At 41.7% G+C, this 144,179-nt stretch overlaps 1 pseudogene; it reads left to right on the forward strand.

The window, feature by feature from the left end:
* The first annotated feature begins 9,182 nt into the window (after positions 1–9,182).
* LOC148138143 (uncharacterized) lies at positions 9,183–65,959 on the forward strand (annotated as a pseudogene).
* Positions 65,960–144,179: the final 78,220 nt, after the last annotated feature.

Genomic DNA, 144,179 nt, shown 5'->3' on the forward strand with positions numbered 1-144,179 from the left:
TGCCCGAAACGTCGAATCTTCTGTTCCCTAGATGCTGCCTGACCTGCTGTGCTGTTCCAGCAATAAAGTTTCAGCTCACCTCCCATCACCAAACCATCATCTGTCAAACTGTCATGACCTCATCATCTCAGGGTACCTCCCAACCACCGACTCTCACCTCAAAGTCCTGGGAACAGGCACTGTCCGGTTCCATCTGTTACCTAAAATTCACAAAATTTATTGTCCCGGTCGACCCAGTGTTTCTGCCTGCTTCTGCCACAGCGAACTTATCTCTATATACCTTGAAACCGTTGTGCCCCACTTGGTTCAGAAACTCCCCAAAACATTCAGGAAACTGCACATGCCCTTAGCTTTCCTCATGCAGAGAGAAGCAAGGGCGTGTAAAGGCTGCTTGCAACAGAAATAGACTCGCCGATATTCAGCGCATTTAAATTGACATTGGATATACATATGGATAATAATGGAACGGTGTAGGTTAAATGGGCATCAGATTATTTTCACCAGGTGGCGCAACATCGATAGCCGAAGGATTGTACTGCTCTGTAACCTTCTATGTTCTATGTTCACTACTCCTCCCACATTACAAAAGTGATGCAACTCCTTGGACTCCTTCACTACTAAATCCTTGCCACCCAGTGTTTGGAGGGAGAATGCCTCATTCTCTGCCTTGGGACCTTCCTAACACACGGCACCAACGTCGATTGTACGAGTTTCCTCATCTCACCTCCATCCACTTGATACCAGATTTAAGTCTCCGACACGGCACCTCCCTCTTGTACTATCCCACCTGTCCATCTTCCTTCCCACCTACCTGCTCTGCACTGCTCAAACCTATCACCATCAACGCCCACCTACATGTACCTACCGCCTTCCAAGCTCTCTTCCCCAGCCCTACCAGCTCCTAGTTATCTCTCTGCCACTTTCACCTCATCCCCACATTCCTGATGAAGAGCTTATGGCAAAAACGTCGATTTTCTTTATCTTCAGATGCTGCTTGACGTGCTGTGTGTTTCCAATGACACATTTTCCAAGTAATTTTCAGCCACTAACAGTCTATATTAACAGTTGTTTTCTCTCCTGTCCAGATCGTTATTCGTTCCTTTGTCTCTACAATTGTTCACCTATATTTGGGATTCCATCCCAACCGATCATTTTCTACCTCCGAGATTGCACTTACTGCATAAAAAGGAGGACACTTTCCTCAGTATCATCAGTTCTGAAGAAGAGACACCGGACTTGAATCGTTAAGTATATGTTTTCTTCACAGATGAGATCAGAACTGCTGAGCTTTTCCCGAAATTTCTGTTTGTGTTTCTGATTTAGAGCACCGCAGGCGTTGCAGTTTCCGTAAAATTTTGTACCCGCCTCTTTTTCTCATTTAACAACTTACTTTGCGACTTACCTTTTAGTCATGAGCACATTTGGCAAAGATATCTTTCGTATTTTAATACAAATTATTCGCATATTGTATAAGTAATTGAAATTCCAGCAGATTGCACTTATTTATTTTTAACATGACTATAAACGTTAATGTGTGATATATATATTTCATATCAGTAAGACAATCTTCTTGATTCACAATAATATTCCCACTTGTCCATTAACATTTTTTAAACTAAATAACTTTTATCAAAAGTCTATGCAAATCTATGCAGCGTACACCACCTCCTTTCCACAAAGCAGAGAGCAAATTCATCAACTTGGAGTTATGTTTTTGTTTCCACGAACCTCTGAATGAGATATTTGTGTTAAGCAAGCTGATCGGAATTCAATTGATACACTTACTTTGCAAAAGATGAGAAAATATTACTTACTCCCTGTACCCGTCAGGCAGGGAGGAAAGGGTCGTGTGAGGGAGCCGTGATTTAATAAGGAATTGGAATCCCTTGTTAAATGGAAGAGGGCGGTCTATGTAAAGATGAGGCGTGAAGGTTCAATTGGGGCGATTGAGAATTATAAGCTGGCCAGGAAGGACCTGAAGAGAGAGCTAAGAGCAGCAAGGAGGGGACATGAAAGGGCCTTAGTTGGTAGGATTAGGGAAAACCCTAAGGCTTTCTATAGGTATGTCAGGAATAAAATAATGACGACGGTAGGAATAGGTCCAGTCAAGGATCGTAGTGGGAAGTTGCGTGTGGAGGCTGAAGAGATTGGGGAGACACTGAATGAATACTTTTCGTCAGTATTCAATCAGGAACAGGACATTGTTGTCAATATGAGTACTGAGTCACAATTAAGTAGAATGGATGGCTTTGAGGTATGTAGAGAAGAGGTGTTGTAAATTCTGGAAAGGGTGAAAATAGATAGGTCCCCTGGGCCTGATGGCATTTATCCTAGGATTCGCTGGGAAGCAAGGGAGGAGATTGCAGAGCCATTGGCCTTGATTTTTATGTCCTCGTTGTCTACAGGTGTAGTGCCAGAAGATTGGAGGTGAGCAAATGTGCTTCCTTTGTTCAAGAAGGGGAGTAGGGATAACCCTAGTAACTATAGGCCGGTGAGTCTCACTTCTGTTGTGGGCAAAATCTTAGAGAGAATTGTAAGGGATAGGATTTATGAACATCTGGATAGGAATAATGTGATCTAGGATAGTCAGCATGGTTTTGTGAAGGGCAGGTCGTGCCTCACAAACCTTAATGAATTCTTTAAGAAGGTGACTAAGGAGGTGGACGAGGGGAAAGTGGTAGATATGGTGTATATGGATTTTAGTAAGGCGTTTTATAAGGTTCCCCATGGTAGACTACTGCAAAAAATACAGAGGTATGGCATTGAGCGTGAGTTGGAGGTTTGGATTAGGAGTTGGCTGGCTGGAAGAAGACAGAGGGTACTAGTTGATGGCAAAGGTTCATCTTGGAGTGCCGTCACGAGCGATGTTCCGCAAGGATCTGTTTTGGGACCATTGCTGTTTGTCATTTTTATAAATGACCTGGAGGAGGGGTTAGAAGGTTGGATGAGCAAGTTTGCGGATGATACGAAAGTTGGAGGAGTTGTAGACAGTGAGGAAGGATGTGGCAGATTACAGCGGGATATAGATAACCTGCAGAGCTGGGCAGAAAGGTGGCAAATGGAGTTCAATGTAGCTAAGTGTGAGGTGATTCACTTTGGTAAGAGTAATAAAAAGATGGGGTACTGGGCTAATGGTCGGATACTTGGTAGTGTGGATGAGCAGAGGGATCTTGGTGTCCATGTACACAGATCTTTGAAAGTTGCCACCCAGGTAAATAGTGCGGTGAAGAAGGCATATGGCGTAGTGGCTTTTATTGGTAGAGCAATTGAGTTCCGGAGTACTGAGGTCATGTTGCAGTTGTATAAGACTCTGGTGCGGCCGCATCTGGAGTGGTGTGTGCAGTTTTGGTCGCCATACTATAGGAAGGATGTGGAGGCACTGGAACGGGTGCAGAGGCGGTTTACCAGGATGTTGCCTGGTATGGTAGAAAGATCGTATGAGGAAAGGCTGGGACACTTGGGGTTGTTTTCATTGGAGAAAAGAATGTTTAGGGGTGACTGGATAGAGGTGTACAAGATGATTAGGGGTTTAGATAGGGTCGACAGTGAGAATCTTTTTCCACGTATGGAGTCAGCTATTACAAGGGGGCATAGCTTTAAATTAAGGGGGGGGGGGGTAGATATAGGACAGATGTTAGGGGTAGGTTCTTTACTCAGCGAGTCGTGAGTTCATGGAATGCCCTGCCAGCAGCAGTGGTGGACTCTCACTCATTATGGGCATTTAAGCGGGCATTGGATAGGCATATGGAGGATAGTTGGCTAGTGTAGGTTAGGTGGGCAACATCGAGGGCCGAAGGGCCTGTACTGCGCTGTATTCTTCTATGTGCTATGTTCTAAAATTAAATAGAGCATTTATTTCTGCAGCTGCAGCTTGAAGATTGAACATTAGTGCTTCGTTGTCTGAGAATATGTGCACTTCCCGTGAATGCGGTGAATAACTAGACCCTGGAATGTTGTATTATCTTACAAGCTACTGAGGGAACTGTGTTTCAGCAGAGTTTCACAGAGAGATGGTGTCTTTGAATCTTCCAGAATTCTGGAAGTACATGAAGGGCTATATGTTCATCACATGTTTCTCCTTTCTGCCGACCCTCGACACTTTCACAACACAGCAGCGTTCCTATCTCTTGAACGCAAAATGGTTCCAGAATAAGGGGCTTCCCCACTTAGGACTGAGGTGCAGAGGAATGAAATGTCCCACAGTGGGAATATCGAGTCATAAAGAAGAACAACACCAAACCAGCATCTTCGGTCCAACTCGTCCATACCAACCAGATATCCCAACCCAATGTCGGCCCATATGCCAGCACCAGGCTCATATCCCTCCAAACTTTACGTATTAATTCAAGCATCCAGATGCCTTGTAAATGTTGCAATTGTACAACTCTCCACCGCTTCGTCTGGTAGCCCACTCCACACATGCACCACTCTCTGCGTGAAAATGTCGTCCCTTGGGCCGCTTTTATACCTTACCCCTCGCACACTAAACCTATGCCCTCTCGTTCAAGACGAAACCAACTTATGAAAAAGGCCTACTATATTTATTCAATACACGCCCTTCATGATTTAAAAGCCTCTATATGATCACCCCTCAGCCTCGACAACAACAGGGAAAACAGTTCTAGCCTATTCAACCTCTCCTTGTAACTCAAATCCTTCAACCCTGACAACATCCTTGTCTATTTTTCGGAACCCTTTCAAGTTTCACAGCATCTATTCCATAGGAAAGAGACCAGAATTGCACGCAATATTCCAAAAATGGCCTAACTAATGCCCTGTCCAACTGCAACATTACCACCGAACTCATGTTCTCAATACTCTGACCAACGAAGGAAAGCTTACCAAACTCCTTCCTTCATATCCTGTCAACTTGCGACTTTTGTTTAAGGAGCTATGAACAACACTCAAAGGCTTCTATGTTCTTACCATCAAGTGTATAATTTTGGCTCAAATTAGCTTTCCCAAAAAGCAGCGCCTCGTGTTTATTTAAATTAAACCCCATCTGCCACTGCTCAGCCTGTTGGCTGCTCTAATCAAGATTTCGTTGTAATCCGAGGTAACCTTCATCGCTGTCCGCGAAGCCTCCAATTTTAGTGTCATCTGCAGTCTTCTAAATTATACCTCTTAAGCTCACGTCCAAGCCATTTAAATAATAAAAAAAATGGACAGAGCGCCGATCCTTGTGGCACTCTGCTGGTCGCAGGCCGCCAGTCTGAAAATCATCCCTCCAGCTGTCTTTTACCAGTGAGCCAGCTCTGTATCCAAATGACTCGTTCTCCCTGTATTCCATGAGATCTAACCTTGCTAACCAGTCTCCCATGGTGAAACTTGTCGAACGCCTTACTGAAGTCCGTGTGGATCACGGCTATCACTCTGCTCTCATTAATCCTCTTTGTTCCATCTTCCAAAATTTTAGCCAAGTTTGTGAGGCATGACTTCCCCCGAAGAAAGCCACGTTGACTGTCTCTAATCAATCCTTGCCTTTCCAAGTATCTGTACATTCTATCCCACAGGAATACCTCCAACTACTTGCTCACCACCGACGTCAGGTTCACTGGTGTAAGAACAAGCCAGCAAACTGGCTTGTTCTAACCAGTTTGCTTAAATAGTAGCACGACGTTAGCTAACCTCCAGTCTTCCAGCAGCACACCTGTGACTTTCGATAACACAAATATCTCAGCAAGAGGCCCAGTAATCACTTCACTAAATTGCCACGGAGTTCTTGGGTACACCTGATCAGGTCCTGGGGATTTATTCTTTTATGCATTTTATGAGCGTCAAGACAATCAGTACTTCCTCCAATGTAATGTGGACATTTTTCACCATCTATTTCCCTACATTCTATATCCTCCATGTCCTTTTCCACAGCAAACAGTGCTGAAAGTACTCGTTTAGTGTCTCCACATCTCAACACGGTTCCATACAAATGTTGCTTTGCTAATCTTCGAAGGGCCCTAACCTCGGCCTAGTTACCCTATTGTCCTTAGTGTAGTTGTAAAACGCTTTGGATTCACCTTAACTACATTTTCCAATGCTACCTCATGTTCCCTTTTTGCCTTTCTGATTTTCCTCTTAGTATACTGCCACTACCTTCATAATCTTCTAAGGAATCATTTGATCTATCCGCCTTATACCAGACATATGCTTCCTTCTTTTTCTTAAGCAAATTTTCAATTACATCAGTTATCCAGCATCCTCCATACCTACCAGTCTTTCCTTTCACCCTCATGGGAAAATATTCTTTCTGCACAATCGTTATATTTTTTCTGAAGGCTTACCATTTACCAGCCGTCCCTTTACCTGCAAACATCTGTCCCCAATCAACTATTGAAATTTCTTCCCTCATAGCGTTTATACAGATCATTCTGCAATTTATAACTTCAACTTTTAGGTCCGGACTATCTTTTTCCATCTCTATTTTGAAACTAATTGTGTTATAGTCGCCGGACCAAAATTGCACCCCCACTGACAACTCAGTCACCTGCATTGCCTGCTTTCCCAACAGTAGATCAAGTTTTCACCTTGTCTAGTAGGTATGCCCACATACTGAATCAGAAAATATTCTTGTACATGCTTAATAAATACCTCTCCAAGCAGACCCTTAATACTATGGCAGTCACATGCAGGTCCTTGGCATCCTCCATCTCCACTCCCTTCCACTTGACGGCTGAAGGAAGAATCCTTCATCTTCCGCCTCGCGATCCTCCAACCCGTTGGCATTAATGTGGATTTCACCAGTTCCAATCTTCCAGCTCAGCATCGTCTTCATGACAGGTCCCATTTGTTCATTTTCCTTCCCATCTGTCTGCAATACCTTCCCCTTCGACCTATCACCTTTACCGCATCTCCATCCAGTTATTGCATTCTCAGCTATCTTAACACTAGCCCCAGCCCCCTCCCATTTATCTCTCCAAACCTCATTTCTGATGAAGCATTTTTCGCCAAAACGTCCATTTTTCCTGGGCCCAGAATTCTACCTCACCTGGTGTGCTTTTCCAGCACCACACTTTTGAATCTTATTTCCAGCATCTGCAGTAAACACGTTCACCTACAATGGCAGTCCCAGTCTATGTCTCGAAAGTTAACACCACAACCTTAATCACCCTATTAACTGAGATCTCCTTGCAAATTTAATTCTCAATTTCCCTCTGACAGTTGGGGTCCACAATACAATTCGAATAAGTTGGCCATCGCTTTCTTCCCTCACCCAAATAACCCTCCTGGGTGGATTTCTGGGAATTTAGATGAAGCACGACACATTCATGTTTATCTGTCTCAACATTATTCATTATTCTATCCAAAGTACTTAAAAACCTCAGATCATTTAAATTCACCCTGCATTTGTGTTATTCCATTCCATCACCTTTGAACCCTTACTTTCCCGCTTACATTCTGGTGAATCAACGTTGCATTCAAATGAACACCAATTGCCAACTCCCACTCTTTCTTCCATTTTTTGATTTAAAATTCAATGACAATACTGGGCTAACATCATGTCCTGTTTGCAGATTAAAACATGTCTCACAGTTCGCGCATATCCCGACCTCCTGCAGATGAAACCCAGCTGGAAAGGAGCCGATCCTTTTACAAAGTTAGATTGAGAAAGAGCAACATCAACGAAATCTTTAAATGTGAAACTGGATGCAGGAATGGAGAAGGCTTCTGCTTGGGGCTGCAATTCTATCAGCAGTCGAGAAGGGCAAATGTGTAAAAAGATGGTTTCATTGATTCGACCTTGCATTGCTGAATTTACCGTTTGTTTGCAGAATATGGAAAACTCAGCTGCAAGGGATACACAAATTTCGATCGATGAAGATGCAAATTGCAGAATCTCTTTAAACTCGCTGCCCTGAAATAATGGAGTGTTTCAGCAGCGCCTTACTTGCAATTCAAGTTTGTAATAGACAGAGTAATAGTAATTTACACAATATGCCCTGTTGTGTTAACCGCTCATCTGGCGTCATGGAGACATTTTTTCAGAACTTGTCAGAGTTCTAACTCGGGGTCAGGTTGTTTCAAACCGAAGGCAAGAAGTTATAAAATGCCTGTTGTGACTTCACGAATTGTGCTTGGTAAAAATAAAATAAAAATGATCAGCAAATTAAATGATTAACTTCTATGATGTAAAAGGAAAAGTAAGTGATATGATGGGATGGAGCAAGCTCATCTATATTCAATACCTTCATATTGTTATGTTGTAATATCTAGCAAGGAAACTGCCTTCCGTCATAAACAAAAACTCACTAGGACTGCAAATATCGATTGGAAATGGAGTATGATTTTGACATGTCAGTCTTTGCTGCATTTGGACAGCCATGCATATTATGCTGCATCTGGCAAATATTAAACCAAGGATTTTCGAAGAACTACAAACTAGGTTATTGTGGCTAAAGCAGATGAGTGCCAGTGAGCAGTCCTATTCGTGACCATATTGTGCTTGGTGGTTCTGTTGATGGCCCTGCATATCTTTTTTTTTGACAAATATGAACTAACAGTTTGAGGGGTATTAATTGGTTTAGACGTTTTTTTAAAAAATGGTTTGTGAGGTTTGGGCATAGCTATCTGACCATAATTGATAGAACATTCATATTTTCCCTTGTAAAGGTGGGGCTGAAATGCTTTCTTGAATTACTGCTGTCCACTTGCCGTGGGTTGACCGGAAATGCGAGGAGGGAGGGAATTGTCTGCATGATGAGCAGGGAAAAACTGGTTTTCAAAGGCAAGTCGATACCAGTGTTGTAGTTGGATTACAAAAGCTTTGTTTTAGACAACTCAGGTTTTGGAGAACACTACCACAGGCAGAATATTTTTTTGGCTCATTTCCTCTGTGAATCTATTATATTCAGATGTCACGTGACGTGAATAAAATTGACTGAGTACTGGCTGGGCATATTAAGAAGTCCTGATATTATGTTCTTACATATGTGCATTGTTTATGATCTTCCAGGATGGCCTGTCAGTATTTGTTATATTTAATGAACACTGGCTTGTTTTCGAGGCATCGAACCAAAATTAAATTGATCTGAGTATATTCATTGAACAGTTGTAAATAGTGTTCGTGATGATGTAACTTGAGTTTGTCAGAGGAGACCTCTTGCCCGTATTTATGGACGATGACTTCTACTGCCTCAGCAGTGCATCAGTCCTTTAGCCTGCGACAGGATTTTGTAGTATAACAGAAAATGGGAAGACCAGCAATTGTGTTGATGAAAGAATTTTACTATCCAATTTTGGCAGCGATCCGTGTGCCTGGTGAGTTAGTTTATTTTGTATTCTTATCATATATAAATTGTCTCTCTTCTTCGATGCTCTACGTGCAGAATAAGATAATACATTTATGCAAAGTCACAAATACCAGATGCAAAAATAGACAATACTGGAGAAATGCTGGCAGCAAACGTGAAGAGAAGAATGGACGTAATGCTATTGATTTATTGACTCTTTGCAACAATTTCTGTTTTCTTTTCAGATTTCCACTATATTCAATTATTTATGTTTTATTTGAGCTGTTATTGCTGTTTGCTTAATTTGACCATCCCTTGCTTTGCAGTTGACTTGTAATTGAATCAGAGTGGGTTGCACTACTTTAGAAGTTTTAGTAGAATAATTGGAGTGCATTGCTTATCAAGCAGTTCCTTTTTGCAGAGTCAGTTTTATAACAGATTCGTGGGAGGTGTGTTTCATGGGTAATTGCTTTGAGTATAATCATCTTCCTTTACAGTATTTTGTATTCATCTGATAGCGGGAATATTTGCTGTACAGTTATTTCCATTACAATTTTCAACAGGTAAAGGAACATTAATAATTGTTTTAACATTTTACAGCGAATCTGCTGACAATTGTGGTTCTCTTCCGAGGAAACTGCGCTCTTTCCAAGTGTATCTCTGTCTACATGGTGGCCATGGCAACGGCAGATCTACTGGTCATGCTCAATAATGTGTTAATATACTATATTTTCAGTTACCACTTTCCAACTTCATTCCTCTCGCAGACCTCGGTTTGTAAATTCATTATCTACATGACAGGAGTTACACTTGACTGCTCTGTTTGGTTCACTGTTTCCTTTACTTTCGACCGATTTGTGGTGATCTGCTGCCGAAAGTTTAAGACAAAGTACTGCACTGAAAGAACGTCAGTCGTGGTTGTTACAATTCTCACTCTCCTTGTACTTTTGAGAGACGTCCCAATTTTGCTTTCATTTGATCCTGAGATGACAATTAACAAAGTACAGTGGGGATGCCGGGCAAAGGCATCTTTCTTCTCCTCAGATTTTGGTGAAGCATTTGTCTGGTTTCACAACGCGTCCCTCATTTGGTTCCCCTTCATTTTGATAACCACGTTTAACTCGTGAACTATTAGAAAGATTTTATTGAGCAGTCGAGCCAGAAGACGAATCCACAGTCACAGCACTGAGAATCAGAGCGATGCTGAGATGCAGAACCGAAAGAAATCTGTCATCCTGCTCTTTGCTATTTCAAGCAGCTTTATATTGTTGTGGTTGACACATGCTGTGACAATGGTAACGACAAAACTGACAAACACCACTTATTACCGAGGCGATATCACAGACCCAGGCTACATCGCCACTGAAGTTGCAGCTCTCTTGAGGTATTTGAGCTCCTGCTTAAATCCGTGGATTTATGCAGCAACCCAGACGGTATTCAGGAAACAAATGAAAAATACATTAGTTTCTCCTTGTACGCTTTTTGTCAGATTGTGTAGAAACCGTGGATAAAAAATAAATGGGAGCATTGAACAGCTTTGTCTACCTAAAGCTAACGAGAGAACATATTTGCATTAAAGAACCTGGTTCTTCATCGTGCATTGTGAATCAGGATGCGACCTTGTGAATCTTTCTCCCAAAGTGTACAGTGTCACGCAATTAACATCTGTCGAGAAAAAATACGACACAGCTGGAAGCAAAATACGTACCTAAAGGCAAGAGTGTCGTGGTCCAGACAGAACTTTGCAATACTACAAATAATATATGTAGTAATAACTGAGCAAAGCATAGTATGGTGCTGAACAGAGATCATATGGTAAATGGGAAGAGGTGTGTTGTCGATGATTGGCAGTGCAGGGAATGTGAGCAATTGAAATAGGCGTGCTGATTAAAGATTTTAATGAACATGAATCCCGCGTTGTCCTCACTCCTGGCGACAACTGCCAAAACTTTATTGCATGTGTGCTTGAAAAACAAAGTCCCTAGAGGACGCATTGGTGCTTTCAATTGAAGAATAGCAACATCATTCATTAGGGCAGTTCAGAGAATGTCCAGAGGATGCTCCCTGTTAAGGAACTATTATCTTTTCAGCAAAACAAATCTTGAAACGTTCCACATTAGAGTTTACAAAAATGTACAGTAACCTGAATGAAAGAGAAAGTATTCATAAGGTACTTGACAGAGTAAATGTTAACAGTATTGTCCTCTTTATGAGAAAGTAAAAGACCACAGGACAGACTCTGGGGAGTAGAGGGTGACAATTTAAGACTGAGCTGAGGATGGATTTGCTCTCTCCGAGAATTATGTGTTTGATTTGATTTGAGTTATTGTCACGTGTACATATGTAGAGTAAAAGCTCTGCTTACGAACATTACAGATACAACATTGCATTCAAGGCATGCACATCAGAGAGTGAAACACAAACATAGACAGCGAATTATATACAGGTTACAAATAACATAACATGTTTGAGGCAAGATAAACAATCAACAAGATCTAGATAATTTGAAGTAAAAAGACTATTCTGCTATCTATTAACAGCAGAGTAAAAGCTCATATTGGACTTGCTGGAGTATGTATTCACATTTGGAACACCTTACTATAGACACTGCTTGGGCAGAGTTGTGTTACCTATTTAAGGATGTTACAGGTAGACTCACGAAAAATGGCCCAGAAAGTCGACACCAATCCTTGAAAGTGCATCCAACCCAGACCCATTATTGTACCCGCTTAATTCACATCTCCCCAGAGGAATGCACCTAAGTTACAATATCCGTGAAAACTGAGGACAATTCAGCGTGGCCAATTCACCTAACTTGGACGTCTTCGGAATGTGGGTTAAAACCAGAGCACCCGAAGGATTCCCGCACAGACAAGGAAGAGAATGTGCAACCTCCACACTGACAGTCGCCCCAAGTTGGAATCGAAACCTGCTTGGTGGTGCGGCGAGGAGGCAGTTTTTACCACCGAGGCACCATTCAGCCCTTAAAGACTGCGTCCACCATGTTCTATTTTTTAATTTCTCATCTGGACTAAGATAGCCTCAAATTGTCGCCAAATTGCCAATATTCATCCCCCTGAGGATGGGGCTTCGCCATGGCATAAATCGTCTCAGAATTGAGCAACTCCTAATGTTAGGTGATGGTGTAGACATTGGGGAGGCTGGGCGCCTCCGAGCAGAGCGCTTTAGGGAACACCTCCGGGACACCCGCACCAATCAACCACACCACCCCATTGCCCAACATTTCAACTCCCCATCCCACTCTGCCGAGGACATGGAGGTCTTGGGCCTACTTCACCACCGCTCCCTCACCACCAGTCAACTGGAGGAAGAACGCCTCATCTTCCGCCTCGGGACTCTTCAACCCCAGGGCATCAATGTGGACTTCAACAGTTTCCTCATTTCCCCTTCCCCCACCTCACCCTAGTTCCAAACTTCCAGCGCAGCACTGTCCCCATGACTTGTCCGGACTTGTCCTACCTGCCTATCTCATTTTCCACCTATCCACTACACCCTCTCCTCCCTGACCTATCACCTTCTTCCCCTCCCCCACTCACCCATTGTACTTTATGCTACTTTCTCCCCACCCCCACCCTCCTCTAGCTTATCTCTCCACGCTTCAGGCTCACTGCCTTTATTCCTGATGAAGGGCTTTTGCACGAAACGTCGATTTCGCTGCTCCTTGGATGCTGCCTGAACTGTCGTGCTCTTCCAGCACCACTCATCCAGAATATGGTTTCCAGCATCTGCAGTCATTGTTTTTACCTCAATGGTGTAGACACAGACCACTCTCTTGATGATTGACCATTCCTCACACTGTGATGACATAATGGCTTATCATTCCAATTCAGTCATACTTCTTACATTCAAAACTATCTATCTTCATCCGTTCGTATTGTAAGGAGGAGAAAAACTTTACACAAGCTGAAATTTATTTTTGAAACTCAGCAGGTCTGGTGCATTTGTGGAGCGAAGGCAGTGTAAACGTTTTGCTTCATTGATCATTCTCCAATTCTCCAACTAAGTTCTGAAGCACAGTCACTGGACTCGAGTGTTAACTCTGCTTTGGGTATGCAGACTGTTGGCTGAATGAATGCAGTATTTTTTTCTTTCAACATTCCAACCTTTAAAGAACGCAGAACATCTAATATTACAGCGCAATTCAGGCCTTTCGGCCCTCGATGTTGTGCCGACTTATGGAACCAATCTGAAGCCCATTTATCCTACGCTATTCCATTTTAATCCATATGTTTATCCAATGACCATTTAAATGCCCTTAAATCTGACGAGTCTACTACTGTTGCAGGCAGGGCATTCCACGCCTCTACTACTCCCTGAGTAAGCAAACTCCTCTGACATCTGTCCTGTTTCTATCACCACTCAACTTAAAGCTGTGTCTCCTCGTGCTAGCCATCAGTCTGGGTGGAAAAAAAGGCTTTCAATGTCCACTGGATGTAATCATCTAATTATTTTATATGTCACAATTAATTCACCTCTGAGCATTCTTCTCCGTAATAAAAACAAATCCCTGAGCCTTTCCTCATAAGAGGTAAGCTCCGTACCAGTCAACATTCCAGTAACACTTTTCTGAACCCTTTGCAAATCTTCTGCATTCTTCATATAATGTGGTCACCAGAACTGCATGCTATACTCCAACTGAATCCGCACGGTAGCTCTGTATAGCTGCAGAATGGCCTCGTGGCTCCGAAATTCAATCCCTTCACCAATAACAGCTGATAGACCGTCTGCCCTATTAATAACCCAAACAACTTGGCAACTATGAGGGATTTAATTACATGGACACCAAGATCTCTCTGCTCATCTACAGTGCCAAGAATTTTACCATTAGCCCAGTACCCTTTATTCCTGTTTTCCTTCTAAAGTGAATCACCTCACACTTTTCCATGTGAAACTGCATTTGACAACTTTCAGACCAGGAAATCGGCTTACCTATGTCCCTCAGTACTCTGCAATATCGTATCAAACTGTCCACAACTCCATCAATTTTCGTGCCATCCGCAAATTTACTAATCCATCCTTCTACTCTCTTTATTAGGTTATTCATAAAAATAACACACAGCAGTGGACCGAAAGCAGATCATTGCCCGTACCTTGGATAACAGTTCTTTGCTTTGTTTACACAGAATTGCTTACCTGGATTCAGAATTTTCCCTTTAGTTTTGCCCATTCCAAAATCAAACAGTCCCCAGAGATAGAAGGCACTGCAGTTCCCCTTACAATATTCGACAGACCTGTTTAATCTGGATCCATCTGGCGAATTTGCCTTTCAGATGCTTATGCCTTCTTGAAGAAACGCACTCCAGCCCAAACTAAACAACCTCTTCGTGTATTTTATTCCCAATTTGAAAACAGTTTTATTGATAAATTATGACCCTTACTGGGTCATTTTGAAATTTAACCTACTGTTGCAGTGGCAGATTGCTACCACTACAGATAAAAGCCCGGCATGGTCTTGTTATGTACTGTCTCAGACATGGTTTTGGGAACCTCCAGACAGCTACCGCTGAACTGAAGGTTCTGCTCATAAATTATCCTGAATTCAAACCGGAATACCTGAGAATGTTGATTACAACCACAACTTGGAACCAAAATGAACTTGAAAACTTGATTTGTTTCAATTTTCACCTCAGTCAGGTAAACAGACGGGCTGAATTTCCTCACCGACAGATGGCCCAAACAACACAAGTCTTAACTGGGGGGATCAATAAGACACCTCTTGTCTCTCAGTATATAGGTGAGGATATGTCCATGAAATAAAGTTCTCAGCTCCATGACCTGTCATTACAATTGGTAGATATTAGAAGTCACCGTCTATGAAACAATGATAGATCCAGAGAAATGGGCAATATTGTCAAGGAAACGGAAGGCAAGAAAGTTCTGGAATGCTTTGTAGAGCATGCGATTTTCAGTTAAGAAAGGGATGATCATCCCAAACGGTTAACGACATTTTAAACAAATATGTTTGGTACCATCGAAAAGGGAAACGCATAAGGTAAAATCTCAATGAACTGCAAGGCAAGGTCAGAGGCGGTACTACTCAGAAATCAGTATGTGTGTACGTGGTGGACAAAGATGTGGAGTCCCCTGGTGTGTGGCCTGGCTCTATGGATGTGCACCAATGAGATTCTTCATGCTAAGCATTAACGTGCACCTCCAAGCCATAGTTACAGTTGCAACATTGTTAGGACACGTGGACAGGTACATGAATAAGGAAAGTTTACAGATATAATATAAGGAGCAGATGGCACTAGCGCAGTTTGAGAGTATAGTTGACATTGACTGATTGTGTCAAAGGGGCTGTTTCCGTGCTATTAACTCAATGACTTGATGAGACATCGGTCCAATTGTCAATGACGATCAAATTTCCAATCTGAACTATCCACTTTGGTTGAGTTTTGTTCAGATCCGTGCAAGCCTTTCCTTTCAATGATCAAATCCAAATTATTTTCAAATTTTCTAACTGTAGGCCCATCTCCCAATAACTCTGAATGATTAATCCATACACAAACCAGAGAAAGATGCTATCCCTCATTTCCCTATTAAATCTTTTCCCTCTCGCCTTATACATATGCACCATAGTTTTGAGTTCCCATTCGCTTGTTAGAATACCTTGCCTAATCACCTTATGTATTCCTCCCATGGCTTAATAAACCTATATCAAGTCACTCCTGCATCTCCTACGCTCCAGGCAGCAGATCTAACAGGAATGTGGGACTGTTGTGCTGACAGATTATTATAATCGATTCAAAGTTGAATCTTTAGAATGCTGCATTGGGATGTTATTCAGAGAAATTGGGCAGTGGACACGATTCTGCAATGGTTCGTGTTTGTACGAGTCGGAAGTAGATATAAGGACGCTCTGCTTTACTGTAAGTTTCAGACATGTGCAGGCAGGCATATCTGAAAGGGGAATGAATATCAGTCGCGCAATTTCTGAGCTGCTATCGAAGTGACCCCATGTCATATGGAACTGGAAGTGGAGAATGAAGCAAATAGCAGTGAGGAGAAATGTGTTATTATTACTACTGATACTAAACAAATCAAGTGTATCGAATCTCAGTGCATATGATTCATGGTTATTACACATCGTTGTAGAGAGACTCGTCACTTACTGAAGGATTTTGACTGCTCGTTTTGCAACCTTAAATCAACAATAATTTCCTCTTTGTCTTGTAAACTGTTAAGTGAAAGAGACAGTTATTATCCACACCTCTATTGTTCCCCTGACAAAAAAAAAATGAATACCTTACAGCGATGATAAACAAAGTCCAGGAACTGTGTCAGTGAAGGAAAGTACTTACTAATTCCACCTGCTTATGGGGACTTATTTATAATAAGCATGATGCAGTGCCCAACACTGAATACAAATCTGTAATGTCAAACATTTGAATCAAGATCTGAACCCTGTCGATGCAAATATCAATTTACGAGTGTTCAAAACCCCTTGTACTTCAACAGTGATGGAACTCCAACGCATTCGTTCCACCAGCGAACTATCTGACTTCTTGATTGATTTGAAGTTTATCACAGTTGAACACATGGAATACATGGAGGATGCAATTAGTGTAAGCCACACAATAGCACTGCACAGGTAATTTAGGAGTTTTGATTATCTGAATGACATCACAAACTGGATATTTGTGAAAGGGAGGATATTGCATCAACATTTGAAACTGTCAGTAACCGAAAAAAAAAAGAAAAAAGTCTTCACTTCGTTTCAATTCAATCGTTGCAGACACATTCCACGGACGTCAGTAATGTCAAAGACAGTAAATCAACTTTCCTAACTATTTTAATTGATAGATGCATTTCCCTCAATAGAATGAAATATTTTCTTGCTGGAGAGATTACGTTCGGACCCAGCTATAAGGTCTTACATCCTAAGGGTATTTAATTTCAATTTATTTGCTATATACACACATAAATTGATGTTGAAAAGTTATTAAGATTCGTTTATCTTGCTTAAAATTTGAATAAGCATGTGAACACATGTCATAACTAACTCCCATCTTTTGGAATATATTTATCTCTGAGGTTCCATTGGACAGATGCAATCATAACTTGGTAACAATCTAACTTGGAATCACCAGTAAACATCCATAAAAGTATTCCATCAAATCAAGATGTCGACTCTAGATACATCACTGTGCGTCAAAGATTTCATTGCTGTCCGTTTGATTAGTGAGTTCACACAGTTAGAGTTTCCTCTCACGGACACTTGCTTAGAGTTTTGTATTCGCTGTTCTCGACATCGGTGTCATCATTCATAGTTTTATATCTATATGGTTAATCACACACGTGCCGTCGCTGCGTATGAATAACAGAATGCATCTGGCTTGCCAGTGCTCAGCTCTCACTTTGTTTACTCACTCAGTTGCTTAATCAACAGTGTTCTCATATCACAATATTCCGGCGCAGGAACAGATAGTTCCTAATTTCTGCTACTCATCAGATAGTTGTGGTAACTTAATTTTAAAATCATTTTAACGCTATTGTTTATTGCTTTCACAATTGCATCAAATCAGAGTTCATTAGCTTTCATCTGCTGGTTCAATGGTCTTCCTTAGTTATTCACAAATATCCCCTTTCTTCAAAATAAGCCTTCGCCGACTTGTCAGCAGAATTACTGATGTTACTGTTATCCATGCACAGGCTATTTTTTTTAGCTTTTCTTCTTCTAATGAGATATAAATTATGATATTCATTTTAGCAATAATAATAAAGATACGTTTCCGAGTAAACAATGCTGATAATTATTAACGAAATAAGTAATGTCAGACATGCCGTAGTAATAAATATGACACTTATCACCTCTGATCTTCGCGCAGCTCTCGTCTTCACGTTAACTTTCCACTCCTCTCATTCAATTGCTGTGAAGACAGAAAAAAAGAAATATGCTGAAACTTCTGGATGTAAAGACAAACATTTTAAACTGAACAGTATTTGGAAGTATTTAACTATGTGGCTCGACTAAACCATGGTTTCTGTATGATAGTAAATGTAGCTAGGCAAGAGACACTCTCAACCCAGGGGTCTTATTTTGGTTTTGACAATAAGTGTCATTTGGCCAGAGGGAGAGTTAGAGGTTGGATAAGTGAGCGGATTTAGTGAAGCACTGAAAGAGGTGCTTATTCGTTATTCTAACTTTCTCGCCTGTCAATATTTGTTTCTCACTTCGGAGCAAGGTAAGAATTTGAATGCTAATTAATTGTTACATTATACCTCTTATTCTACAATTAACAAATGCTGAAATTCTAACGAATGAGGAATGTAAAACTACTCGACAAAGTAGAATATCTATCCTATGGAATTTAGTAAATGTGCATAAGATTGAAGTGTTTGGTAAAACCGGAAGACCGGCCCTACAAACAGAAGAGGAATGACTGAATCTTGACAATGGAGAAGAAACAGTCCAGTACGTGAATTAGGAGAAGGAATGGGTCTTCCAGCCTTTCAATCCTCTTCCAACATCCAAACATGTTATGATTGATCTGACTGTAACATTAAATCCATATTTTCCCTCAGAATGCGACTTGTTTGATTCATGAAACATCTATATTTTTTTTAATTTTGGTGGGTATAAATGGATCCTGTAAATAGTGTACCCATAATATAATCCTCTCATTCAAAATTCTTGTTTCGAAAAATGTACGTGGCCGACATCTAATAGTTTTGCACACTCCCCAAATCAGATGAGCAGAACTACACAATGAACTCCAGATCCAGTCTCAACAATGTCACGCATAACTAAATCACGACTTCCCAAATTTGCAAATAATTCCCACCTTGACAAATTAAGATATACCCTTCGCTTACGTTAGCTGTCTGCTTTAACTACAGCATAACCGATTGTGAATCATGGAGAACATTCAGACAGTGCTGCATTTCACATCTCTCGGTACTTAGAAAGATTGCTTCATTTTGATTATCCAAGATAAATATTTTCATGTAAACCTGTACTGCTTTGTATTTGCTCGGAGACTGTTCGCTTTCTTCACCAAATTATAACTTCTTTTAACCAGAACAGAAATTTCCGAAAAAGGCAGTATCCATGAAGAAAATCAGTGTTAATATTTCCGTTCTGGTGACTCTTCTTCAGAACTGCTGGTAACTCGGAACATGCATGTTTTTAAGAAGTATGCACTATGTGGGAACGGGGGTTATTTTATTTTGAAATTGTAGGGATAGAGCCAAAGGAGAGAGAGGACAGTTGAACAGAATGGACAGTGAACAGGCTCCTTGAGTGAATAGCTGTTAATAGAGACTGTTAGTGCAGATAATGGGTTGCTGTTAATGTGCTGTGTGTATTCGTAGAATGAATCATCACAAGGGTGGATATGCAGGGCTGAGAGCAGTGACATAGCTGAGTTCAAGCACTAAAGCTATTGGACTCGACATTGAATCCTGAAACTGCAGTGTGGCCACGCAAAGAATGAGGTACATGTATTCCCCGTATCTTTTCAACTGTTCACGTCACGCCTATTCACTTTTACAAAAGACCTGAAATAATCGCTTTTTTTGCTAAAAGAAAGAGGGTTTTCACTTTTATGAAAAAGCTCGAACTGTGAGACGAGGGCCGCCGATTCTCTTCCCTGGAACTGTTCATAGATGTCACTCTTCCTCTCTCTCCTCCAACCAGGATGCTCTTCCTCCCACAATCCGATCTCCAATAACTCAGCCTAACATACCATCATCACCACCACTACTTGTCAGCTTTCTAGTGTGCTCTCTAGTCTTCACAATTCTGGTGAGTGAAGCCAAACTAAACGTACATTATTCGACTTTATATGGTCTGTATTATTAGCATATCATTCCTATTTTTAAAATATCTTAGTGTTATTTCTGGTTTTTGTGTGTCATTTAGTATGTTTCGATAGTTTTTTGAGATCTTGGAAAGCTCAATTTTTTTTTCATGTAAATTCATGATAACTGCTTCTTCACTCTGTGCCATTTTGGCAGACGCAAGGTTTCACAGGAACGCTCTACTTTCAGATAGCGCGGTTAACCTTTATCGTTCTTCCAGCTGACCTTCGCTGCAGCATTGCAACAAGCTTGACAATGAGGTATCGTCCAGGGAACAGGATGGCGTCTTGAAGTGGCAGGGAACTGAAAGCTTAGAGTCACTCTTGCGGACAGAACACAGGTGTAATGGTCACCTGGTCTTCCCATGGTCTCCCCAATGTAGAGGAAAACATAATATGAACAGTGACAACAGTTAACAAGAATATATGAAGTACAGGTAACGTACTGCTTCACGTGGAAGGCATGTTTGCACTCCTAAATGTTGAGGAGGGAACAGCTAAATGGACACCTGCCCACCTCGGGCGACTGCAGGGGAAGGTTCCGTGGGGCTGTGGGAGTGAAGAAACAATGTAATAGGATGGTCAGGAGGGACAGGAGTTCTCGGATGTTACGGTTTGAAGGACACAATAGAGAGTTAAATAACTTTAGGGTGTGAACTGTAAAATGTCCCATCGCTCAGCCCCACACAGCAGGCCTTGTGATCACATACTTTAGTATTACACAGAGCTAATTCAAAAATTACGCAACGCCAGCTTACAGTCCAGCAGTTTATTTGGGTATTTGGAAGCATGAGCTTGCCGTGGCCTACTCACCCATCAGATAGCTCTGAAGGAGGTTCATAAGACACAAAATATATAGTAAAAGATTGTACTTTTATGTAACTGATAAGAGAAAGTGAACAAACCCTGATTGCTAGTAATTTTCCCAGCGTTTAGAATGGGTAGCAGGATTCATCATGGCTGCAACTTGCAACCCTGCAATCCTTCAGCAAACCTGCAACCCACCCTAAAAGATGATAGACTCAACAGCAAACAAGTTTTATTCAACACATTGCATCAGTTTCATGAGGACTCAGTCCCTTATTACAAATTCTGTGTCCCATGATCCAGATCCACAGCTACCCAATGAATGAGCAGTGCTCCAAAAGCTAGTACTTCCAACAATCCTGCCTGACTATAATCTTGTGTTGTCCGACTTCACTCTTTCTGTCTGTCTGTCTCTGTCTGTCTCTGTCTATCTCCACGCCCCGCTGCCCCACACGCACGTGCACACGCAAATTTCCTGACTCATCCTTCCACGTCCTAATCCAGGTCATTTATAATAATGACAAGTAACAATGACCCCAAAATAAATCATTTCTGTTCGCCATAAGTAACTGAACTTCATGACGAATATTCCACATCAATAGCTACGCTCTATCTTCTTTCAGCTTGTAAATTTGTGATCCAAATCGCGAAATCACCCTCAATATCATGCCTTCGTATGGGGAACTATGGGAAACCTTATCAAACGCCTTACTGAAATCCACTTACACGACATCAATCAGGGAAAATCCAGGAAGTAAACACGTCGCTAAGAAAACGGTTTGGGAAAGACGGGTTCCATTTCTTGGGGTTTTGACATCGGATTTGGAAACGGGGAGTCTGTTCTGTTTTCAGCGTGTAGTAAATGGGATCCAAGTCAATGCGTTTGTTGACAGAGTTTTGTTGCCATGCCATGCTTCTCGGTATTCTCGTGTGTGTCGCTGTTTGTCTTGTCCTAGGATGAATGCGTTGTCCTACCCGAAGTGGTGTCCTTCCTCATCCATATGTACGGATATTAGTGAGAGTGGGTCATGTCATTTTGTAGATAGTTGATGTTCATGTATCCTGGTGGCTAGTTTTCTGGCCTGCTTGTCCAATGTAGTGTTTATTACATTTCTGTCTCTGACTCAGTCAATGGTTCCAGACTAAGGGACTCGCCACTTCGGGCTGATGTGAAAACGCTTTTAATGTCACATCTGCTGAACTGCTTGAAGTCTGTCCTGAAGTCGTCTGTGGAATGTCAATGAAAATATTCATGACAGATCATAATATTTTAAAGTTACGAGTGATATGGGAACTTTAGGGAAAAAGAAACGCTTTGGAATAAATTATCGATTAGAAAGGCAGAGCAGACTTGTTCAACAAATGTCCAACTTCAGTTCATATGTTGTATATGTCTCAGATATCATGGACTTTTTTCATGATAACATAAACGGAAATAAACTAACAATATTCTTGCCCATTAAAATAAGTTCAATGACTGACAATCTCCATGAGCTCAAAAAACTGTCTTAAGAGATATTTGATAAACAATGTTTGAAATATTGAGTTAGTGGACACGACAAATCCGAATGGACGACCTAGAATCGAATCAGCTCACCGTTTCTTAGTTTGGATATATCTTATTTCTGCTATTCTTCAAAATAAAACATTACCACACAGGTTTTGGCTATTTATATGAAGTGACGATTTGGGCTATGCTTTGTTTTCATGATATTAATGTGTATAATTAAATAGTTTCTTCCCTTTTACTGTATGGGATGTATTATTCCTGCTGTTTCGTCTGTGGCCAACCCTTCTTAGAAGTGACATCGTCTTCCCCTGCTCCAACCATCTTCTCAGCTTTCATCATCGTTCAGACACTGAAGTACAGATAGCATTCAGAAAAATCTTCTCAGCACTCTCTTCAGTGGAAGGCCATAATTTCAATTTTCACTTGACAAAATTGCACACAATGCTTCAGTTTTGAACTGATCAAATGTTTGTGCGGTAGCAGCAGACCATTGCGACTCTTGCATTCAATGTCAGGCGTTAAACAAAAGACATATTTCACATGCCTAAATGATCAACTTATTCAACAGCCTTCATGCATTCAGCGATCTATGTACTGGCAGACCAATGTTGCTCTGTTCTGCTGTACCTTTCATTGTCCTTTCGTTTAAAATGTACTCCCTTGCCTTTATACAAATAACAAAAGAGAAGTGCATCTAACGGCTATCCAAGCTTGTGACAAACATCATGTCCTAAATGAACGAAAGAAAACTCTGTCCTTGATCAGTATGTATCCCTGTAATGCCTCCCTATTCGTACAACCACACAGATGCCTCGTAAATATCGCCAACATGCCTGCTCGCACGACACCTTCCAAGCTCTCTCTTTCACATTTAAACTGTGTGAAACTACAAACCTGGAAAAAAAACGCCTAGCTGCCCATCTTATCCATGACAAAATTTGTACAAAAAGCCTTGGGATTGGTCATGATCCTGCTTGCTAAAGACACTTCATGTTGCATTTCAGCCTTCTTAATTCTGCATTTCATTTCCTTCCTAAAGTCTCTATCGTCCTCAAGGGCTTCGTCAATTTGTCGGATCTCGGACGTAAAGTATGCGTCTTCTTTATTTTCCTTTTGACTATACTTACTATTTCCCTTGGAATCCAAGGGTCTTGAATCCTGTCACTCCTATCCTTCAATAAATATTGCAGGTACATGTATATGCTGCACTTTAATCAACTGATCAATAAAAGCCGTCCACGAACCAGTCGCAAGTGTGCAAATATCTGTTCCGAATCTACATCCTCGAGTTCATTTTTCGTTTGAATGTTATTTTCCCTTGCTCAATTATGAACAATTTGAATCTTCTCGCGTCACTGACTCTTTCTGGGTTGAATTCCGTTTCCCACAAATTTTCTTATTTGAACAATCTATTGATATCCTCCTGCAGTTTTCTGTTATTCTCCATCTTTTTTTGTTCTGTAAAACGTTTTCATCTTCCCTACAAATGTCTTCATTGTAACTGCTATATTAGAACATATCTAAAAAGGACAATGGACCCAGCAGCATGCTCCTGAACTCTCCGCTTGTGCAGATCCAAATAGAGGCATGTTCTTGAATGATGGTAATCGTAACAGTCAGGAAGATCTTTGATTTGTGACATAGTATATTGTGGAGAATTCTAAACACAATAAAAATGAACACGTGCACGAGGCTGCAGAGTTATTATCTGTGGTCTGCCTTTGTAGTCGAATTATTTATATCACTTATTTAATTTAGTTCCTGTTCAATAATGACCACCCGTATGTTCATGTTCAGAATGAATCAATGGTCACGTTGGTGAGCAATAGAAGGCGATGTACAAATACACACCATTGCGACATGTTGTTATTGTTTAACTTTGCTGCGTTATTTTCCTTTGCAAGTTGAACACTTCCTTCTGCGTTTGGATAGAAACTGACTCGTTCAGCGAGGAATAGTGACAGAAACTTTACTTTTCTCACTTATCAGCTGGTATTTCCACTTCGGATATTACAGGAAGTATTCTGTGCAACATAACTTTGAAAAAAAAAACAGTGATACAATGTTCTTTCATCTCAGTCGTGAAGGTTGTGAGTTTCCAGTTCGATTTTTAAATGGCCATTCAAGTGCTCGCAGAAGCATGATCCATTTCTCAGTATCTATCTCAGCAGTCTTAGTAATTGTTGAAAACATTTGAAGAGCTAAGATCATTTAAAATTCAACCTGCGTTTGTGCCATTCCACTCCTTCACCATTGAATGCCTGATTTCCCACTATCGTTCTGGTAAATCAACTGCTTTTTCAAATTGACATGGATTGCCACGTACCCACTCCTCAATTTCCTGATTTCAAAAGTCAATGGTAGGGCTGCGCCATCATTACCTCTACCTTGCAGATTAAGCCACACTTCATTCTTTGTATGCCTGTCGGCCAACTGCAGATGACATTCCGCCTGAAATAAGTTGATGCTTTTTGGATGTTAGACTGAGGAAGGGCAACATCAACTGAGTGTTCAGTATGAAACTGGATGCAATAATGAAGAAGGTTTCTTTTGGGGTCTGGGATTCTTTCAGTAGTGGAGAGCGTTAAATGAATAAAAAGCCGTTTTCATTGATTCGTCGCTGCATTGGGGAAATGTCAGTTGTTTTTTTTTGCAGAAACAGGCAATGGAGAACTCAGCTAGCAAGGATATACAGGCTTCAATAGATGAAGATGCAAATTACAGAACCTGTTAAACTCAATCCCCAGAGATAATGAATTATTTCAGCGTTACCCGGCGAGCTATCCAAATTTGAAACAAACTGTGTGAAATGATTTTGCAAGATATGTCTGTAAGTTTAATTGCTCAATTGGGGGTGTGGAAGCCTTATTTAGAATTAGTCACATCATGTTAAACCGAAACCTAAATTACATTTTTTTTAAATCCTGAAAGTAGAAATTTATAAAGTGCCAGTTGAGACTTCAAATGTTGTGCTGTGTAAAAATAACATAACCTAGATCTGAAAGTTGAAAAGAAACTCTAGCCCCAGAGATACATGTGCTTTCTTTGGCGATATTTGTGAGGAACAGAGCATGCATGTGCGAGAGTGAGTACGACTGTGAGGGTACATGTGAGAGTTTGTGGATGAGTTTATTTTAAATGAGAGATTGTATTTCAAAGTGTATGAGAGGTACTTGTTCGCTTGTGTCATTCTGTCAGATGATGAGTAGTTCCCTCCAAACTTGCATCTGCGTGAGAGTGTGTGTGTGTGCAAACATGTGCGAGTGACTGCAAGTGTGTGAGTACATGCAGAATGTTTGTGTATGTGGACGTTTGTGCATGTGAGAGACTTAATGAGTGTGTGCCATTATTTATATATTTCTATGTCTATGTGTGTGAAGAAGATCTCCAAATGAATGCTATTATCTTTAATGACACGGGATTCTAACTAAGAGTGAGTCCCAGCGCTTCCACAGATACATAATAAAATGTCCCGGCCATGAACGGAAGTGAACCGTTTATCATCCGAAATATTGACTGCACCGTCGTCTTAAATTCCCAGTGCTATAAACTCCACCTTCCTAGGGCCATAACGTTAAGTAATTTCTCGCTTTTTTGGACAGAAGCATTCGAAGTGTTTTTTTCCATTCTCGCTATAAGTACGACTCACCTTTCGTCATGTTATATTCCAATTGCAATTCTGAAAGAGTATTCATAAGATGGCGACATAAAATTCGGCGGTACAATTGATGTAGCAAGCTCAGCTGCATTCAGTACCTCATATTCTTTTATTATCATATTTAGTCAGAAGATTGCCCTGCCTCATTGATAATGGCAATGTAGGTTTGATGAGAATTGTGATTCTTAACAGATCACCAAGTTATTTTTCAAATATCTGCTGAACATAGACATGTATTTACTGTATATTCCATCTGGCAAATACTTCTCCACTCAGTGAATCTGTCCACATCTATTTGCAGTCGCTTTGGTCGTACCCGAAGTTATCTCAAAAAAGTGGCCTCGTCATTGATGATGGAGTCACGACATCTGTTCCCTTTGTCTAAATCACTGATATTGATTGTACAGTACAGCGGCTTCATGTCTGACTGTTCTGACAGACTCACTAATGCCAATAAACTAATATGTGAATGAAAAATGTAACCATCCACTATCCAATGTTCTATTCAAGCGTTGTGTAAGAAAACAGTTGGATAAATGTGACAACTCGCCTCAACTCAGCTGGTTTGATCAAGTTTAAAACAAGACTGTTGCAAGAAAAAATAGGTAGTTTTGGTAAAGCCAAATGCTAACCAGTGAGCAGGGCATATATTGAGCAAATTCTAGTGAATCGCACTGTTGATGACCCTGAAAAGATCATTTTTGATAATTAAGTGCAAACTACTGCAGTGATTACTAATTGGTTTGGACGTATCCTGCTTGAAAGACAAATGATATAACCAGGAAATTTCCTCCATTCTTATGTAGATGTCAGTGTTGTAGATGGAAAAAATATTTTGTTTGGGACAAGTCAGTTTTTGGAGTCTTTACTACCATTGGCAGAATACTTTGATGGCTAATTTACTTTGCAACCTTCATTATAACGAGATGTGATATGGAGTGAATGGAATTGAATGCGTACTGGCAGGGTCTCTGAAGCAGTCATTATATTATGACGTGGTATATTTCCGACATTGCCGAATTTATGGTTAGGATTTCTTACATTTAGTGAACACTGGCTTGTTTTCAAGGCATCGAACCCAGACTATGATCTGAGTACATTAATTGAACAATTGTAAATAGTGTTCGTGATAATGTAACCTGAGATTCTCACAGGAGGATTTATGGATGTATAAGTGGACGATGACTTCTACTGCCTCAGCCGTGCACAACTCTTTTAGTCGCGAAAGATTTTCGAGGTATAACAGAAAATGGGTCAAGCTGCAATTCTGTTGATGAAAGAAATTGACTATCGAGTTTGGCAGCCATTGGTGTGCCTGGTGAGTTGCATCATTCTCTATTATTTTCGGATGTGAACTGCTTGTTCTTTCATCTCATTCGAAATGTAGAATAATAGAAGAAATTTTTACGAATGCGCAAATACTAGTTCCAAAAATTGACCTTGGTGGAGAAATGTTGACAGCATTTGTGAAAACAGAAGCAGCGTCAATTTTTCAGGACTCGTGAGTCTTTGCAGCAATATCTGTTTAGGTTTAAGATTTCTACGTTCTACACTTCTTTGTTTTATTTGAACTGTTATCAGTTATTTGTATTATTTAGCCATGCCTTTCTTGAAGTTTACTCGTAATTTAATTACACTATATGGCAATCCACTCGACATTTTAGCAGAACAGTTTGAGCCATTTTTTTAACTCAGTTCCACTTGAAGGGTCATGTTTGAAACAGGTTTGAAAACTACTCATTATAAGTAGGTTTCACAGTGAATTGGTTTAACAAATCAAATCCCAACATGGTATTTTGTGTTACCGCATAAAGAGGGGACATTCCATGCACAGTTATATCCATTACAATCTTAAGGAGAAAAATGAAATATTACCATATGTTTTAATTCTTTACAGCGAACCTGCTGACTATTGTGGTTCCTTTCCGAGGAAACTGCGCTCTTTCCAAGTTTATCTCTGTCTACATGGTGGCCATGGCACAGCAGATCTGCTGGACATGCTCAATAATGTATTAATATACTATATTTTCAGTTACTACTTGCCAACCCCATTCCTCTCGCAGACCTCAGTTTGTAAATCCATTATATACATGGCAGGAGTTACTCTTGATTGTTCCGTTTGGTTCATTGTTTCCTTTACTTTTGATTGATGTGTGGTGATCTGCTGCCGAAAGTTTAAGATGAGGTACTGCACTGAAAGAATACAGTCGTGGTTATTACAATTCTCATTCACCTCGCATTTTTGAAAGACGTCTCAATTTTGCTTGCATTCCATTCTGAGATATCGATTAATAAAATACAGTGGGGATGCCTGGAAAAGGCATCTTTCTTCTCCTCAGATTTTGGTGCATCTTTTGTTTGGTTTCACAGCGCTTCCCTCATTTGGTCCTGTTTCATTTTGATTACCACGTTTAACTCTTCAACCATCAGAAAGATTGTATTGAGCAATCGAGCCAGAAGAAGAATTCAAAGACATAGTGAAAATCAGAGTGATGCCAAGATGCAGAACCGAAAGAACTCCATCAGCTTGCTCTTCGCTATTTCAAGCAGTTTCCTTTTGTTATGGTTGACACATGCCGTGACATTCGTAAAAACCAAACTGACAAACACTACTTAAGTTGCAGCTCTCCTGGGATATTTTAGCTCTTCTCTGAACCCGTGGATTTATGCAGAGACCCAAAAGGTATCCAGGTGACAAGTGGAAAATTCATTATTTTTGCCCCGTACGTTATTTGTCAGATTCATTAGAAAATCAGGACAAAAAGACACGAAAATATTGAAATCAACTTCCTCGAAAATAAGCTTAGATTTCAAGGCATTTCCATTATTGAAGTGACTTCTTCACTGTGTGGTGTCAATCAGAACACGATTTTGTGAATTTTTCTCGTAATGTACAGATTCACTTTGTTTTTGAATTAATTTTACGTATGAGGCAAGATGCCATGTGGACAGAGTCAGGCAATTAAAACCAGCAGAGAAAGATAGGGTGCTGGCAGCAGCAAAACAAGTACCTCGAGTCAGAAGTGTCATTGTCCTGGCAGAGTTAGCAGAACTGGGATTCAAATGAATTTGCGTAATATTCGCAGAAATAATATATGAAGCAACAACCGAAATAAGCAATGAAAGAGAATCTATTCAAAAGTGATTTCACAGTGTAAATGTTCAGGGTATTTTTCAGTTCCTTGGCAAGACAAAGACAGAGTCTCAGAACAATGGGGTGATAATTTAAGACTGAGCTGAGGAGGGATTCCTTCTCTCAGATATGAGGCTTTGATTTAATTTGATTTGAGTTATTGTCGCGTGTACCTACATACAGTGAAAGCTTTGCTTGTGAACAGTGCAGTCAGATCATTGGAAACAAGGACACGGAGATCAAAGATGAGAAAAGAACTTCGGCAGAGGAAGACATGCAGGTTGTACTACACAGGACGTGCGTGAGGCAAAGTAAAGTTGAACAAGATCAACATGAATTGAATTTAGAAAGTTTTTTCGTCAGTGAAATAACGGCAGGGAAGGAACGTATCTTGAATATGCCAATGCGTATGTTCAAATCTGAATCTCCTTCGAATAGAGAGCTGGGGGAGGGGGAGTTCCTTGAATATTACTTGCGGTGTGACTTCCGATCAGTAGTGAAATCGTGCTTAATAGGAGAAAGCAGGCAAGTGGCCATGAGGAATTTTAGCCGATTGAATGTAAAGGCTAGCTCGAAAAACTGAACAAACTATCCTCATTCGTATATCTTCAGGCCTTATAATCTTCTAAATTACTAATGTTCTGCGGTTATGAGTTAGAACCTCACCACACAACATGCCGAAGTCTGAGCACAATCAATATATGGAAAGAAACGCTGACATCAATAAATATAACTTTGCAACATATCTCGTTGTTCCAATTTGAGTGGTTAATCATCATATCGGATCGAATAACATTTATGCTCCGGTTGCTACGTGTGACAGTATCCTGACTTGTGATAGATCTAATTCCAGAGTGTCCATTGATGTTCTACCCACATCCAACATATTTTGTCCAACACTTCTGTCCACATCCGTCCTGCCTGTATCATTTTCAATGATGCCTAATTTCAATTGCGAGTAATAAAAGAACTTGCTTGTCAATTATTTGTCTAAGTTCACTCAATTTCTCTTGTCAATGTTGGTTGGGGTTCGTTCTACTCCCTCATCGTCCATGGTTGAGGGTCGTGTCAGATACCTTGATCTTTGCAAATTCTTGTTGTGAAGCGGGCATCATCCGTACTTACTCTAAATCAAATGGCAGGCATAAAGTGAAGCGGAAATTGCGCTATGTGATGGGGCAGTATAAACTTGCAGATTTATATGATGTTTCTGTGGTTGATTCCCATCATTGTCCATTTCACCGATATACAGTTTGAGCGAAATGTTTGTTTTGTAGTTTGGGAATATGGATTCAAAGGCAAATTACAGAGCACATACTTGCACGAAATTAAATTTTCATTATCTTAAGTCTCCTGCCCCGTGGATTTGGGATTATAACTATGCTCATCTTTCCGCTCAAACCCGACAAGAGATTTTCAATATGAGTTATTATTCATACATTTTGCATTTATGATTGTAATGTAGTTTCGGAGAATGTTCTTTTCTTTCATAAGCAAATCCTTTCCTTCTACAAGAGGGCCCTGGGCTTATCAAACATCTTCAAAGTTATCGTCTAACTTTAATGTTGCTATCTTCAATTGAGCACTGTCATTTCAACCCTTATTCGAGCTCTCAATGGAAAGTCATCAAGATTCCCCTTAGTCTAAGTTGTTTGTGTCAGTTGCATGATGTGAATTCAGTCAAGTACCACTCTCTATGGATCCGGTCGAGTTTTGTGTCACATCTGTTCTGCTGACCAGAGCTCACATGTGTGACGTAATTGCTCATGTCGAAACTTCACGGTATCCATTCGATTGATTGATATGGTGTGTGTTTCCATCACAGCTACCCAGCTGATCTGTATCTCTATTGCTTTCTAAACCAGCACGCATGATTCTTTTGAACTTGCCCTGCTCACACCGTTTAACCTTCCATTTTTGTTAAGAGCAATTCCATACTTTTATTTACATCGTGTTTACCTAAAGAATAAACGATTAGCGTTCCTGGATTAACTCCTGATACAATTGTGTTTGATATCTCACTCTTTTTCCGTGGAAGCTTTGGTGTCCAGATGGCCCCTGTGCCAAATGCATCTTTCTGGAGTACAACGTTGGTTAACATCCGATACCGTGTCTGCGTGGGTTTCCTCCGGGTGCTCCGGTTTCCTCCCACAGTCCAAAGATGTGCAGGTCAGGTGAATTGGCAATGCTAAATTGCCCGTAGTGTTAGGTAAGGGGTAAATATAGGGGTATGGGTGGGTTGCGCTTCGGCGGGTCGGTGTGGACTTGTTGGGCCGAAGGGCCTGTTTCCACACTGTAAATAATCTAAACTAATCTAAACACATCGAGTTGAAATTGCCACTCAATTCTACAGCATTCAGATGAACGAGATATCAGCATACTTCACATTATTTTACAGTATCTCCACCTTGATCAGCAAGACAATTTTATTAACAAGTCTCTCTTTACATTTTAATTCTGTCGGGGTTGGAAGACGGAAGAGACGATATGACATGCTCGTGGTAGGGACAAAACCACACATACTTTCATTTTATTGACGCCCACATATGAGGATAATATGCCACATACTGCTACCTTCGCCATTGCTAATTCAACACTTCGCTGTCACAGGTACAAATAGTCCTTTCAGAAACGTGGATGTAAACTACTGTACACTCATTATACCTTTTCTCAGATACACTGAGAGCCATGCATTCAAAATCTTTTGTCATTACTCCTGTTTTTGACTGCTGGAATGCATGCCAAATTCCATGCATTGTATATTGCCCCATAATCCACAAAACTGCTGATGTCCCGTTTGAGAATCAAATGTACTTCTTCATTCATTCTTTCAACAACTATTCTCCGAGCCCTTATACTAACAACACACTCCACAGTCGTTGCGGCCAGAGAGTCAGAAAATCATGGAGTCACACAGCACGGAAAGAGTTCCTTTGGCCCAAGCTGATCCATGTGGATCAAAACATCCTTCTACGCTTTTCCAATTTCCCGGAATTTGGTCTATATCATTCTAATCCCTCTCTATCTATCTTTTAAATTCACTCAATGTTCACATCAGTCACTTCTTCTGTGAGCTCTGTCCACATGTGTACCATCTCTGTGGAAAAAAAAGTTTGCTCTCAGTTTCCCTTTTATTCTCACCACTCTAACCTTCGACTCATGCGCTCCAGTTCGCAATTCTGCAATCCTCAAAAAGGACTTGAATCCATTTACCCTATTCTTTATGAAGTTCAGCCCCATCGTCAGTCTTCCATGTTCTAAAAAAAGACTCCTGGCTTGCCCAAACACTCCCTCCAACACAGACCATTGAATTCACGCACCATCCTTGTAAAACTCTTCTGCTCCCTTTGCAGTTTAATAGCATCCTCGCTGGAACAAGATGTTCACAACTGAAAACAATATTCCATCTGCGATCTCACCAGCATCCGATATAACTGTGAGATAACATCCCAACTTGAACCCTTAATGTACTGATTGATGAATGCCAGTGTGCCAAAAGCTCCTTCACTGCCATGTTTCCCTGTGATTCCATTCACAGAGCCCTTTCCCTCTGATGTCTGTTCCTGACGGGAATCCAATTACTGAATGGATCTGTCAGTCAACTCACATGAGTCAGGATTTGGATTTTAAAAGTGGAACTGTGACTATTGTATATATTAATTAGATGAAGTTATATGAAATGTGGAATAAATGGATTTTGATCATCTTGTGAGTCTAGCATAGCCACTGACTCTCTTCCTCCATGAACCCCATGAAAAGTTGTTACACGACGAAAGTCCTCACTGCTTTGAAGTTATGCAGTTAATTTGGATAAAGATATGGTTGGTGGAGAGTAAACAGGGTCATTTTTTGTGGGACGAGCTGGGACGGGTGATGTGATAAGAAGGTCGCTGATAAAGGTGCTGTTATTTGCAATCGACTTAAATGACTTAAATAAATGCAGCAAGTGTTATGTCTTCAGGTTCACTAACAAGAACGCGTTAGGCGGGACATAAAACTAAGGAGAAGGCTCGAGAGTCTGCATACAGATATGGGCATGTTCATGAATTGGGCAATCTATTTGCAGATGGAATACATGGTACAGAAATGTAAGTCACATTAGTCGTAAAAATAGGTAGAAAGAATTTTGCTGTTTTAACTTTTAACAAATCACAAAATCTTAGCACATAAGATTGAAGGATTAGCATCGTAAGAGGAGTGAATTTTAGTTCCCAGCAGCGATTTACACAATATCTCAGTGAAAGTGCATGATCCTCGGTCACTGCTCAGTCCACATACCAGACGCAGTGACATTGTTTCCCTATGTCAGGGCAGTTTTTTGCCTGGATATTATGACAATACAATATGAGTATACTAACTATAACAGGATTTGCTACATCCTATCATATCATATGTGGAGCTGTCAGTATTATATGAATTATGTTCAGAATACTGGGAGATGAAACATAATGTGATTCGGAGTTGTTGGAACAAAAGAAACACTGCAGATTTTTTCGTAGATTATGAGAAATCATTGAGCATTAAAATCCGGGGATTAGAGTGTCCTTGTGCAAAGATCCGCAAGTTAAGATGACGGCGCTGCCAATGAGATGGACAGATAATATTATGCCGGTTACTGCCAGGAGACTGTTCCGAACGTGAGGGAGTCTCGTAGGAGAATGACATTGCATCAAATGTTCCTATTCTCTGAAATGATTTGTGTCATTTGGAGTTTTCCTGACATGTACAGTCCAACCGTCACACAAAGGCACAGGCACATACTAACTCGACTTCTCACAATCAAGTTCTCACTTAAGTGCACACAGATGATCCCACACAAAAGGGCTTACATTTACAAACATATCCACACATGCACTCACACACTATCACTCACGCATTCACTTTCACACAAGATGCTAGGGAACTTTAAACATTATATCGATCCAGTGATTGTTATGGAATATTTAAACTTGTGATATTACTTCACAATAAATTACATTAAGAGTCATCTGAGATATCATTTTAACCCTGAATTAGGAATGGTAATTTGCCACAGTGATATCTGTCCAATTCTGCCATTCTCCTCCCAAAATGTATGCGTGTGATCTCTCAACAAAAAAAAGTGTCTTAATGATTTCCCTATTTTCATTACAAAATAAAGAATCTGGTCCTGAATGTCGATTGATCTTTGAGAGAGACGGTCTTAGATGCATGGCTCTTTCGTGCTGTTCCACAAGTGGAAACATTTTTTTTCTCCACGTTCGCCATTAAAAGTATCTTACATAATTGAGAAAAAAAATCTGTCAGTTCATTCTTTATTTTTCTCTCGTTCAGCAAATTAGGCTGCTGTTTAAAAAACTTCAATAATAAATACTTTTTTGGCTGCAGTGTCGCCAATTCCAACGGATTCTGACTCCTTTAAAATGGTGTTTGGAAAAAGGACACACAGTAAATTTGGACAAGGTGTAAAGCTCTGAAAATAAGCTAATGCTCTCAGCACTGATAAGATCAACACTGCATGTTAATTGAGCCCGTATTTTCTTCTATCTGATCATTACGGGCTTACTACCATGCGCGAGGACCAAACAGATTTTCTACCTTGAAAATAATGCACACGTTTATTGCAGACTTATCTAAGTTGAAAAGGGTAGTGCTGGAAAAACACAGCAGGCCGGGCAGCATCCGAGGATCAGGAGAATCGACGTTTCGGGCATAAGCCCTTCTTCAGGAATGAGGTTGGTGTGCCAATCGGGCTGAGATAAAAGATAGGTGTGAGCGAATTTGGGGGAGGGGCGCTGGGAATAAGATAGGTGGAAGGAGGTGAGGGGTAAGGTGATAGCAGGACAGGGGGTGGGGGCGGAGAGGTCGGGAAGAAGATGCAGGTCAAGAGGGCGGTGCTGAATCCTGGGATTGTGAATAAGATAAGGTGGGGGAGGGGAAATGAGGAAGCTGGAGCAATCTACATTCATCGTGTGTGGTTGGAGGGTGCCTAGGTGGAAGATGGGGTGCTCTTTCTCCAAGCGTCATGTGGCCAGTGTCTGGCGATGGAGGGGGCACAACGACCTGCATGTCATTGGCGGAGTTGGAGGGGCAGTTAAAGCGTTCAGCCACGGGGCGTTTGGGTTGGTTGGTGCGGGTGTCCGAGAGGTGTTCCCTGAAACGTTCCGCAAGTATGTGGCCTGTCTCCCCAATGAAGAGACCACATCGGGTGCAGCGGATACAGTAAATGATTTGTGTGGAGTTGAAGGTGAATTTGCGATGGATATGGAAGGAGACGATGGTTTGGTGGTGGGGTCGTGGTCAAGGGGGCAGGAGGAGAAGGTGTCCGCGAGTTGGCGTCTAGCTTCAGTGGTGTACAGATTAGTGCACTAAACTACCACTGTGCCTCGCTTGAGGTGCCAATCTTTACAATGCTGAAGCTAGACGCCAACTTGCGGACACCTCCTCCTACTGCCCACTTGACCATGACCGCACCTCCCACCACCAAACCATCATCTCCCAGACCATCCATAACCTCATCACCTCAGGAGATCTCCCATCCACCGCCTCCAACCTTATAGTCCCACAACCCCGATCCGCCCGATTCTACCTCCTGCCCAAAATCCACAAACCCGACTGCCCCGGCCAATCCATTGTCTCAGCCTGCTCCTGCCCCACCGAACTCATCTCTACATACCTCGACACTGTCCTGTCCCCCTTAGTCCAAGAATTCCCCACCTACGTTCAGGACACCACTCACGCCCTCCACCTCCTCCATGATTATCGCTTCCCCGGCCCCCAACGTCTTATCTTCACAATAGACATCCAGTCCCTATACACTTTCATTCGCCATCACGAAGGTCTCCAAGCCCTCCGCTTCTTCCTCTCCCGCCGACCCAACCAGTACCCATCCACTGACACCCTCCTTCGACTAACTGACTAACTGGTCCTCACTCTTAACAACTTCGCCTTCCAATCCTCCCACTTCCTCCAAACCAAAGGAGTAGCCATGGGCACCCGCGTGGTCCCCAGCTATGCCTGCCTCTTCGTCGGATATGTGGCACAGTCCATCTTCGGCAGTTACATTGGCACCACCACCTTTTCCTCCACTACATCGATGACTGTATCGGCGCTACCTCGTGCTCCCGCGACGAGGTTGAACAGTTCATCCACTTTACTAACACCTTCCACCCCGACCTCAAATTTACCTGGACCGTCTTAGACTCCTCCCTCCCCTTCCTAGACCTCTCCATTTCTATCTCCGGCGAACGACTCAACACAGACATTTACTACAAACTGACTGACTACCACAGCTACCTCGATTACACCTCCTCCCACCCTGCCCCCTGTAAAAACGCCATTCCATATTCCCAATTCGTTCGCCTCTGCTGCATTTGCTCCCAGGAGGACCAATTCCACTACCAAACAAGGCAATTGGCCTCCTTCATCAAAGACCGCAATTTCCCCTCCGCCGTGGTCGACGATGCTCTCCACCGTGTCTCCTCCACTTCCGGCACCACCGCCCTTTAACCCCGCCCCTCTAATCGCCACCAGGACAGAACCCTTCTAGTCCTCACCTTCCACCCCACCAAGCTCCGGATACATCGTATCATCCTCCGTCATTTCCGCCACCTCCAAACAGACCCCAACACAAGGGATATATTTCCCTCCCTAACCCCTATCAGCGTTCCGGAGAGACCACTCCTTCCGCGATTCCCTCATCAGGTCCACACCCACCACCAATCCAACCTCCACTCCCAGCACCTTCCCCTACAACCGCAAGAAGTTCAAGACTTGCGCCCACACCACCCACCACCTCCTTGCAAGGCCCCAATGGATCCTTCCATATCCATCGCAAGTTCACGTTCACCTCCACACAAATCATTTACTGTATCCGCTGTACCCGATTTGGTCTCCTCTATATTGGGGAGACAGGCCGCCTACTTGCGGAACGTTTCAGGGAACCCCTCTGGGACACCCACACCAACCAACCCAACTGCCCCGTGGCTGAACACTTTAACTCCCACTCTCGCCCCGCCAAGGGCATGCAGGTCCTTGGCCTCCTCCAGCACCAGACCCTGGCCACACGACTGCTGGAGGTAGAGGCCTCATCTTCCGCCTATGAACCCTCCAACCACACGGGATGAATGTAAATTTATTCAGCTTCCTCATTTCCCCTCCCCCCACTTATCTCAGTCCCAACCCTCGGATTCAGCAATGCCCTCTTGACCTGCAATCTTCTTCCCGACCTCTCTGCCCCCACCTCCTCTCCGGGCTATCACCTTCACCTTCATGTCCTTCCACCTATCTTATTCCCAGCGCCCCTCCCCCAAATTCCCTCCCCCCGACCTTTTATCTCAGCCCACTTGGCATATGAGCCTCATTCCTGAAGAAGGGCTTATGCCCAAAAAGGCGATTCTCCTGCTCCTCGGATGCCGCCTGGCCTGCTGTGTTTTTTCAGCATCACACTTTTCAACTCTGGTCTCCAGCACCTGCAGTCCTCAGTTTCTCCTAGTTCATACTTATCCAATCGATTATGCTGAGTGTATGAAATGAACAATACAGATGATGCCACCCCAAACGTCCTGACAGAGTGGTAACCAAGAGCACGTCTATCTGAAATGACTGTTCCAAAACCAGAATGAGTGAATCCATGAGCAATCACTGACCACCTGATTGCAACGTGTTCCTCAGAAAAGCTGTTCTCACAATTTCTCCTGTAAACTTAACTGATCGCTTTCCGTCATTTGACCATAAATATCTCTCTTGATAAAATGTCTCACTGCTCACCAGACCTGTATGCACATAAGAAATCATACATTGGGTATGTCAAACCACGATTTAATTACTTAATATCCACCAACACCTCCCAGCTGAACACAGTCTTGTCCTTAAGCGGGTACCTCACAGAATTAATCGCTTCCCTACCTCATATACATTGGCATCATGTACTGCAGAAGCAGGTGTCCATATGAATCATGTGTCCATCAGGAAAAAGTCGCCACTTACTGATCGAGCGATTCAGACCAATGTCTCATTCATGAATCCATTAATCTACTGAGAGACCAGTCTCAGCCAGCTCCATTGGGACACCACATCCCAGTGTAAAACGGTGCGTATAGTATCTTCTTCTGTCCGCTTCCTACTTCAAAACTTTACGCATGCACTGACCCGAAGATCATGCAGTCAGAGTTGGAAGGCTTGGCGGAAGAAGCGTTCTGAGGAAGGCACACTGTACCGAAAATATTAGCTCACATTTATCTCAATACATACTGTCAGACCTGCTGATCTTTTTCAATAGTTTCTCTATTTGTTTTGGAAAGAATTGTAGATCTGTGTCGTCACAGAGATCTTGTTCAAGTGTGCCCAAGTTGACAGCAACAACACTGTCTGCCATTTTCGCTGATAGTGTCAGGGTTCCAACTCATATGGTGTTGGGAAACTTATCATTTGCTCTGCAGAGAACATGAGAATGATGGAAGGAAAATAGCTACGTTGGATTTTTGTACGGTTCTGGCCGAACAGCAAAGTATCCTGATTGCAATTTATACAATGTTATATGAGAAAACATTTGTCACAATCAAAGCGAAAATGCTGACATTGTCGTCCAAAAGATATCAATGGGGTCTACGGTGCAGAGACAGTAGGGGTTGGGGGCAGAAATTAACATGAAGGGCACGGTAGAGGGAGGTAATAAGGGAATAGAAATGGAAGGCGAAACAGAGCATGTGTCACGGACAATGTTCAGCGCACTAAGCATGAAATGTAAAAATTGAAGTTTTCCACGAGCATGTGCAGAGGGACTTTCTCTGTCCCGATGATTTCTTTGCCGTTCATTCTGTAATCATCACTCTGTTTCTCAGCATGAATGCGTTCATCTTATTTCTTGCCTTACACTGTCTCTGTCTGTTCTTCTGTCCGACTCTCCCTGTGTCTGCCCTTTGACTCCGCTTTCTTTCCTTCTCTCTCACACACACTGCCTGTCTGCTGTTCAGTGAAGGGAAGGCGGGTGCTGTTATGCACGTGTCTAGATCTGGCGGGGCTTTTATCAACAGTGGGCGAGTCTTGGAGGAACTATTGTGCATGATAAAGACTTGCAGTGTTGTGAAATTGATGGAGGGACAAGGTACGAATCCAAGAGTAAGCATTTGGATTTGGATAAAATATTTGATGACGCAATGTTTGGTGGAGTGGAAATTAGAGACAGGGGAATATTTGGGAGGCTGCACAATGTATGAGAAAGGGAAATTTTCAGTGAAGGACGAAATTGAGGAGGGGAAGAAAATTGAAGATGGGGTGCAAACTTTGGAGATTTTCGGAAAATGCCTCGAAAAATACGGAGGCACGTGATTAAGAGTGATTTGGTAGAATTGATCAGAAATGAGCCAGCTGAAACAAGACAGATGGTGATCGGTGATGGGAAATGTGCACCCCGAAGTTAGGTTACTAGTGGTGTGCCACAAGGATCTGTTTTGGGGGCAATGCTGTTCTTCATTTTTGTAAATGACCTGGTCAAGTGTGGAGAAGAATCGGATAGTACATTTGCTGATGACGAAAAGGTCGGTAAAGTTGTGGACAGTGCTGAAGAATGTTTCAGGTTACAGAGTGACATAGGTGAGCTGTAGTGCTGGGCGGAGAGGTGGCCAATGGAGTTTAAAGTGAGAAGTTTGAGGTGGTTCACTTTGGAGAAGCAACAGAGTTATGGCCTTATGGTAATACTCCTGTTCGTGCTGATGAGCAGAGAGATCTCGGCTCTCATGTACATAGATACTTGAAAGTTGAAACACAGGTTGATAGTGTTTTCGACAAGGCATACGCAGGATTAACTTTTATTGGTGACGTTTGGAACCATGAGGTCATGTCGGATCTGTACAATCTCTGGGGCGGCCGTACTTGGAGAATTGCGTACAGATCTAGTCACCGTCTTTTCAGAAGAATGTGAAAGCATTGTAAATTATGTTTTCTTCGAACAAAGTGAATCTGGCCAGCTGCATCACTCCTGGAATATCCACTGACATCTGCCTAAACAAGTAAAAGAGTGAGGTTTCGAGCTTCCTTCTTGAACAGTTTGATGTGGTCAGACCTGGTATGTAACAGCAAGAACTGGATTGGAGATATGCATAGAACGTGTTCAGTATTGTAAGCAGTATCATACATCGAGTGGAACTGCGACCAGAAATGTTTGCTGCCTTTTGATAAATCGTACTGACAAAGTAACATGTGGTACAAATTCCGAATTGGCAGATGGCAGAAATATAGCTCAGGATAAACAAAGCTTTTCAGAAATGTAGCTCAATAAATTAGCCCTGAACATGATTTCAGACTGGAATTTAGCGTTGATAAGTTGAGTTTACCCACTTGCGGGCAGCACGGTGGCACAGTGGTTAGCACTGTTGCCTCACAGCGCCAGAGACACGGGTTCAATTCCCGCCTAAGGCGACTGACTGTGTGGAGTTTGCACGTTCTCCCCGTGTCTGCGTGGGTTTCCTCCGGGTGCTCCGGTTTTCTCCCACAGTCCAAAGATATGCAGGGCCAGGTGAATTGGCCATACTAAATTGCCCGTAGTGTTAGATAAGGGGTAAATGTAGGGGTATGGGTGGGTTCGCTTCGGCGGGTCGGTGTGGACTTGTTGGGCCGAAGGGCCTGTTTCCACACTGTAATGTAATCTGTAATCTGTAATCTGTAATCAAATCTTCGGAAGAAGGAACCAAAGGACCGACTCAATGAATAAAGGCCACGAGGAAGGCCGGAGTCACAGAGAGATCTTGGATTGCTCATTCCATAAATCAATAGGAGAGATAATTAGGAACGCTACTGTTATAAGTGGAGGCATATATCATGAAAGCAGGGAGGTTATTTTTAGATTTTGTTGAGGTCACAGCTGAAGTAATGTGTGGTATAATGGACACAACACCAGAGGAAGGATGCTATTGTTCTGAAGACGGAGATGAGGAGGTGAAAATTAGTGGAGGTAGGTCCAAATCAGTCACGAACCTATAGTGACACAATTTCTCCTCACCTCTGTCTTACCTCTGTTCTGACATCGACAAAATATGACCTCTCTTTCTGGAAAGTCCCGCATGAGGAAAAAAGTATTCTACCGATTTGGTCAGTTTTCAAATGGAGTTCGCAGGAAGTCATAGCATTATGATTGCAGGGTGAGAGAAGTTATGTTTCTTCAACGTACAGTATTAATGAGACTCTGTCTGGAGTACTGTGCAGTGAAAAATTCAATGATTGTAGATGACTGTAAATATCAGAAAGCTGCAAACTGTAAGTAGGACCGGATGGAACTCGAAAATGATTTCGAAAATGTTGGTGGAATGGAAGGAGAAGAGGTAGAAAATTGAATGCAAATAAACGCGAGGTAATTCAGTTTAATTGGAAGAACATTAAAGAAAATATTTTAAAAACGGATATAATTTTAATACGGGTTTCGTGGGTTGAAGGAATTCGACATACCTATGCACAGACCATTGACGATTAGAGGATAGTACAGAAAGTGTTCTCGATTCTTTGATTTATAAGAGTATTCAGAACAAAAGCAAGGAGGTGATGTTGATCTTGTATGAGATAATTGTTCGACTTCAGCTGGTGTACTGCATGCAGTTGTGGGGGCCACACCGTCGGAAAAGTATGGTCATCTTAGGGACACCGTGTACAGATGATTGACAAGGATGTCTCAAGTGATTAGAAACTTCAGCGATGAGGATAAAGTGAAGAGGTTGGGGCTATTCTCACTGGCAAGAAGAAGGTTAAGACGAGATCTGACAAAGGGTCAGGAGCAGGGTTGGACTGAGTAGACTGGAAGAAGGTGTTCTTGCTCATTAAGGAATAAGATGGACACAGATTTAAGGTGCTGTGCAAGAGAAGCAAGAGTAAAATGAGGAAGACATTTATTTTCTCCCAGCAAGTATACAGTGTGTAGAGAATACTGGCTGGAAATGGTGTGATGGCAGTTTCAAGTGAGGTATGGAAAAGGGCATTGGATAGTTACTGGTATGGAATATGTTGAATGGGCAGCAGATTTGCATGAGCTCACAGATCAGGAACAGGCACAATAGATTCAATATGTCCCATAATGTGTTTGGAGTACTCCATGACCTTGTAACGTTACTTTGTCACCGATATATGCATGCCACCATTGAACAGCAAAGAGGAATAACACTTTCTTTTCTTTCTTGTGAAGTGTAAAACCGCCTGCTGGTGGGATATTATGTTCAGTGTGTGCCCAGCTATTAATATGGAATTTCTCCTGAATCTGTGCCCGTCCGGACAATGCTGTTATCAGAATCGGCGATCTCAGACGAGAGGGCTATCTCGGAGCTCACGGAACACTGACCACATTTGATGTTTGAAATGATTGTGGAGGCTGTGTGAGGTCTGACTCCTAAACTTACTACTTCAAACCGGCTGCACTGTTAAATATCTCTTGTTCATATCCCATTTGTCATCAGACGCTGAGATAACACTGGGCTACAGTTAACATGCCTAACAGTGTCCATGGAGAGAGAGCGAAGCAGAGTTAACGTTGCCAGTCTAGATCGACTCCCCTGCAGACAGAAACTCAGCAGACCGAACAGGAACAGTGTGTGGTGGAGGCGAAGAGAGGTAGAGAGGGCGGGGTTGTGGAGAGAGAGAGAGAGAGAGAGAGAGAGACAGAGACAGACAGACAGAATGATTCATAGATTCATAAAAACCACTTGGATGAAAGTTCATTTTTAGTGCACAGGAATAAGGTTAGAATTAGATCAGACATGGGGCGTATTTGATTGAGACCTAGAGAATACTGACAGTCTGGTATGGAGTGGCCATGAGAAGCTGTTTCCACTGGTAGGAGGTGGAGAAGTGTCCTATAGCTTTAAGAAAGTTAAAAGCTAGCTGAACTACCTGACAGAATCAAATGTTCTGAATAATTTAAAATGTATAATTTGGTACAGTGGCTAGTGTAGTTGCTTGACTTGCGACAAAAAAAATCAAAATCGAAATCGGCCACTCAGTATAAATTATGCCCTAAAATATCAAACTCCAATCGAGTCCGAATTGGGTATTTGGACGACATTAACACCAATGAAATGGCCTGATCCTTTGGGATCGGAAACTGAAAAAAACAGAACAGCTGGGGGAGAAATGTCAAAAGGACTGATAGATGGCGGCTGCTCGTGAGAACTCTCTGACATGTACCTGTCTCGAGAAGGATTTGGCACAAAGAGAAAAAACAATCGAGACCGACCTGAGGAGCAAATCTACAGAGGAAAATATACAGAAAACGTTCAAGCGTTGGCTGGTTTTGAAATTTTACTGTTTAGCAATCTTATTCGGGATTTTGTAGGTCGGGTATGATAGAAGGCTAAGTAAAATATAGGTTAGAGCAAGGAGTTGTAAATCATGGTATGTGAATTATTCTCTAATATAATTTCAGGAATAAAGTTGTTTATTATTCCTTTAAGTAGTTCTTGTCCTCTCGAAATTTTCGCAGATCACAACAAGTGTTAAATCTTTTCTGTATTGCTGGATTAAATTCAGCAGTGGGTTCGCCCGTGATCTCACAATACCTTCAGCCAGCGGAACGGATTTCTGCACAAGTCTGTGAATGCCAAGTCATTGAGTATATTTAAATACTGAAAGGTTTTTCCCTTATCTTAAAACTGTGACCCACCGTTCTGAACTCCGGCACCATCGGAAACATCCTTCTGCATCCAAGCTGTTAAGTAGTGTTGGAATTTTATAGTTTTCTCCGAGATCTCGAGTGAATACTATTCTAAGCGACTCTGATGCCCTATGTTTGCCTGAGCTCGGATGGCTATCTTATCCGTATTTGACCTCGTGTCATTCACTGTCTGTCTATTCGGAAGGGAAGGTGTGATGGTTGTATCTGGCAGTGCCAAGTCGATGATTATGCAGTTGTATGAACTGTTTTCTTCCAGTTGTCCAATGTAGCCGTGCTTTCACAGTCTTTGCGCCGTGTTCTGTACATAACCTCTGTCCTGTTGGATGTGTGTGTGTGTCGGGTCTTTAACTTTTGTGAGGGGATCATGGATGTCTTTATTGGTTAACCTTTTATTTTTTTCCCTTATCAGACAGAACGATGATCTAAACAATAGCAGATGAAGGTTAATTTTAATAAATGCAAAGTGTCGCACTTTGCAAATTTAAGATTGCTCGTATTTCGTTGTTCGTGTCAATCTGTGAATCCTTCTACAAACATCAAGGAAGATTCACAACGAAGACCAGGAAGACTAAAGAAACATCTGTGCAGCATTCAACTCAACTTCAAATCATTATTATGACAGTAGCCGGATATTGGAGCAGACAAGATGGGGAGATGTATTTTTCTCACAGTGAATGATGCTAATTACCTGTAAAGGTGAGAAAACGAAGTTTCAATGTCTTGTCAGTTTCATTTTAAAGTTAGAAGTGTATCTCCACATAAAGCAAGAAACGTACTCCAAATTCTGACTGGTTGTGAAATAAGATATCGCTCTTAAACAGCTAGCAGAAGCACAATCGGCCGAACAGCCTTTCACTGCGTGGGAAGTTATGACGAAATCTTGCACAAAGCTAACCTTTCTGATCCGAAGAGAAACTGCTCAAAGAAACGACTTGATACAATTAACAAACAATCAAACCTGCGTTTAAGAATGAGAACTGAACACAGGTTCTGTCCAGGAGTACATACAGTTTTGTTGTAATTAATATGTGGTGGAGCCGATGTTGTATTGGGTGGGTGTGGGACGGGGGTGTGGGGCAAGTTCAAAATTACAACATCCAAGTTAGAATCGAACAGTTTTACGGTCAGGTCCAAGGGAGTTTTGCTGAGCAAAGAAATCTTGAAGTGCAGGTTTATAGTTCCTTAAATGTAGAATCGCAAGTAATCAGAACACGAAAGAAGGGTTTTGGTATGCTTTCTTTTATTGGTTAGAGTATTGCGTTTCGGAGATGGGAGGTCATGCTGATAATGTTCAGTACGTCAGTTAGGCCACTTTTCGAATATTGTGTGCAATTTTGTTCTCCTTCCTATTGGAAGGACGTTGAGAAACTTCAAAGGGTTCACAAATGATGTACAAGTTTGACAGGGTTGGAGGATTTGAGCTAGAGGGAGAGGCTGGATAAGCTGGGGCTGTTTTCCCTGGAAATATGGATGTTGAGGGATGGCCTTAAAGAGTTTAAGAAAATCATAAGGGGCATGGATAGAAAAAATATTCAAAGTCTTATCCCAGGTATGGGACAGTCCAGAATAAGAAAGCATACTTTAGGCTGAGATGTGAAAGAAATGAAAGGGACATAAGGGCCATCGTTGTCTCGCAGAGGGTGGTGCCTGTGTGGAATGGGCTGCCAGAGGAGATGGTGGAGTCTGGTAGAATTGCATCATTAAGCTGCATCAGAATCTGTATATGAATAGGAAGAGCTGAGAGGGAAATGTGGCAAATAGCACTGGATTAGCTTCGGATATGTGGTCGTCACGCATGAATTGGACTGAAGGGTGTGTTTCCGCTCTGCTCATCTCTATGACTCTATCTGTCAGGCTTCATAACTGAGACAGATTAAAAGCCCCATTCAAGGACCTCCCTTCTCTGAGGTCGATCTGGCCGACCTAGTTGTAATCATTACACTCGTTCTAAACCGTTCATCCTTCAAGTATTGTCGGAGGTGATACTCAAACTCTGCTCATGTGATAGAAGTGAACGCCACGGATTCATGCCCCGACAGTGAAAGTGGCGACTGACACAGAGTCACTAAATTACATCCCACTTGCGGTGCAGTAGGGAGCTATTAGGATGAATAAACTAACAGATTCACCTGCACCTCCACCCACATCATCTACTGCATCCGCTGCAGCCGGTGTGGCCTCCTCTATATTGGGGAGACAGGCCGCCTACTTGCGGAGCGATTCAGAGAGCACCTCTGGGCCACCCGGACGAACCAACCCAACCAACCTGTGGCACAGCATTTCAACTCCCCCTCCCACTCCACCGAGGATATGCAGGTCATTGGACTCATCCACCGCCAAACCACAACAACCCGACGGTCGGAGGAGGAGCGTCTTATCTTCCGACTGGGAACCCTCCAACCGCAGGGGATGAACTTGGACTTCACCAGTTTCTTCATCCCCCCTCCCCCCACCTTGTCTCAGCCGGATCCCTCCAGCCCGGCACCGCCTTCCTGACCTGCAGTCTCCTTCTTGACCTCTCCGCCTCCATCCTACTCCGACCTATCACCCTCACCTTGACCTCTTTCCACCTATCACATTTCCAACTCCCCTCCTCCAAGTCCCTCCTCCCTACCTTTTATCTTCTCCTGCTGAACACTCTCTGCTCATTCCTGAAGAAGGGCCTGTGCCCGAAACGTCGAATCTCCTGTTCCCTGGATGCTGCCTGACCTGCTGTGCTGTTCCAGCAATAAAGTTTCAACCCTGAATAAACTAACCCTCAGTTCCAATCTCCTGTCTTTTTCATCATATCCCTTGCATAGCTTTTCTATTCAAATCACAACCCAATGTCCCTTTTGAGGCTCTCAATTGAAGCATCATATTTCCAGGTATTGCATCTCACACCCTGACTCCTCATTGATTGAATAAGCTTTTCCTCGTATCCCCCTGGCTGTGTTTGCAATGCTTTAAATACTTGCCCCATTACCGTTCTTGTTCATTTTATGGGCGGGAAGAGTTTCTCCTTGTCGAGTTCGAAGTTAAGCATTCAATTTCATCGGGTAGTACACAATGTGAATAGAATGTAGGCCGATATTTCAGAAGTTACTGTGTGTAAAGGCAGATTGTTCAAACTTAAAAACACGAGTCGGATCACTGCTGAAATTTTCTGAATGGTTTTGGACTCCTTAACTGAGGAATCATGACTCATTAGCCCTGATTTTCAAGTGGATTCATGAAAATGTGTACGTGATCTGGGTGGGTTAAGATTCACAGAAAGAGGTACATGGGAGAGATGTTTTTTTTTAAAAAAATCACTTGTAGGACAAAGTCAGTTGGCTGTGTCAACATGTATTACCAGTCCCGAATTTCAGTACATTCCTTGTATGCAGGTCCAAATATATTTACCTATTTTCTATCTGTGCGTGGATTCTGAAAAAAAACGATGTTTCAAACCAACATGACATCTCTGTATCTTTTCACGTTTCATCTTTGCTTCCAAAAGTGACAATCTGTAAGTGATTGCATACTGCTCAATGAGTTTGAACGGGCAATTAAACAATTCCTTTATCATTTCACGTGGGTTGTTTTTCTTGTCGGGACTATGGAGGAAATGGAAGATCGTGGAGGTCAGTGGTTTGTGTTGGTAATGTTAGTGGTGGTGGGAATATTTGTTTTCTAAATCTGTCCAAAGCACAAAAGAAGAGTGAATTTCCGAGAATGCTGCAAATCTGAAATAAGCCACGTGTACTGCCCCAGTAAAAGATTATCTGCTGAATTCTTTTAAGTAAATTTACTGCACCTGATGAGTATTTCCTGCTTTTCCGGTGTAGATTTCTGGATAAAATTTTGGGAGACCATGCCAAGTTCCAGAGAGCCAAGTCCAGCATTTCTAATCAATTCCTACTCACATTCCTACTGCATGCATTTTTGCCTTTCTCACATTATTTTGTCCACCATTCAACACTGGCCCTTTTATTATTATGTCCCTCAATTACTCTCTGCGTTTGGAAGTATGGTAAAGAGTGGAAATGTACAGTGAACAGTAGTTCGTACCTGACTCCTCATCCATGTCTGCTTTTGGAAAGTTTAAATAGATATTCCTGCAGCAGATCTATTATTTCTGTAACTTTACACGCCACTCGGTTTTGCATGTTTAATGGAGGTTTTATTCCGTACTTGCTGGAATTTACAACTCGGTTCCGAAGACAATGACGACTTCCAGTGACACTCTGCAACTGTGGAGTTATGATTGGGAGTTGGTGTGGTGGGAGAAGTTGAAACATAATGTGAAAATGTAATAGTGCACATACTTTATTCCCAGATCTTGTGTCTTAAATATAATTTTCATTCGTAGTAGAAAGATGATGCCAGTGTTTCAATTGCTATAGGTTTGCTCGTGAAATTCCAATCAGATCAATATTAAACGTTCGTGTGTGAACCATTACAGGAAGTGCTTTTCTAGTCTCTTCTAAATGTCTTGACCATTACTTGCCGTGAAGCAACAGCAGCAGAAAACACAACCAATGGTAAGACAGACAATAATCTACTTATTTTCACACTTCATTCGCTGCATCGTCTTGTGTGCATGTTTGCAACTTACAGCAATGAAACGGTAACTTCAACAAAAATAAAACACCCTTCCTCATCGAACTTAAAGACTGTGTAAAATTACTTAAGTAGAACGTCGATAATGTGAAATTCAATCATTTATATTCCAAATTGGTTTCTCTGTTGCAGTAGTCAGATGGTGGGACAGATGTATGTGGTGAGATTGGAACAGTTAGCATTATTGGGTTCTAAAGATTGGATGGATGTGTAAGAAACCTTTAGAAGTTTTACAGGATTTGATCGGGTAGACATAGTAAAGACGCTCCCTATGCCTGGGAATGTAGAACCAGAATGCCATGTTCTCATAATAAGGGAAAGGTCATTTGGGACTGAGATGAGAATAAATTATGTCAGCCAGAGAATGACGAGCTTGTGGAATTCTCCACAACAGTAAACTGTTGCGATCAAAACACTGAATACATTCAAACATATGTAACTATTTTAACTGTAAAAAATAGCAAAACGTATTCTGATAATGCAGGATCACAGTACTGCTTTGGATGAGCAGCTATGGAAATTTGTATTGTTCGTGCATGGCCAGAAGGCTACATGGCCCACTCCTGCTCCGATATATCTCCGAATTCTATGCTACCAATATACCGCACAATTTTTTTAATGTCTTGTGTCTTGTCTGTCACTCAAGCATAAGTAATTTCTTTTTTTTGCGTTCCTCAAATAAAAATAAAATACTTAGCGCTTATTAGAATTTGGAGTGAGTTCGTTTGATTGCCTGATTTTTTGTTTACTCTCATTAAATAATAGTCTCACCGGGGCTTTTGTACGATATATAATATGTGGTTGCATGGAATACATGGCTGTTTTGGAGCAGTAGGATTCGTTGAATGAACTTAATCACAGCTTACTTGGAAAAATGGAGAACACGGTAATTTTACAGATAGAGTGCATTTACTACCCAATACTTGCAACTGTCGGCGTTATTGGTAAGGACTTTACTACAGTATTCGTTATTTAAGGTAATATTCAACATGTTAGGTCATGTTTATGTTCATTTTTGATATTTAACATACTTACCAAATTGCATTATTTCCAAGTTAATCCTTTCTGCCAGAGTCTGGAAAAAAATGTTATCCTGCCGAATGAAATAAGTACATTCATAAACATTCTAATTGATCTTGAATCCAAAACAAAACATTTCTTCTGAATTCCTCTCTTTCTCGAATACAGAGGCATCTATTGGTTTTAAAAAAATGAATTCGATGCTAAATAACTTTTAGGGTGTCTTTTATTTTTTGGATGGAAATTCATGCCAATAGTTGATTATCTTTTTTTTGATAATGTTATTTTATATGTGGAGTGATTACGATGCACAAATGTACTTTCAATTCTTGGTGGCCCACTGAACCTGTTCTTATTTGGTGCAATGTTTGCTGTCTGCCGTCTGGGTACACTGAACAACATCTTTTTAAAAAAAATATTTTATTCTGTCAAACGAAAATGTGACAGAGATGAAGTTAAGTTCAGATGCATCGTGCAAACGATTTGAAGTTGCGTTTCCACTGGTGCAAATATTCATTCTGCATTTCATTTGTTGCTGTTTAGAATGTAGCTGCACAATATGAGGGTGAGAAAAAACTTCCGATGATTTTGGCAAGATGTGTTATATAATATCTACGGTTGATTGTGTACAGCATCTGGCATTTACCTTAACTTTTATCATTGTTTAATAGTAGGCTCTGCTTAAAACATGGGCTGACCATAAAGATGCAGTTTTGTTTTTATTTTCATTCACTATAACTTTCTGTCGCTGAGTGCTTCTGCTGTCAATAAGGTGCAGATGACTTTCCTTGAGAAGGCAGGCTCAGTAAATATCATATCTTCTGTGTAACGGACAATAAGAAGTAATGAAAGTTAATTCTCTTCAGAGAAGTATTTGGTAAATGTAGCCATGTGAGACCTAACAGAAGCCTTGGAGAAAATCTCTGACTTTAGACCATTTCAGACTTAAAACAATGAATTTAGATGCAATCATATTTTTATTCATCACCATCTCTGTTTTCTTCTTTTTGTTAAATTGCATTCAACATTTTTTCTCTGCATGTAAAAGAGAATTAAACGAAATGTGCAGCAGCGTTGGTTTCTTCAGCAAGAACTTTGGTACATCGCTATGTAGTTTTGGTTCGTTCCTTTCCTGCCAAATCAAAATTATAAGAAAGTACACTTCCCATCAACACGACCAGAGAATGATTATTTTAATAAATAATGGAAACCAAGTGATATTCAATCCACCGCAGTAATGTTCATTTATGCACTGTCCTATCTTTTCCAGTCGATAAGTTTTAGTTTTGTCGACAAAAACGTTCTACACTTCTGCACTTCATATGGATTATTAGATATACCCAGACCCATAACGCTTTTTATATGCTTCTATCCCAACTTTTTGTCTGTCACTCCTAAAACTGATTGGAAACATGTGATGTGCATAAATGTTGAACAGTGAACTGACAGATCCTGGTCAGTGTCACAACAGATGCAGAACCTAAACATTGTGTTCCTTCTTACCTGTACCTTTTCAATGGTCGGCACGGTTGCACAGTGGTTAGCACAGCTGCCTCACAGCGACTGTCTGTTTGGAGCTTGTACATTCTCCCCGTGTCTGCGTGGGTTTCCTCCGGGTGCTACGGTTTACTCCCACAGTCCGAAAATGTGCAGGTTTAGTGTATTGAATGTGCTAAATTGCCCGTAGTGTTAGGTGAAGGGGTAATTGTAGGGGAATGGGTCTGGGTGGGTTGCGTTTTGTCAGGTCGGTGTGGACTTGTTGGGCCGAAGAGCCTGTTTCCACATTGTAGGTAATGTTCGCCGATCTGCGAATTTGTGTTGCAACACAAATTCCCAGCTCAGCGAACACTCCACAACACCGAGCACCCAAGCTACAAACTTTGAACATTGTAAGTAATCTAATTATTCCTTGTTGCATCACGTCCTGCAAAATGATGTGCATTTGGCGAGGTAACTTATGTCCAAAGCCTGTATTTCACATTTTTTGCTCTCTATTTATCCCCCCATTGGTTCCCAGCTTCTATCCTCACATGAGAACCTTTATTCATAAGATTATTTTTCCTTCAGAAATGACTCAAAAATCTAGGAAACAGACTTGTGAATCTATAAGTGCTGACATATTCCATTCCAAAAAATCAAGTAATGACAGATGTTAATGACTTATCTCATTCAATTGAGTTGAAGAGTATACCATGAAAACATAGTTCTGATTATTCTGTATCATGTGTTGTGTTTTTGTAACCATATTCAATTGATGCTTTCTTTGTAGCAGCAGCCAAAATCAATGGCAGTATTCTGCGATTTTTCTTTCAGTTAACGTCGTGGCGATCGTAATTCTGTATCGAGGAAACTGTGGCCTGTCAAAATGCATCACGCTCTACTTATTGGCAATGTCAGCAGCAGATCTAACACTGGTAATTTTCAATGTCCTACTGGACAGAATTAACAATATTCATTTTCCAGTTACATTTCTGTACATCACTCCTCTGTGTGCAGTTAGAATTGTTCTGTTTCTTATGGCCATGGATTGTTCTGTTTGGTTCACAGTTGCTTTCACATTTGATCAGTTTATAGCTATTTGTTGTCAGAAACTAAAGTCAAGATACTGCAACAAAAGAACGGCGACATTGGTTATAGGAGCTGTGAGCGTTGTGAGCTGTTTACGCTCAATTCCCTGGTACTTTGTATTTGTTCCTGCTTTTGTTTCGAATAATGTACCATGGTTTTGTATCTTAGCACCAGAATATTATACTGCATTCTTCTGGACTGTCTATGAGTGGATGCATAGTATTATTACACCTTTGCTTCCAATTATATTGATTCTGGTGTTCAACGTTCTCACTGCCAGGAATGTAATAGTCACCAATAGAGTCCGCCTGCGTCTTCAGGGCTATAAAAAAAGAGACAGTAGAATTGATCTTGAAATTGTAAACCGTAGAAAATCCTTAATTTTGCTCTTCACTTTATCTGCTAATTTCATATTGTTGTGGATGACAAATGTAGCACATTCTTTGGGCTGGCAAATTGTTAATTATAACTATGAAGACAAGACATATAATCATCCAATATTTATCCTTCAAGAATTTGGATTCATGCTGCGACTTCTGAGTTCTTGTACAAACACATGCATTTACGCACTGACCCAGACAAAGTTTAGGGAGGAGTTAAAGAATGGACTCATGTATTCTATTGATGTACTTGTTAAATTATGTAAATAAACAAAATGATTTGATCTGAAATTGGAGTTCTTACTGTATTCCAGTAAAACGATCTTTTAATATTTTGTTCTGAAATGTTCACTGTGCATATCCACAGTTCCCTGGATGTGACAAGATAGAAAATGATTTTTAAGAAGGTCCATGAACAAGTTGCTTTTATCAGCCGTGCCATAGATTATTAAAGCAGGCAGTTTTCGTTGGAGATGAATTGGACTTTAGTTCAGCCACTAAAGTCTGGACAATTGTGTGCAACTGGGCGGCATGCATTGCAGATTCACTAGGGTGTTCTGAGATCTCTGCAGTGTGGAAACATTCTCTTCGGCCTAACAAGTTCACACCTATTCTCTATAGAGTAAATATAGAAACACACCCATTCCCATATTTTATTATCCCATATTTGCCAGTGACTAATGCATCAAGCCTACATATCGCTGAACATTGTGGTCAATTTAGCATTGCCATTTCACCGAAACCGGCCATTTTTGGGATTGTGAGAAGAAACTGGAGCAAACACGGAGTGAATGTGCAAACTCCGCACAGAAAATCGATCAAGGCTGGAATCGAAACCGTGTAGCTAGCACTGTGAGGTAGTGATGCTATCGAAGTAGTCACCCTGCCACCCCATGTTGGGGAAGATGGAGAATATCAGCTTTAAAAGGAGATTGGATAAGCGCGGATTGTGTTTTTTATGACTAGACAAAATTGAGAGGGAACAAGTTTATGCGGTGTGACATGATGAACGGCATGGACAGAATGAATAGAAAGCAGCTGTTCTTTGTAGTCGTCTGGTCAATAACACGGGGGCATACATATAAGGAGAAAGTCAGAGGTTTGGATGGGATTTGAGAAAGTAGGTGGTGCGCAAAACTCGCAATCCATAAAATATACTTGGGTCAGCTCTTAAAATTTCGTACCTTTCAAAGAAATGTGCCAAAACGGAAATTGAATAAATGCCGATATAGAGTTGTTATGCCGATGCAGATTCGATGGGCCAAAACACTCCTTCTAACCCGGGTGGTTCTATGATACTTCATCACGTTTGGAAAGATAATTTATGTAATAGTTATGTTGTATTACTCTCTGAATTGTCTTCAATTATTTAACTCTGTGACAGCATTCTTCAAATTTAACTCTCTGACTCTCATTGGCTTATGAATCCCCACTGTAATGGCAAATTAACAAAATAAACATCTACTCTGAAATCTGAAAGATAATGCTTTTCTAAATAAAATGCTTTGCTGACTCTTGCAGTCGAGGAGACAGCTTGGCTTTACTGAACATTGCAAACATTCAACCTGATCTTGCGAGCAATCGATATCAGAAAAAACGCTCAGGAAAACATAAAGACAGTAAGCAATCATATACACAACAAGGGAATGGGAAAATAAGAGCTCGAATGTTTCCGGCTCTTGTGCTTGAGCGTGTTATAAGAATAGTATTAAAATAATATGTGAAATTTGTTCACGGCCCTTACACAAGGCGTATTTGTTAAGTGTATTAGTCCCCTGCATGCAGAAGTTAAAAATAAAGATTTTTCTCTGCTCTTGCGAGCAGTTGAGTCGAGTCGATTTAATTTCGACGACACCACAAAGCATCACACTTTCATTAGCTCATGGATAACACTACGAGCACATCTTTTTTGCGAGTGGTATACTTTCTCAGATGAAAGTTGTTTGGAACGCCATCAGGTATTTTACTGATCGTCCAGAATTGCGCAGTGTTGCCGTGTTCCTCTATGTATTTCTACACCTGACGTTCTCTGCTCAGCAGCTGGCAGGTTACCCCAACCAGCGTGAGCTGGAACCTTGAAACTATTCTAAAAATCTCAGTCAGTGCTGACAGTTTATACTCTGCTCACCAAGATTTAATTGACGTGACTGATTTACGATTCTTCAAAAAAAGCCTTCAAGCTCTGGCTCCGGGATCTTAGACAGAGTGCAACCTGAACATTTGTAACAGAATTTGTAGATGAAGGTGTAATAGACACTGTGTTGAGCATGGTATCTAGTGTATAGGATTACTTGGTAAAGACTCTGGTTTCTGAAAACATTAATGAATTAGTGAACAAATCAGTGGTCCAAACGTTTCGAGTCATTGAGTCATCCAGCACAAAAAGAAAAACTATTTCGAACTAACCAGTCCTTGCCAAACGTGTTCCGAATCTAAACTAGTCCCAACTGCCTCCGCTTGGCCCATATCCCTTCAACTCTTTCTTACTCATGTGCTAATCCAAATGTTGGTTTAAACTTTGGAACTTCTTTCGCATCCATCACTTCCTTCAGACGTTCATTCCACACAGGAAACTCTCCATTTGTAAAGCATGTTGTCAATCGTGTCGTTTTTAAATCTTACTCTTCTTCTGTAAAAAAAGTGCAATACTATACTTGAACTCTTGAAAAATGAATGAGTAGCCTGTGATTTCCAGGGGCAAAGCTATTTGACCTGGTCACGTGAATTAGCTGCATGCGCTGGTGATGTGGATGAGTTCGGGAAGTGAGTAGTTGTGTGATGCACATCGGAGTTTGCCTGATTGAAGGATTGAAAGGTTTTGTTCTTGGAGGATCTGAGTGATTTTGAGTAATTGGAGATTCAAATGACATGCTGTATGTTAATTATCTCTGTGTAGGTAGGTCTAGTCGTCCTTTAAAACTGGTCCTTGTGATAGATGTCTGTAGTCTGCTGAAGTCAAAGAGTCAACCACACTATCAGGGTAAATGGACACTGCAGCTTTTCGGAGGAACACGTTGCAATCAATCTGTCATTGGGTCATCGAGTATTCATTCGTTCTCTTAGTGTAGCATTCATGTCAGGTAGACGAGATTTCAATTCTCACTCTGGCAGAACATCAACCAGGTAGGCTGACGTTTGCATTTCTGAGTAGTTCGCTCAGCAAAAACAATTTAATAAATCCGATATTGACGTGTGCAATGTTTCCAATATAGAATTGCAATTACGGCTTATGCATTAACCGTAAGCCCATAATGGATATTTCAGTAAAATAAATGCTCACTGTCCCTTCACGGACAATCTAATCTGTTCCGAGAGCTTTGGCTTCTTTTCAGATGTTTGACATGTTGTTTAAATTTTATTGTACTCATTCTTTCCAAGTATGATTCTGAAGTTATTAACATTTCATTGCAACTGACGACACGACAGCTGATAAACAACAGATATCATAGAAGATTGAAGATGGAAGCCATTTTGCCCCACCAAGAGAAAGTTAAAGCGTGACCTGGCAGACATTTTCTTGTTTATAAAACGTGTTAATTGTTCAAGTATATATTGCAAGACTTCGTGACATGTCAAAATCTAAAGCAATAGACGTTCTTCCTATTTTCACGACAATGTGACTAATATTTCTATGCAGTATATTCCATCCACTAATTGATAGCCAATTCAATGTATCTAGGCGAAAGTGAGGACTGCAGATGCTGGAGATTAGAGTCAAGTGTGTGGTGATGGATAAGCACAGCAGGTCAGGTAGCATCCCAGGAGCAGACAAATTGACGTTTCGGGCAAAAGGCCTTCACGGTGGCACAGTGGTTAGCACTGCTGCCTCACAGCGCCAGAGACCCGGGTTCAATTCCCGCCTCAGGTGACTGACTGTGTGGAGTTTGCACGTTCTCCCCGTGTCTGCGTGGGGTTCCTCCGGGTGCTCCGGTTTCCTCCCACAGTCCAAAAATGTGCAGATCAGGTGAATTGGCCATGCTAAATTGCCCATAGTGTTAGGTAGGGGGTAAATGTAGGAGTATGGGTGGGTTGTGCTTCGGCGGGTCGGTGTGGACTTGTTGAGCCGAAGGGCCTGTTTCCACACTGTAAGTAATCTAATCTAAAGCTCTTCATGAGACTGGGATCCTCGGGGATGTAGAGATAAATGGCAGGAGGAAAGGTACCTGAAATTGCAATAGGTGGGAGTACAGGTGATAGGTCGATGGTGATGGTGGAGTGGATAGGTGGGAACGAAGATGGACAGATGGGAGAGCTCATCAGGGCGGTGCTGAGCTGGAAGGTTGGAACTGGGATAAGGTGGGGAGAGGGAACATGAGGAAACTGGTGAAATCCATATCGATGCCATGGGGTTGGAGGGTCCAGAGGTGGCAGATGAGGCTTTCTTTCTCCAGACTTCGCGTGGTAATGGATTGGCGATGCCCTCGGTGGAGTGGGAAGGGGCGTTGAATTGTTCGGCCACGGTGTGGCGGGGTTGTTTGGTGTGGGTTTTGCGAGTAGGCATCCTATCTCCTCAACGAAGAGCAGACCGCATCAGAAGCAACTGACACAGTGCATGATATGTATGCAAGTTCAGGTGAAGGTTCGATGGATGTGCAAGTCACTTTCAGAGCCTTGGGCGGAGGAGAGTCGGGCAGTGTGGGCGCACGTTGTGTAATTCCTGTGGTGGCAGGGGAAAGTGCTGGGCGTGTAGGATGACGTAGACCTGACATCGTAGCCGTGTAGGGAACTGTCTTTACAGGAAGTGAATGCGGTAGAGAGGGAAATATGTCTCTGGTGGTGCGGTCCGTTTGTAGGTGGCTGAAATGGCGCAGAATAATGCGATGATATACGGATGTTGGTCGGGTGACTACGTAGGCTCAATCCTGTTATAAGAAATATTGATATGTTATCTCGGATATCGAAAAATGGAGCAGTTGGGCAAATATCACTAAACTAATTGCCATTCGACAGAACCAACAGCCCTCAGCTAACGAGAGAAAAGTTGACTCTCACAATCAGCAGTGATGAAGAGAAAACACTATACACATAACAAAGACATAAGAATCGACGGGGGAAACAGCATTCATGACAGATCGACAGAGGTGACAAAGAACATTCCAGAAGACATGTAACCTGGTGGTAATTTTGGGAGAATGAATTTTGTTCGTTTTTGGTATATGAGTGGGATTTGCTTTTTTTACTGGAGCAGCATACCATTCCAAAATTGTTCTATCCGGGAACACTCAGCAGTTTGATGGTTTGTTAATACTTTAAATAATTCTGTCACTGTTACAGTTATATAACTGAATTGTTGCTTCTTTATTATCAATTGAGACTCACGGATTTATTTTATTTAATCACTTGCAAGTAAATTTCTCCATTTTTGCAAACCCTTTTACTGATTATTGAACCAGGCGCTTCTCTTTGGTTGTTTTTGCTTTGTTTGCCAGAGGGAGAGGTGTCAACCTCTAATTGATAACTCAACCTTCCTTGAGAAATATTTACGTCGCTCAAAAAAACTGAATCGCTTGAAAGAAACATTGCTGATATAACGTGACATAGTTATGAAATGACAATATGATATGGCAGGCCAACAATATTAATAGCCTGTGAAACCAATCTAAAGCTCACCTAACCTACATTATTCCATTTTCATTGTTACGTTTATGCAATGACCATTTAAATGCACCTAAAGTTGCTGACTCTACTACTGTTGCAGGTAAAGCTTTCCACGCCCTTACTGCACTGACTGACGAAACTCCCTACAGCTATCACGGTTCAAATTAAATCTATGTCACCTCGTTCTAGCCATCATCATCTGAGGAAAAAAGAAGGCTCTCACTGTCCACCTGATCTAATCCTCTGATTATCGAATTTTTCACAATTTAGTCAACTCTAAACTTTCTTGTCTCGAATGAAAACAATCTTAAATCCCTCAGCCTTTCCACTTAAGACATTACTTCCTCGTCAGGCATCTTTTCCAAAGAATCCACACCCTTCCTATAATGTGGTGAACAAACTGTATTCAGTACTCCAGGGTTTTGCACAATTGCAAGGTCACCTCATAGTTCTGAAACTCAATCTCTCTACCAATAAAAGCTGACAAACTGCATGGCTTCACATCAGCCCTTTCAAACTGGGTGGCAACTTAAAGGGATCTATATTTCTATGAACATCGAGATTCTTCTGTTCATCTACACCTCCAATAATTTCACCATTCGCCCAGTAAATTGCATCCCTGATGCTCCTTCAAAAGTGAAGCCTCTTACACTTTTCCGCATTAAACCCCATTGCCACCTCTCAGCCCAGCTCTGCAGCGTATCTGTGTCGGTCTGTAAACTATCCACAGCTGCAGCTATATTAGTGTCATTTATAAACTTTCTTATACATGCTCCTACGACTTCATCCAGACATTTTAACAAATGACACTCAACAGTGTCCCCAGAACAGATCCTTGCAGTACACCCCAATCACTGAATACCAAGGTGAATATTTCGCATCAGTCACCAATTTCCGTCTTCTTCCAGCGAGCCACGTTCTGATAACAACCGCAAAATGAATGTCAATCCCATGTCTCTGTATTTACGGCAACATCCTAACGTGGAGAAACTTATCAAAAGCCTTATTGCAATCCATATACACCACATCAACCACTTCACTCTCATAGAACTGTTTGGTCATCTTTTCAGAGAACTCAAAAAGATTTTTGATGCAGCACCTACCCTTCACAAAATCATATCGTCTCTCCTTAATCAGCGTATTCCTTTCTGTATGATTAAAAACCCTGTAAGTTAATACTCAATACAACAATTTACCCTCAACTGGAGTAAAGCTCACTGGACTCCAACTACGAGGTGGATCTCTAATTCCCTTCTTTAACAATGGGTCAACATATGCTACCCTCGAATCTTGTTGCACTATCCCAAAGACAACAACGACAGAAAGACCAAAACCAAGGGCACTGCAATCTCCTCCCTGGTTCTGCAGCAAATCCTTGGATAGACTCTATTCGGCCCAGAGGACATTTGTATTTCACACTTTCCAGAATTGCTAAGACCTCCTCCTTGTTAAGCTCAATCATGCATAATCTAGTTGCCCATATCCCAATATTATCCTCGACGAGGTTGTCGTTTTCCTATGTGAATACTGAAGAAAACTATTCATGTATCAGTTCTCCTATCTCCTGGACTTCACGCCACTGTTCCCGCTGCTCTCCTTGATTGGCCTTAATCTCAACTTTGTCAACATACCTACAAAAGCCTTAGGTTTTCCTTGATCCAACCTGCCAACGACTTCTAGTGTACCCTCTTGGCTCTTCTTAGTTCATTCTTTAGGTCTTTGCTGGCTAATGTCTTACCCTCAAGGGATTGATCTGAGTCTTCACATCTGTTTCTTACATTTCCCTTCTGCTTTCTTTGACAAGTGATTCATTTCTTTAGTGAACCACGGCTCCCTCGTTCGACCAAAACCTCCTTGCCTGACAGTTGCATTCTTATCAAGGGTACGGCATAGCTGTACTTGAATAAGATCGCCAGTTCACGTTTGCGCATCATCTGCAGTTTCCTTCCCCATCTGATGCATCCTAAATCTTGCCAAATCGCATCAGAATTGCCTTTCCCCAGCTAGAACTCATGACCTGTGGTTAAAAAATCCTTTGGCTTTTCATCGCTAAAGTAAACATAACAAACCTGTGGTCAGTATTACCAAAGTCATCGTCGACATCCAAAACAAAAACCTGGCCAGGTTAATTACCCAGTACCAAATCCAATGTGGCCTCTCCCATTTTTGGTCTGTCTGCATACTCTGTCAGGAAGCTGATACTGCACACGTGACAAAACTGTCCGTCTAAAGTACTGGAACTAAAGCATTTCCAGTCAATATTGGGAAGTTTAAAGCCCCCATAACAACTACCCAGTTGTTCGAGCTCCTATCCAGAACCACCTTTGCTCTCCTTTCCTCTACTTCCCTGGAACCATTTGTAGGCCTGCAAAAACCCCGCAAAAGGGTGACTTCTCCTTTCTTGTTTCTAACCTCAGCCAATACTACCTCAGTAGTCGAGTCTTCAACGTCATTTCCGCCTCCGTAATACCTTCCTTGACTAACGAAGCCCCACCCCTCCCTCTTTTACCACATTCCCTCTTCTTCCTGAAGCAATACACTGCAAAATCTGCAGCAACCATGCCCAGTCGCTGCTGTGTCCATATCTCCGAAATGGCCACAACATCAAAGTCCCAAGTACCAACCCTTGCCTCAAATTCATCCATTTTCTTCCGGATGCTCCTGCCATAAAAGTGGAAACTCTTCAAATTACATTTCTGCTGACCTGTGCACTCTTGCGACTATGAAAACGTATTTATGACCTCACTACACTCAAACTCCTGGACATGGAGATTCAGTTTATGTTCCCATCTTCTGGCTCAATTAGTTTAAAAGATCCAGAAGAGCTACGTCGTTCCCCCCACCTCTCAGGATATTGGTACCTTTTTATGGTTGATTTTTAGATCATCCTGTTTTTGAAGGTCTCAACTATCCCAGAATGAGAAGCAATTATCCCTTTCCTCCTGCACCATCTCTGTTGTCATATGTTCAACTGGTCTCTCTTCCTATTCCACGCATCGTTAGCACATGGCACAGGTTACAAAACAGAGGTAACAACTCTGTTTGTTCTAGCTCTCAGCTTCTAGCCGAGCTCTTTGAATATTTGTCTTAAATCTCCATCCCTTTTCCTACCTACATCGTTGGTGCCTATGTGGACGACGTCTTGCGTCTGCTCTCCCTTCCCCGAAAGGATCCCAAAAACACGATCAGAGACATCGCGAACCCTGTCACCTGGGAGGAAACACACCGACTGTCGTTCCCAACGAACCTCGTATCCGTCCCCCAACTATAGAATCACCATTGACTTACGCTCTGCTCCTCAAACCTTTCACTTCTGAGCAACAGGAAGAGACTCTATGCCAGATATCTGGACAACATGGCTTATATCTGGTAAGGCATCACCCCAAACAGTATCCAAAACTGTATACTTATTAGTGAGAGCAACAGCCACATGGGATCTCTGCATTGTCTGCGTGTTACCTTTCTGTCCCCTGAATATACACCAGCTACCTTTTATTGTACCTGAATTGTGACTACCTTTCTTTAACTTCTCACAATTGCTCCCTCAGCTTCTCGAATGATCCAAAGTAGCTCCAGCCCAGCTCCATTTCCCTAACGCTGATTTTGAAGAGCTGGAATTGTGTTCACTTCCCCCAGATGAAGTCAGTTTGGATACGTGCACTGAACCTTCTCTCCCACATTGTGCAGGAGGAACATTCAAATGTCTTAACCTTTATTCCACTTCTTCTAAGTTCGCGGATAGATTATTGACAAGTTAAAAAAAAGTGAATGCAAGCATAATTTAATCAAAATGTTGTAGCGCTGTGTAGCCATAGGTTCTGGACGTAATAGAATTTTACAGCATGGAGATGGGGCCTTTTTTTCAAACTGTGCCATGCTGGCAATAATGTCCATTCACAGTAACCCCATTTCTCTTCACATGGCTAATATGTTCTAAACCGCTCCTACCGACGTATTTAACTAAATGTCTTTTAAAACCTGTTAATGTAACTACCTCAAAGACTTCCACGTGCTGCTCAGGTCATATGCGTCTCAGCACCAGTATAAAAAGTTGCTGCAAACATTTTCTTTCATTCTAACTCTCCTTCCCTTAAATTGATCTTGTCTTGTTCTCGATTCCCCAATCCTGGGAAACAGAGTGAGTGCATTCATCTATCCATGCATCTTATAGAATCATGGAGGCATTGAGATGGACAGCACAGAAACAGACCCTTCGACCAACTCGTCATGCCGAACAGATACCCCTAACCTAATGCAGTCCCATTTGCCAGCACTTGACCCATATCCCTCTAAAGCCCTCCTAATCATATACCCATCCAAATGCCTTTGGAATGCTTCAATTGCAACAGCGTTCACCACTTCTTCTGGCAGCTCATTCCTTCATGATCTTATATATGTGCATGAGATCCCACCTCAGCATCCTACAGTGCAAAGAAAAATATTTCATTCCTTGTCCAACCTCTCATTCTAAATCCGACCCTTATGTTTGGCAAAATCCTTGTAAATTTCTTTTGTACTCGTTCCAGTTGAATAACATCCTTCATATAACAACAAGTTTCCAATTGCTGCCTTACCAAACTCGAGCACAAATGCAACACAACTTTCCAGCTTCGAAAATCATTGCGCTGACTGATGAGGACCATTGTGCCAAACGTGTTGTTCATCTCCCAGTCTATCTGTAATTCCACATTGAGAGAACAATGCATCTGATCTCCGTGGCCCTACTATACCACGACACTCCTTAAGGCCCTACTATTCTGAACATCATTTGACTTTCCAAAATGCAAGAACTCAGCCCAAGTCTGAATTTTGTTACGGTACCGCTGCAATTTCTGATAACATTCCTCGCTCTACAAGGTGCAGCCTATTTTGATGTCATCTGCAAACTTCCTCAACTTGCCTTGAACATTTTCGGCCAGATCGTTGATATAGATAACAAACAGCAATGGGCCTACCCCAACCCCTCAGACACTCTGCCAGCCACAGGTATCCAAACCAACAGTCATTCTTCCATTAATACACTTTGCTTCCTACCATCAAGTCAGTTGTATATCCAATTTGCCTACTCTGCCTAGATTCAAGAGCTCCAACCATCTAGAGCAGTGAGCTATAAGGAACTTTGTCGAAGACATCACTGAAATTCAAAAAGATGACTCGACTGAGCTGCCCTCATCAACATTTCTTATCACTTCATCAAAGAACGTTAACAAATTTGTGAGCCATGACCTCTCACAAATGCATGTATATTATTGCTCAGATTCTTTTCTAGTAGCTTGTCTGCCACCAATGTTAGGCTTACTCAGGATAGTGTTTTTGCTTTTTTTTTTAGTAAGGGCACAACAGTCTTCTGGGAACTCATCCGTGACGTATGATGTTGCAAAAATATTAGCCAGTTATCCCAGGTGTTTTTTTTAACTCTTTCCGTTATTTTTATTCATGGCTAGAATAAACCTTTTCTGTAACGGCTCCAAAGTACATACTCACACCGAAAGGCAGACCCTCTCTCATAAACACGCTGTCTTTCATACACAGACACATGCATCCCCATACTTATACCTACGCACACACTCTCTCACAGGCCTATATCGTCCCACCTATCGCATTTCTAAACCCCCTCCCCCAAGTCCTTCCTCCCTAACTTTTATCTTAGCCTGCTGGACACACTTTCCTCATTCCTGAAGAAGGGCGTATGCCCGAAACGTCGATTCTCCTGTTCCTTGGATGCTGCCTGACCTGCTGCGCTTTTCCAGCAACACATTTTCAGCTATACCCTATCGAATCCAACCACACTCTTAACCATGTTTTCACGGACACAAACACACACGCCCTCTCGAGCACTCACACACACACATGCTCACTCAGATGTATTCCCTGTCTCTTTATCTCTCTCTCTCTACTTCCTGCATGAGCACACACAAAAGTCCTTGCGTGATTTTTTATTTGCAGAATTTTGATATAATGTTTCATTATTGTCAAAAATTGCACAAGCTGCTGGCAGTCAATGCGGGCAGTCAATATATGTAATATTTTGTAAATTCCAATTTGGAAATAGAGCCAGTCCGACTGAAGTTTGGGATGCGGACTGAATCTGACCTCGCACCTTTAATGCATTGTCTGAGCGGAGATGCCAGCTTTTGTTCTAAAACCTTAAGTTATCTCGAGGAGGTGACTTATAGGAAGTTCTGGGTTTACACACTAATGAACCTGCAACCCACTCTAACAGATAAAAGACTTAACAACAATCCAGCTTTGCTCAACATATAATTTCAGTTGAATGACGCTGTAATGTTTCGCCGTAAATTCTGTGTCTTATAACTTTATAAACCACAACGAACTTACAAAGAAGCAGTGCGCGAAAAGCTAGGGCTTCCAAATAACCTGTTGGACTATCATCTGTTTATTAACTTAGCCCACGGCCATCCAAAACCAGCTCGTCCGCATCATGCCTTTCAATGAAGGCAAGCATGCCAAAAGGTGTTTTCATTTCATTCACTGAAACTTTGAAATTAGGTTCTCAATTGAGTTGAACTGAATACTGAGTATGAAGAGTAAACTCTAAGAAGCTAATTATCCCGTTTCCAGGCAGTGCCTTCTCTAATAAAACATAAAATCATGCCTCTTTGCACTTAATAGACATTTGCACATTCTGTAAGTGCGAAGCTTTATTCAGGAACCATCAGAACACTAATGCGCACTGGGAAAAGCACGTTAAATCCGAATCCCACTGAATAGACAGAGACGAATCCATACATTGTGTTTTCTTTTTTCGATTGGGCCTGCCTTCAATGAGCGACCTAAAACCGTTATCAATGAGGAATTTTTAAAAATTTGTGAAATGTTAGAAGTGATAATTTCTCCACTCCCCTTAATGGTAATATGATAACGGGTGTACGAATTCACAAAAGACAATTCTCAAAGAAATACGCAGATCAGCGAGTTCAGACAAAACGTTCATGTACATTTGCCGCTAGATTATTAAATGCAATGTCACACAATATTTCTCAGAGTGAATTAGATGATGACCTGAACCAAAATATAACGTAGGTTTAGACATATTTATAAAGTCTTTGATTCATTTACAGCGATTGAATTCGACAAATTTTCTCCGTGCTGCAAATGAACGAAATTCGTTACACTGCATTTTGAACAACAAGATTTCAAAGGAGATTGGTGTCATTGGCTTGACTAGCATTTGTTATACAAATTGCCCTGCAAGGCAGTTAAGATTCGACCACATGCTGTGGATCTGGTGCCAAAGTGAGGACGGCGGTCTCCGTCCCTATAAAACATTATTGAACTACAATTTTGTTTTTCTACAATTGCCCTTCATTCCAGGTATTCCCCCATTTTCTCATTGAGTTCAAATTTCCCAGACCGAATTGTGCTGCAGAAGAGTTATTGCACGTGAAACGTTAATATCATCCCACAGATGTTATCATATCTGTGTAGTTCTCTTTTCTCAAGTTTTGTAAGATTCTTTGTTTGGTTGTGTTCTAAAAGATATTATTAATGTCGGCTTCACACTCGTGCTAATCGAGTTCCACGTTTTTGAAATTCGGGTCATGATGACGGTGATTAGGCACTACCTATATAGTTCAGAAGCATGTACTAATATCAGATGCATTAACAAAGATGTTACTGAGGATAAACAAGAACAAGTAACTTTCTACATGCAGAATGTTTCAAAGAACTTTTTCTCTTTGTTTTGTTACACTTTGCATTGGTTTAATTTCAAAACTTCTTCATCAGCTCATCGGCCAAACCATCAGTAAAAAAGTTAATGCTGATGCATTCGCAATTTTCTTCAGTCAGAATTGCCGAGTGTATTATCCATCTCGGGCTCCTTCAGTGGTCTGCATCATCACAGATAACAGTCTCGATGCAATTCGATGTACTTCACATGATAGCAAGCAACGACTGGAGGCACAGGATGCTGAAAAATCAGTGGGCCTTGATAACATTCCGACAATTGTACTGAAGACGTGTGCTCCAGAACTTGCTACTGCTCTAGCCAACCTCTTCTAGTACAGCTGCAACAGTGGCATCTACCTGACAATATGCAAAATTGCTCAGCTATGTCCTGTACACAAAAAGCAGGACAAATCCAACCCAGCCATTTACTGCCCAATCAGTCTACTCTCCGTCATGAAGAAAGTGATGGAAGGGGTCCTTAACAGTGATATTAATAACCACCTGCTCAGCAACAACCTGCTTTGCGACGCCCAGTTTGTGTTTCGCCAGGGTCTCTCAGCTCCAGCTCTCATTGCAGCCTTGTTTTAAACATGGACGAGCCAGCAGAATTACACAGTTCAAATGAGAGTAACAGCCCTGTACATCAATTTCGCATTGAACAGAGTTTGGTATCACGGACCGCTGGCAAAACTGAGGTCAATGAATATTAGGGGCAAACACTTTATTGGTTAGAGTCATACCAAGTACAAAGGAATATGGTTGTGGTTGTGGAGAGTCAGTCATCTCAGTTAAAAGATATCTCTGCTTCAGTCCCTCAGGGTAATATCCTATCTTCAGCTGCATCATCAACAACCTTCCCTCTGTCATAATGTCAGAAGTGGGGTTTTTCAACAAAGAAAGCATAGCGTTTGGCACTATTCGCGACTCCTCATATACTGAAGCAGTCCGTGCTCTGTATCTGCGCCACGTAAGTCACCTCTTGACACCCCAAAGTCGATCTATCATTAAGAGACGCAACTCGGGATGAATTGTATGGAATGCTACCCAGTTGCCTGGATCGGTACAAATCCTAAAACAGTCAAGAAGCATCACACCATCCAGGACAAATAAAGACCCGCTTGATTGGCACCACATCTACGAATATTAAATTTATCCAACTCTGGCTCTCAGTGAAAGCAGCGTTTACTATCTGCAAGATACACTGCAGATATTCAGCCAAGATCCTTCAACAGCACCGTACAAACTCAGTACCACTTCCATCTAGTGGGACAAGGGCAATAGGTACTTGAGAACCACACCACTTCCAAGTTCCCCTTCAAGCCACTCACCACCCTGGCTTGCAAATAAACCGTGGTTCCTTCAGCGTCATTGTGTTTAAATGCTGGAATTCCCGCCTTCCTGTCATTGTGGGTCAACCCACAGCACTTTGAATGCAGCGGTTAAACAGGTAGCCTATTGCCACCTTCTCCAGGGCAAAATGGGATGTGCTATCAATGCTGGCAAGCCAACAACGCTGAAATCCCACAAATAAATTATAAATAATTAGATCATTCATCCAAACCATTCGGAAGAAATGGCACCAACACTACTCTTAGAATTGCAAACTGACGTTAAATGTAGAAATAGAATATATGTTGGTATGTCCATAGAGATTGTGACAAATCTCTCTGCTATGGAGCTCACTGATCGTTCTGTCTTTCTTGTGTAAGAAGTTGAACTCGAGAGAAAGAGACTCTCCCCAATTTCTCGACATTATTAGTTTTATTTTGCACTGTCCTTGCTTTCCTCTCTGAATTAACAAAGTCAAAATTCATATTGCCATTCCAATTGTTGTCCCAGCTGCACTCCTCACCGTCCTCTTCCTTCCACCTCTCTCCTCTCCTCCTGCCACTTCCCTCCCATTTTCTCTCTCTCGTAGAACTGTCTTCCTCCTTTTCATTCACACTCTCCCTCCTGCATTCGCCAGCCCAATAGCTCTTGGGCACTCCAAATTTCTTCACGTTCTCTCGACATTTATGTCTTTGGCCCACTGTCTATCTTCATCCTTCCTCCTTTACCTACGATCATTCTCTTACGATTCTCTCGCCCTCAACATCTCTTCGCTGTTTCTCCCTCTGTCACGCGGTCCTTTGCATTTTTGTCTTCTTCGCTTTGTCTATCCATTTTTTTCCAATTTTGCGCTCTCTTTTTCCCTATTTCCTTGTCACTCACTCTGTCTCCCCAGTCCCTCCATCTCCCTGTCCCTCAGTCACACAGACACATTCTTCACAGCCATGTCAGTTGCTCTGCTGCAGATCATGCTCTGCTATCTCGATTGTGTTTCTTCAGGTGGCCAGATTCCAGTTTGATTCAGGCAACGCATTGTTTTCCACGCTACTCATTCACCCAGGTCACGTTGAAAATTCCTTTCTCTAATTTTACAGCGATTTAAATAATCATCTGTCTTCCTATTTTGCTACCAATGTGTAAAGCCTTGCAATTTTCCGCAAAATGAGGCACCTACAATGCATTTTTCCAATCAGTCACTGCATTTACACCTGTGTGTGTATTTCTGGAGTAATGCATCTCCCTGTATGCGTGGAATTTGTATGAATGGATGCGGTCCTTCATGTCCATCATTGCGTGGTGGCATGTCTGTTCATAATTGTAAACATTTGTGTCTGTCTAAAATTCTTATACGACTATGTCGCCATGCATTGTGTACGTTATAGAAGTTTATAAAATCATGAGTAGTGTGCAAGGGTAACAAGTCATGATCGTTTTCCGAGTTTGGTGGTTCGAATCTGCAGAGCATGTGTTTAAAGTGAGTCTGTAAAAAGACCTGCACAGTAATTATCTCACACACAGGGTGATGGGTGTAAGGGACACGCTCAAACAGCATGTTTTGGAGGCGTGCATAATTGAGTGCATGTCTCGAAAGAGTTGAGAAGGCTGTGGATAAAACGCAGTCTAATGGGAATAAGTTTCATTGAGATGTTTGGTTGGCGCTGATGAGTTCGCCCGAAGTGTCTTTTTCCATTCTGCATGACTCTGTGACTCTGTGTCTGTGTGTTCCTGTCTTTGTGTGTGTGCATGTGCGTCTTTCTGTCGGTGTGTGCGTCGATATGTATGTGATTATATGCATCTTTGTGCTTGTGTTTTGTGAATGTTTATGTATTATTGAACACAATACATGTTCATGTCTGTGTGCATCTCTGTTTCTGCACGTCTGTGCATTGAGTTTGCAGTTGTTTTTGGAATCAATCTTGAGAATAGTAGCAGTGTGGCTGTCTCTCTATGTCTCTATATCTATATCTCTCCCTTGTATTTAATGTCTTAGTGGTTCGTTTCGTTCAGTCGGCTGGATGGTTGGTTTGCGAAGCACTGTGGTTACAAAACCAATTACCACTGAGGTTAGCATGAAGGTCTCTACATCTCCAACTCTCTCGTCACCTGAGGTGCTGTGGCACTAACGTTAAATAGCACTCGTCTTCTCTGTCTGACGAGAGATCAGCTCTCTTTTCCGGTAAAACCATGGAAACTCACATGGACTCTTTTTAAAAAGAAGTTCTTGATTCTCCACGTCAACGCACAAGTACCAGATCATTTTATTTTTAAATATTCTTGTGCAGATTTCCTCATTCACTGTGAATCTCTCAAGTTCGTCTCATCGATCAGCCTGTCCTTTGGGAAGATGGAATAATTCCAAAGAAACACGGATCTATTCCCATTCACAACGATCACTCACACCTCCAGCCCTCGATTCATCGATGGAGAAATGGAAAAACTGAGAAAAATAGATGATAGGCAAAAGTAGATGAACTTTTTCCTTCTTTGCTTTGTTTTGGTGAAATGGCAGGGGCGAGGGAGCATATTGTTGTGTTGCTTGGTGTTTTGTGCATCTTTATTCCACAATAAAGTGACATGCTCTGATGTTGTGCCTGATGCCACGACTTTTATCTCGATCCATTTGCGACAAACGAGCTGTTGACAGAACCCATCAGAGGGGTGTTTTTTTGTTTGTTTCCTAATCGGCATTTGACATATTGAAAGAAGCTAGGACACCAGAAGCAGGAACTCATAAGTCTAGATTTGTTTCATTGAATTTAATTTTATCGTGTCATGAATATAAACTAATGTGCATGAGTCCTTCTCAGCGACACTACTGCTGATCCTTGGTTCATAACTACTCATTATATTCCAATTTTATGCATGAAACAACGAAGTTGTTTTACAAATTTCCGTTGGTCATTCATTTAGGATTCAAAGTGCAACGAAAAACATTCATTATTTTTCTTTTGCCAATTTAATAACTCAGTGTTCATCCATTGCTTGCTTGCAATTTCCTCACTTTTAAACACTTTCTGTGTCATGAAAAAGCCCCCGCCTAATAAGCTAGCCCTGCAGCTAAAACGCTCATACGCGTGCAACACCCTTCTTTAATCTTTTCCGAAGCCGTTCAAGTTGACAAAATCATTCAGATAGCAGGGAGAACAGAACTGAACAAAATTTTCTGAAAAGTGTGTTTCAGCAATGTCCTACTCAGCTATAACCTGACATCTCGAATGTGAACACTGTTGAGGTAGAAATGTTGCCGAGCGAGTGTCACCATCATCCCGTGAAGGAAAACAGAATACAGAATAAATAAGCTTTACTTTCTGGGACAACTCACTCCAGATAAAGGAAGCATTTAATCTTTATTTGCACCATAATTTTTATGCTTTCAAAGCAACCAAACTCTTGCAGCTCACATTACCTACCCATAAATCGGCATCTGTCTCGTGGTCTTCAGTCACACGTATCTCATTTGTTTTTTTGTTAGATTGCCAGCCACCCAGGGATTTTTTAAACGTTTTAAGCACAAAGTCCACTGTTATCCTAAACAAGGCAGTGTTCATCTCACTTGCTCAGTTCAAACACCCATGACGCTCGTAAAGTGCAAAATATGAAGCACCTATCCTTGTTGTAATTTGCCTTGGCTCAACAATTCACACTTACTGCATCCCTGCTTCTTGTTAAGGTTCATTGCACATATGCTCGTATCGAGAAATCCGAGAGATCTATAACAAAGTTCAGATTACTTTTTAGGTAGGCAAAAATAAATTACATATTCTGTTGTTCTGCCAGACATTTCTCCACAACTTCTTTTTAAGGAAAACAGCCACTCGTGTGCTTTCTTCCAAGCATAGATCCAAATTGATGATCCTCAGTTTCTGTAAGTCTGCACAGTCTCTGGTCGATGACAAAGGTAATAACTGCTTTTGCCTTCGCAGTTTTGAATGCATTCTTCCTTTCAACAATAATCTCCCAACACTTTGCCTTGAAGCGGATGTTATTGGGCATTTCATTCCAGGACAGACTTTGGTAGCTTTATTCTCACAAAGCCAGCATAATCAGCTCTCAGGTTCACATGCTTAAAGTCTGCAGGAGAAAGTGTACTTCAGAGAAAGCCGTCTAGAAACACTAAGATACAAAGCAAGTACGATTTATCAAGACTCCGGTGTCTCATCATGTTCTATTGGTCTACCCGTTTTTTTTGTTCCCTTCCTTGCTATTTGGAATTCATCCTGATTGCTGCCAATTATAATTACATGACTTGTAGCAATCAGTAGTGTTTTTCCCTTCTTCGATGATCTATCTATTAATCACTTTTTTCATTGGAAAACCTGTTTTATGAAATAAACCCTCACTTTCATTTAATTCCCCATGTGTCTTTTTTTGAATCTATAGCATTAGCTTATGTTTAAAGGTTTTGTGGGATGTCTTTTCTTTCTGATTATTCTTACAATGATGTCATGCTCTCGCAATCTGTTTGTTTTGAATGAACAGTCTTCATTCGTTGTGATTTGTTTTGTTTTTGTTTACAAATAACATCTTCGAAAGTCGACCTGGTCCTGAATTTAAAGTAGTTTTTCTTTTTTTTCTTTAGATTCGCTTCCGCATTTTCTCATTTACATTTAACTTGGTTATCCAGCTTTATTGTCATTTGTTTTTATTTCCTCAACAGACGTCTTCAGCAATTCATTCTAATTTTGTCTGACATTAATTTTTCGCAGTCTTGATAAATCGTAGTTTCTTTGTATCTTAGTGTTTCTACACGGTTTTCTCTGAAGTACACTTTCTCCTGCAGACATTAAGCATGCTTTACCCCAACCTGTGCCGGGTAGGATTGCTGCTAACTATGTTTTCTGCGATTTGCCCTTCCATCTGATTTGCTGTGCCATCGCTTCGCAATTCCCTGCCTTTGAAACTTCTTTGCAGCTGTCTTTTTATGTTCTCTTTTACTCTATTGCTCATATTGTATGTTATAAATTAAGTTATTGTTTTATTTTCTGAATGAATTGCGCATTAATATCATACAACAAGATTTTGATGACTTTTCCTTAACTGCGTCAAAACCTTGGACCTGTGTTCGTCACCTTGTGTCTGTTAACCCTCCATTTGCTTCATAATTCGGAGCAAGCTTCGTTCTTGAGCTTCTTTAATGTGTCCTGAGAACTCATCTGTCACGTGGGCTCTACTATGTGCCAGAGCCTTAATGTATAAGATGCAGCATTGCAGCGAGCCAGTTTTCCGTGAAGCAATATGAATTCGTTTGCATTGTTTGTTTGGAGGGAATACAATATTGATTGTACTCTTCCTTTAAATAATTATTTTGACTTTCAGAATACAATTATATTCCGAAGGACGTTTGAGCAGAGGAGCAGGATTGAACTGTTTAGCCGGTTGAGACAACAGCGTAAGTAAATTGTATCGTAACTAGTGTGTTCAGATCAACTCAACTGTTTTGTGTTTGCTGACATGTTTGCTTAAGAACAGTATCCCGGACAGCCTTGCAGAACTTGAAAGAAACAGATACTCCACCATCTCCATAGAAAGAAATGTCCAAACTCTAACAACTCTGAGAAAAATGAATTCCATCAAAGTATTCTTAATAAAATGTTGACGTGGAGACAGTCAGCAGATATCAATCAGACTGTCTACCTTTATGTTTCACAACTCAGTAAACATATGTATGTATGTGTTGGGGTGGTTGCTTTCATAGTTCAGGACTTGGTCTGTGTGTGTGGCTTTACTGTATACATTTGTGGTGAATTCTCCATTCAGTGTATTCTCTGTACCATCACGTCTAGGAATGGGAGTTGGTTGTCCTTTTCTTCTTCTCACGTGAATCGGATTCCTGTTAGTGTGGCGTTGATGATCCGCGCACAACAGACTTCACAAATAAAGACAAGAAATTGCGCGCCAAAAGTCGTTAATTTCAAAAACCACTAATCAGGAATGGATCCAGACCATAGAACGGGCTGTCACCATAGGACAGAACAGGACCACATACCGCAAAAAAATGGCACTAAAAGAAAAAATGGCCAAACTAACACATCACAAAGAGGACACCACAACACACACCTGGGTTAAAACCCTCTCCCACAGACATCTCACAGACACGGAAAGAACAATACTGACCAAGGGACTCAACTACAACCACAGGGACGCCAAGACAGCAGACTTCCTAGCAGCACTAGAATGCACACTCAGGAACAATGGACTGACAGAAGAGACACAACAAACAGTGAGGCAAAGTATCGTACCTCTGATAACAAGGAAAAGACAAACACATAACCTCAACACCAAGCAGAGGGAAGATCTAAAATCACTAAGAAACGATAAGAACATAATCATACTACCAGCAGACAAAGGCAGAATGACGGTCATCCTGGACAAATCAGAATACACCCAAAAAGCACAACAACTACTTGCAAATACCAACACCTACCAAAAGAGGGAGTTTGACCCCACCCCACAGCTCACCAATAGGATAAATAGCACACTGAGGAATCTACAAAAAAAACGGACAGATAACCAGGTCGGACCTGCAAAAATGAAACCTGAAAGCAACAACACCCCCAGATTCTATGGACTACCTAAAGTGCACAAACCAGACATCCCACTCAGACCCATAGTGTCACTACCAGGGACACCATCACACAAACTGGCTAAATAACTACAGCAGAAACTGAAACACCTGATCAGCGGATCCAGACAATCTATTCAATCAACACAGGAATTCTTGGACATCATCAGAAATATACACATGGACAAGGAAGAAACTGTGATCTCATTCGACGTAACGGCACTGTTCACCTCTATTGACAAAACTCTAGCCAGAGAAACAACAGCCAACTTGCTGGACATACAGAACAGACAACAGGACGTCGAACCTATCAACAAAGACGGCATACTTAAACTACTGGACTTGTGCCTCACAACACACTTCGCATTCAACAACCAGATAAACGAACAAATCAACGGAACACCCATGGGCTCACCTATCTCTGGACTCAGCAGAAGCAGTAATGCAAAGGTTAGAACAAACAGTCTTACCACACATTCAACCCAAACACTGGGTCAGATATGTTGATATGTTTGTAATCATTAAAAACACAGAAATAGAGAAAACACACCGGATCATCAACGCCACACTAACAGGAATCCGATTCACGAGAGAAGAAGAAAAGGATAACCAACTCCCATTCCTAGACGTGATGGTACAGAGAACACCGAACGGAGAATTCACCACAAAGGTATACAGTAAGGCCACACACACAGACCAAGTCCTGAACTATGAAAGCAACCACCCCAACACACACAAACGAAGTTGCATCAAGACACTATTCAAAAGGGCCACAACACACTGCAGCACACCAGAACTGCAAAAAGAGGAAGAGGAGCACCTGTACAAGGTATTCGCCAAAAACGGATACCCGCGCAATTTCATCAACAGATGCTTAAGAGAAAGACAACGGAACGAATTAATGCCGCAACCCAAAGGACTAGCCACACTACCATACATCAGGAGCATTTCAGAACTGACAGCCAGACTACTGCGACCACTAGGACTTATAATAGCACACAAACCAGCAGCCACCCTCAGACAACAACTCACCAGAACGAAGGACCCGATACCCAGCATGTGCAAAACTAATGTAGTGTACAAAATCCCGTGCAAGGACTGCACAAAACACTATATATGACAAACAGGAAGACAGCTAACGATCCGCATCCATGAACATCAACTTGCCACGAAACGCCATGACCAGCTATCTTTAGTAGCCACACACACAGACGACAAGCAACATGAATTCGACTGGGACAACACTACCATTATAGGGCAAGCCAAACAAAGAACAGCCAGGGAATTCCTAGAAGCATGGCACTCATCCACAAACTCCATCAACAAACACATAGACCTGGACCCAATATACCGGCCACTACAGCGGACAGCTGAAACTGACAGCCGGAAGCGGCAGGGACAGGCCACTATAAATGCCAGAGGAAACACCACAGAAGCGCTTCACAGGAGGTTCCCAAGCACTGAGGATGTCACCTAGACAGGGGACGAAACGTTTGCAACAAAAAGTTCCAGCTCAGCGAACAGAACCACAACAACGAGCACCTGAGCTGCAAATCTTCACCCAAACTTTGAATGCTTCCCAGAGTTCAAATATCATATTTAGCTCGAGCTCCCAGAGCTCAGCTCCAAAGTACAAAGGGTGAAGTAAAAATCATGAAAGACTAGAATGGGGATCACTTCAGGTAGTTTCCAGGAATCGTGCCAGAATACTGGAGGATTGCAAATGATATTCTCTTGTTGAAGAAGTGGGGTAGGGAAACTATGTTAATTATTGACCAATGAGCCATATGTAGGTTGTCAGTGAAGTGTTGGAAAAATTTATATGAGATAGGATTCTTAATCATCTGGAAGGAATACGTTGATTAGGGATAGTCAAGACGGTTTTGTGAAGGGTTGGGCATGCCTTACAAAACTGAGTAAGTCCTTTGAGATGGTGACAAACAGGTGGACGAGGGAAAAGTGTTTGATGTGGTGTTTATGGATATCAGTAAGACGTTAAGAAGTTATTGCACAGAATACGTAGGCATGGGATTGTTTTTGACTAAGAAGTTATGGAATAGAAATTGGTTTGCTGAAAGAACACAGAAATTGGTGGTAGATTGGCAATGTTCATCATGGAGTTCCGTTGTTAGTGGCGTACTGCAAGGTTTTGTTTATGTCCACTGCTGTTTGTCATTTTAGAAATGATCTCTATGAGGGCGTAGGTGGATGGCTTATAAAATGCGGATGACACTAAGGTCCGTAGAGTTGCGAATAGTGCCGAAGATTATTGTCGGTTACAATTGAACATTGATAACCTGCAGAGCTCGGCTGAGAGCTGTCACATGAAGTTTAATGCAGACAGTTGTGAGGGGATTTACTTTGGAAGGAGGAACAGATTTGCATTGCATTCGGCGAATGATAAGATTATTTGTCGTGTAGGTGAGCAGAGATGTCTCGGTGTCTATGTTCACTAGATCCATGAAAGTTGCCACGCAGATTGATTGGTTTGTTAAGAAGGCATGCATTGTGTTTGTTTTTATTAGTAGAGCGATTGAGTTGCGTAAGCATGAGGTCATCCTGCAGCTGTACAAAGTCTTATGCGGCCCCACCTAGAGTACTGTGTACAGTTCAGGGCAAGATATTGTAGGAAGGAGCTGCAAGCTTTGGAAAGGTTTCAGAGGTGCTTTGCTAGAACGTTGCCTTACGAGGAAAGGCTGAGGGCGTTGATGCTGTTTTCAATAGAGAGAACAATGTTGTGAGGTCACCGAATTGCGACATTAAGGAGTATCAGAGTGTTGGATAGGGTGGACACTCTGGTCACTTTTTCCTCAGATGATGATGGCTATCACGAGGAGACACAGCTTTAAATTAAGGGGAGATAGATCCAGGAATGATGTCAGAGGTGGTTTCTTTACATAGAGAGTAGTAGGGACATGGAGCAGAATGTCTGCAATAGCATTAGCCAAATTTAAGGGCACTTAAATTATCATTGGATAGACAAATGGATGATAATGGAATAGTGCAGGTTAGGGAGGTTTCGGATTTGGTCACAGATCGACACATCATCGAGGGCAGAAGGGAGTGTACTGTGCTTTAATGTTCCATTTTCTGTGTTCTACGTTTTCCATATTAACTCACAAAGAGATTAATTCTGCAGCTATCCATCCAATCCAGTTTTGCAAACATTTTGCATGGGATTTCCACGTAAATGAAGACATACTCAATCGGATCAAACCACCTGTCCAACAAAATGAGATTATTCCAAGAATGAGTAGAATGAAACTCCATGGCAGAAATAGTTTTAAATAATTCCTTGAAAATAAGTGTTGGTGCGAAACGTGTATGAGAAAGCGCCACTTCATTAGAGAAAGGACAATATTAAAATCCATTTTTATAAAATATCATTAGAAAACATGTTCTGAATCGGGTCGTTAATAGAAGCAATCGATGGAGAAAGAGTTTAACAGAATTTGGTAAATTTGAATCTATGTTCTGAAAAACCTATTTACAAACGCAGATATCCAGTGAGTTTTGACATTTCCATGTCAATCTCTGGAAGTGGGATATGGAACTTCAAAGATCAACTACAAGTAAATTTGTGTTCAACGTGTTAAAATGGTCTGTTAAAATGGTCTGAAATTGCTCAGTTGAACAAACGATAATTGGTAGATACAACGATGAAAGGAAACAGAAACAATATAGATTAGCCAATCATTTTCAAAATGTGTAATACATGATGAGAATATGCGGCTAAAGCGAAAAAAATGGTGTAAGCCTCATCAAAATAAGGAAACATTTTGTGAATGGACCAAACAAATGATCGAACAGTGAGTTTAAGGAATTCAGAAACTTGGAAATAAACACAGAATCATAGAATAAGATATAAAAATGCTGACCTTGAAATTATGCAAAGAAGAATGGAACATCTCTCACAGCAGTTTCAAGCACATTGTACAGTTTTTTTTCGATACAATTTTCGACTGTGTTAAAGAAGGAATGCCAGGAGACGTTTTTAGAGCATATTTGCCAGGGTACTTCTAAAACTAGTCCGGTTGACTTGTAATGATATCATGCAATTTACGACTCATAATAAACGTGATGAAGATATCAAAGTTGATGGGATTTAATACCTGAAATTCTAAGCAGAACTTCATAGCCTTGATTTTGTCGATTTCTTTCACTGCGGAAGCATGTAAAACTAATGGGCATATATGCACATTTTCAGGGCTTCTCGTTAAAACAGAACACAGGCACAACTACTTCATTCGATAACAGTCTGTCATGAAAAAACACTACTTCAGACATTGGAGGCATCTTATCTGAATACATAAATGTCTAATTTAAAGAAAATTCTTAAGAACACCAGAGGAAAGTCTTTTGCAGTGGGTGGGAAACGAGAAACACTGCATCACATATTTAAGCTATTTTCTGTTCAAATGTCAAGTTAAATTCCAGGTGCCAAGTGCATCATTCTGATCCTGCATTTTTCATTAACCAGTTTAACGTTATTATGTTGTAGGTTATATTTGAAATATGACATTAGATGTATCAGCTGGCTGCCTGGCACGAACGAATGTATGTGTTGTTAACTCGACAAAACACAACAAGCATAAACGGATTTAGTTCAGTTTGCCAAGACGTAACGTGTAGTTAGCAATTGTGAACCATGGTAATATATGACTGGTTTATAACTTATATAAATAATTTAGATTAAGAATAGATAATAGGGCCATAATGTTTGCTGCCAACCGAAACATTGGTAAACAATTGCATTGTGAAGAGGACTTGATGCAACAGACGTATGTCGATATATTCAATGTATGGACAAATATGCTGTTAATGCAGCATAATGGGAGAAGTCTGAAATTGACCATTTTCACGGGAAGAATGGAAAAGAAGAATGGCAATTAACGGTGTAGTATTGTACTCATTTGCAGACATATTTGTGTGTTCTCTTACATGAACAGCCATAAGTTGCCATGCAGATACAGACATTACTTAGGTTACCTAATTCAGTATTATTTAAGTCCACCTGGGACTTCACTTTAAGGGAACCGTGCACGTGAGATCACTTTGTTACAGTCCATTCAATATTTCAGTTATCCGACTGTAAACACATATGGAATTACGTGTTCTCCAGGTCCTCGTAAAGGTAAATGTTAATGACCTTCAGGCAGTTTTAAAGCCATAGAGACTGATAGCACTGAGACAGACACTTTGGTTCAAATGAGCTCATCCCCACCATAATGTCCATAAACACTGAAATCATTCCCCTGCACGTTGTCCGCATTCGTTTAAATCCATGTATTTGTCCAAAGTCTTTAAAAATATTATTAATATACCCACCTCAATTACATCCGCTGGCAGCTCAATCCATCTGCATACCAGCCTCTGTTTAACAAAGTTGCACTTCAGCGTTCCTTTTATTCTTTCCAATGCAAACTTAAACTGATTTCCTCAAGGAAACCTGGTGAAAACACTGAGTGCGTTCACTGTATTCATGCCTCCCATTAACCTATCCATTTCAATAATATACCCCTCTTCGTATCCGACGCACTTGATCTGTTAAAAATAGGCCTAACTTATCCAACCTTTCTCGATTACTCAGATTGTTTAATCCTGCAACACACTTGAAAATTTCGTCCACACTCCTTTCAGTTTACTGACAACCTTCCTGTGCCAGTGTCATAAACTGTACATAATCCTTCAAATGCGGCCCCACTAACGTCCTGCACAACTGCAACATAACTTTCCAATTTATATACTCAGTGCTCTGATTGATGAATGCCAGTGTGGGAAAGATGATTCTTTGTTGTTCAGAAAGGCAGTTGTGTTGCAATGGTGTGCCCTGAATGTTGCTTTCTGCTGTTCTGTCAAAACCTCAACATTTTCCAGATCTTGCTGAATTTTGACATGGATTGTTGCAGCATCTGAGCAGTTGTGAAAACTGCTGAAATTTCTGACCATAAATGAGGAGTGCATGTGCACTGAACCAGATAAACTGGAGAGAGTCTTTCAGTACCCTAGTATGTCTGGTAGAGAGTAGACAGTCTTTAGAGAATGATGAGATGAATAATTTTTAGAGTATTGGTTCTCTCTCACCTGTTTGTGTACTTAGTGTAATTGTATGAGTCCAGTTCAGTTTCTGGTTTATGCTCGTCGCAAGGTGCAGTTAGATTGGGATTGTGATGTTAATGCCATTGAATGCCAGGGACTGATGTTGTGAATATCCATTTTTAATTTTTGTCATTGTCTGGCATTTCTGGCGCAAACAATGCTTGCCACTTGTCAGGCCAGGCCTGGATGTTCTCCAAATCTTGGTTCATTTTGCATGGGCTGCCTCAGTTCATGAGGAGTTGTAGATGGTGCTGAACATTGTGAAATCATATGGGAGCGTCCCCACTACTGACCTTACGATTAGAAGAAAGTCATTGATGAAGCTGCTGAATGTGGTTGTGCTAGGACATTCCTCTGTCGACCTCTGAAGAAATATCTTGGGGCTGAAATGACATGAACAAAACTAGACATCTTCCTTTAGATATGACACTAAACTGTGGAGACATTTCTTGTATTGTAGTTCACTGAGGGTCTGTCGGGTCACATTCATTCAATTCTGATGATGATAGCAAGGGCGGTTACATGGACTTATCTCTAACTTCAGCTCGTCTGCTTTAATTTTGGATCATGAAGCTAATGAGGTCAGCAGATGGTGGAAATGAAGTCAACAAAAATGATAAAGTTATTATGAATTACGTTCTCCTTTATCCCATTGTTGATCTTTCATTTCTTTCCTTATCAGAAGAAGACTTTTGGGAGTGAAATTGGTCAGACTAGATTAATTTTGTTTTACGTGTATATGATATAGCCAATTGATGGGTAGATTTTGGTGTTCTGGCTGTGTTGCCATAGGTTTTTTTTACGAGCTTAGCAAGTTCTGGAACGCACGGCTGCATTTGTCATTGCTTGAATATTGACAGGGTGATGAGCCTGTCACATTGACTCGTTGACTCCAGTGATTGCCTGGTATCAGTTGGAACGAATCGAATTAACTGAACCTACTGAGTACTTTGGGAGGAGACTGTGAGGAATTATCCGCACAGTACTTCAGGCTGCACAGTTTTTTTCAAATAAGTCAATCTTTTCTGTTTCACTGATGGATTGCTTTCCCCTGTCAGTGACGATAAGCAACCCCCCCCCCCCCCCCCACACACACACACACACACACACCCTCCACATCGTGAGTAATTCAATTCGAAGCAGCCTTTCACACACGATGAGAGATGTGGAAACTGCGGAGCTTAGGTCGATCCATTGATTTTGGCATCATCTAACTCTGTCTATAATTTGCTTTTCATGCTTTCTTTTCACGTGTGCAATTAGTTCGGTGTTGCAGCTTCACCAGGCTGGTATTTCATATCCTGTTTTGGCTGTTACTGCTCATGCATAGCCTTTTGCGCCCTTCATTGAACATGTGATCATCATCTGGTTGGATGTTTTTGTTAGAGAATGGAATTCCATGTGATTGCAGATTATGTGCAGTCCCTACACACCATAATTTTGCTGCTGTGGGTGGCCCGCTATGCCACAAGTACATCTCGTTGTGAATTTCCCGATCTGTTTGAATCTATCCCATTTAATAAAGACCTCGTTTTTGTTAATTCTCTCACCTAATGCTGGAGCAGTGGAGTTGCTCATCGACAGTTGATGGAAAAGGATGCAACCCACCGAGACTTCATTATTTGCCCTTTGCACCCGCTACGATGTGTTCAAATCCAGAAGGAGTGATCCGATTTATGTGGGAGTACGAAGTAGCAGAAGGTTTTCCGAATATTTTAATACAAAAACTTGAGATTTCGTGGGGCTCAGGATCAATGTCGACCACTTAATAGACAACTGCCTATTGATTGCACATTACTGAACTTTCATATCTGCAGGTCCTGCCCAGATTGTGAGAGAAGCCTACACGGAGAAGGTTTTGACATTGTCTGGGAAATTGTGTGCAAAGCAGGATTCATTGAGCGTGACTTTATTTGATACTTGTTTGATGATGCTGTGAATAAAATACTTCAGGCCAGCATTATGGTTTTAGATAAACGGTTCACTTGTCTTTGAAAGGGGAGGAGGAGTAAAACATTAGTAATTGAGGACTCACAGTTAGAAGGACAGATAGGCGATTCTGTGGGAACGGGAGAGACTCGCTTCTGGTGTGTTGACTCCCCAGGTGCCAGGTTCCACGGTCTCTCGGATTGCATTTTCTGAATCCTGAGGGGGAGGGGAGGAGCACAAGTCATGATCCACATAAGCAAAAACTATATCGGTAGGAAAAAGGAGAAATTCAGGGGGTTAGCGTGGAATCCTCCGGTGAGAACCAGCAGAGTTACTATCTTTGGTTTCTTACCCGTTCCACGTGCTGGCGAGGTGACGAAGTGGGAGAGGGAGAAGTTGAACACGGGGCTACAGGTTTTATACAGGAGGGAGAGTTTCATATCACCAGATAATTAGGTCCCATTCTAGATTAGGTGGTAAATCTTCAAACGTGAACGTCAATACCTAAACGATAGGAGAACCAATATCCTGAGGGTGGGAGATCACCTAATGCTCTTCGGAAGTGTTTTAACTAATTGAAGGATGGGAATCTGAATTGTGGCTCCAGTGTACTGGATGTTGAGATTCGTGAGATCACGAGGAAGATTTACATTTTGCAGGACTGTACCAGCATAACTGAAAGTGCTTTGTCATGTTCCACTTTAACGTCAGGCGCATCCAGAATAAGATTGGTGAACTTGCATCATGGGTTGATGTCTTAGGCCTCGATGTCATGGCATTTTTTAGAGACATGCAAAGAAAAGGGACAGGAACGGTTGTTTCTAATCAGTTGATGGGTAAATAAAAAGGCCATTTATCTCTGTACCAAGCTTCGCCGTTTTGGACCCCAGTCTGTTTTGAATCACTCAAAAAATCAAGTACACAAATGCTTCAGAAAAGGAACAGGTTTCTGGACAAAGACAACTTTTCTGACAGCAAAATACGGAAATTTTCCAAAGTCAGATGCTGTTACTGAGTAATTCATATGACCATGGTTACTATTCTTATTCTTCATTGATAGTATTGAGTGAAACAAAAGTGCTAACGCAAGTACTAAATACAGACACACTGATAATTGAAAGTTTGACATGAAAATAAAATCTGATTTTGGGCGTGCTGAAGGAAATGCATCAGATTCCTGGAACTCAATTAAATACCTTTCCTGACGCATATCCAGCACGTTACAAGAGTAAACTGTAGTACTCTATTATTATTAATCTGTACTGAATGTATTTCAGAGTTTTAAGAGGGAATCAGGCAAGGCAAATAGGTAGCATCGAAATACTACTGTGGATGTTTTGCTGTACCAGGAAGAAATTGAGGGTCCTATTACTGTAATGATGTAAACACAAGTAGATGATAACTGGCTTTTTGTATCCAAGACCAACTATGGACGGTGACTGAAAAGCAATTGTCATTGACAGCAACTACTTGTGTGCATTGAGTTACATGCATTTTGTCATTTAATCTGTCCTTCTTTCAATTCTATCACAAATTGGCCGTATGATTCCTTTCTTGTCGTTTCATTTGCCTGCCTGTGTAACTGCCTCGGAAGCAGCTGGTGTTAAGGAAAGATCAGAGATTTTGAGAAGGCATGTGCATCAGCGCAGATTCAATGCTCATGTAAATCCATTTATGTTTACATTATTTTATTGGGAAACACCATGTTGAAATAAAAATTTGTAAAACTAAACCTGGTTTCACTGAATCTGAAAGATGATTGGATTAACAATTATCTGTTTGAATAAGCTGATAACATGTAACTGGGTGAACCCAGCTAACAGACTAACATGTCAAATTCAACACCTGCAGTCATTTTACTGAAGACCAACCAGTGAAGCAATAAGCCTCATCCCATAATGAGTAATGCCATCCATTTTGCAGAAACGGTCATGGAAACCAGGTTTTAATTCAAAGATAACTGCGGAATTCAATCTATTTGAGGAAAATTTGCAGAAGATGCGATACGTGATTGTTGTCATAGAATTCTTGACAGAAAAATATGCATTTCTTCTGCTCTTTTTTCATCAGGACGTTTTAAAAGGTAAAATTTCACAACCTGGGGAATACCCGTCGGGCAGAAACTTTGAAGGAATTTCCGATAATGTTTGAACTGTGAATGGACCAATTGCTGTTTGCTGAACAGCTCTGAGAATGTCTATAACTGTGGTCTACTGTTGGAGAATGAAGACTGTGCTTTAGAAGCCACTGTTCAGAATGGCAATGGAACGCCTAACAGATGAACTCTGTCATATTTCTTACACATCTACGCAAATGATCCCAACCAGCCTCTGGCTCAACAGTTACCTCTCTCAGTACCTGACTACCTCCGAATGTCCCAACAGAATGCCCGAATTTCCTAGTCATGGATATGGAGACAGTGACTTTAAAATCCCCACCATTGATTATCACGCCTTCATAACTGTAGATGTTTCAGATATGGTATTAATGAAGCATTTGTTGCAAATAAAACATTGACATTTTCAATCGACTCTAAATATGCACCAAATATGTGGCTTCACTGCCTGAAATCTTCTCGAATCTCGTAGATATTTGATTGGAAAATGTTAAACTTCGTCGAATTCCCTTCTCTTCATCGCTGAAGAAATGCTATCACTCAAAATGTTATCTTTAATGACACCATAAACCATAATGCGCCCTCATCCCCTCCTATTGAGTCCAGTAGAAAAGTAAGAATAATTCCATATCATTACGCGAACTTAGACTGCATTACAAACCATATTTCGATGTAATATCAATTTATCGCTTAAACACTCAAAAGTTGCCAAATTAGAAATTCAAGAAATTTGCAGATATCCTTGTGAAACAATTTGTCCAAATAAACCAACCTGAAACAGGGATCACAGAAAATTACTTCTCGGTGTTCACTTTGCACCTTCGCTGCCAATCTGCATGCGTTTCTTCCAAGTGTTCCGGTTTCCTTCCACTATCGAAAGATATGCAGTTATGGTGAATCGGCCAAATTATATTGCTCATATATTGTTCAGGCATGTGTATATGAAGGGCATTAGTCACTGATAAATATGCAATAATAAGATAGGGAACTGGGTCTGAATGGGTTACACCACGAAGGTCCGGCATTGATTTGCTTGGCCAAATGGCTTGTTTCCACACCGTAGGCATTATGTGACTTCAATGATTCTATGCATTTGTCATTACCAGGTGACAAACATTTGAGACTGACCTGTGAATATGTATCAAAAGAATCATTTCAGGCATACATTGTAATAGTGAGTGCAACATGATAAAGGACAGATACTTAAATAACATAAATGTCAATACCATGTCAAGATACACATCTAAATTCAAACTAACTGAGTGGTTTTACGGACGACAACTAAAAATACAAGCATGCCTCATTTACAAAAAACATACACTGATCCTGAATCAGCAATAATGAAGAAATAAGATTTTGAATTTAGCACTGTCCTCTTTCAAACCAAGCATTTTACCGGGTATTAAAGATGTTTGTTATAAAATAAGGTTTGGATAGATTGGGATATTTGCGGCTGGACCATAGCAAATTAAGATGTTACCTTAAAGTGGTTTATAGTACCATAATGGATATAGATAGTATTAATAGCCGTTGTCTTTTCCATGATATGAGGCTTTCAAACCTCGAGTGCATATACGTAATGTGAGACGAGAGAGGGATTGAAGAAAGACATGCAAGACTATTTATTTTGCCCTGAGGCAGTTTCGCGCGCGGATTTCACTGGGTGAGGAAGTGTTTGATACGGAAGAGCTGCAACTTTTACAAGAAACTTAGATAAGTACGAAATGCTAAAGTGTTTGGATGGACTGAGGGTAGAGGCCGGCCACTGGGAATAGTGTAGTTTGGGATTACGTTCGGCCAGACTATTTTGTCTGAAGGGGCTGTTTCCATTCTGTATGACTCTGTGAAAATACATCTGCGTATGTAGTAACATGCTGGCTTTGTTGGAAATTATTGGAGATCTTAGCTGCATGAAATTATCCTTCTATTGCATTTTATTGACATTTCTGTGCGAAAACAGGCATTGGACATTCACTTTCATCCATTCATTCCAGATGTCCAATTCACAGCCCCCAAAATTTGAATTGTTAGAAAGTCAACTTTCCACTATTATCTTTCTGAAATGTAACTGAGAACGTGGCTCCTGACAATGTGATACAATTCCAAATCTGATTTAATTCTGTTTTCATATTAACATCTTAATTCTGACATAAAGTTTGGTTACCTTCCTTTGTTTTCTTTTAAATGATGAGGTTTTTTTTTTACCAATTAAACTTGATGACATGCATTCCGAATATTTCAAAAAAAGGAGCAAGAAACGTATGCCATAATTGATAGAGTGATTCACATAGTTAGCACTGCTTTCAGGTCAGCTCTGGGATTCAGTCCGAAACGTCAAAAAACGTTCAGCTGCATGTGTACAATATCTGAGAGGATTTAACAGTAGCTGAGGATTGCGCAAATGTCATGGACATATTGAGTGTTTAGCTCATGAAGAAGGAAATGGATTTGATTAAGCAGATTACACATATCTCATACTCTCATGACCACCAATCCAGTCATTGGAAAGGCTGGGTGGATTCGTCCCTAACAACAAACTCTACTTTGCTCGCACTAGGTATGACATTCTCTGGAAGTTTTATTTTCACCTGATTCTCTATGACCTGCATTGCACAAGCACTTGTATTTGGTTCACTCAGTCAAATTCATCCTTATAGTGTCATAGAGACTGAGAGATATACAGCATGGCAACAGACCCTTCGGTCCAACACGTCCATGCCGACCAGATAACCTAACCCAATCTACTCCCACCTGCCAACACCCATGCCATATCCTTCCTAACTCTTGCTATTCATATAACATCCAGATGACTTTTAAATGTTGCAATTGTACCAGCCTACACCACCTCCTCTGACAGCTCATTCCATACATGTACCATCCTCTGCGTGAAAAGTTGCCCCTTAGGACTCTTTTACATCTTACCCCCTCACCTTAACCCTATGTCCACTCGTTCTGGACTCCACCAACGCAGGGAAAATACTTCGTCTATTTAGCCTCATAATTTTCTAAACTTCTATAAGGTCACCCCTCAGCCTCCGACGCTCCAGAGAAAACAACCCCAACCTGTTCAGCCTCTCCCTATAGCTCAAGTCCTCCAACCCTGGCAACATCCTGGTAAATCTTTTATGAACCCTTTCAAGTTTCACAATATCTTTCCAATAGGAAGGAGACCAGAATTGCAATATTCGAACAGAAGCCTAACCAATATCCTGTACAGATGAAACATGACCTCCTAACTCCTGTACTCAATACTCTGACCAAGAAAGGAAAGCATTCCAAACGCCTTCTTCACTATCCTGTCTACCTGAGACTCCACTTTCAAGGAGCTAAGAACTGGCACTCCAAGGTCTCTTTGTTCAACAGCACTCCTCAGGACCTTACCATTAAGTGTATAAGTTCAGCTAAGATTTGTTTTCCCAAAATGCAGAGCCTCATATTTCTGAATTAAACTCCAAATGCCACTTCTCAGCCCATTGGCCCTTCATGCCAAATGAGCTATTCTCACTTCCTATATGTGGTTCACCCAGCAATATGTTGTCAAGTTGAAATTCAGCAAAGCAAATGACAAATTTCTGGACTGTAGAGTGGTTAGTAAGTTTTGCTTACGTGGAATGCAGGGGGAGTTGGTAGTTGGTTGCAAATTCGCTTGAAGGTCTGGTGCAGATGACTGCGGTGGAGAGTTGTTTTTCGGATTGGAGGCCTGTGACCATAACGTGCCAGAGGTATCACTACTTCATCCACTGATTATTTGACATTTACATAACTGATTTCGATTTGAATATAAAAGTATGCTTAGTAGGTGTTCGATGACGCCAAAAATATACGTTGTTTTAGACAAAGAAAACATCTATCTCAGAGAACCATGTGGCGTTTATCAGAAGGACCAAAATGACAAAGAGCACTAGATGGACTTTAATTTATGCAAATGTGACGTTGCATTTTTTAAGGTAAATATCTTGGATATGAAAAGGAAATGAAACTGTTTGGGTTACTACTGAAAGCAACAGGGAAATAATGAATATCCTTTTCAGGACAGGGAGAAAGAGAGAGCTTTTGATCTATAAAATTTGAAACTGAAGCGTTCAGGTCGAACAAATATGAAACGATTTAAAATTTATTGCGTGAATCAAACAAAATTCATGTGGAAGAGCAGGGAGTTGAACTTGCAAAATTAGCATTGAATTCTCTGATGATTATGACTTAGTTCAAAAATCACAGATTGGCTTCCGACATCAATATCAATCTGCGTTTTGTAGAAATTGGTCAAAAGAGAAATCCTTGGGAGGGTAGGGAAAAAAAGATGTCTTTGAAAGTAGTAAGAGTAACTTACCACAGATAAGAAATGAAACATCTGAGGCAGAAGACAAGTAAAATATTTTGGATGAATTCATTGGCACATATTAGGACACATTTAGTCGCAGTGTTGGTGTTTATATAAAGCACTGGGAAGACGGATGTGGAAAGCAGTATAAGCCAGTGAGCTTGCAAAAGTCGTAAAGGAAAGTACAGTGATAGCTAGAAAGCTGAAAAAATAATATATAGACTGTTCAAGCATTAATTCAGATGGAAGTGTCATATCTCATTTCTGAAGTTACTGGCCTGGCATACGATTATTCATATGTACCAATAGGAGCAGGTAATGCAAATAAGATGTTAAGAAATGCATGAGCAAGTCAATGTTTGATGGTGAGAAATTAGGACACATGTAATTCAGAGGAGGACTTGCCGGAAAAGACGGTAACATGCGGAATTCGTGGTTTGAAGAACAGTGTTCTATCATGTAAATGAGATTGTAGACACCTTTGAAAAATGTTGAATTAATGGTTCCAGAAACCGGTTTATCCTTGAGAATGATATAACTGGATCACGAGTGGGAAAGATGCCTTGAAACATCCGTCGAAAATCAGGCAACTGATGCATTACACAGCTATAACCGCGGCTTTTTCCTGATTGTGTTGTATAAAGGTCACAAAGCTATAGGTGGAAACAGGAGGAGAAATCAAAATATAAAGATAAATAATTTGAGGTTTAGTTATCAGAAACGATGGTTGATCAAAGGGTTGAGAAGAAAAGTAGAACAGTTGGAACACGAAGTCTATATTACTACTCCAGAGAAAATACCTAAATTACAAAGGAAACACATAAAACTAAAACCGTTGTATCAGAAAGCAAAAATGGAAGAAGAATCCGAGTGTACTCTAGAATTTTGCGAACCTATAAATGAAGGCTTGTTCGGATAATTTGAGACCATATCCAGTAAAATGGATGCATTGGCAGCATTCCTCAAACTTTATTACTGGTGGTTTACAAAAATGTCGTTGCTGCGGGTCCCTGTTTCGCTCAGAAAGAAAACAGGAAAAAAATCGTTTGGAAATGATTACTTCTGAATTGTATGCTACACTCACTTCCAGTAGAATGCTATAAACATTTCAGATACTCATATCTCCACAGCTATTCTGTCAAAACCAGTCACACCTACGCTAAAAAGTGTTCAGCATCTGTTTTAAAGTTGCTACTTGAGCGTAGACGTTCAATTTGAACATTGATTAAAATTGATTTCGATGCTATCTTTGATCATGAAGGAAACCATCCCAAAATTGTGCAATGTTCAACTGAGTCGTCATCCACCTGAAATAAATGGTAAATCAGAGCAACACGCCATTAAGGTTACAAAAGCAAATGAAGTTCAGGGAAGGTTGAAATGGAGGATAAATAACGAGATAACAAATATATTGCAAAGTGTCGATTAAACTGAATATGCGACTTTGCTGGCGAAACGTGCATGTGTGAGGAAGATGGAGAGGTCTGTGGGGAGAGAGACAAGACTAAACAACAATAATCAGTCAGTTTTTAATACCTTGCTCGGCAAAAACTCTGCAGTTGTTTTCAACTTGCACAAGAACGAGGTCATAAGATTTTTTTAACACGCCAGCAACAGGGAAGAATTGGAAAGACGGTATGCATTGGAGGACTGTTGTTCCGATGTTGAAGACATGTGCTGTTATTTTGAGAGAGTGTGAATAATGTTCTGAGCTGAGATCGTAGCAACACCTGCATCGTATGGCGAGATGGCAGTCTCAGAGTCAACGGGAAAATTGACTACATGCAACATTTGGCTGTAAAATGGATGGCTGAATTGGTTGCTGTTTTGATAATAATTCGAATTTCACCAATCAGTTTAAATCATACCGCAGGATGCAAAAACCATACCGTGTTTCGACTTATTGTTTTACCAACATTGAAACAATGCGAGCACCTGATGTTGGGATATCAAAATGATGGCTTTTTGAAAATTGGAGACAGAGCAACTGGCATCAACATTGACCCAAAACATAAAGAAACACTTTCAATAAAAGGTGACTTATCATATGAAATATATTCGCAGTATAAAAGAAAGAAACGACTCAGGGATTTCTGCAGCCGGAAGAAGAAAAACACCAACGACCACAACTGCTTCAATTTCCTGCAACTTATATTATAACAGAATTCAAGATGTGGTGAGCTTTTCTGGCTTTTTGCGTGAGTTACCAGAGTGGTCCACAACCGTGTCAAAACAGTGCAGATCAGCAAGATTAGGACTATGCTGTGAGAGCACTCATAATAGTAAAACATGTATTTGTTCTTTCTATAGACAGAATCATTTTCAGCAGAAAGCAGGTGGAGGAAGGGACAGAAAAGAAATCTCTGCGGGTGGAATGCCCGATCTATGCGATGGAGACCTTAAGAAATCCAGGAGTCCAACATTGTTGATAAGAGAACTTTACCATAAATCTGGAAATGGTGAACAATGACATGTATAGCGCAGCATCAGCAGCAAGTATATAACATTTGTGGAATGATTACAGGCGAACAGCTGTATTCACAACAATGCTCAACTGAAGGAAGTTATGTCACGTACAGTTTGAAGTATCAAACAAACTGCTTCAAAGCGCAAATCTATCGTAAAATTTATAAAGAATTTGTGGGGCTATGTGTAGTGTGCCTGTTTCTACAACATGCTATGTGATAATCACTTTTCAGGATAAAAATTTGCAATAAGGAGCGTTACGTTTTCCACCATTGGAAGAATTTCCGTATGACAGAGTAAGAGTATAATAACACACGAATAGAAGCGAGTTTTGATAACCTCTATCCATCAATAATCTTGGGAAAATCTAATTTAACAACATAATAGTAATTGTTAGAGCACCTCAACAGGTTTGGTGCAATCTGTCGGAAGCAAGTAGCGTTCGTGTTTCGAGTCGTTCACTAGGACTGTTCTGGTGAAGGGAACATTCTTCCCACAGTTGCTGCCAGACCTGAGTTTTTCCAGCAACTTCTATTTGTGTTCCAGCATCTGCAGGTCTTTGTTTTCTTCTAGAATCTCACTGAACTGACCATTAGAGGAGAATGTATGAGGTGTGTGGTGCGCCATCAACTTGGAGATCGGCAAAGAATTATCACAAAATTTATGGGAAAATTCTATTCTGATTACACTCATACGGACTATGCACAATTGTAATCAATGTGCAGCGGGCAGACAGAATAAAACATGAAATAAAACCGAGTTTGACATCACGAATACAGATGTATTTCATTTCAGCAATTGAAAAATGAAAGTAAATAGATATTTCACGCCATTCTTTATCTCCTCTCTGAACTTTCTCTGAGTTAGTGTGTAAATGCACGTGTTGGTGCATGAACTCAAGAGCCGGAGCATGAATCCAATCTGTTGGGCAACATACACGGGATCACTAAGATTTTTGTTTGTATAATTAAAGTTTCGAACTGACCAGTTTAACGAATGTACAACATATGTTATACAGAACAGCATGAAATTGGAGGACAAAACGAAGAGTAAAAGTGTGGATTTCCTTCGATTCTTCATTTCAGGGTCAAAGTCGTTTTGCTTTTACTCATGACCACGGAGACCCTTCCGGAGTCGATTGGCTGTTATAATGTTTCTGACAGTCAGAGCGTTAAAGACCAAAATGCACAGGATTGGAATCAGAGGCGTTAGGAGACTGTCAATCCATTCATACACTGTCCAAAACATTGAAGTGAAATAGTCAGGTGTCTGCTTGCAAAACATGGCACATTGCTAATGATTATTGAAGGAACAAAAACAAAGTACCACGTAATGGACCTGAAACAACTAACAATGCTCACAGTTGCAATCAGCACGTTTACTGTTTTCTTGGTGCAGTATTTTGGTTTAAGCTTGTGGCAACAGATGGCCACAGAGCGATCAAAAGTAAAAGCAACTGTGGACCAAACAGAACAATCGAGGGCCGCAAGAGACAAGACGACTCTTAGCGAGTACACAGGAGTAATGAACAGGAAAGTGATTGGGAAGTGAATGTTGTTGATTCGGTTCAATAAAACATTAAAAATGACGAGCAGTAGATCCACTGCTGACATTGCCACTAGGTACTGAGTGATGCATACAGAAAGTCCACAGTTCCCTCGTTTCAAAACGACAATTGCCATTAAGTTAACTGCAGAAATTGGAATTAAAGATCAGCAATTTAGTAGCAGAACGTATTGTCCCAATGATCGTCCCATCACAAAAATAGTTTTTTAAAAATTTATTTTGAAGTGCACAACAATGTAGAAGCTGTCAGTTACTTATCGCCTGCATCCAGAATAACAATTTTTCATATAATATTTACAGACAATAGATTCAAGGTATCAGAATCTGGATGAGCTATAACAGACGGAAATAAACCGAACAATTCGAGTGAACAGAACGCATATGCAAGGAACTGAAACATTTTACATGTTAAATGTGATCACATCATTATTCACTGAACCAGGTTTCCTATTTTTATTCTTAAGCGAAGGAATTTTATTTTTAAAAAAGGTGCTAATGTGTGCAGTGTGCACAGACTCTACCATGGTAATTGAAAGACAGACATCACAAGAACACTGACTGGAAGGTTCTGAAGGATTGGATCGGGTGCCGTTAATGCTGTCAGACACCGTCCCTAACTAGTATACTTCAATAGGAAGAATCAGCTTAGGTTTTGATTATCTTTTATTCTCATTGAAAGCTATGCATTAGCAGATGTTGCACCATTGCTCTTTTGGTATCTAAAATCTCCTGCTGGCACAGCAGAACTCCTATAATATTATTCCACTGCTATTGGACAATGCAAATATTTAGCATTGAAGTAATAGTCAGGGTGTTTTGCTGTACCAGCAGGAGAGTTTAGATACTAAAAGTACAATGCTGCAAAACATAATCAGACAATGGCGAATAATCTTAAAGAGAATTGAGTATTGGCTGTGACTGAAAAGCAGTTATGGTTGCAAGTATCCTCTGATCGATAATAAATAGCGCTCATTCTGCTTACATCCCGGCCATAAATTGATCCGATGGTTGCTTCCTAGCCCTTTCGTTTCCCTTCCTGTTTAAATTTCTGCAGAATTCTTAGCGGCTGTTGTCGTCAGGGAACGATCAAAGGTGTTGATAGGGTGTATTCATAAAGCTAATTCAATGTTCATGTATAAAAGAGACGTTAATGCTTTACTTATTTTACGGCACGAGACGATGGCGAAAGAATAATTTTCAAAATAGAATTTGATTTTCAGATACCTCGGTTTTGTACACATGTTCCTTTCCTGCAGACCACATATTGATCAATTCTGATCTATATTTCAAATTAAAGTAATGATGTAATTGCGGAGCTATAAACGGCATTGCTCCACAAAGCTGTTCAAAAATCTGTTTTATGGTATTGCGAGTGTTTTAATGCAGCAAAAAATGCACAAAATTCGAAGCTCTAATTTCCCATAAATGTTATCCTCTTCTATAACATTCATTCAGAAACACAAATGGGCATTGAACATAGAACACAGAACAAGACAGCGCAGAACAGGCCCTTCCGCCCTCGATGTTGCGCTGACCTATGAACTAATCTAAGCCCATCTACCTTCACCCATGCAATTATCATCCATATCCTAATGCAAGGAGTGTTTAAAAAAACCCTACTGTAGCTGAGTTACCAACATTGGCAGACATGGAATTCCATTCCCTTACTACTGGTCGAGTATAGAACCTGCCACTGACATCTGTCTACAATGCATCAACCCTCAATTTGCAGCTATGCCCCTTCATAAATGCCGACGTCATCATCCAAGGAAAAAAAGACTCTCACTCTTCACCCTATGTAATCCTCTGATCAACTTGTATGTCTCTATTAAATCTGCTCTTAGCCTGCTTCTCGACAATGAGAACAGACCCAATTCGCTCAGCCTTTCTACATAAGACCATCCCTCCAGACCAGGCAACATCCTGGTAAATCTTCTCTGCACCTTTCCTAATGCTTCCATATCCTTCCAGTAACGGGGAGACCGGAACTCTACACAAAATTCCAATTGAGGTCGCACTAGAGTTTTGTACAGTTGCAGAATGACATCACGGCTCACGAACTCAATATTTCTACCAATAAACCCCTGACACACCGTACGCCTTCTCAACAGCACGAACAACCTGGGCTCTAACTGGATCTGTGCACATGGACACAAACATCCCCCTGGACATCCACAATGCCAACAATCTTTCCACTGACCCAGTATTCTGCCTTCCCGTTATTCTGCGCAAAGTGAATCACCACACATTTATCTGCAATGAACTCCATTTGCCACTTCTCAGCCCAATTCTGCAGTTTATCCAAGTGCCGTTGCAACCTGCAATATTCTGGCACACTATCCATCACTCCTTCGACTTTAGTGTCATCTGAAAACTTACGAACCCACCCACTTGCGTCCAAGTTATTTATACAAATGACAAACAGCAGTGGTCCGAAAACAAATATTTGTGGCCCACAACTAGTAACCGTACTCCAGGCTGAACATTTTCCAGCAACCATCACTCGTTCTCCTCTTACAGAAAGCCAGTTTTTAATCCAAACTGCTAACTCACGCTCAATCTATATACTCCGCATTTTCTCCAAACGCCTACCATGTGGAACTTTATCAAAGTCTTTGCTTAAGTCCATGTACATCACGTCATCTGCCCTACCCTCATCCAATCAAATTGTTGCTTGCAAGATGATTAAAAATCCTATCTCTTATAATTTTTTAAAAACGTTTCCTACAGCTGGGAATTTGTATTGCAGACGTTTCGTCCCCTGTCTAGGTGACATCCTCAGTGCTTGGGAGCCTCCTGTGAAGCGCTTCTGTGATGTTTCCTCCGGCATTGACAGTGATTTGTATCTGCTGCTTCCGGTCGTCAGTTCCAGCTGTTCGCTGTAGTGGCCACTATATTGGATCCAGGTCGATGTGCTTATTGATTGAATCTGTCGATGAGTGCCATGCTTCTCGGAATTCCCTGGCTGTTCTCTGTTTGGCTTGTCCTATAATAGTAGTGTTGTCCCAGTCGAACCCATGTTGCTTGTCATCTGAGTGTGTGGCAACGAAGGATAGCTGGTCGTGTCGTTTCGTGGCTAGTTGGTGTTCATGGATGCGGATCATTAGCTGTCTTCCTGTTTGTCCTGTGTAGTGTTTTGTGCAGTCCTTGCATAGGATTTTGTACACTACATTGGTTTTGCTCATGCTGGGTATCGGGTCCTTTGTCCAGGTGAGTTGTTGTTCTGAGAGTGGCTGTTGGTTTGTGTGCTGTTATGAGTCCTAGTAGTCGCAGTAGTCTGGCTGTCAGTTCGGAAATAGTCTTGATGTGTGGTAGTGTGGCGAGTCCTCGTTCCGTTGTCTTTCCCTTAGGCACCTGTTGATGAAATTGCGCGGGTATCCGTTTTTGGCGAATACATTGTATAAGTGTTCTTCTTCCTCTTTTTACAGTTCTGGTGTACTGCAGTGTGTTGTGGCCCTTTTGAACAGAGTCTTGATGCAAGTTCTTTTGTGTGTGTTGGGGTGGTTGCTTTCGTAGTTTAGGACTTGGTCTGTGTGTGTGGCTTTCCTGTATACCTTTGTGGTGAATTCTCCATTCGGTGTTCTCTGTACCATCATGTCTAGAAATGGGAGTTGGTTGTCCTTTTCTTTCTCTCTAGTGAATTGGACTCCTGTGATTGTGGCGTTGATGATCCGGTGTATGTTCTCTATTTCTGTGTTTTTAATGATTACACAGGTTTCCTAGAGAATCCCCGATAAATACCATCTTGGAATTGTCTACTTTCACACCTTTGAAAATTACAAACCTCAATCCCTTCTAGTGCATTCGACCGCATCTCAGTCTTCTCCTTTGAGATATCCTCCTTTTCATGTGTCAAAACAGATGTGAATTGTTCATTTATCACCTGTCCGCTTCCACAGTGTCAACACACAACTTCTCACTTCCTTATTTGACTGGCCCTGTTCCTACCCTTGTCATCCTTTTATTCCTCACATACCTACAGAAAGCTTTCGGGTTCTCATTTATTCTACCTGATAAAGACAGCTCATGTCCCCTCCGTCCTCTTCTTAAAACTCCCTTTAAATCCTTTCACGCTAAGTTGTAAATCTCCATTGCCTCATCTGAGCCATCTCGACTCACTGTCACATAATCCTCCCTCGTCTGCTACACGAAAGATACAATTTCTTTAGCAAACCAAGGTTTCCATTCTGTCTGACAGGGACATAGCTATCAAGGACTCGCTATATTTGTACCTTATACCAGCTCCACAATTCGCTTGTCCCCGTCCCCTGCACATCGTTACCCCATTCTGTGCCTCCAAAATCTTGCCTAATCGCATTGCAATTGTCCTTCCCCCATCTGTAACTCATGCCCGGTTCAAGTAAATACTGTCCTGTTTGCAGAGGTCCCACCTTCCCCAGAATGAGCGGCAATTGTCCAGACAACTGAAACCCTCCCTCATGCACCATCACTGCAGCCACGTGTTCAGCTTACATCTCTCCCTCTTCTTCACCTCGCCATCAAGGGACACGGATAACAAACCAGAAATAACAGTTCTGTTTATTCTAGCTGTCAGTGTCCACCCTAGCTCCCTGAAATCCTGCCTTACACCCTATCCCTCTTTCCATCTATGTCGTTGGTACCTATGTAGACCACGACTTTGGGCTGGCCCCCCTCTCCCTTCAAGAGACCAAGACACGTTCTCAGACATCACGGACTCTGTCTTTGTTGTGGAAGAATCACTCAATATACTATAAAAAATTACCAGAAGACGAAGAAAATCCTTCAGGTAATTAAATTTTTACTTTTGCAAAATCAAACCTGTGGGAGCCAGCAAATGTCTTCCCTGACTCCCCACTGTTTCTTTGTTCTCCTCCAGTTTAAACTATTTGTTGGTCCCGCGCTTATCCAATAAAATTAGCATAGCCAATCACGCTTTGTCTTTCTAAGCTAATCACCGCCTGCCACACGGGTTCCTTCCGTCACACTTAACCTATCCCATTAATACACCATCACCTTTAGCATTTTCTCATGTCCCGGTGATTTATCTAATCAATCACAATGCCTCACGATTATCTGTTACTGAAGCTCTGTAACATGATACTGGGCATACCTTACAACACTAAGTGAACTATATTACTGCCACAAGAACTTCCATAGCACCTGGGAGGCAACACAACAACCGTGAGCTTCTTTCATTCCCAACAAACCTTCTATCTGACCATCTAACTATTGGTTCCCAAATGACTAACACTCTCCTCCTTTCCCCCTTTTCTTCTATGCAACAGGGATGGACTCTTTGCATGTCACCTGCACCAAATGCATACCGTTGGTAACTCGTCCCCTCAACATTATCCAAAACGGTACACTTGTTGTTCAGGGGAATGATCACAGGGGTTCCCTGCACTGATTATTTTTCTCCTTTTTCACAGTTACACTGCTTTCTTGGTGCCTCGGAGTGACTACTTCCCTGTAACTCTTTGCTATCACAGACTCTGCCTCCCGAATGATCCGAAGTTCATCCAGCTGCCACTCCAGTTGCCAAACGCGGTCTTGGAGTAGCAAGAGTTGGGTGCACTTCCTGCAGCTGCACATGATTGGGATACTAATATCGTCCCTCACCTCAAACATCATGCAGGAGTAACATTCCTTTCCATGCGCGACCATCCCTGAAAACTCCTTATCAGAAAGTAAAACAGCAAGAGAAGTTTACCTGATGTGTCCCTGCTGTTAAAGGCTAGAGGAGGTGAATGGGTGGGAAGCCCGGCAAGTGTAGGGTCCCGTGTTAAGAAAACACTCGCTTATTTCGCTGAGGGTTTAAAAACTCCCCCCTTTCCAAGAAACCTCTGCTCTCCGATATCAGGGATATAAAGATTTAAGTTGGTGGCTCAGATTTGCCGGAAGAACCCTGATCCAAGCTCCCGCTCTTCCTACTGCCGTAAACAGAAATGGAGGGCTCCTAAAATGAGTTAAGGTCGGAAATATTTAAATTAGTGATTCGCCTTTCCTGCAGGCCTGTAGTCCAATCTCACACTTTTCCCGCTGCTGGAAAAAGAAATAGCAATGAACACTAATGAGTACGTCCATGCCTATCGGCGTTCTTAATACCATGCAGCCTTGAATATCACTTGAAAGAATACAAGCTAACGTATTTGAACCATTCATGCAAATTGCACTTGACGGTGCAATACGTCGTGGCTCTTCAGTGATTCATTTTTCAGTCAAGGTTTGCAGACACACTCGAACACACAGCAATCTGAATAAAACGTTGAAGCTGGTAATATCTGATTCGCAGTTAATCTATTTTATGGAAAAGTTAAGATCATTGCAAAGGTTCTGGATTAAACCCGAACGTTAATTGAAACAACGCAATCTTGGCACTCAGAATGTGGAACAATGTCAAGGATGGGGATAGCTTTGCGCAGCTGAAATCTACTCATGGTACTAGGATACTGATTAAGATGTCTGTCTCGTAGGAATGCGTAAAATAAAATACGATCCTGTGAAAATGTCTACTTACTATCAACTTTTTTAGTTTAGGCATATTTCATATGTCAATAGCAAACAATGAAGCCAGTCAATTCAATGCCGACCGTTCCCAAGACATTATACATGCCAGGAAACAAAGTGAAGCTTATTTTATAGTAGTCCTTCAAATGATTACGTGAAAACATTTTACTTGAAAGGAAATTTCTGTTATGTTGTTTTTTTTTATTGAAAATGATAACATGCGGCATTTGAGGATCACAAAGATGCAAAATTAATTGCAATAAAGACGTAAGGAACAAAATCGTCTGTCTAAATCTCCATTGGAAACATTTCAAATGCTAATAAGAAAACTTGCAAAATCGAATATTTGACGAAATAACACAAAACAAATGCACATAGTTTACAATACACGACAGGCTTCATCACGAACCACGTGTAAACTTGTTTGTAAGGTGCCCCACCGATCCAAAGCCTTATCAGTGATACCAATAGCTGTGAACACTGGGTAGCAAAATCTTTCTCTAAAAGTTTATTGGAAACTCTATTATCTGTATGAAATATCTGATTTCATGTTACTTGGTGATTACAGGTGATGAATTAACAATGCAAATTCAACACAGCCAATATTTGTATATTTGAGTAACCTCTAGTGATGGAATTATTCTGTTTCCCTAATGAATAATATCTATATTTCAGAAATTGTGAGGGAACCCTGTCTTAAATGTCAAAATCCGGACATAATTCAATCGAATTTGAGAAAATTTGCGTCACGTTTTGAATTTTCATAAGGAGATAGGACGGGTGGAAGTATAAATATAAAGCTGTGTAATATTTTAGACATCTCCGTTAATGACTGAGGTCAGGCTGTAACTCTAAATGATTATCACAGAATGCCCTAATCCGCTGAAACTCATACTCCCTGATGTGGCGACAAACCCTAAAACCTCAGCAGGTGCACACTGTGTGTGTCAATGTCACTACTGATACACATCTTACTACTGCTGCATGTTGTTTTGTTTCAGTTGAGTTCTAATGTCCCCAAAGTTGAGACTTTTTTGCATAATATGCTTTTGATTCCCGGAAATATTTGGTCGAAACATATTAAACATTGAACAAATTATTTGCATTTAAATCTGAACAAATTTTATGATTTGATCGTCTATCTTTGCTGACAACCTCCACTTAGCCGAACCGCACCCCATCTACTGCAACTGTAAAACTACCTAGTTAATTTCAAAAATTAGCAGTAATTTGAGGTCACCAAAGAAGCATAGTCTGCATCACTAGGTATATTTGGATCTGAAAGGAAAGTTTCGCCCGATACTCTGAGAAGTTATCGACCCAGAACATTATATCAGTAAGGAGGCAATGTCCTGTCTTTCTTATTGAAACAAATTGTCCAAAATAGCAACCAATCCAAAGAAATTACGAATTATTGCTTTCTGTATTTGTCATTATGAAACTACAAACATTTGAGAGTGAGCTATGAATAGTTATCAAAATATCAGTTTTGGATGACATTGTAACAGTGTGAGCTACACCTAGGGGGTTGTGAGATTGAAATAACACGGAGACGTTCACATCGATATCAAACTATTCTATAAATCCGAAATTCACTTCATTGAGTGACGTGAATATCTAAACACATATCTGACCACAATTAAAGACGTAGTTGTGTGTCATCTTAATCTACTTGTGTCATATTTTAGTCAATCTATAATCATGAAACACAATTGTGAACTTTCCACTGTCTTCTTTCACAACACCTAATCATATTTATCTCAATAGTCACATGCCGGCTGGTAAAAAAAAACTTGTATCTACATCTGTTTGAAAACAATCTTTCATTTCACTCCCTTGACAAGTTACAGATAAAAATGCTGCTGGAAGACCATGTTGATCCATTATTTCCAGATGTTCAATGGAGAAATCGAAAACTAAAAATGCAAAGTTGAACATGATTGACAGCCCAATTTTCCTGAAATGGTATTTAGAATCTGGCTCTTGACAACACTACCGAATGCTTAAGTTTTGTATTAATTTTAACATATTAATTGTTGCATGAGGTCCGTTTACATTTATTCTTTTAAAAGAAAAAATACTGTTGCGGTGTTTAAGTAACTCCAGGATGATACAACGACATGACGCTATCATTACCTTGATGACATCTCAACAGTTCCTAAAGCAGCCACAAGAAATGCATGCGATATTGATATCAAGACGATTTCTCAGTCAACCTATTGCTTTTGAGTCAGCTCTCGGATTGACGAAGAAACGTTATGTGCGTGAGCTTGTGATAGCTGCAGAGTATTGTGGAACCGTCAGTGAGAATTCTATATTCTTATGTAGTCTGAAAGGGCTTAATGAGGTAGATGGAGATTGTCCGTGATTCTCTTTCACTTTAATTTCCCGTGTACTAATATTTGGTCCACTCAGTGAAATGAGACTTGATTTTACTATTAGTTACAAAACTACTTTAGTTCTTTTGGACAACTAAATGTTCCTTTGCTCAGCCATTATGTCAGGAACCATGTGGCATGAGCAGAACAGAAGGTGAGTACCTGTGTGTAGTAGTTTATTGTGAAATTGCCATTTAATGCCATTGTCGACGCCAAGTTCTATTTTTTTTCCAACGAGTAGGCATATTGTATTGAAAGGTTGTGTGGCTCATCATCCTTGAGGTGAACACAAAACATCTGCCAGATTTTCTGTATTTAGGCTGCATACAAGAGTTGAACATCAGTGAGCCAAATTGCCAAAGTAAATACCTCTTTCTGTATGTTAAGACATCAGTATTATTTGTGTGAATTTGTTCGGGAGCATAGTCACCGAACGTCAAGTGTTTCAGCAACTGCTTAATATTACATAGAGTGAATCCATGTTGATACAAGACGAGCTGATACAGCCTATTCTCATCAGATGGCTTTCTTTTCCCAACTTTCCACTGAATAACCATTTTCAAATTCGCTCCAATGCATATTGATTATTACATGAGAGTAAATGTACACGATATGTGAACTGATTTACGCCACCCCTACTACGATTGCATGTTCATGTGTGATAAATAAGTCACATTGATGCAGGAACAGGCAGTTGATAATGGGCATTCGATTTTGGCAATGGAACAATTGCTGATTTTTTAGAAATCATATTTCCAAACAACATCTTTAAAGACGATATAATCGGAATATAGGTTGTAAAAATAGGAAAAGGATTAGAAACTGGTTATTAAGACTTTCAAGCCTGCTATATCATTCAGAAATATCATGGCTGGTTTAGGAATAATCTCAAATCCGCAACCTGCTCACCTGGAAACAACTTGATTATAGCCCGTCGCTTAAAAAGAACCTATTGGTTTTCCAGCGTCACAATATTTGAGCGGAATGAATGTATTGTTGAATTTCAAAATGTTCAAAGAGACTGCTTCAATAATTTGTTTCAAGGAACAATTCACAATTTTTTGCATCCCTGTGAGAAACAGAAAATAATACCTTCTCATTAATATTGTCAATGGGCAACCAGTGATGTTAAACAATGACCTCTGCATTCTCCCATTCCGGATGCATTGCTATTTAAATCGATTGCAGCTTGTTTTTTTTATCTCAACGATAAAAACCGAGACAGTCCCTTCTCGCTTCATATAAATACACTCTCTCCATTTCGTACTCGTAATCGAGGGAATACTCCCTAAACTGAATGAGAATCATCCGCTCCAATGCATATTGGGGACCGTGTAACTCAAAAGGCGGTCTCACGAGCAGAACTGGAATGTAACCTCCTTATTTTTGCATTCAGTACTCACTTTACGTCATTGAGGATATATGTATTTTACTTTTGCTTTTGCAATTCTGGATCCAATTTGCGTGGTTTGGCACGGAGATTTAAAAACATATGACGTATCTTTATTCCTAATTTTGTTTCCATTAATGAATCTTCTTTTTCCATTTCGGGTTGTGTTATTTCTCATTCAGTTATTTCTCTTAATTGTTGTCAAATGCCTTGTTGTCAAATGACATTTATGAAAACCGGATTTTACTGCAGCCCTTTATTTGGAATTATTGACATTTTCTCAGCATTTTTAACACTCACATTTATTTCAAGGATGGATATACAAACGTTTCTGTCATGAAGTTTCACTCGAACCCTCCTTGGGATGATTGCATTTCCTTAGGAGGGAGATTGATCCGATTCAGTGTATCTTCATTCTCATGGAATTCCAAGGCAAGATATTGGCAAGCCTAAACTGCTAGTATAACTGAAGGATGACTCTCAGTGTGACGGAGACAAAAACAAATATCGGAAGCCCAGCTGCTTTTTCATGATTATTTCTTTCCCCTTTTATGAATTTTGGTTTGGAGTTCTGATTCGAAAAATTTAACTAAAAGTGACATTTGGACTCTGGGTAACGCGATGTGTTGAAAGCAAAAATAATTAAATAAGCATTTTTGTAATCGTTAGGTCAAGCCTGTAAATGAATTGCAAGTTGATTCCCAATCAAAAGGTTCTTTCCATGTTTCACCATCTTTCACCGGACAGCAGAAGTTGACTGTTCACGATGCCAGTCCCTGGGAATTCACTCCAGCGGGTCTTGAAAAAAACACCAATGTCCAAGTAGATAAGAGATGATGAAAGGGAACTGGGACCTCGTAAGGAAGTCACTCGGACTGCCAGTAAGTAGTCAAAGTATGAATTGCGTACAGGACTGCGTTTTATGAGAAGCAATCTGTGCTTTTGTGTTTCACTAAAAAAAAGGTTTGGATACATTTGGATTGGTTATTCCAAAAGTTTGGTTTTGAACCTCTGCGGTCAATTCTGGGGCTTAATGAATGTTTTAATTTTATCGTGACATGAATATAAAATCATGATTCCCACAGAATGGAGACAGGCCATTTGACCGAAACTGGTCGAGGATGACCAAAATTTCCAGTCATGTTATGTCCGTTTCCCCAAGCCTAATGCGAAACCTACTAATCCTTTCCTTTTCATGTATTCGTCCAAATGCCTATTAAATGTTTTTTATGTTCCAACGTCAACGACTGGCAGCTCATTCCATATACGCATCACTGTCTGTGTGAAAAAGGTGCCCTCAGGTTTCCTTTCATTCTTTCCCCTCTATTCTCAAAATGGTGCCCTCTCGTCCTTGATTCCTTCACCAAGGCGAGAAACAACATCCCCTCTATCCTTACCTCTAATGATCTTATTCATCTCTATCAGGACCTCTCTCATTTTTCAGATCTTCAGTCAATCATTCTCTCAACTTATGAAGGTACCAAGAATCATTTGGATCTTTGTATGCATCATATTCTTTCATATTCCAAAGTTAATTGACACACTCCCTCGGAATTATCTCAGGTTTTTTAATCTCTGAAGATTGCTTGAATCTTATTGTTCGCTGTATTTCGCTTAGACTTCCCACTGTCGAAATTATATATTTTATAATGCAAAAGACAGTTAATTTTAACAATTGGAATAAGATTTTTGTGGTAAACTTAGATATGATGATTAAAGTTAAATAACACAATTTCTTTTCTTACTTTTTTGTTCCTAATTGGCCATGAACAATTGATTTGATCAGAGAGTATAAGGACTTTTTTTTTTCTAAATTGCATGAACATTCACATACAGGCGTCTATGTTGGAGTTTAATTAATTTCCATGGAGGAACTATTCACTACAGAGTAACTGTAACTATTGTACTGTTTGCTACTTAGTGACTTAATAAGCTGTATCTTGCCTCTGATTGTCATTCATTTGGTGCGACAATCATTCTGTTATGAGTAAAACTGGGAATATTCACTTGTATGTTTCACAGGCATGCTCTTATCAAAACTGCCTGAATGGCGTGCACACGTCCTAATTTGCTTGTGTTGGAGGAGCTCGTAGCAAAGGTGCTTTTAATTTCTTTACTTAAACACTGGAACAGATTGTTCGACTTGATAATCTACTGTTATAATCTTGATCTTAATGCAATGGCAGGCTGCCTTTCTCTGTTTATTGGCAATATTTTGTTGGCAATCTTGAGTCTTTTGCTATAAGCAGGTACTGCCACAGCAACGATCTCCATACCTATTTTCAAATTAACATCGACGCATTCAATCACTCACACACGTTCACACACTGTGACAAACTCACAAATGCACCTAAACTGTTATACTCGTTGAAATACAGAGCACTCCAGCATGGTCAAATATCCATTGGTCAACGTGGTCTGTGCCAACCAAATTGTTTAGTCTTTCTAATGCGCTTTACCTGTATGTGCCTCATATACTTCTAATCCTTTCCAGTCCATGTATTTGTTCAAATACCTTATAAATGTTGCCAACGTACCCGCATCAGTATTTAATTCTGCTGGGATCTTTCTTTGCCCAAGTCTATTCAAATCAAGCTACACCAGTTTAGATCCCCGCATGGGAGTCCCCAGACTGTTTCAACACGGGGTATACCCTCCTGCTTAATTTAAACAAGCAACAAAGAAAATATTTATCTTGTGCAGTAATCTGTGAAAATTCGAGATTCCAAGAACTATTTATAGTAAAAAATAGCAACTTTAATTGTGAAAAAGTAACACAGAATAATTAACTAAGAAATATTTGTAGCTCCTTCTTCTCAAGTATCTTTTGCAACCCTTCTACAATACTAGTCTAATAAAGACCCTGGCAAAGATTTTTAAAGTTTCATACTTTCCAAACCAGCCAGATATCGAATCATCTCTTTTGATTTTCCTTTGTCTTCCTTTCTTCTTAATGATTTCTGTTTCACAGGTTACTGTTCGATAAAGGTGCCTTTAAGAGAGGTATTCTCCAGGCAGTCTGCAGTTGCTGGTGGCTTGGCAGTTCTCCTCCCAACTGTGCAGTTTGCCGGTCTTATATGTGCAAAGCATCGGAATGCGTCATTGAATTTTTGGATTGTCAGCATACTAAATTCAAACTTGATTAGAGTTTGGCATTTTTGGGGGTTTAATTCAATCTGACTGGCCTAATTTGAATCTGGTTTGTCATTTCCAGGCAACCAGTTACATTAGCTACTGGGCTAAATGTTTCGTTGCATCTTGTTCAGAACACTTGGTGCTGTCAGTCGCTCTGCTAGCTTTTACCTCTGTTAAATGTATAGTGCACCCACGTCTTCGTAACATATGGGATCCACGGAGTTTTAGCCAGTTAGATACAAAATTAGTCTAATAAGAGAAGACAGACCATGGTAGTAAAATATGATTGTTAAAACTGAAGGCCTTTGAACAGCGATGTCCTGTAAGAATCAGTACCTGTCCACACTTATTCGTTATTTGTACGAACGACTTCCTTGTGAGTTCAGGATTCAGATATGGTATGCGTGCGAATGTCATAAAAAGAATAGTACAGCGGACCATGAATATAATATCAAAGACTACAAAGAGATTTTGAAGAACTGGGTGAATGGGCAGAGGAATGGCAAATGGAGTTTAGTATAGATATATGTGAGTTGTGTACTTTGGCAAAAAAAAAAGCCAGAGCAAGACTTACACAGTTCGTGGCAGTGTTCTGAGCATGTTGTTACATGAGAAAATCTAAAGGTAGAGGCACATTTTCCTTTGAAATTGGAGTCACGCGTTCACATTGTAGTGAATAAAATATTTGTCATGCTTACTTTCATTGGTTAGCCATGATATGGAGGTGCTGGTGTTGCATTTGGAGTACAAGGTCTGACGATTACCAAATTACAGACCAACAGGTTTATTTGAACTGACACTTTACTTGACGAAGGGGCAGCACTGAAAAGCTTGTGATGACAAATTAACCTGTTGGACTAAGACCTGGTGTCGTCCGACTTCTAACTTCATGGGCTGTCTTTGTGAGACGTTGTTTCGGCATTGTGGGACATTGGTGAAGACGTCTTTTGGCATGCTGCGAGCAATTATGGTTACCCATAGTAGGGAGCATGTCATTGTTTGGAAGGGGAGAAAAAAGCATTTCTAAGTACCCAGAATGCAGGTTTTGAAGTCTGCGAGCATGGATCGGCTGGGACATCTTTCTTCCTTTGAGCGTAGAGGGCTAAGTGGAAAAGTTCTAGAGATTCATGAAACAATGAGCGAAATAGATAAGGTGAATAGCGGATGATGTTAAGGCCGAGCAGTGGAGTCTAACATTAGAGGTCAAATAGTTTAAGGTGAGAGGGGTAGGTTTTAAAAAGGACCAGAGGGGCAATTGTTTCGCACAGATTGTGTAGGGTATATATGGATTGAACTGCCACGGAAGAGGGGGAGGCTGGTACAATTACAACTTTTAAAACACATTTGATCATGAACATAGAGAAGAACCGTTTTGAGTCATATCCATCAAATGCAGGCAAATGGAATCAGTTCAGTTTAGGGAACCTAGGAAGCATGGGTAAATTGGAGTGAAGGGTGTGTTTCCATGCTGAATTAGTCGAAGCATTATACGGTAAACAATTGGTTTCATTTTGTTTCCAATTAACTGTTTGTATCAGTTCCATTACTTTCATTCATGGCACGTCTTGTTTTTATTTCCTGTTTATTTCCTTGTTCAATCAAAATTTACTTTGACCCGAGAAGGCTCACACTTCTGACATTCAATCTCTCCTGTCTTCCACCCCGTCACATTCCTCCCTTTTGATCTTGCCCCAGCCCAGCCCTTGCTCAATTCCTGCTACGTCTCTAATTTGTTCCTTTACTGACGAGAAACCACGGACTCAAAACTTTGTTTCTCTCTCTCTACGCAAATACTGCGTGGTCGGATAGGCTTTTCTCCAACGGTTTCTGTCTTTGTTTGAGATCTTGTTGCAGGCTGCACTGCACATGGATAATTTTCTCGTAGCAACTGTTTACGAAAATGGACAAGATGTAGATGAATCATAAAACTGTTTCCGCTGCTTCCAGTGGTCAGACAGAATCTCGTAAGAAAATCATGCAATTGAAAAGAATTGAAAAATGTGTGCAACGTGACAACGCGTTATATGTTTCTCTCCAAGTGGTTCACCTCTCCCGCAGCAGCAAAGTGTTCATGAAATAAAGGTAACCTTTTGACCTTCACTGCTTAATGCATCGTTCCTTTTTAACTGTGACGCATATTCTAGTTGGAATCTTCACATTTTCTCAGTTGTTTAGAACAATGTTTTGCTGAATGGTCAATACCCGAAACCTTCTGAGGACACTCCCTGTAAGGTACCATTTTCCTAACTACCTTAAACCATGCAGTACCTTGAGCATCCTGAAAATCTACTTACTGCAAACTGATTTATTGTGTTCATCATGATATGAATTGGTATTTGATGACACTTTGTCACTTAACTTCATGAAATAAAATCAGTTTTATATTAATACATTGAATAACGAAACAATAAGAACACAGATATGTGAGAAGAAATATTCATTCTCCAGCCATGGCAGATAATGGAATTTGACTTTTAATACAAATTTAAAACATAGACCAGTGATGACCATGGAATTATTGTCAGTTGATGGTAAAACCATCTTGCTTACTAATACTCTTCAGCAAAGGAAATCTGTCATACTCACATGGTCTGGTCTAGTATGACTCCCAAACCACAACAGTGTATTTGACTCACAACTACCCTCTGAAATGGCCGAGCACGCTATTCAGTTAAACCAACCTCTACGAGTCTCAAAGACATGAAACTTGACGGATCATCTACCATCGACCTCAGCACCAGAAACTACAGCTGCAGAAACAGGCGTTAAGACACTGCAAGTTCCTCCTGACTAACACCTGAGGGCTAGTGCCAAAATTCCGAGGTTGCTCACGGATTAATCAAGTAACAGCCTGACATAGTCATCCCAGGAATAATATTCAAAAAGGAAGAGATAGAGATGACCGTCACCATCTCTGGATATGTCATATCTCACCGACAGGACATACCCAGCAGAGGTGGTAGCTCTGTGCTTTACAGTTGGAAGGAAGTTTCCCTCACAGTAGTTGGCATTGAATTCAAATTCTATGCAGTCTTGTGGCTTTAGGTTTAACATGCACGGAAATCGACAAATGGTTGGAGACAATGGATGCTGCAAAAACTGTAAGAACATTCTTTCAATTTTACAGAGGAGCTGTTCTCCACAACTTGACCTTCACAAACCCAGCTGCTTCAGTAATGTTACAATATTGACATCTACCCGACAGTGTAGAAAATCGTCCCAATCTGTCGTATATATAAAGAGCAAGACAAATCCATCTGAAACATTTCCCACCCCATTCGTCTACTGTTGATCGTCAGTAAAATAATGGAATAAGCCATCAACAGTCCTATCTAGCATCACCACCTCATCAATGACCTCCTTATTGACACCCACTTTATGTTCCACCAGGGCCACTCAATTCCTGACCTCATGATCACATTGATTCCAATGTCAGCAAAAGGGCTGAATTCCAGAGGGGAAGTGCGACTCACAGCTCTGACATAAAAGTCGCAATGGACCAAATGTGGCATCACAGAGCCCTCGCAAAGCTGGAAACAATCTGTTTCAGCGGGAGCAATCTCCAGTGGTTAGAGTCATACCTCGCGCAGCAGGAAGACGAGCATTTTTGTCGGCAGTCAATCATTGCAGCTGCAGTACATCTCTGCACGAGTTCCTCAAGGTAATGTCTTCTGCCCAACCAGCTTAACCAGCGTCATCAATGACCTTCTCTCCCTCACATGGTCAGATGTGGGATACTCGCCGATAATTGCACAAATTCCCAGCACCGTTTACTAATCCTCAGGTATTGAAGCATTCCATGTTTAAATGCAACAACATCCAGACAATATCCAGGCTTGGGATGATAAGTGGCATGCAAAATTTCTGCCACTGAAATGACAGGCTATGACCAGCACCGACAAGAGGGAATCTAATACACTGCCCTCAACTAACCTAGACATTTTCAAGGCATTGAATCCAAAACTATGCAAATTCCTAGACTAATAATTAATCAGTAACTCAATTTCACACACCATGCAAACACAATGGCAATAAGAACAGGTCATTATTTGGGAATACTACAGCGAGTAACTCATCTCATGGGTCCCATAAACTATCCAACAGCTACATGGCACAAATCAGATGTGCGATGAAATGTTCCCGATTTGTCTGGATGAGAGCAGTCCCAACAAAATTGAAGTAGCATGACACCATTCAGAACGAAACAACCCAGATGATTTGTATCGCATCCATATGTATCCACTCTCTTCATCACTAAAGCTCAGTAGTACCAGTGTGTGCCATCTAAAATATACGCTGCAGAAATTCAACAAAGATCTTCAGACAGCTCCTGCTTCATACCACTTCCACCAAAAGCACAAGGACAGCAGCCAAATCAGAACACTGCCACGATCACGTTTCTCTCCAACCCACTCACCATCTGATTTGGAAGTATGTCCTTGTTGCTTCACTGTCACTGGGTCAAAATCCAACAATTCCCTAACTGATGGCAGTTTGGGTCCACGTACTGCAGGTGGAGTGACACCGTTACACAGGCAACTCATCATTATCCCCCCAAGGGCAACTAGGGGCTGGCAATAAATGCAAACCAGCTAGCAACTTCCACATTCCAGAATCGAGGTTTTTAAAAAAAGGACTTCGTGATATTCCCCTGAGGGAATACCCCGCTAGGACAATCCTGGGAGTAATAATTGATCAGTAACTCAACTGGACTCACCGCATAAACACAATGACTACAACAACAGGTCAGTTTGGCCTGGAGGACATAGTTAGCAGAAAGACTATACTGAAAACAAGAACATGCTGGATATCATTGTGGGGTTCAGACACCATTTCTGGAGAGATAGAACACTAATGCTTCGCGTCTAGGACTTCATCAGAGAATCATGAAAGGGAAATCCCGTACTCTATTATTTGGAGGGTGTAGTTAAGTTCGTGGGTGCAGGTTGCTACTGGAGAAAAAATATCAATAGTTGAGATTCGGTGATAAAATGAAAGAATTGCAGAGCAGTTGTGTGTCTCGTGCCAGACTGAAAAGGGTATAAAATGGGAGGGGATAGGAGGACACGATGCTAATCTAAAATAAAGGGAAAAATATGAACTCCAAGGTTTGTTTTTACATCACTGCTTCCCATGACCATATGATTAAGTCATCCCCGATCTTTCATATCTGGGCAGAAAATATATGATGACATAGGTCTGTTATTGGGATAAAAAAACAGAATATCTTTGGAATACGTGAACATAAGGGAAGATTAGTTGGATGTTTTCAACGTGCATGGGCATCGTGATAATTTTATTTTGGATGTCGTTACCAAAATCATCATTTCAACGTCCCTTATCAACATTTTTGACATTGCACTGAGTTCAGTTGTTTACACTCTTAAAATTACGTGCAACAAATTGTTTTCACTGACCCATCGAAGTGGATGCAATCTGAATATTAAGGGCGGTTAAAAAAATCAGATCTTTGTGTTTTGTTAGTGGTTCCGAAAATATTAAAAACATCCATGGTGAAGTCTCTATCTCGAGTCACGTAAAATGGTCTTGTTGCGTTCATGCTGGCCCTCAGTACATATTCGCAATTCTGTTTGGACACAGACGTTTCTGAGTTGACAGAAATTGGACATGGTATATGACTGAGTTGATAAGGGATCTCGGCTGTTGCAGAAACATTTTTGCAAGAATTATGTCAAGAAATTTGTCTCGCGTGCAGAAATATGGAGAAAACGTGGACTGCAGATTTTGGAGATCTGAGTCGAATAGTTTGATTCTGGAAAAGCGTAAAGGATCAGGCTGCATCGGAGGAGCAGAGTAATGGACGTTTCGAGGCTAATCCTTTCATCAAGGGGGCTGAAAGGTAAGTGGGAGTGACGTGGGTTTGTGGGCGAAAGAGGTTGTGTGGCATTCCACGTAACAATAGCAGAGAAGACCCTTTGAGACCTGATTTTAAACAGATCTTTGTTTTTTCAATGTGGAACATTTTGACGAGCATGTGTTAATCTACTGGCCAGACTGATCCATGCATTTCCCATTTGTACGAGGATGAGTATCAAAAGAACTGGAGATGTTGTAAATGACAAACAAAAATAGAAATTACTGGAACATCTCAACAGATCTGGCAGCATATGTGCCGTGAAGTCAGAGTCAGCATTTCTAACCGAGTGACCCTTCGTCTAAGTTTACTGCTGTGAGAAATTGTTTTAATACTTTGAACAGGTTTGGCCACCACATCAAATGATGTATGAGTTTCCATTCGAAGGGGTCTACAGGAGGTTTGCAAGTCTGATCCCAGGAACGAAGGTTTTACGAGAACAAGAGCAGTTGTGAGCTCTGGATCAGTACTTGATGGAGTTTAGAAGGATGACAGGGTAATCTCACCGAAAATACCAGAATATGGGTGACTTGGATGGAGTGGACGTGCAGAAGACAATTCCACTAATGGAATAAACGAGGACCTAACCACGCAATCCCAGAGTGAAGATTGGAGGACATTCTTTATCTGAATTTGTAGAACTCAACGCCAAAGGGACTGTCGACGCCAACTCATTCTGCGGCTTTAAAACATAGACAGATAGAGTCTTGATACTGAAAGGGATATAAGGTTATAGGGAGAAAGTACAAGAATGAAGTTGAAAAGCACATCAGCCATGAACGAATGGTGAGGCAGATTCGACGGGCCTTATAGCCTAATTCTGCAACTATATTTTATGTTTGGACACTGTGGAATCTTTCTGGACAGATTTAGGAGCCATTCAGTGCCCGATTCTCCATTGAAGGTGACAGCGACTGAGCAGCACTAAACTTGAAATCAATTCTTGTCAAGTCTTTATCATTGTTATTGTTCAGTGCACTGTTTTCGTTTGCTGACCTGAAATAATTCAGCTGTTTACTGTGAGTACTGATCTGAGAATAACTAACTTTTGATATTATCGTTACTAAATTGTGCAATCTGCGTGAGTACGCTGATGACAGAACTGAAGAAATAATTAAGTTATTCTCAGCTGAAGTGCATCTCAGTTTTACTTGATTTTAAAGATTAAAATATACTTTAGTATATAAAACGGGAAACTGACTTGTATATTTCTCACAGAATCATCAAGCAAACAGATAGATACAGTGACATTCTACGAATCGCAATATTCCAGACATTATCATCCCCATCTCTGAGGAAGTCCTGTCCTACTCGCGTCGCAGAACGAACAGAGGTGACAGTCAAAAGCGATTTGTCCCTGAAATGCTGATGATTGATGGTCAGCCCCTTAAAATGCCATGATATTAGGTTCAACACGGCCAAGAAAAACCTTGTGCTAATTAATATATATGGCTTCCCTCAATTCAGTCCTTCCCTATTTGACACAACATGAAGGGTGGAAAGGGCAGACAACATATTTTTGGTGCGTGGTTTTACTGTCCATCACCAACAGTGGCTCAGCAGCCTCAGTGCTCACGGATTTCGTTATTCGCGAATGGACAAAGCTGCTGGACAGTCACTGTGGCAGTTGGACAGGAAACCCAAAAAAGGAACCAAGACACTTGCTGCATCAACGCTAATCTGCATGGAACTGATGCATCACTCCATGTCTGTACCTGTTACACTGAACACGGCATGGTTCTTGCTGAGAGAAGTGTCATCTTCATATTTGTTGCTCCTCCATCATGGTCAGTGGCGCTACCTCTGTGCTAAATGGGAATGCCGTCATGTTGGCTAAATCACAATGTATCCATCTGGCACAGTGAGCCATCAGCAGCAGCAGAATCATACGTTTCAGGAATTGTACAGAAACTGCAAAGGTTCAGCATATCACCCACTTTATCAATCACAATAAAACAGGTAATCAACATATGAAAGGGTACAAACGGCTATTCAAACATCAGCACCAGACATTCCGAAACATGAGGAGATACCCTGGGGGAGCTATATAAATACTTGGATGTGAAAAAACTTAACACGCAACTGATAGACAGAGACAAACAAATCTACAACCAATTGATCGACATGACCTCTCGAGTACTGACATCTATTCTCGTGAAACGTGGTGGGCAATTGAACATGGGTCATCCTCAATGCTGGTGGAGAAAGTCCATTCATGCAATCGATTAGACTGAAGTATTTGAAGAAAAATAAATCAGTCAGAAATGCGGTGTCGACGATTCATCATGGCCTCTCTTGAATTCCACTGTGTCTTACATGCCAGTTTACAGTCAACGCAATTCGCTCTACTTGATATGCAACCGTCACTGCATACTGCAAAAACTACGATCCTGACAAATTCCAGAAATTCAACTGCAGTCGTCTGTTTCAGTACTTGCCAAACACTTCGCCAAGCTGTTCCAGCATAGCTACAATATTCACATGTACCTCATAATGTAGAAACGTAACCAGTTATCTCCTGTGTACATGAAACTTACCGAATCCATTTCGGCCATTCCAGTCCCTTCAGACTACACTCGATCATTTGTAAAGTTTAGGGAAGGTTCACAAACAGTGCCACCAAACAACACTTACTTCCCAATAGCCTGACCAGTGATGCTGCCGTGGAGTCCACCAGATCCTGACTTCATCACCTCTTTGGGCACAAAATAGACAAAAAGAGCTGAAATTAGGCTCGAGTTGATTGTAACTGCCCTTTAAATTGTTGTCCTGTTTAACTGTGTTTGGCATCAAAGAAATCCCAGAGAACTGGAATCAAAGGGAATCAGGAGGATGTTTCCACTGATGTTATGATATCTAGCGTAATTGCTCTCAAGACAGTTCTGAGTCTACCACATGGCTGTGGATCTGGGGCCGCATGTAGTCTATGGCATGTAAAGATGACAGTTTCCTTCTGCGAAGGATGTTAGTATACCACTTGGGCTATTTCAACCGTCGACAATGGATTAATGACCGTAATGAGATATTAAATGCCCGATTTTTACTGAATACAAGTTCCACTGTCTATCGTAGCAGGATATTAACTGGGTCTGTGCATTGAAAAAACAGTGGTGGCACTAGATACCTCTCCTCTCCCCATTATGATTGCTGGATGCCCAACGAACAACATTTTGGGGAGAGGCATTGACTGCAAGTTGAACAAGTGTTTTGCCTATCCTCATTAGGACTGAAAAACTGAGATTTTGGTAGCCCATCATCTTTCTTCGAAATTCGAACGTTAAACTGTGTTTTTCTTTAAAGATTAAATGCGACAATTACCAAGACATATGAAGGGACCCGAAAGAGACTTGCACAGCTGATACTGCTAACATTGCGAACAAACTGCCTTGAGCAAGTGAACAGGCCGTGCAGGTAAGGACTGAGGGTGAGGTGCAGAGGTTATGGCACATGATTCACTCACAGTGATTAGATAATGTTAGATTCCTGACAGTGTGTTAACGTGGACCTTGGGCCCAACACGTCCACACTGACCCTCCGAAGATTAACCTACCTGGACCCATTCCCCTTTGGATTGTCGGAGAAAACCAGAACACCCGGAGGAGCACCACACAGACACGGAGAGGACGTGAAAACTCCACACTGACCGTCACCCAAAGCTGGAATCGAAGCTGGCTTCCTGGAGCTGACACGTGGCAGTGCTATCCACTGAACCACCGTGCCACCCATGCAGCAGGTGAGCGTAGGAACATATGACGCTTGATAGGTGGTGCGTGCAGTTGCTGAGAAGGAGATGGCAGTACTTAACGAGGAGGAAAGTAGAAGGTAACTGATCTTGCAACTGCACTGCTCGGCTATTGTCCAAATATGTAACCAGTCCACAAAAAAGATTGAAAATGTCTGGTTCTGTTTCCTCATCTGCCGCTCCTTGGCGTTGATGAAATCCTCCACTCCACCTGCCAATGCATCAGGGCATTAAGTGCTTGACAGCAAAATGGGGCACCGGTTCCCCTTACGTTGCAATGGTCAAGAAATAAAATTCACAACCTGTAGTGCAGGCCTTTACTGACAGACTAGGTGTACAGTCGTCTTTTACAAAGGGCATCAGCATGATGAAAGATAGCCTATTCTGGGTTATCCAGGCAGTGGTGAGTTGTTCTACGATGTGAAGGGAAAGAATTACGCTCGTGTCACGCGATGGAAGCGCCACAGGGGCAGGAGGTGTGGGTAATGATTGGGATGATGTCCCAAAATAACTCCTTTACAGTTGAGGAGAGGATAACTTCATGAAACTGAATAAAAATGACACTTGGCGAAAAGATTAAGCACATTGTCATTAGCAAATGAAGCATGGGTCTTTAAGGCATTGTGTTTAAATTAGACGAGTGCAAACGATTTGGGAAATAAATGCTGCGCAGCGTGTGGTTATAAGAAAAGATTTATTATTATTTTACATATTATTAATTTATTATTATTTTACATATCCAGGGCAAATGATATGTATCGCAGGCTGTTAAAAAAAACCCTCTTATGGTTCATTCACAGATTTTTTTCGTTTCCTTATAAAGCTGCTGCGTGATTCTTTTTTACCTACCTCTGGTGTTGGTCAGACTTGAACAAGTGCTTCCAGTGGTAGACCCAGCACAGTACTAACAAGCATGGGGCAGCACGGGGGCTCAGTGGTTAGCACTATTGCCTCACAGCGCCAGGGATCCCAAGTTCAATTGCAGCCGTGGACGACTGTCTGTGTGGAGTTAGCACATTCTCCCCATGTGTGCGTGGGTTTTCTCCGGGTGTTCGGTTTCGTAGCACAGGTGAATTGGTCATACTTATTTGCCCACAGTGTTAAGTGCATTAGTCAGGGTCAAATGTTTCTGCGTGGGTGACTCTTCGGAGGGTCGGTGTGGAGTTGTTGGACCGAAAGGCCTGTTTTCCCACGCTGGGGCCTCTAATTTACCCCAGACCGCAGCAACCCCCTGTGATTGCTTTGCATGTTCTGATCATCATGTTCCAATTCTCATTCGACAGAAGAATTGGAGAAATGCTGACATCGCAGATTTACTTGATACCGAGCATACATTTGGAGGTTGGAGTCGTGAGAGAACGATAAAAGAGTCATTTTGAAAATCCCAGGTGGGGTTAAGGGCATTCTTCGTGCATTTATCGAGGGAGGAATGTGTGTGATTAGTCTGACTGGATAAACAAAAAAACAAGTTGTGAGTCCAGATCTGAGCAGTTGCCTGGATGTACCAAGCAACTAGGTGAAGTGTGAAGTGATGCAATTGGAGACGTCAAGCAAACGAAGTAGAAGCATACCGCGAGGTGCAGAGGAAGTAGGGCATGAATATAACAATGGATGCTTCTGCTGTGCATGAGCAGGCCAATAATAATATTAAAAAGGCATCCAGAATATTTTCCGTTATGATCCGAAATGTGGCATACAAAAGGAGAGATTTTTAGCTTGAACTGTATAATTAGTTCGGCCACAGAACTACTTGCAATCCTGGTTAGGCGTGGATGAAGGTCTGATCTAAATTTCAACAGGGGTATTTTGCAAAAATATGCTGCATCACTGTGCTTGGGATCTTGCACTCGCTCAGTTAGTTGCCATGTTATGAACTGAAACCTGGAACCCATTCTAAAGGGAAAAGAAGTAGAAACAATGCAGGCTTGTTCAACATATCATTTCAGTTGCATGATGCTGAAATCTTTTCGTTTATGACCTGCGTCTTATGATCCAAATTCACATGTACCCGATGAAGGAGCAGCAGTCCAAAAACTAGCGCTTCCAAATAAACCTGTTGGATTATAACCTAAAGTTTTGAGATTTTTTAAAAACTGTATGATTTTGATTAAAATATTGACCACCCCTCAAACGTTCTCCTTTGGCTGGCAAGATTGGGAGATTGGACCCTAGTAAATGGTCTGCGTTTTCTACTCGATTCATCGACTTGTTTGATTTCCATTCAATGAATTACTCATTTTGGAGACTTTCACTATCATTCCAATTGTGAGCAACTAAAATGTTCTCTGACAGGCAGTGTCCACTGAGAGATTTGATATACAGATCAGTGAAACATTGTTTCGAATGCATGAGAAAACGGGGAGCTTCTCGCTGGAAAAGAGGGAAGATATATTTAAAGGTGATTTTGTACATCAGCGGGTCATCTGCATTTCATGACTGCTGTTTTGGCATAGTTTAATCATTTTGAGGAAAACAGATGTCGATTTGTAACTTAATCAGTTGGTTTTCAAAGTTTCCACAAATCCATTCTGCCATTGGAATATTTTGTCCAATAACTGTAACTAGAAGGCACTATCTCTAGCTTAGCCTTACCTTGTCCATTTTATACAATAGCTGCTCTTAGCAGCTGGACCTGTGCAATAAATCCCGCAGAATGGTCTGAAATCAAATTCGAATCTGTTGAAATAATGGAGATACCATCAAGGGAAAATGACATTGCGACTGAATCTGTTGAAATTAGTATTGATCCAAAGGCTGGAAAGTGAATAAATGAAACTTGACGGGTTGTAATTGAAGCTAACATTGAACCTCATTGAATTAGTGCAGTTGTACAAGGTCAGTGATGTCAACGTGAGACCAAGCTGGATGAGTGAAGTGACAGGGAACACTTGTAAAGTTGCGATCATGTGAAAAGAGAATGGAGTTTTATCATCCACGATTGGAGTTTGGACTCCACGAAGGAAAGGAGACCACATTGTGAACAGCGAATGCAATGGACTTAAAAGCTGCATTGTTTACAGAGGACAGCTAAAATTACTCTGCCATTCTGTTTTCTAATTACAGGACCTTATCGGTCTGTTTTTGAGAGTGTTGAGAAGCTGGTTGCAGAAAGACCACCAATGGTCGAAAAAACAAATTCACAGCAAGATTGCAAAATACGTGCCGTCGCTGGAAACAAGAAACAGAACTCCCTGGTGAGTCTCACAAGTCTGCCAGCACCTGTGTTGAGAAATCTGAGTGAACGTTTTGAATCCAATGACACTTCGTCAGACCCATCATTGGAAACGCTGTTCCAATTCATGCCAAACGTTCCCATATTCTGTTCCATGTTGCAAGTAAAACAGAACAAACATGCGTTGCTCTGTAATTTTCCTTCGTCAGAGAAGACTTTACCTCTGGTAATATCACTGTTTTAGATACTTTTGGAAGTATCTCTTCTGAGGATCAGAGAGGTCATGCTTTGTTTGAGTTATCAACAAATTTTCTCACACTGAGATGACATTCGACCCCATTTTCTTTTAATGGCTCTTGAATGGAGCTATTTTATCTGACCATTCCCCCTTCACCCCGCATCCCTGAATATGCATGTGTTTTCTTCAAAGCGGTAATGTCTTTACATTTAAACGATCTGGTGTCAATACTCTACTTTACAGAGGAAATCAGATGACTAATTCAGTTTCCTTCGACGGTAGTATGCGTCGAAATGTTATAACCCTCTGATCCTTGGTCACAAAATGTGAGAATGGGGAAAGGAAGAAATTCTAACCTCATGAAATTTTGAGTCTGAAATAGCGTCTCAGCGAATTCCGGTGTACATCCAGAAACCAAATCAAATTGGGCTGTATGAACAGACAACCCATGTGTTTCAGGCCAGTGCGTAATCTGAACGTGAGCAGCAACGGACAGCAAAGAATAATGATAAATTGAGTCATTCATGAAGCTACCACCGAATTTCACAATGCTCTACAGATAGCGATGCTTAATTTTCTTGATGTGTCAAAAGAATTTGGGAAACTACTGTTGCTGATGAAGATCACAACCACGGTGACTGCAAAGTCCACTTCCAGAATACAGCAAGCGATGTTTCAGCATTATCTGACTGATTATTATTCCCCCTGCTTTTCATTGGGTGTGGGGTTCACGATAACATTCGCAACCGCGCTGACTGAGAAGTCCAATTGCACAATGCAAGCAAGCAATGTCTCAGCTTCTTTTGTGAAATGCGCTATGGAAATTAAAGTAACACTTTCATTCAATAAACGATTTGAAATCTGCTTTGCACGGGTTAGTGAGGTAGAAGGAGTAGCTTCAGCATGGATTTTGAAATCTTTCAAAACTTACGGACTGATAAGAATACTTCAAGTGGGCATTCCTCCTCCACATTCCTAGGAAGTGCATTCCAGAACCTAACATTTCCTGTCCCATCTGTTTGTCCCCTCTTTCATCATCCTCGCTAATTCTGTAGTATTAAGATCATGGTTAGTCATTCTGCACTACCATCATTCATTTCTTTATCAACACTCCAACATTACATGCAATTTGGGAAATTGTTCTGCATTACTGTGATTTGAAAATGTACTATTGGAAGGGGTTAGCTTAATCTGTTTGTTCAGCGATTGTGCGTAATGCCAGTCTCCATAGATCAGAATATTCTCACTGGATTGTATCACTGTTGTATTTAAAGGGGCTCATTTTGGTGTGTTATCTCATAAGCATCAGCTGTGAATCAGTAACAACATTAGCAATCTCACCAGCTCCAGAAAGAGAAGAAATCAGAATCGGAGAGCAATCGATTGAAATCTTCCGACAATGGATCAGAATCTAACAGCAATCAAATTGAATATTACAAGAATCGATAGGCGTTTATCCTTGGGTCTTTACTTTCTTTCTCAAGATTGGACATCATTAACTTTGCGGATAGAAGCTGTACTGATGGTTATTCGAGCGGGTTACTATCCCTTTCTTGCGATTATTGGTATCCCGTGTAAGTTACGTTTCTTACTTTCCATGTTATTATCAGTGTTGTACTGTATTTCTCTTTCGTCTTTTATTTATCTTACGTTTCTACAGATGGAAACGATTGTCCTCATGTTCCAACCACAGAATGCGCGTTTTATGCATCAGTTCCAGCCTCATTCCTTGGCAATGCCTCACAATCAGTCTGACTCAGAGAAACTTCAAAAATTCCATTGTCTAAGACCTGATGTTTGGCTATATTTCCTAGCCAATATTAAACCAATCAATTTGTATCTCCTAAATGTCACCAATATCCAGCCAGCCTCACTCCAGCTGCTCAGGTAACTGTCAAACTTGCATTTATTAAGCCACACTGCACTTTTACAAATCCCTTCTTGCCACCGTTATATTTACAAATCATTTGATCTGAGATGACAATTAGCATCCTCCTTATTTTTTGCACAGAGGGTTATTATCGTGATAATATCATTGAAAGAATAACTTCAAGGCTCAGGATAATAGTCTGGAACATGACTGCAAATTCTTCCACTGAAGCAGCTAAAACATGACTTCGAAGAGCTTGAAAAAATATCTATATTTGAAAGGTAGTCCGAAAACAGGAAATTATGGGGGCATTTTCAATTGTTGTGGAACCACATCTGTTTCACTATTAATTTTGCGATTGATAAATCTACTGTCTGTACCTGCAAAGTGCTGCATGTGACAATAGCCATGCGACCAAGTGTCTGGATGACTCTTAACAACCCGGCGAAATGCCACTCAGCTCCATACACTTCGAAACCTTGAAAATCTGCTGGCATTATCATTGATGTCCATGAGAAAAGACAGGAGTAAAGACTTTTTCCATTGCTCCACACATTTCCCACATTACTTTTCATCATATTTATCCAATTGTCTATCAATTTTTCTGTTGAAAGTGCACCTCATTCCATTTGTTTCTCTCTCTGGAGTGTAGAGATTGCCTCCACAGACGCTATTGGTATTGTTATTATTTTTTAGGATGCTAAGATATAGAAAATAATACAAGCCACTACGTCAGACAATTCTATTGAGAAATCAAGGTAGAAGTGCTGAAACGATAATAGTCGTGAATTCTGGAACATAAAGAGAATTGTAGAGTTAAGAGTGTGAAGCGATTATAACAGGCATGAGATAGCCATGGGAATGGCGACATGATGAACGTCTCTGCGTGGAAATTTACTGGAGGCGCTAGGGTGACTGCCTTAAAGTCGTTTTGCTAGTTATTTAATACATTAGTTGAATATGGGGAATTAGTGACTCAACTCGGGGTGAGTAGTGAAGACCTTAGGTACATTTCTTGCGCCTCTCCAACATGAGCAACCTCGAAATCTGACTTTAGTGGAACAGCACCCTCTGTAATAAGGTAAGACGAGCATGTTGTGATTCCATCTATAGATCACATTGCGGGGACAGTCGCTGTCTGATGAAGTAAATTCTCTTTACTGATTTCTTCTGATGTCATTTAATAACAGAGGGTTATTATCGTGATAATATCATTGAAAGAATAACTTCAAGGCTCAGGATAATAGTCTGGAACATGACTGCAAATTCTTCCACTGAAGCAGCTAAAACATGACTTCGAAGAGCTTGAAAAAAATCTATATTTGAAAGGTAGTCCGAAAACAGGAAATTATGGGGGCATTTTCAATTGTTGTGGAACCACATCTGTTTCACTATTAATTTTGCGATTGATAAATCTACTGTCTGTACCTGCAAAGTGCTGCATGTGACAATAGCCATGCGACCAAGTGTCTGGATGACTCTTAACAACCCGGCGAAATGCCACTCAGCTCCATACACTTCGAAACCTTGAAAATCTGCTGGCATTATCATTGATGTCCATGAGAAAAGACAGGAGTAAAGACTTTTTCCATTGCTCCACACATTTCCCACATTACTTTTCATCATATTTATCCAATTGTCTATCAATTTTTCTGTTGAAAGTGCACCTCTTTCCATTTGTTTCTCTCTCTGGAGTGTAGAGATTGCCTCCACAGACGTTATTGGTATTCTTGCGCCTCTCCAACATGAGCAACCTCGAAATCTGACTTTAGTGGAACAGCACCCTCTGTAATAAGGTAAGACGAGCATGTTGTGATTCCATCTATAGATCACATTGCGGGGACAGTCGCTGTCTGATGAAGTAAATTCTCTTTACTGATTTCTTCTGATGTCATTTATAGATACGTGGGATCACGAACGAAAATCTGGTTTGATGTTAATATTGTTTTTTGATTTCTCCTCCTCCTCCTCCTCTCTCTCTCTCACTCTCTCTCCTCTCTTTCTTTCTGTCTGTCCCTCTTGCCAAATTAAGAGCTGTACATTTGCTTCGAAGGCTAAATCAGAGCTTTTCCTTTGTTGAAAACAAATGTGGATAAATCAAACGTCCCTGTGTAAATTTGGTCAATAGCTAACGCATTCTCAAAGATTTTCACACAGACAGCGCGACTACAATTGCATTATTCCCGAAGACATCTTTTTACTTTGATACCCAAACAAGGATGGTTGAGTTGAGACCCCAGACTACTGTTTTGAATATTGGGAAGATGAAAATTAAAATGAATGTTATGATGTATTTGGGAAGAGGGATGTTAGATGTTATATAAGAGATGGGATCACTCGCCTCAGAAACAAAACATGGATTTGTGAAATAATTGCGTTCTGATGTTTCACAGTGAATATATCATTAAGTTCTTCCCCGACATTCCAACGCGAACTCTGTCAATATTCCTGAATCCATTGCTTTTCATTTCAACTGTCAGAATGACAGACTAAATATATTTCCCCTTTATGCAAACGGTCGTCAAAGTAATATCAAAATGTTCAGTATTTATTTAATTTGAGAAGTATAATATATTGAATATGTTACCGAGAGAAAGGTGAAAGCAGAGTATTGAATTTTTTGAGACAGGTGCTGATACATTCGTCAATCTCAATCTAACCCATATTGGTCGAGGACTGAGTGACAATGTGAAGCTCTGGCTAGAATCCGATAGCCACAATTTCATTGCTTGATGCAGAAAACGTAAACCATTGAATGGTTGATTGAAGCACCTCATTCAGATATAATCCAGTATTTTCCCATATATCACATATTAGGGGACTAGTCTAATCCTGGACCTGGGTGTTGTTTAGAAAATTATCTTGGAGAGACTATTCCTGGCAGTATTTTTCATTGGCTGGTCATAAGTAAAATAAAGACAAGTTAAGAGACGCAGTATAAAATACTGTTCCAATGAAAAGGAGACACTGTTTTCGAACTCCGCAGAAGCAGTTACACAGATATAAGCATTGTCCCTGAGTTTGCACTTCTCCATTCTGCATCGAATCGATCCTAATTTAGACTAAAATGCAAAAGCCTCAAAATCCGTTTGTCTTCAAGAAACTGGTAGAGAATTCTTCAGTTAAGCAATGCTTTAAGTCTCTTTGTTAGGAACTGCGAATAAATCACTTGTGCTCTGAAGTGACAGGAACTTTCTAGAAATCACTTGCTCTTACAGATGTGTGTCTGTGTGTTTGGGTACAGTATTCGTTGTTTCTACGTTTTCCTCAAAGCTGTTGTAATAATTCTGGTATTATCATTTGTTCTTTGAAGTCCATAATTTTGACATATATATTGAACTTAGTGACTCGTTTTACAATCTCAATATTTCCTCAGTCAAATGCGAACTTGCCTCCAGGGTGAAGTTATTTTTTTTTGCCTTCCTCGCAGTAAACGTCCTAACGATCTTCGTTCTGCTTCATAAAGATTGTGGCTTATCTCAATGTGTCAGTCGTTACTTGGTGGCCATGTCAGTTGCTGATCTACTGGTCATTATCCTGGATCTGATATTGAGACATATTCCGATTGTTTATCCAGAACACTTTCAATTTCTTCATTTCACACACCTGTGTAACATACATGCCGTTCTGCTTTATGCCGTCTCTGACTGTTCTGTTTGGTTTACCGTTACTTTTACCTTTGATCGACTCGTGGCCATTTGTTGCCAGAATCTGAAAAGTAAATATTGCAGTGGGCAAACGGCGAATGTGATCCTGGCAACAGTAACGGTGCTGAGCTGCTTAAAGGATATTTTCTGGTATTATATGTTCTCAGGTCGATATTGGCTGAGGAACGATCCCTGGTTTTGTGTAGTAATGCACAGTGTTCTCTTGTCTCATGCATGGGTCACAATTGAGTTTATCCACCATATTCTAACCCCGACTTTCCCCCTTTTTCTGATACTATTGTTCAACGTTTTCATCGTCAGACATATTTTACTGACGAGCAGAGCACGTAGGAGACTCCTGACTCACAGCAGCGGTGAAAGCTCTCGAGATATGGAGATGACGAATCGTCGGAAATCTATTATTTTACTCTTGGTTATCTCAGCCAATTTCATTTGGTTATGGTCAATAATCATGATTTTTTCTATTTGGAGACGCATGTATAATTTTGGATTTCAGTCTGTGTATCTGGACTGGTATGTGCTGGAACTGGGCTTCATGCTGCAGCTCCTCTCTTGCTGCACAAACCCCGTGATTTATTCTGTTACCCAAACTAAGTTCAGAGAGCAGTTGAAGAACACGTTGAAACAACCTTTTTCTTAATAAATCTTTCAAACAGATCAATTGTCAATATATCCAAAGGTTATTTGTTACAATTCAAATTTTCATCAAGTAAATGAGCTCCCATTATGGTGACAGACTCAGGTCAATGCAGGATTTTCAATGTTTTCCTCAAGGACACGGGACACATTACAATATTTCCCTCACCGCAAACGTTGTGCAACAATTTTAGAAAGAAGGAATAGTGATTATGAACGTAAGAAGGAAAATCAAGGGGCTGCTTTATACAGGATCAGTATTACAAAAAAGGGAAGAGGACATCTCATGTTGAAAGAAAACAAACCTTGTGTTTTTATGCCTGAAAATGCACCATAAACTAGATGATGTTGCATTGTGAGTTAATGAAACAATCAACCTAATAGACGAGTGGATACCAGGTGTGGTCGTGTTGAATATGTTTTTCTCAAGCTGAGATACACCATTAGTAAAAAACAGTAATAAGCTTTATCCAGACTGAAACGCTTTTTGGGTATTGTTCCGAATGACTTTAAAATTGATTTTGGGGCGGCACGGTTGCGCAGTAGATAGTACTGCAGCCTCGCAGCGCCAGAGACATGGGTTCAAGTCCAACCTCGGGCAGCTGTCAGCTTGGAGTGAACACATTCTCACCGTATCTGCGTGGGTTTCCTCCGGGTGCTCCGGTTTTCTCTCACAGTGCAAAGGTGTGCAGGTTAGGTGAATTGGCCGTGCTAAATTGCCCATCGAGTAAGGTGCATTAGTCATGGGCAAATGTACTGGAACGGGGTCTGGGTAGATTGCTTTTCGGAGGGTCGGCGTGGACATGTTGGGCCGAAGGGCCTGTTTTCACACTGGAGGGAATCTGAAAAAAATCAGACAGTGAACAAATGCAACAAAGTTTCATCCTGGTTTTTGGGTGACTTTACTGTGCCAATGGATTTGATAAATCAGTTAATAACACGAGGAGAACGGAGGACTACATAAAAGTTATCTGGATTTGTTTAAACAATCAACATTTTGACCAACCCACGCCAACCTAGAAGGCGCACTGGGTAATGACAATGTCACAATTAGCAATCTCTTTGTGTGAAGGTCCTGGAGACTAAGCAACAATAATGTGATCGAATTCTTCATTGAAGTGTAGGTTGACATAATTAACTGTGTGACCAGGTGTTCTTTGTGAATAAATGAAATTTCCATTGTAAAATGCACAAGATGGTGAAAACCGGTGGGTGTCATCAATACAACGATAAGACTGAAACGAATAGTAAACATCCGAAAGATGACATAGATGAACTGCCATATCCATTTTCATGTCGTAGAAAAGTTAACAAAACATGTTGAAGCGCCGACATTCACAAGAAAAAATATGTCAGGTAATGTCAGACACAAGAAGTGGGGTAAAATCTAGTTTGATGTAAACAACAGAGGAGTCAAAAACTTTCCCAATTCAGCAAAGGGTGAAATAAATCGTTTGGGGTTGGATACATCTGCGGAGGACGGGGTAATCTGTGGAGTGGGTGACTGATTCATGTCACTGGAGGACGTATTGATCAAAGAGACGTGCTGATGATCCATTCCCCAAGATGAATTAATGATCGATGTGATTGGGGATTGTTCTCGCCCTCTGGAGGATTGACTGAGTGATGTGTTGGGTTGGAGCAGAAGGAGGTGGACAATGGAAGGATACTGGCACTGAGCCAGACAGAGTGGTATGGCGGAATGTGCCATTCAGTGAACATCCCAAGTGGGATATTTCTCAAATGGGGATTTTCAAAAGCAAGTACTGAGCGACTGGTTCCATTCTTGGCACTTTCCTCCTTCTCCTTCGCACTCTCTCTGCACCTGCGACTGGATATTCTCTGTATTTGTACGGTCCTTTGTGGTCCCTCGGTCTGCTGTTCTCTGTCGTACTCTGCCTCTGCTGCATCTGCTTTTCTCCCCCACAATTTGACTGCCTTCTCATTTTCATAATGTCCCTGTGCCTGACACTTTCTCAGACGCCGTCTTTCCTTCTCTCTAATTCCCTCCATATATTTGTGAAAAAAACAAGGGGAGGTGTGGCGTTTGTTATGTAAAAGGGCATGTATACGTATAGTGTGGCTCGTTGTGAAAATGTGGAGATGGCGAAGATGGGCAGTGGAGGGCATTTCGATGACGGGAATGAGGTGCAAAACTGAACGGCTTCACATTGGTGCGGCATGGTGGTTCAGTCATCAATATGCTGACTCGCAGCACCCGGGATCCCTGTTCAATTCCACCACACATGATTGTCTGTGTGAAGTTTTCACTTTTACCCCGTCTCTGAGACTGGTCCCATCGGATGCTCCATTTTCCTCTGATAGTCCAAAGATGTGAAGGCAGCATGAATTAGCAAAACGAATGCAGTATTCGAGAAATTGGGGAGGGCGAATTGGTCAAGGTCGGATGACAATCCCAGTGTCAGTGTTGATTTGTTGTACCAAATGGCTTGTCTCTACACTGTAGGGTATCGGCGCCCGAAGGTTTAGAGGTGGGGAAATCATTTGGGTTGAATTATTCAGGTGGGTTTCCAATTTTGAGGTGTCGCAAAATTAGGTAATATTGCAGCATTCAATAGGTGAAGATATGGAAATGGTGTTGGTACAAAATTGATTCCTGAAAACGTATTTGGTGTGTGCAAACTTTTTCTTCAGGGTTTGACAAAGTGGGGAAGTAAGATATCTAGGGGCACGATTTTGGCTCTCAGGTGGGTGCTGTGCAGAAAGAGAAGGAAGCTGCACAGGGGAGGGTAATTGCAGAGAAAGAGGGGACTATTTTGAAATACCATGTATGCGATTGCAAATTCTATGATTGGTGAGCAAACATTGGAAGGGGCTGTGAAATGTGGACAGTGATGAAAAAACTTTTTGTGTGATGACTTGATGATGTGTGGTTCTCGTTGCATTTCTGTCGTTTACTTCAGTCTGGATAATCTTTTCCTCTGCTTTTCCTTTTGTATTTCTGAGAGGCAAAATTTGGGTAGAGAGGAGGAAAGGAGGGGGCAATGTTGAGAGTACGGAAGAAAAGATTTTACGTTCAACAGTTGGGGAAAGCAAAATTAGGCGGCATAACTGAGGATGGGGGTTGCAACGTTTGCTGCTGGAAGCAAAAAAGGAACGTGTGGATGGTATGTATGGAAGGGTTTCAAACTATGGACGAGTTTAATACTTGTGGATGTTTAAAATGAGTGATGAAATTCGATGTTGAAGGTTAATTTCAGGGGGATAAAATGTGGACATGTAAAATGGGTGGACTAACAGCACAACTTCTGAGGTCATTGCGAATTTCGGGGTAGGTAATGGGTTTCACAATATATTCGAGAGGCGCAAAATTGTGAATGTGAGTTTGAGTGCCAAATTCTTAGGGCAAATCAAAAGCTGGGCGGGTGAAGCAAAATATAGGGTGGCAATATCTGACGGATGCGAAATAATTAGTATGTGCAATATATGAGATTTATGAAATTTATGGTAATATATTCGGGGTTGTGTGCAATATAGGGTACGAATCGGTAAAATTTTGCAGGTGGAGAAAATTAGAGGATAATAATATCATTCCACTTGTTGCAAAAATTAAGAGGCAGCGTTCTTGTAGGAGTGTTTCGATATGAGCGGCTGTAACGTGGGGAAATAGAGAATGCAAAAGCTGAAGTGCTTTTGAAAATTAGGTGAGGCACGTTTACATTTTTAACGGCACAAATGATCCGCCAGACCATATTGGGAAGGATCAAAATAGGCGAAGTTGCAAAAGAAATTGTGAAGGAGTCAAAAACTTATGTATCATAGAATTCCTACAGTGTGGCATCAGGGCATGCAGCTGCACAAATACACACCGATCCTCTGATGAATATTCCACTCTTCTACGTTTACGTCTGACAAATAAATCGAACCTACACACTCCTGAACACTATGGGACAAATTCGGAATGGCCAATTGACCTAACTTGCACGTCTTTGCATTGTGGAAGGAAAACAGAGCACGCGAACGGAACTCATGCAGACATGGTGAGAATGTGCAAACTCCAAACAGACAGTGACCCAAGGGTGTAATCGAACGCGGATGTCTGTTGCTGTTAGGCAACAGCGCTAATCACAGAGCCACGGTGCACCCGAAGATACAGAAATCAGAGATCAATAACATTTAGGAGTGCACAATTAGTCAGAATTAGTCGACAATACAATATCACGAACGATAAAGATTTGTGGGATTATACAAATTGGGGGAGAGCGAGGTTGTGGTCGGCTGCAGTATTACTGGAGGGCTGCAAAATTACTGGAGGTCTACTAAATTAGGCGGAGTGCAGAAAGTGTGAAATAATCAGTGCAAAGAAATAGAACAGAACAAAACGATAGGGAAGAAAAAGACAGGAATAAAAGAGGGGAGAGTGCAGAAGGGGAAATAAGTGTGGTGAAAGTAGATGGGGGAAAGAGACAGGCAGAAAAGAAGTACCCTGAGAGAGGTGGAAAGAAAGAAGAATATCCTAAATGAATTTCGGTTCCTCAGAATCACCACTACCAACTTGCCAACACTGTTGTCAGGCTCACCGGTTTTTAGTTCTGTCTCTTCCTTACCACTTTTCTGAAATAACAGCACCACGTTAGCCAAACTCCAATCGTCCAGTACTTCACCAGGCTATCGTTGATACAAGTATGTGAGTGAGTGAGTGAGTGAGTGAGTGAGTGAGTGAGTGAGTGAGTGAGTGAGTGAGTGAGTGAGTGAGTGAGTGAGTGAGTGAGTGAGTGAGTGAGTGAGTGAGTGAGTGAGTGAGTGAGTGAGTGAGTGAGAGAGAGAGAGAGAGAGAGAGAGAGACCGGCAATGACCGACGTAGAAACGTACAGAGAGAGACAGCAAACAAGAACAGGTGAAAAGCTAAACGGAGAGATATAAGGAAAGATAAGGAAATTGGGGGCGGCAGGTTTTCCTCGCCATTGCATCAGTCCCAGCTCAGGAGACTGTTTCACAAACTCCCTCTTTCCTTTGAGTGTCAGCTTGTGCTCCTGGAGTTTGCTTCAGTCTGGTTAGTCCAGGAAAATTGTGGGAATAAAGGCTCAAAATTGGCATTGACTTCCCAACAGTATTTCTAACCCTCTTTCTCTCTCATACAGAGACAAACAGAAACCGTTGGATAATCACCTTAACTAACAACTCACGGGTGGAAATCTTGTCCTTACAACATCCCTGCTCCGGTTGCGTATCAGTCTACACCACACCATTCTCGGTCTTGTTCCTTTTACAGGCACGAACAACTTCTTTCAATCTGCACTGAATAGCCCCACACCAAGGTATCGATAACGACTCTGAGGAGTCCTCTCAGCCTTCTACCCCGTGGCGAACAGACCCAGCCTGTTCAGTCCGCCAATATGACTGAGGAATGAAAAGCGTTCATGGAATCCGTAGGAATGTAGAGTTGTACTGGAATTCGGGCAGCCATGTTGTTATTGAGTTGGGGTGGATGAAGCATTCGAAGGTCTTCGTGACCTACCCTTATTGCTTGTTCAGTTGTTCAGGTGATTTCAAAGATAAAGCTTAGTGGCCTCTCCAACCGATGCGTCCTGTTTGGAACAGGGAGATTCTTTGTGCGTGATTTACCCACTCATCATTCCTTCACCGACTGATGTAAGCAAGCCTGCAACATAGTCTCTATTTGTATGAACTTTGTTGATACAAATTGTTGCAACTTGACCACTTTTGGTGTTCAAATATTAAGCAATGAACATTTTGTTAAACTGAATGCCTGCACAGTCATTAAGGGCCTGTAATTAGAAGGCCATTGGCGTATACTGTTCATTTATTGCTGCTTCCTCTTGTCACTATGTTACAAGAGAACATAGAACAAACTACACTTTACAGGCCCTTCAGCCCTTGACGCTGTGCCGACATTTTACCTGCTCTAAAATCAGTCTCACCTACAAACCTTTAATGTAGCATGTTCATTGTGGTATCCAAGAGTAGCTTAAATGTCGCTAATGAATCTAACTCGCCGACCCCTCTTGGCAGTGCATTGAATGCAGCTACCTCTCCCTGTGTAAATGAACTACCTCTCATATCTCCCCTAAAGTTTCCTCGTTTAAATTAAAATTATGCCCTCTGGCGATAGAAATTTCCATCATGGGAAAAAGAGTCCACCTATCCAATCTATCTATGCCTTGCAACATCTCGTACTCTATCAAGTCAGCACTCATCCTTTTCACTCCAGTGAGAAATGCCTCTAGTTCCCTCAAGCTTTCTTCACAAAACATGCCCTCCGCCAGCGTCCGGGTAAATCTCCTCTGCACACGTTCTGAAGCTTCCATATCGTTCCCATAATCTGGCGACCAAATCTGAATACAGTATTCCAATCCATGCCCCGGCGTAAAGAATTACAGCCGTCCACACGATCCACAACTTCACCAGCCTTCAAGAAATCGGCAAACTTTCTAAGCCACCCTTCCACTTACTCATCCAAATAATTCATAAAAATCACGAAAAGTAGATGTCCCAGAACTTCTCGATGTGGAGAACTGCATGTCACTGAGCTCCAGGATGAAAATTGTACATCTGCAAGCACCCTCTGTCTCCTTGAGGTAATACAGACAGGTTTCTCTGTATCCCATGCCTCCTTACTTTCTGAATGAGCCAACCGTGGGGAATCTTATCAACCGCCTTTGTAAAAAAACATTTACATCACATTCAATGCTCTATCTTCATCAACGTGCTTTGTCACATCCTCAAAGAATTGAGAAGATTTGTGTCACATGACCTGATCCTTGCAAAGCCAGCTTGATTATCTCCAGTCAGACTATTTTTCCAAATAATCGTAAGTCATTTATCTCACAATGGTGTACAATAATTTGCCCAACACTGACGTAAGATTGTTTGGTGTGTAATTCCCAGTATTTATCCCTAATACCTTTCATAAATAAGGAATTACAATTTTCCATACTCTTGTCATCTGGCACTAATCCAGTGGACAGTGAGGACGCAAATATCATCACCAAATCTCTTCACTCCCTACCTGAATTATCTTTGGTTATATAATGCCCTGCACCGGTGATTTAGCTACCCATATGTTTTTTGTTCTACATAGTTTGTCATGCCACCATTACAGGAGAAAGTGAGTTCTGCAGATGCTGGAGATCAGAGTTGAAAATGTGTTGCTGGAACAGCGCAGCAGGTCAGGCAGCATCCAGGGAACAGGAGAATCGACGTTTCGGGCATAAGCCCTTCTTCAGGAATCATGCGATATAAGAGCAGAAAATAAGACGTTTGGCGCATCGAGACCTCTCCGCCATTCTATTATGGCTGAGAGGTTTTTGACCCGATTTTACAGCTTTCTCCCCTAAACGTAGGCCATCTTGGCATTCAAGAAATTACCTATCTCAATTTTAAATATACTCAATTACGTGGCTGCTACAGCCTTTTAGGTCAATGAATGCCAGAGAATCATCACACTCCGATTAAGAAGTTTCTCCTGATGTCCATTGTGACGGATTTTGCTTTGAATCCATGTTTGTGCCTGCGCGTCCTCATCTCTCCTGCCAGTGGAAAAATCACTCTGTCTAAGACGTTCTGTGTACTCTGAGTTAAAATTAAATGTTGTCTCATCCTTCTACCTAAAATGCATACAGTCCCAGTATCCTCAAAAGTTGCTCATTTGTTAAAGACTTTTATTTTTGGGTTCATTCTCGTCGACATTTTCTGGACATGCTCAAGGTCCAATACATCGTTCCTTGGGTGTGATGAACCAAAACTGTTCACAATATTCTAAACATGTCTGACCAGAGCCTTATAAAGCCTCAGAAGTACACCGCTGCTTTCATATTCCATTCCTCTCGAGATGAATGAAAACGTTATATTTGCCTTCCGAACTACTGACTGAACCTACAAGTTTATCTTAAGGGAAGTCGGTAGCAGAACTCCCAAGTCACGTTGCATGTCACAATTATGAAATTTGTCCCCATTTTGACAATATCCTTGTCTTTAATCTCCTGACCAAAAACACTACCTAATAGTTTCGCAAATTGTATATCATTTGCCAATTCAATGCCATTCCTCTAATCTGGCGAAATCATTCTGCAGTCTCCTCATCTCCTAATACTCCCTGATCCTGCACGTATCTTTGCACCATTTGTAAAATGAGCAATAAGGCCCTTAATTCCTTCATGCACAATGTTAATTTATGATGTGAAAAGTTATCCCATCATCGACCCTTACGGAACAACAACAGTCACCGGCTTCAGTCTTGAAAAGGACGTTATTATTCCCACTCTTTTCCTTCACACAGAGTCTATCACCCACCCATACTCGGACATTGCCTCGAACACAACGAGCCCTTATCTAACTCCGATGCGCCACATTATCAAAGACTTTTTGGAAGTCCAGGTCGAGAATACACACTGAATGTCCTTGGTCTCATTTGCTTGTTACCTTCAAGGAATTCCAGTAGATTCCCTTGTGAGTTCGAGCAGCTGGAGTACTGAGAGGAGGACGTCGAGCCTGCTGGGAAGTTAAGGGTTTCTATAAAGGGACCTACCTTCCTTTTTGAATTCGTGTGGCTGGAGCAGAGAGTGAAGTAAACGAAGCCTTCTAGGTCGGTAAGGCTTTCTACAAATTGATCTATCTTCGCGTGCCAGAGGCCTTTTCGAGTTCGTGTGGAGGGCACAGGAAGCGGAGCCTGTTGGGAACATAAATTATTGATTTTTTTCAGTGGGCGCGATTATTCGGCAGGCTGAGGGAGAAACTGAGAGGATGTACAGGGAGATGGTCAGTCTTCAGGCGAATGATTTGGACAGCTGGGTTACAGTCAGGGGGCGGAAAGGCAATGGACGGACCGACGAAGGATCCTTTGTTGCCTTTCCCCCCTCAATCAATAAGAATACCGTTTTCAATACTGCTGATGTGGACGGCCAAATACGGGAATGCCATGATTGTCAGGTCTCTGACACTCAGCCTGGCAGTGTTTCTCAGAAGGGAAGGGTAGAGAATAGAAAAGAGCTAGTGGTAGCGGACTCAATCATTAGATCGATTGACATAAGATTTTGTGATCAGGAATGGGACTCCCCCAAGGTATGTTGCCTCACAGTGACTGGGATGTCGCTGATCAGGATTACAAGATCCTGAAGGGTGAGGGTGAGCAGCCAGAAATCGTGGTACATATTGGCACCAATGACAAAGCCTGGAAAAGGATTTAGGATCTGAAAGGTGACCACAGAGAGCAAGTATGCAAGTTGAATAGGAGGACGAGTAGAGTAGTGTTGTCTGGTTTGCTACTGGTATCACGAGACAGCAGCGTGAGGAACAGTCAGGGAGCGCAGCTAAGCACGTGTCTGCCCGGCCGTTGCAGGGGGAGCGATTCAGATACTTAGACCATTGGGTTGCCTTACACACACACGGATACACACACACGCAGACACACAGACAAATAAACACCAAGACACACACACTCTATAACCACATACAAATGGACACATGGATGCACACATGCAGGCACACAGACCCACAAAACACAAAGACATACTCACTCTCAACCACATACACATAGACACTCATCGAGAGACACACACAAAACCCACATGCCCACACTCCTGCACACCCACACACACACCAGCGACACACACACAGACACCCACTCACCGGGATACACAAACACACACACCTTACTCACACAACCCCACGCATCCACATCCACAAACAAACTCCCACACACGCATACACGTACACACATACCTCACCCAACACACACACAAACACACCCCTCACACAAACACATACTTGCACCGCGACACGCACCTCCCCCACACACATACACCCTCACACACAGTCACACACCCAGACACACTCACACATGTTACCCCTCACTCATGCATACACGAAAACACAGACACACACATGCACAGGCACACACACACACCTCCCACTCGTACTCACAAACCCCACACACACCCCTCATACACATAGTACCCCGCTGTTGTTTAGATAGAATCAGTCTCCCGTGGGTAATAATCACGCATGTGACTCAGCAGACGCTGTATCTCAGTTCCCCGACCGCCAGGATGGTCTCAACCATGATCTTTGTTGCTTGTCACACTACAGGTAACCCCACAAGCACGTAATAACCCCCCACACACGCTCTTACATCAATCAAACACGCACACATACATACACTCACAATCGCACACACTCACACGGACGCCCTCCCACACACACAAATACACACACTCACCCAATCACGCACACTCACCCAATCTCATGCTTACACAGACTCTCTCCCACACAGACGCTCACATATACACACATACATATGCACACACACTCCTCCCACACAGTGACAATTTCACACAAGAACACAGCTCCTCTGACAAACTCACACGCACAGGCGCTTACAGTACCCTTCCCACACTCATCATTGCACACTAAGACAGACCCTCCTCCCAAACCCTCACACACATTTACACAGACCCATCTTCGACATACTCACTCCTATCCTCACACAAAGACACGTCCTCACACACTCACAAACTTACACTCAGTGTCAATGACACCCACACATTCACTCTTGCGCTCACACACGCAAGCACATCCTCACACATGGACACGCACAAGTAGATACTCACACTCAAGCACCCACTCATGCACACTCACACAGAAACTCCATCTACGCACTCAAACACACACACAAACACTCGCACTTACACAACAAATTCCTCAAAAGTCCTGAAACAGCGCATTTAAAAAGCACTACCACCTTAAACTAGAAGTACAAGGGTTGCAGGTATTAGGGAACACCACACGCAGGAAGTTCTCCTCTATTTCAATCCCCACCCTGACACCCAAGACCCACGAATGAATGAAAAGCCCTTCTATCCACACTCACGCACACATTGGTACAAACCCTATTTGCACACGTGCGCATACACTCACATACGCCCTTACACAGACAACCTCCCCCACATGCACGCACACACTTGCATACACAAATACTCGCTCGCACACACACATATGCACATGCAGACTTACACAAACACACCTTCTACACATGCATAAACTCAAATACATTAACACACTCTCCCATACAATAACACGAACTGACAGACACTCACCAACACAAACACTTGTGCATACTTACACAAACCATCCTCCAACACTCACGCATACATAATCGCACACACTTACGCAGGCCCTCATCCACTCACTCACTCAGTTAGAGACTTTTACACAGACTCTCTCCCACACAGACACTCACTTATACACACACATGCACATACACTCCTCCAACAAACAATGTCACTCACACATAATAACACAGATCCTGTGCGTCAAACTCTCACACAGGCGCTTACACAACCCTTCCCAGACTCTCATCATCATGCACTAAGACAGAATCTCTCCCACACTCACACTCACGCTTACACAGTCATTTCCCCACACTCCCACTCTACACAATTAAACAAACCCTCTCCCACACTCTTACACTCATGCACTTACGCAGACGTTCTCCCATACTCACACACTCAGGCACATTTAGACATGTCCTTTCCCGCACTCACAATTGCAGATATTTACACAGCTCCTCCTCACGCATGCATACACTTACACATACTTATATGAACCTTCCTCCACACGCATACACTCACGCGCCTTCACGCCAACCCAGACCATCCTCCCACACACCCACACAAACTCATACTTGAATCGACCGTCTGATCCACAGACTCACTTGAACAGATCTTCCTTCCACTCCAACGCTTGCACGGACCGTCCCACACATGCAAACGCTCAGACTTAAACAGACAGTCCTCTCACATGCGCACACACAAAATTAGGCAGACAGTCCTTGCGTGCTCCCACATGCTAACGTGCAGTTATGCAGACACTTTCCCACACACACATGCACGCTCAGAATTACACAGACTGGTACCCCAGACTCTCACTTCAATAGACACTCTCCCATAGTAACAATCACGAGCAGTCACACTTAGACAGACACTCCTCCCACATACACACACGGTCACAGTCAACACTGCCACACAGTTACAGACTTACACAGAACCTCTCCCACACACTCGCATATACACATGCACACTTAATTCCACAGATCCTCCACGCTCTCACACATGCTCAAACACACTTACACTGACATAAATCCATCATACAAACTCACACACGTACATTCCCACACACTCTTGCACATACGTGTCTCTCACACACACTTGCACACACTTTCGCACACTTACATCGACCATCCGCCCACAATCACACTCAGACAATCCACGCTCAAGCATACTTGCATGAACCCACTCCGGCCCCCCACATACACATATGTACATAGAGAAACATACATACTCACTCACATTTACACAGAATGTTCTCCAGCCGGTCCATACACAAACTAACAGACACTGTTCCCATACTCACATATTCACACACTTATGCAGATCTTCCGCTGATATTTAATCTCACACACACTTAAAGAGACCCTTTCCCACACATTCACAGGCACCCAAACATGTACACAGACCCTCCAACCACACACACACACACATGTAGGCATATAAACGTACAATTATGCAGACCTTCGCATGCACACACTCAAACACACTCATATACACACATGCACTGTAACACCCGTTTAAAAAAACCCATGCATTAACACTCACACTGGCACACACTTCCACAGACCCTCTCCCACATGCTCACATCTATGTAAAATCATTTACACATACTTACACATACAGGTACACACACTTACACAGACCGTCCTCTCACACACACACTGACACACACTTTCGCTGACTGTCTCCCAAGCACACAGACGCTTACAAATGCTCATACACACTGGCACACACAGCCACACACACTTGCACAGACCCTCCTGGCACGCATTCACGTTCAGATACACTAACAGAGAGCCTCATCCACATATTCACACTAAAATATGAACTTATACACACACGGTCACTCAGGCGCGCACACAGACATACACACACCCTCTGCCCACTCTGATGCTCACGCAGCTATAGTGTTCCTCTCTCACACAGACACACTAACACATACACAAACCCTCCTCCTACACACGCACACTCTTACAAATCATACAAACTTACACAAAGCTGCCTCCCAAGCTCTCACACACAGTTACACAGACTCATACCTGCACAGCCCCTTCATCCACACACACCTGTAAAGTCCTTCTCACACGCACTTTCACACATTCACGCACACTTATACAGACTCTCCTCCCACATACCTGCACTCACACACATTTACACACACCCTGCTCCCCTGCACACACTTACACAACCTCTACCATACACTCACTCGCACACACTTAAACAGACCCTCATGTCAAACTCACAGATGCACCCACACGTTCTTAAACGGAATGATTCAAATACTGACATCCACACACATACAAAGATCGTTCTCCAATGCACACTCACAGACATGTACGTACAAATCATACACGCTTGAACAGACCCTCTCCAACACACTGACATTCACTCATATACAGCGTTTCCACAAAACAAACACCTACTCACACATAAACACAGACTCTCATACATAATCATTGTCTCATATACACTTTATTGATGTGCCTCCCACTCTCACACACCCTCACACACATATACACATGCACACTTACACAGATCCTCCACCCACATACTCATTCACACACACTGACATATGCTGACACACACTTTCACCGACCCTCTCCCGCACATTCGCACTCACACGCACTCCTGTATGCTCACACAACCTCACACACAGACGCAGACACTTACACAGATGCTTCTCCCACACATTCACACTAACCCTTGCATATGCACACGCAACTACTACTGACCCTCTCTCTCACACACACCCCGAATTACATTCACATATACATGCACAGAATTACACATACTATCCTTCCAGACATCCTTGCACACTAGCATTCATATGCACAGACCTTCCATCCACACGTGTTCACACACGCACTCACACTTGCACAGTCTCTTCTCCCGTACTCAAGGACTTAGAACATAGAACATAGAACAATACAGCACAGCACAGAACAGGCCCTTCGGCCCACGATGTTGTGCCGAACTTCTAACCTAGATTAAGTACCCATCCATGTACCTATCCAAATGCCGCTTAAAGGTCGCCAATGATTCCGACTCTACCACTCCCACGGGCAGCGCATTCCATGCCCCCACCACTCTCTGGGTAAAGAACCCACCCCTGACATCTCCCCTATACCTTCCACCCTTCACCTTAAATTTATGTCCCCTTGTAACACTCTGTTGTACCCGGGGAAAAAGTTTCTGACTGTCTACTCTATCTATTTCTCTGATCATCTTATAAACCTCTATCAAGTCACCTCTCATCCTTCGCCGTTCCAACGAGAAAAGGCCGAGAACTCTCAACCTATCCTCGTACGACTTCCTCTCCATTCCAGGCAACATCCTGGTAAATCTTCTCTGCACCCTCTCCAAAGCTTCCACATCTTTCCTAAAGTGAGGCGACCAGAACTGCACACAGTACTCCAACTGTGGCCTAACCAAAGTCCTGTACAGCTGCAACATCACTTCACGACTCTTGAATTCAATCCCTCTGCTAATGAACGATAATACTCCATAGGCGTTCTTACAAACTCTATCCACCCGAGTGGCAACCTTCAAAGATCTATGTACATAGACCCCAAGATCCCTCTGTTCCTCCACCTGACTAAGAACCCTACCATTAACCCTGTATTCCGCATTCTTATTTGTTCTTCCAAAATGGACAACCTCACACTTGGCAGGGTTGAACTCCATCTGCCACTCCTCAGCCCAGCTCTGCATCATATCTAAGTCCCTCTGCAGCCAACAACAGCCCTCCTCACTGTCCACAACTCCACCTATCTTCGTATCATCTGCAAATTTACTGACCCACCCTTCGACTCCCTCATCTAAGTCATTAATAAAAATTACAAACAGCAGAGGACCCAGAACTGATCCCTGCGGAACTCCACTTGTAACTGGGCTCCAGGCTGAATATTTACCAACTACCACCACTCTCTGCCTTCGACCGGTTAGCCAGTTTTCTATCCAATTGGCCAAATTTCCCTCTATCCCATGCCTCCTGACTTTCCACATAAGCCTACCATGGGGAACCTTATCAAATGCCTTACTAAAATCCATGTACACTACATCCACTGCTCTTCCCTCATCCACATGCTTGGTCACCTCCTCGAAGAATTCAATAAGACTTGTAAGGCAAGACCTACCCTTCACAAATCCGTGCTGGCTGTCCCTAATCAAGCAGTGTCTTTCCAGATACTCATAAATCCTATCCCTCAGTACCCTTTCCATAACTTTGCCTACCACAGAAGTAAGACTAACAGGCCTGTAATTCCCGGGTTATCCCTATTCCCTTTTTTGAACAGGGGCACAACATTCGCTACTCTCCAGTCCCCTGGTACCACCCCCGTTGCCAGTGAAGACGAGAAGATCATTGCCAACGGTACTGCAATTTCCTCTCTTGCTTCCCACATAATCCTAGGATATATCCCGTCAGGCCCGGGGGACTTGTCTATCCTCAAGTTGTTCAAAATGTCCAACACATCTTCCTTCCTAACAGGCATCTCTTCTAGCTTACCAGTCCATTTCACACTCTCCTCTTCTACAATACGGTCCCTCTCGTTCGTAAATACTGAAGAGAAGTACTTGTTCAAGACCTCTCCTATCTCTTCCGACTCAATACACAGTCTCCCACTACTGTCCTTGATCGGACCTACCCTCGTTCTCGTCATTCTCAGGTTTCTCACATACGCATAAAATGCCTTGGGGTTATCCTTGATCCTATCCGCCAACGATTTTTCATGCCCTCTCTTAGCTCTCCTAATCCCTTTCTTCAGGTCCCTTCTGGCTATCCTGTATCCCTCCACTGCTCTGTCTGAATCCTGTTTCCTCAACCTTATGTAAGCCTCCTTCTTCCTCTTTACCAGACATTCAACCTCTCTCGTCAACCAAGGCTCCCTCACACGACCATTTCTTTCCTGCCTGATAGGTACATGCATATCATGGACACGTCGTATCTGCTCTTTGAAAAAGTTCCACATTTCCACCACATCCTTCCCTGACAGCCTATGCTCCCAACGTATGCTCCTCAAATCCTGCCTTACAGCATCGTAATTTCCCTTCCCCCAATTATAAAATCTACCTTGTTGTGCGCACCTATCTCTCTCCATAACCAAGGTGAAAGTCACAGAATTGTGGTCACCATCACCAAAATGTTCACCCACTAACAAGCCCACCACTTGTCCCGGTTCATTACCGAGTACCAAATCCAATATGGCCTCCCCTCTGGTTGGACAATCTACATACTGCGTTAGAAAAGCTTCCTGGACACTGCACAAACACCGCCCCATCCAATCTACTTGATCTAGAGCTTCCAATCAATATTTGGGAAGTTGAAGTCGCCCATGACTACGACCCTGTGGCTTCTGCACCTTTCCAAAATCTGTTTCCCAATCTGTTTCTCCACATCTCTGCTGCTATTGGGGGGCCTATAGTAAACACCCAACAAGGTGTCTGCACCTTTCCTATTTCTGACTTCAGCCCATACTACCTCCAGAGGCAGATCCCCCTCAAACTTCCTTTCTGAAGCCGTTATACCATTTCTAATTAGCAATGCCACCCCCCCTCCTTTTTTCCCACCCTCCCTAATCTTACTGAAACACCTGTAACCAGGAACCTCCAACAGCCATTCCTGTCCCACATCTATCCACGTTTCCGTGATGGCCACAACATCGTAGTCCCAGGTACCGATCCACGCCTTAAGTTCACCCACCTTATTTCTGATTCTCCTTGCGTTGAAGTATACGCACTTGAGCCCATCTCTGTGTCCGCAAGTAGTCCCTGTCAGTGCTACCTTCTCCACAGCCTCCCTACAGTCTTGGGCATCCTGACAAACAGCTAACCTACTTGCTGGACAACAAGTCCGGATCCCATCCCCCTGCCAAATTAGTTTAAACCCCCCCGAAGAGTGCTAGCAAACCTACCCCCCAGGATATTGGTGCCCTTCTGGTTCAGGTGCAACCCGTCCTGTTTGTACAGGTCCCACCTTCCCCAGAATGCAGTCCAATTGTCCAAATATTGGAAGCCCTCCCTCCTACACCAGCCTTGCAGCCACGTGTTCAACTGCACTTTCTCCCTATTCTTTGCCTCACTGTCACGTGGCACCGGCAACAACCCAGAGATGACGACTCTGTCTGTCCTAGCTTTTAGCTTCCAGCCTAACTCCTTGAGCTCTTGAATGACCTCCCCACCCCTCTTCCTACCTATGTCGTTGGTGCCAATGTGCACCACGACTTCTGGCTGCACACCCTCCCCCTTAAGGATTCTGAAGACACGGTCTGAGACGTCTCGGACCCTAGCACCCGGGAGGCAACAAACCATCCGTGAGTCTCGCCCATGTCCACAGAACCGCCTGTCCGTCCCTCTAACTAGAGAGTCCCCTATAACTAGCGCTCTCCTCCTCTCCCCCTTTCCCTTCTGAGTCTCAGAGCCACAGACCCCTTCACTGCAGCTTTCACCTGCAACGCTGTCTCCCCCAACAGTTTCCAAAGCTGTATATTTATTTTTTCGGGGAATGACCACAGGGGAACCCTGCACTGCCTGCTTCTTCCCCTTCCCACCTCTAACTGTTACCCAGCTACCTCTGTTCTCCGGCGTAACTATGTCCCTGTAGCTTCTATCAATCACCCTCTCAGCCTCTCGAATAATCCTCAGTTCATCCAACTCCAGTTCCACCCACTCAAATACTAATCACTTACCTTCCCGCCCAGCTATGCGCTCCAACCTCACTTCCGCTGCTCCCACTCAAATGACCGTTGGTGATTAAAGGGTGAGTATTTATACTCAGTTCTCCTTCCCGGCTGCCCCTCTGTTTGCCGTCACTTCCTCTGCTGCTCCCGCTCTTTTTGTGAAGAGAGAATAAAAAAACACCGCTGCCCGCTACAGGTAAGTAATTTTGAAACAAACTGTTTTACCTTAGCTGTAGTCACCCGGATCGCCTTTACTCGGCCGCTGCTCCCACTCAAATGACCGTTGGTGATTAAAGGGTGAGTATTTATACTCACAGTTCTCCTTCCCGGCTGCCCCTCTGTTTGCCGTCACTTCCTCTGCTGCTCCCGCTCTTTTTGTGAAGAGAGAATAAAAAAACACCGCTGCCCGCTACAGGTAAGTAATTTTGAAACAAACTTTTACCTTAGCTGTAGTCTCCCGGGATCGCCTTTACTCGGCCGCTGCTCCCACTCAAATGACCGTTGGTGACCGGCTGCCCCTCTGTTTGCCGTCACTTCCTCTGCTGCTCAACTTACACAAATCCTCTCCCGCACGCACACTTACAATTACACAGGAACTCCTCCAACACAGACACTCAAGTCAACACAGACCCTCCTCACATAGTCACACTCTCAGACACAATTAAGCAAACCCTGCTCCAACACATGACACACTCACTGACACACAAACATTACACTTACACAGGAATTCTCCCCCCCGCACACTCACAATTACACAGGACCTCCTCCCATACACTTTAACTCAATTATACAGACATTCTACCCACAGAAACACACACACTCACATATACACACTTACACTTACACAGAACTTCTGCCACAAATTCACAAGTACACACGCACATACAAACAAACACACTTGCGCAGACTCTTTCCCATACACACTTGCACACACTCGCACACACTTAAACAGACATTCCTCCCCTACATGCAGACACGCTCAAGCACTCATAATTACTTTCACACACCCTCTCTCACACACTCACACACACTTACACAGAAGACCTCCACCCCCCCCCACACACACACAAGCACTCACGTCCACACGCATTTGCACGGACTGCCCTCCCACACGCACACTCACTTACACAGACCCTCGCATACACAAACACACAGACACTTCCGCATACAAACAGAAACTTGAACAGACTCTCTTCCACAAACTCGCAGTCACACAGACGACCATATACATAGACACTCACAGCCTCTGCTCACCCACGCACATTCTAACAGATAAATACACACACTCACAGACCTTTTTCCATGAATTCACACTCACTCACATATACAAACATTACACTTACACAAGAATTGTCCCCCCCCGACACACACACACTCACTATTACACAGGACCTCTGCACACACAATTTTACTCAATTATACAGACCTTCTTCCCACAGAGATACACACACACGCTCACATGTACACACATGCACTTACACAGAATATATGCCACATACTCACACGTATGCACGCACATGCAAACAAACACACTTGCGCAGACTCTCTCCCACACACACTTGCACACACTCACAAACACTTAAACAGACATTCCTTCCTTCCACTCAGACACGCTCAAGCACTCATAAGCAATTTTACACACCCTCTCTCACACACTCACATACGCTTACACAGATGATCTCCATCACACACACATACACACACGTCCACACGCATTTGCACGGACTGTCCTCCCACACGCACACTCACTTACACCGACCCTCGCATACAAGAGCACACAAATGTACTCGCACACACTCACATGTACT

The sequence above is a fragment of the Chiloscyllium plagiosum genome, unplaced genomic scaffold, assembly GCF_037043375.1.
Source record: "Chiloscyllium plagiosum isolate Xiang-an unplaced genomic scaffold, Cpla_swu_hap1 HiC_scaffold_41, whole genome shotgun sequence".
Classification (NCBI taxonomy): Eukaryota; Metazoa; Chordata; class Chondrichthyes; order Orectolobiformes; family Hemiscylliidae; genus Chiloscyllium; species Chiloscyllium plagiosum.